The sequence below is a fragment of the Ranitomeya imitator genome, chromosome 1, assembly GCF_032444005.1.
Source record: "Ranitomeya imitator isolate aRanImi1 chromosome 1, aRanImi1.pri, whole genome shotgun sequence".
In the NCBI taxonomy this organism is placed as follows: domain Eukaryota; kingdom Metazoa; phylum Chordata; class Amphibia; order Anura; family Dendrobatidae; genus Ranitomeya; species Ranitomeya imitator.
The window spans coordinates 1,065,327,488-1,065,449,383 of NC_091282.1; the positions used below are offsets into that span (position 1 = coordinate 1,065,327,488).

At 43.9% G+C, this 121,896-nt stretch overlaps 1 protein-coding gene across 1 annotated transcript; it reads left to right on the top strand.

Annotated features, from left to right (window-relative positions):
* Positions 1 to 8,365: 8,365 nt before the first annotated feature.
* Positions 8,366 to 119,435, top strand: TMA16 (translation machinery associated 16 homolog). The gene is made up of 7 exons (XM_069744179.1): positions 8,366 to 8,492; positions 81,480 to 81,589; positions 81,913 to 81,950; positions 85,084 to 85,168; positions 86,317 to 86,465; positions 113,850 to 113,892; positions 118,225 to 119,435. Exons 1-7 carry the CDS (start codon positions 8,391 to 8,393, stop codon positions 118,385 to 118,387), a joined length of 690 nt encoding a protein of 229 aa, XP_069600280.1. The 5' UTR covers positions 8,366 to 8,390; the 3' UTR covers positions 118,388 to 119,435.
* The last annotated feature ends 2,461 nt before the right edge of the window (positions 119,436 to 121,896 follow it).

Genomic DNA, 121,896 nt, shown 5'->3' on the forward strand with positions numbered 1-121,896 from the left:
TAACTGCCAGACACTGGATGAGCGAAGAACCGCCGACGCTGCGAGAATTCTACAGACAATCCGTTATGGCTGTTAATAAGGAAAAAGGCATTTATGAAAAAAGAAAAAGTGTGAAAACCTTTGAAACACTGTGGAAAACCGTGGATGGACAGGAGCTGACTGATGGGTTGCTGTCTTACTGTGTATGCAATGTATGTTTTTGTCCTATTGTTGTTCACATGGGGGGGGGGGGGGGGGGGGGGCGGGAGGGAAGAGAGAGAAGGGGAGTAATTCAAAATATGTAAACAGGTCTATTCCCCTTTTGATATACTGTAATTGCAATTGTTTGTTAATTTGATTACTGTTAATAAAAAAATATGTATATGATTTAAAAATATATATATTTTGAGTGACATCTCTCTGATTTAAGGGCATAAAAATTCTAAGTTTGAAAATTGCAAAATTTAAAACATTTTCACCATATTTCCGTTTTTTCATAAACGCAAGTAATATCGATGAAATGTTACAACTAACATGACGTACATTATGTCTCGAAAAAAACAATCTCAGAATCAGCGGAATACAATGATGCGTTCCAGAGTTATAACCTCATAAAGTAACAGTGGTTAGAATTGTAAAAATTGGCTTGGTCATTAAGTACCAAATTGGCTCTGTCACTAAGGGGTTAAATGGAACCTATCGCCTCAAATTGGCGGGATATGTAAATGCCTTTTTTCCGGTCCAATGGGCGGCGTTTAGTCTTCATTTCTCCACCCCATTCGTCCCTGTTGTCCGCAATATGTTCGAGAATTAGAGTACTTGTCCTCCATAGTTCGCGTGTGCGCAATGCAATCTTCACTCGCGCACACGCAGTATGCTTTGCCCAACTGAGGGCAAAGCCGAAAAGCATTACTGCGCATGCGCCCGCGCACTATGTCCCAGAACACAGCAAAATACTTCCGAGACATAGTGCGCGGACGCATGTGTAATGCTTTTCGGCTTTGCCCGCAGTTGGGCAAAGCATACTGTGCGTGCACCACCGAAGATTGCATTGCACACTCGCGAACTATGGAGGACAAGTACTCTAATTCTCGAACATATTGCGGACAACAGGGACGGATGGGGTGGGGAAATGAAGACAAAACACCACCCATCGGACCAGAAAAAAGACATTTACATACCCGACAACTTGAGTTGACAGGTTCCCTTTAAGGAAGATTTAAAGGGAACCTGTCACCCCGAAGGTGAGCTAAGCCTACCAGCATCAGAGGCTTATCTACAGTATTCTGTAATGCTGTAGATAAGCCCCCAATGTATCCTGAAAGATGAGTAAAAGATTAGATTATACTCACCCAGGGGCGTTCCTGCTGCGGTCCGGTCAGATGGGTGTCGCGGTCCAGGGCCTCCCATCTTCTAACGATGACGTCCTCTTCTTGCCTTCATGCTGCGGCTCCGGCGCAGGCATACTGTGTCTGCCCTGTTGAGGGCAGAGCAAAGTATTGCAGTGCGCAGGTGTCAGGAAAGGTCAGAGAGGCCCAGCGCCTGCGCGCTGCAGTACTCTGCTATACCCTCAACAGGGCAGACAAAGTACGCCTGTGCCGGAGCCGCAGCATGAAGACAAGAAGAGGACATCATCCTATGAAGATGGAAGGCCCCGGACCGAGAAGCCCATCGGATCGGACCGCCCGCCCAGGTGAGTATAATCTAATCTCTTTTTCTCATCTTTCAGGATACATCGGGGCTTATCTACAGCATTGCAGAATGCTGTAGATAAGCCCGATGCCGGTGGGCTTAGCTCACCGTCGATTTTGGGGGTAACAGGTTCCCTTTAAAAGGACTGTGGTCCTGAGGGGCTGGAGGAAGTGACATTGCAGGCCATAAATGGCCCAAGGTTTCCCACCCTTATGCTAAAGGCTAGGATGTAACTGGTCACCCACTTTTTGAGGTATGTTGCCATGCTACAACTGCACAACATTTTTTGCCAAGATTCTCAAATATTTTTGTTATGCAAATTGCCTGTTCAGAGAAAAAGATGACTTGAACTCTATAGCGCCACCTGTTGGAAGTAGCGATCCTACAAGTCACAATCAACCCTTTTACAAGTCGTGCAACAGGATTAGGATAAAAGCCAAATCAGTATCTCAATTCGCAGACAGGGTGTTTCGGGCTGTTGGTCCTCGTCAGTGCGAAATATGACAACTAGTTTTGAGCATTCCGATACAGCGAATATCGGCCGATACCCGATATTTGCAGTATCAGAATTCCGATACTTTTGCGATATCGGATACAGAATCGGAAGTGTTGGCGGTGCATGGGCGGAGACTGCGTGTGCCTGACTGTGGGGGGTCTGTGCGGGCCTGCCGGGGGTCTGTGCGGGCCTGCCGGGGGTCTGTGCGGGCCTGCCGGGGGTCTGTGCGGGCCTGCCGGGGGTCTGTGCGGGCCTGCCGGGGGTCTGTGCGGCCTGCCAGGGGTCTGTGCGTGCCTGCAGGGGTCTATGCGTGCCTGCCGGGGCTCTGTGCGTGTGTGCAGGCATCGTCCGATGGGACAACAAGTCCCATCGGACGATGCCTGCTACAGTGACAGTGATTGACACATTAGCCAATGATGAGACAGTAGTAGTCCCATCATCCGGCTAATGTGTTGAATGAAAAAAAAAACCATACATAATACATACATGCATGCTACATACATACATACTACATACATACTACATACATGCATGCTACAATACATACATACATGTACAGTACATTCATACATTACAAACAAGACCAAATATGGAGTTCTTGGATGTCCTCTTTAACATCGATGATCAGGGCTGGATACAAACTGATGTACATCGTAAACCAACTTCTGTTAACACCTTACTCCAGGCTGAATCTTCACATCATAGAAACTTAACAGTATCCCAACAGGTCAGTTTCTAAGAATGCGCAGGATATGCTCTGATGACACCAAGTTCGAAGCACAGGCCAGTGACCTTAGAAAAAGATTGCTAAATAGAGGATACTCAGAGAGAGTCATACAGAGGAGCTATAGCCGGGCAAAATTCTCTAAAACATCTGATCTCTCATATCAACGTAAAATTCCTAAGAGCAATGGGGTAGTTAGATTTATTTCTACATTTAATGCCAGAAATGGCGAAATGTGGGAAGCCATGAATAAGTACTGGAATTTATTGAAGATGGATGATTCTCTTTCCAGATGTATTGCATCACATCCCACGATCACTTATCGTAGGTCAGAGAATATAAGAGATATACTCGTAAAGAGTAATCTGAAACCTAAAGTGAAAACGATCTGTAATTCCAAAGGACCTCCTTGGGGTTGTAAATCCTGTGGGTCATGCGTTGCATGCCCAAATATCGAGACTACAAAAACCTTTAATCTACAAGATTACACACAATATTTCCTGTAAAACGATTGGTGTCATCTACAGTGCTAAATGCCCTTGTAATAAATTATATATAGGACCAACGTCACGTGAATTGCGCAGAAGAGTTCGAGAACACGTTTTGGACATCAAAGCAGCAGCAGAGATTACTAATATTGCAGAACTAAAAACAATTCCCCGGCACTATAAACTATACCACAATTGTGATCCTTCATCTTTTAAGGTGAGTCGTATAGACAGAGTCATCATTGATGATCGTGGTGGCGACTGAAAAAAATTCTTAGCTCAAAAAGAAATAAGATGGATCACTATTTTGGATACAATGGCACCAAAGGGTTTCAATCAGACCATTAGTTTTGCCCCTTTTCTTTAAGTTACTTCCTCCCATCCAGATAATTTTAATCCTTGGTTTTTATGCACAATTTATGTGTTGCGCATGTGTATGTGCATGAGTGCACCTGTAAGCATGTACAGGAGTGTGCGTACCATGAGGGTGTGTGTGTTTATGTATGTATACACATATGCGTGTGTTTGTGTTCATGGTTGCACACACATGTGCATACAGTATGTACCTGTTATTTGTCTTTTGTGTGTACATGGTAGTGTATGTGTGCTCTACGTACACACATACATATATTTTTTTTATACTCTGATTGTTATTATTTCTCCTGTTCACTTTAATAATTTTCTACTAATTAATTTTCTCTTTTTATTTTTTCAGATCTTTCGCCATATTGATAATGTTATTGCTAATTTGGTTTTCATATGTTTTTGTGTATTTAACTATTTTATTGTTCCTCTGTATATATTGGTGTTGTTATCTACTATATAATTGTCTAAGGGTCACTTCCGTCTGTCTGTCCTTCTGTCACGGTTATTCATTCGCTGATTGGTCTCGCCAGCTGCCTGTCATGGCTGCCGCGACCAATCAGCGACGGCCACGGTCCGGAAGAAACTGGCCGCTCCTTACTCCCCGCAGTGTCTCCGGCGCTCCGCTCCATACTCCCCGCAGTCAGTGTCCCCGGTGCTCAGCTCCATACTCCCCGCAGTGTCCCCGGCGCTCCGCTCCATACTCCCCGCAGTCACTGTCCCCGCCGCCCGCTCCATACTCCCCTCCGGTCACCGCTAACACAGGGTTAATGCCGGCGGTAACAGACCGCGTTATGCCGCGGGTAACGCACTCCGTTACCGTCGCTATTAACCCTGTGTGTCCCCAACCTTTTACTATTGATGCTGCCTATGCGGCATCAAGAGTAAAAAAAAAAGTAATGTTAAAAATGGTTAAAAAAAACAAAAAAACCTGCTATACTCACCCTCCGTTGTCCGCTCGCGCCTGCCGCCATCTTCCTTTCCCAGCGATGCTTTGCAAAATTACCCAGAAGACCTAGCGGTCTCGTGAGACCGCTAAGTCATCTGGGTAATTTCGCAAAGCATCCTGGAAACGGAAGATGGCGCCAGCCGCGCGCCCATCGGCACAGCGCCGTTGGATCCCAGGAGGTGGAAAGACGGGATGCTGAGGAGCAGCGACGAGAATGGTATGTTAGAACTACAAGGGACCCTCGGATCGTTAGGCGAGTATGTTTATTTTTTTAACCTGTGACATACGTGACTGGGCAATATACTACGTAGCTGGGCAATGTACTACGTGGCTCTGTGCTGTATACGTCGCTGTGCAATATACTACGTGGCTGGGCAATATACTACGTCACTGGGCAATATACTACGTGACTGGGCAATATACTACGTGACTGGGCACTATACTACGTGGCTGGGCAATATACTACGTGGCTGGGCACTATACTACGTGGCTGGGCAATATACTACGTGGCTGGGCAATATACTACGTGGCTGGGCAATATACTACGTCACTGGGCAATATACTACGTGGCTGGGCAATATACTACGTCACTGGGCAATATACTACGTGACTGGGCAATATACTACGTGACTGGGCAATATACTACGTGGCTGGGCAATATACTACGTGACTGGGCAATATACTACGTGACTGGGCAATATACTACGTGACTGGGCACTATACTACGTGGCTGGGCAATATACTACGTGGCTGGGCACTATACTACGTGACTGGGCACTATACTACGTGGCTGGGCAATATACTACGTGGCTGGGCAATATACTACGTGGCTGGGCAATATACTACGTGGCTGGGCAATATACTACGTCACTGGGCAATATACTACGTCACTGGGCAATATACTACGTGGCTGGGCAATATACTACGTCCCTGGGCAATATACTACGTGGCTGGGCAATATACTACGTCGCTGGGCAATATACTACGTCGCTGGGCAATATACTACGTCCCTGGGCAATATACTACGTGGCTGGGCAATATACTACGTGGCTGGGCAATATACTACGTCGCTGGGCAATATACTACGTGGCTGGGCAATATACTACGTGGCTGGGCAATATACTACGTGGCTGGGCAATATACTACGTCCCTGGGCAATATACTACGTCACTGGGCAATATACTACGTCGCTGGGCAATATACTACGTGGCTGGGCAATATACTACGTGGATGGGCAATATACTACGTCACTGGGCAATATACTACGTCACTGGGCAATATACTACGTGGCTGGGCAATATACTACGTGGATGGGCAATATACTACGTGACTGGGCAATATACTACGTGACTGGGCAATATACTACGTGACTGGGCAATATACTACGTCGCTGGGCAATATACTACGTGGCTGGGCAATATACTACGTGGCTGGGCAATATACTACGTGGATGGGCAATATACTACGTGGATGGGCAATATACTACGTGGATGGGCAATATACTACGTCACTGGGCAATATACTACGTCCCTGGGCAATATACTACGTGGCTGGGCAATATACTACGTCGCTGGGCAATATACTACGTGGCTGGGCAATATACTACGTGGCTGGGCAATATACTACGTGGCTGGGCAATATACTACGTCACTGGGCAATATACTACGTCACTGGGCAATATACTACGTCGCTGGGCAATATACTACGTGGCTGGGCAATATACTACGTGGATGGGCAATATACTACGTGGATGGGCAATATACTACGTCACTGGGCAATATACTACGTGGCTGGGCAATATACTACGTGGATGGGCAATATACTACGTGGATGGGCAATATACTACGTCACTGGGCAATATACTACGTGACTGGGCAATATACTACGTCGCTGGGCAATATACTACGTGGCTGGGCAATATACTACGTGGCTGGGCAATATACTACGTGGCTGGGCAATATATTACGTGGATGGGCAATATACTACGTCACTGGGCAATATACTACGTCACTGGGCAATATACTACGTCACTGGGCAATATACTACGTCACTGGGCAATATACTACGTGGCTGGGCAATATACTACGTCACTGGGCAATATACTACGTCACTGGGCAATATACTACGTCGCTGGGCAATATACTACGTGGCTGGGCAATATACTACGTGGCTGGGCAATATACTACGTGGCTGGGCAATATACTACGTGGATGGGCAATATACTACGTGGATGGGCAATATACTACGTCACTGGGCAATATACTACGTGGCTGGGCAATATACTACGTGGATGGGCAATATACTACGTGGATGGGCAATATACTACGTGGATGGGCAATATACTACGTGGATGGGCAATATACTACGTCACTGGGCAATATACTACGTGACTGGGCAATATACTACGTCGCTGGGCAATATACTACGTGGCTGGGCAATATACTACGTGGCTGGGCAATATACTACGTCGCTGGGCAATATACTACGTGGCTGGGCAATATATTACGTGGATGGGCAATATACTACGTGGATGGGCAATATACTACGTCACTGGGCAATATACTACGTCACTGGGCAATATACTACGTCACTGGGCAATATACTACGTCACTGGGCAATATACTACGTGGCTGGGCAATATACTACGTCACTGGGCAATATACTACGTCACTGGGCAATATACTACGTCGCTGGGCAATATACTACGTGGCTGGGCAATATACTACGTGGCTGGGCAATATACTACGTGGATGGGCAATATACTACGTGGATGGGCAATATACTACGTCACTGGGCAATATACTACGTGGCTGGGCAATATACTACGTGGATGGGCAATATACTACGTGGATGGGCAATATACTACGTGGATGGGCAATATACTACGTCACTGGGCAATATACTACGTGACTGGGCAATATACTACGTCGCTGGGCAATATACTACGTGGCTGGGCAATATACTACGTGGCTGGGCAATATACTACGTCGCTGGGCAATATACTACGTGGCTGGGCAATATATTACGTGGATGGGCAATATACTACGTGGATGGGCAATATACTACGTCACTGGGCAATATACTACGTCACTGGGCAATATACTACGTCACTGGGCAATATACTACGTCACTGGGCAATATACTACGTGGCTGGGCAATATACTACGTGGATGGGCAATATACTACGTCACTGGGCAATATACTACGTCACTGGGCAATATACTACGTCACTGGGCAATATACTACGTGGCTGGGCAATATACTACGTGGACATGCATAGTCTAGAATACCCGATGCGCTAGAATCGTACAATATATGTGTAACTGGTCATAGTGTTTCCCATATAAACAGCTGCTGTAATCAGAAATAGCAACACTGTGATGCAGCGTCGGACCGGAGCATCTTGGGCCCACCAGAGAAAATCATTATTGGGGCCACTGTGCAGCTACCTAGAAATACAAGACCACCAATTGTGTGGTAAAACGCTAATATCAGGGTATAAATTATGTGATGCATCAGCTGAACCACAGGCGCAGTGAGGCCGGACTCCGCTCCCGACTCCTCCGGTGTCCTCTCCTCCGTGTGGCGGCTGCACAGTCCTCCGCGCACTCAGGCTCACACAGACAGGACGAGGACCCGCACAGCTCCTCCTACCCCACACGCTAGAGCTCGTCTCCGCCCACACACGTGACCGAGCACATGGCCGTGACGTCACGAAAGGTCCTCCAGCTGCGTGAGATCCTAGTTTTTTCCTCGAGAGTCGGTGCATCAGTTGGTATCGGCGATTGTGACGTCACAATGGTGAGTGCTCGATATATACCTGCACGGTGCAGCATCCCGGGAAATAACAATGTGCTTGTTTTATGTTGTAGTGGAGGCTTAGACCTCACGTGTCTGCTAAAGATAGGGGCTCACAATATCATACACGTGTCTGCGGTGGTAATGGAGGCATATACCATAGTGTACACCTGTCTGTGGTGGGAATGGAGGCATATACTATAGTGTACACCTGTCTGTGGTGGGAATGGAGGCATATACCATAGTGTACACCTGTCTGTGGTGGTAATGGAGGCATATACCATAGTGTACACCTGTCTGTGGTGGTAATGGAGGCTTATACTATAGTGTACACCTGTCTGTGGTGGGAATGGAGGCATATACCATAGTGTACACCTGTCTGTGGTGGTAATGGAGGCATATACCATAGTGTACACCTGTCTGTGGTGGTAATGGAGGCTTATACTATAGTGTACACCTGTCTGTGGTGGGAATGGAGGCATATACCATAGTGTACACCTGTCTGTGGTGGTAATGGAGGCATATACTATAGTGTACACCTGTCTGTGGTGGTAATGGAGGCATATACCATAGTGTACACCTGTCTGTGGTGGTAATGGAGGCTTATACTATAGTGTACACCTGTCTGTGGTGGGAATGGAGGCATATACCATAGTGTACACGTGTCTGTGGTGGTAATGGAGGCATATACTATAGTGTACACGTGTCTGTGGTGGTAATGGAGGCTTATACCATAGTGTACACCTGTCTGTGGTGGGAATGGAGGCATATACTATAGTGTACACCTGTCTGCGGTGGTAATGGAGGCATATACCATAGTGTACACCTGTCTGTGGTGGGAATGGAGGCATATACTATAGTGTACACCTGTCTGCGGTGGTAGTGGAGGCATATACTATAGTGTACACCTGTCTGTGGTGGGAATGGAGGCATATACCATAGTGTACACGTGTCTGTGGTGGTAATGGAGGCTTATACCATAGTGTACACCTGTCTGTGGTGGTAATGGAGGCATATACCATAGTGTACACCTGTCTGTGGTGGGAATGGAGGCATATACTATAGTGTACACATGTCTGCGGTGGTAATGGAGGCATATACCATAGTGTACACCTGTCTGTGGTGGTAATGGAGGCTTATACCATAGTGTACACCTGTCTGTGGTGGGAATGGAGGCATATACTATAGTGTACACCTGTCTGTGGTGGTAATGGAGGCTTATACCATAGTGTACACGTGTCTGTGGTGGTAATGGAGGCATATACTATAGTGTACACGTGTCTGTGGTGGTAATGGAGGCTTATACCATAGTGTACACCTGTCTGTGGTGGTAATGGAGGCTTATACCATAGTGTACACCTGTCTGTGGTGGGAATGGAGGCATATACTATAGTGTACACCTGTCTGTGGTGGTAATGGAGGCTTATACCATAGTGTACACGTGTCTGTGGTGGTAATGGAGGCTTATACCATAGTGTACACCTGTCTGTGGTGGGAATGGAGGCATATACTATAGTGTACACCTGTCTGTGGTGGGAATGGAGGCATATACTATAGTGTACACCTGTCTGTGGTGGTAATGGAGGCATATACTATAGTGTACACCTGTCTGTGGTGGTAGTGGAGGCATATACCATAGTGTACACCTGTCTGTGGTGGGAATGGAGGCATATACTATAGTGTACACCTGTCTGTGGTGGTAGTGGAGGCATATACCATAGTGTACACCTGTCTGTGGTGGGAATGGAGGCATATACCATAGTGTACACGTGTCTGTGGTGGTAATGGAGGCTTATACCATAGTGTACACCTGTCTGTGGTGGGAATGGAGGCATATACTATAGTGTACACCTGTCTGTGGTGGTAATGGAGGCTTATACTATAGTGTACACGTGTCTGCGGTGGTAATGGAGGCATATACTATAGTGTACACCTGTCTGCGGTGGTAGTGGAGGCATATACCATAGTGTACACCTGTCTGTGGTGGGAATGGAGGCATATACCATAGTGTACACGTGTCTGTGGTGGTAATGGAGGCTTATACCATAGTGTACACCTGTCTGTGGTGGGAATGGAGGCATATACTATAGTGTACACCTGTCTGTGGTGGGAATGGAGGCATATACTATAGTGTACACCTGTCTGTGGTGGTAATGGAGGCATATACTATAGTGTACACCTGTCTGTGGTGGTAGTGGAGGCATATACCATAGTGTACACCTGTCTGTGGTGGGAATGGAGGCATATACCATAGTGTACACGTGTCTGTGGTGGTAATGGAGGCTTATACCATAGTGTACACCTGTCTGTGGTGGGAATGGAGGCATATACTATAGTGTACACCTGTCTGTGGTGGTAATGGAGGCTTATACTATAGTGTACACGTGTCTGCGGTGGTAATGGAGGCATATACTATAGTGTACACCTGTCTGTGGTGGTAATGGAGGCTTATACTATAGTGTACACGTGTCTGCGGTGGTAATGGAGGCATATACTATAGTGTACACCTGTCTGCGGTGGTAATGGAGGCATATACCATAGTGTACACCTGTCTGTGGTGGTAATGGAGGCTTATATTATAGTGTACACGTGTCTGCGGTGGTAATGGAGGCATATACTATAGTGTACACGTGTCTGCGGTGGTAATGGAGGCATATACCATAGTGTACACCTGTCTGTGGTGGTAATGGAGGCATATACCATAGTGTACACCTGTCTGTGGTGGTAATGGAGGCTTATACCATAGTGTACACCTGTCTGTGGTGGTAATGGAGGCTTATACCATAGTGTACACGTGTCTGCGGTGGTAATGGAGGCATATACTATAGTGTACACCTGTCTGCGGTGGTAATGGAGGCATATACCATAGTGTACACCTGTCTGTGGTGGTAATGGAGGCTTATACTATAGTGTACACGTGTCTGCGGTGGTAATGGAGGCATATACTATAGTGTACACGTGTCTGCGGTGGTAATGGAGGCATATACTATAGTGTACACGTGTCTGCGGTGGTAATGGAGGCATATACTATAGTGTACACGTGTCTGTGGTGGTAATGGAGGCATATACCATAGTGTACACGTGTCTGTGGTGGTAATGGAGGCATATACCATAGTGTACACGTGTCTGTGGTGGTAATGGAGGCATATACCATAGTGTACACGTGTCTGTGGTGGTAATGGAGGCTTATACCATAGTGTACACCTGTCTGCGGTGGTAGTGGAGGCATATACTATAGTGTACACCTGTCTGTGGTGGTAGTGGAGGCATATACCATAGTGTACACCTGTCTGTGGTGGGAATGGAGGCATATACCATAGTGTACACCTGTCTGTGGTGGTAGTGGAGGCATATACCATAGTGTACACGTGTCTGTGGTGGTAATGGAGGCTTATACCATAGTGTACACCTGTCTGCGGTGGTAATGGAGGCATATACCATAGTGTACACCTGTCTGTGGTGGTAATGGAGGCTTATACTATAGTGTACACGTGTCTGCGGTGGTAATGGAGGCATATACTATAGTGTACACGTGTCTGCGGTGGTAATGGAGGCATATACTATAGTGTACACGTGTCTGCGGTGGTAATGGAGGCATATACCATAGTGTACACGTGTCTGTGGTGGTAATGGAGGCATATACCATAGTGTACACGTGTCTGTGGTGGTAATGGAGGCATATACCATAGTGTACACGTGTCTGTGGTGGTAATGGAGGCATATACCATAGTGTACACGTGTCTGTGGTGGTAATGGAGGCATATACCATAGTGTACACGTGTCTGTGGTGGTAATGGAGGCATATACCATAGTGTACACCTGTCTGTGGTGGTAATGGAGGCATATACCATAGTGTACACCTGTCTGTGGTGGTAATGGAGGCATATACCATAGTGTACACCTGTCTGTGGTGGTAATGGAGGCATATACTATAGTGTACACGTGTCTGTGGTGGTAATGGAGGCATATACCATAGTGTACACCTGTCTGTGGTGGTAATGGAGGCATATACCATAGTGTACACCTGTCTGCGGTGGTAATGGAGGCATATACCATAGTGTACACGTGTCTGTGGTGGTAATGGAGGCATATACCATAGTGTTCAAGTGTCTGTGGTGGTAATGGAGGCATATACCATAGTGTACACGTGTCTGTGGTGGTAATGGAGGCTTATACCATAGTGTACACTTGTCTGTGGTGGTAATGGAGGCATATACCATAGTGCAGGGGTCCCCAACTCCAGTCCTCAAGGCCCACCAACAGGTCATGTTTTCAGGATTTCCTTTGCATTGCACAGGTGATGCAATTATTACCTGGGCAAGACTAAGGAAATCCTGAAAACATGACATGTTGGTGGGCCTTGAGGACTGGAGTTGGGGACCCCTGCCATAGTGTACACGTGTCTGTGGCGGTAATGGAGGCATATACCATAGTATAATCTAATGCTGTAGATAAGCCCGAGATGTACTGTAAGGCTTCTTTCACACTAGCGTCAGAATCTCCGACGCTAGACGCTAGATTCCGACGCTAGCGTTTAACGCATTGCACAATGGAGGCAGCGGATGCATTTCTCCGGCGCATCCGCTGCCCCATTGTAAGGTGCGGGGAGATGGGGGCGGAGTTCCGGCCGCGCATGCACGGTCGGAAAAAGCGGTCAGTCAGGAGCAAAAAACGTTACATGTAGCGTTTTTTGCTCCCGACGGTCCGCCAAAGCACGACGCATCCGTCGCTCGACGGATGCGACGTGTGGCAATCCGTCGCAAATGCGTCGTCAATGCAAGTCTATGGGGAAAAAACGCATCCTGCAAGCACTTTTGCAGGATGCGTTTTTTCTGCAAAACGACGCATTGTGACGGATTGCAGAAAACGCTAGTGTGAAAGTAGCCTAACCTGCAAAATAAGAAAAATAAGTTAGATTATACTCACCCAGTGGTGGTCCCGGTGCGGTCCTGTCCGATGGGCGTCATGGTCCGGTGCCTCTCATTATTATTATTTATTATTATAGCGCCATTTTTTCCATGGAGGGGTATACACAGTAAAATCAAGTACAGTAATTTTAAACAATACAGGTCACAACTGGTACAGGAGGAGAGAGGACCCTGCCCGCGAGTGCTCACAATCTACAAGGGATGGGTGATGATACAGTAGGCGAGGGTAGAGCTGGTCGTGCAACGGTTTGGTCGATGGTTGGTTACTGCAGGTTGTAGGCTTGTCGGAAGAGGTGAGTCTTTAGGTTCTTTTTGAAGGTTTCGATGGTAGGTGAGAGTCTGATGTGTTGTGGTAGAGAGCTCCAGAGTAGGGGTGATACGCGAGAGAAATCTTGCATGCGATTGTGGGAAGAGGAGATAAGAGGGGAGTAGAGAAGGAGATCTTGTGAGGATCGGAGGTTGCATGCAGGAAAGTACCTGGAGACAAGATCACAGATGTATGGAGGAGACAGGTTGTGGATGGCTTTGTATGTCATGGTTAGGCTTTTGTACTGGAGTCTCTGGGTTATGGGGAGCCAGTGAAGGGATTTACAGGGGGGCGGGAAACGAGGAATAGCGGGGGGACAGGTGGATTAGTTGGGCAGCAGAGTTTAGAATAGATTGGAGGGGTGCGAAAGTGTTAGAGGGGAGGCCACAGAGCAGGAGGTTACAGTAGTCGAAGCTGGAGATGATGAGGGCATGGACTAGGGTTTTTGCAGATTCTTGGTTTAGGAATGTACGGATCCGTGAAATATTTTTGAGTTGAAGGCGGCAGGAAGTGGAAAGGGCTTGGATATGCGGTTTGAAGGAGAGAACAGTGTCAAGGATTACCCCGAGGCAGCGAGCTTGTGGGACTGGGGAGAGTGGGCAGCCGTTTACTTTAATGGGTAGGTTTGTTGGGGGGGTAGCGTGAGATGGGGGAAAGATGATGAATTCTGTTTTGTCCATGTTAAGTTTTAGAAATCTAGCAGAGAAGAAGGATGAAATAGAGGACAGACATTGAGGGATTCTGGTTAGTACGGAGGTGATATCTGGTCCAGAGATGTAGATCTGTGTGTGATCAGCATAAAGATGCTACTGAAAACCGGGAGATTCTATGAGCTGTCCCAGGCCAAAGGTGTAAATGGAGAAGAGCAGTTGCCCTAGGACTGAACCTTTCAGGACTCTGACCGATAGGGGGCGAGGTGAGGAGGTTGTGTGTGAGTGGGAGACGCTGAATATCCGGTCTGTTAGGTATGACGAGATCCAGGATAGGGCCAAAAGGTGAGTTAGAGAGGTTAGATAGGGAGCAGAGGCGGGTGAAGATGAGGTCCAGTGTGTGACCATCTTTGTGAGTGGCTGCAGAAGACCATTGAGTGAGGCCGAAGGAGGAAGTGAGAGATAGAAGTTTAGTGGCAGCTGAGAGGGAAGTGTCAATGGGGATGTTGAAGTCGCCCATGATGATAGTGGGGATGTCCGCAGAAAGAAAATGAGCTAGGCAGATGGTAAAGTGGTCAAAGAAGGTGGTGGCTGGCCCTGGAGGGCGGTAAATGACAGCTAGTTGGAGGTTGGAGGGGGAGTAGATGCGCACAGAGTGCACCTCAAAGGAAGGGAGAGTAACAGAGGGTGGCAGTGGGATTGGGGTGAAGGAGCAGTTATTTGACAGGAGAAAACCAACTCCTCTGCCATGCTTGCTGCTGGGGCGGGAGTTGTGAGAAAGGTGGAAGCCACCATACGAAAGTGCAGCAGGAGAGGCAGTGAGCAAGGTTTCGGTGATGGCGAGGAAGGAAAGTTTGGTAGTAACAAAAAGATCATGGATGTAGGAAATCTTGTTGCAGACAGAGCGAGCGTTCCACAGAGCTCCTGTTAGTGGTACTGGGGAAATGGGGGCTGGGCGAATGGGTATACGGTTAGAGAGGTTACGGAAATTTGTGATGGAGCGTGGATGGGAGTTAGAACTGACTGTGGAGATGTGGTGAGGAGGACCAGGATTTGGAGAGATATCACCAGCAGTGAGAAGCAGCAGAGAATGTGTTAGCAGGTGGGAACAGGAGAGGGCATGAGGGGCTGTCTGTGCTTGGAGATAGAGGATTGTATGTTGAGGAATAGTTCTGAGGAGGTGAGATGGATGGGGAGGATTGAAGAAGAGATGAACAGTTCTGTACTAGGAGTAGGGATTAGGGGACTTAGCAGAAAGTGAAGGATTATAGGGGTGAAAGTGAAAACAAACAGAAACATTGTTTACAGTGACTGTGTCCAGTTACCTTCGGTTCCCTTCTGGTTCAATTCTGGTTCTCTGGTCTCTCTGACCTTTCCTGGCACCTGTACACTGCAGTATTTTGCTCTGCCCTCAGCATGGCAGACAAAGTATGCCTGCGCAGGAGTTGTGGCACAGATGATGACATCCACTTATAAAGATGGGAGGCGACGCCCATTGGACCGGGACCGCCCCTGGGTGATTACAATCTAACTTGTTTTTCTTATCTTTTAGGTTACATCAGGGGGCTTATCTACAGCATTACAGAATGCTGTAGATAAGCCCCTGATGCCGGCGGCCTTAGCTTATAGGCGAATTTTGGGGTGACAGATTCCCTTTAATATCTGAAGAATAAGACTATCTGTACATATCAGAAGCTAATACCTAAAGGCTTCTATACCCGGGCCTAGATAGTCATTGAAAGTCATCTGATTTCAACAAAACACGTTAAGCATCTTGTGTCTATGTGGGCCTCCAGGGATATAAGGAACAGGCTCCTAAGGCCTCTTTCACACTTCCGTCTTTCAGCTCCCGTCACAATCCGTCGATTTTTGAGAATGCAGGACCCTGCAAAAAAATTTACAGGATCCTGCATTTTCTCATAGACTTGTATTAGCGATGGATTGGGACGGATGGCCATCAGTTTCATCCGTCGTGCATTGGATCCTGTGTAAAAAAAAAAGGTCTGTCGGGCAGTGAAAACATTCAGAGGAACGTTTTTTCTGCACGTCGGAAAATCGGTCAGCGACGTATCCTGCGCTGCCCGTCACTGGCTACAATGGAAGCCTATGGGCGCAGGATGCGTTGCTGACTGTGAAAAGCAGGAATCCAGTGATGGGTCCCGTCTTTTCAAACTGAGCATGCGTGGAAGAATTTCCCGTCAGGGAAATTCTCTCTCGCTCGCTCTCTTTCTCTTTTTACTATTGATGCTGCCTATGCAGCATCAATAGTGACAAGATATAATGTTAAAAATAATTAAACAAATAAAAAATCGCAATATTCTCACCTACCGACATCCCGCGCAGCGTCACCGATGCTCCCGGCAGCTAGCGTTCCTAGCAATACATTGCGACTTCTCGCGAAATTTCGCAATGTATTACTAGAAAAGCTAGCTGCCGGAAGCATCGGTGCTCGGGACGGCGGTAGGTGAGAATACTGAGATTTTTTAAAAAAAATGTTTTAACCTGGTTTGTGTTGTGTATGCGTTTTCGCAGCGGAAAACCGTTGCGAAGACGCATACACAACAGGTGCACATAGCCTCGATGGGTCCGTCAGAAAGACGGGCCCAGTGCACACGTTTTCCACAATCTGCACAGTATCCGTCATTTCAACGTCTTGATGGATCCTGTGCAGATTTGGAAGACGGAAGTGTGAAAGTAGCCTTACCCTGTCAATTAGCTTCAATTGTTTATACACCTAACATACAGTTCGATTGAGTCTCTTTAATTTGTAGTGATTGGCTGGTTATCTTATTTGCTAGTAGTTCTCTACTCCACGTTAGCTGTTGTGGTAGCGGTTGTTCACTTTCTTAATATGGATTACTAGTCAATCAATATCAATTAGTGGCGGTCTGACACCCGGCACCCCCACCAACCAATATCCGCTCTGGCTAGGATCATAATGTACAGCATACATAGCAGTACAGCCCCGTACAAGGCTTAGTTGCTGTCGATGATAGCTACTAAGCTTCTATTCACTAAGCAGTGTTGGTCGGTGCTGGCGCAGTCCCACAGCATTGTTCCTTGATTTTCTGCCGGTGTCATGTAACTTGCTATGACAGCAACTAGTCATCTTAATCATACGTTATGAACAGAGACAGGCTGTGCGGTAAGTATGGGTTCAATGAACTGTACTGTTTCCAAAAACTGTGTTTTGAATATATATGTCTTAATACGGGCACTGTCAAGCAGTTTGCAAAGATTTTCCCAAATCTCAGAATTTAGAAAAAATAGATAATCTAGATAATCAAATACTCAGCACGGTGGCGCAGTGGTTAGCACCGCAGCCTTGCAGCGCTGGAGTCCTGGGTTCTAATCCCTCCCTGGACAACATCTGCAAACAGTTTGTATGTTCTCTCCGTGTTTGCATGGGTTTCCTCCAGGTACTCCGGTTTCCTCCCACATTCCAAAGACATACTGATAGGGAATTTAGATTGTGAGCCCCATCGGGGACAGCGATGATAATGTTTGCAAACTGTAAAGCGCTGGGGAATATGTTAGTGCTATATAAAAATAAAAATAAAATAAATAAATAAATACTCACCTCTCCTTGTTCCCCACAGCTCCGGTCACCTCAGTGTGTTCTGACTCTGCATTGCTCTAGAGTGCGCCATAGTGACGTCATGCTGCCTATTGCCATGAGACATCACAAAGAGTCAGAAGACGCTGAATATATCAGAGCTGCGGGGAATGGGGAGAAATGAGTATTTGAGGAGTGCCAGCGCTGGCACCGGGCTTTCCCCCCCTGTTCGTTCATGGTCACCCCCTCCAGCCGTTGTAAACTAAAAGAGCCACCTTGTGCAGCAGTAATGCTGCATTCTAACAAGGTGGCTCTTTTAGTTTTTGGTGCATTTATTCCAAAATAAAGCGTTTTATAACTTCTCCAAAATACCTGTCTGTAGCCAGGGAGGCAGGTCCTCACCCCCCTGCTTGAAACGCCACACTGCCGTCACTCAAATCTTCAGGGGCGCGCCAGTGCGGCCACCCACCTTGGGAATCCCAGCCCCGCAGTGTGTTATGCCTTATGCACAGTGCGGGGCTGGGATTCATAGGCAGGGCGGCCGCGCAGGCGCAGTCTGCAAGCCTGGATGTGACATCAGACGGCCAGAGCTCACTGCGCCTGCACCAGCCAGTACTACACAGCGCAGGCTCCGGATTTCATGCGAAAACAGCGCGGAGGGGGCCACGCCCCTGAAGATTTGAGTGACGGCAGTGTGGCGCTTCAAGCAGGGGGGTGAGGACCTGCCTTCCTGGCTAAAGACAGGTATTTTGGAGAAGTTTTAAAACGCTTTATTTTGGGAATAAATGCACCAAAAACTAAAAGAGCCACCTTGTTAGAATGCAGCATTACTGCTGCACAAGGTGGCTCTTCTAGTTTATAACGGCTGGAGGGGGTGACAGTGGCCCTTTAAACTTTGGATCTTTGTTGTTACTTAGAAATTTCTTCACGACTTGTTTTAAAAGAATCCCAAGTCCTTTTCTCAACAGCTTTAATTTTTGTTTCAAACACGTCATACTTCATGAGTATCCGAATAGTCGGACCCACAATAAAGCCTTCCTTCAGTTTTGTTTCAGACAGTCCCTGAAACTTGGTACACAGGTACTTAACCCTTTTACCCCCGGAGGTTGTTTGCATGTTAATGACCGGGCCAATTTTTACAATTCTGACCACTGTCCCTTTATGAGGTAATAACTCCAAAATGCTTCAACGGATCTTGGCAATTCTGAAATTACTTTCTCATGACATACTGTATTTCACGTTAGTGGTAAAATTTCTTCAATATTCACTACCGTTCAAAAGTTTATGGTCACTTAGAAATGTCCTTATTTTTGAAAGGAAAGCACCGTTTTTTCCAATGAAGCTAACATTAAATGATTCAGAAATACACTCTATACATACTTAACACTAGGACTACTGGACTCGTGACCCCGCCTAGAACTACTGAAAGGAGTCATTTTGACTCCTTGCTTGTTTTCGTTTATTTTTAGCGTTTCATTTGTAGTTATTTATTAATAATTATATTTTTTGTAATGTATTATTATTGTGAGATCCAACAGTAATGCTTTTGATTGTTTTTTTTCTGCTTTTCTTATTTTTCTACAGAAAATAACAATAATTATAATAGACGTTTTTCAAACATTTTTTTTTATTCAAGTGCACACATATAAACAACAACTGAAGAACAAAAAGCAGAGAAAATGTAGGTGGAGGAGTATAAAAATGAAAATATGGCGCAGAATTCACCTTCTAAACATTTGGTGTTTCGCATTTTAGGCATTGCCTTTGATTTATGGCAGTACATTGCCCACACAAAGACTTACCACAAGTCTTAAGGCCCCGTCACACATAGCGAGATCGCTGCTGAGTCACAAGTTTTGTGACGCAACAGCGATCTCATTAGCGATCTCGCTATGTGTGACACGTACCAGCGATCAGGCCCCTGCTGTGAGATCGCTGGTCGTGTCGGAATGGCCTGGGCCATTTTTTGATCGTTGAGGTCCCGCTGACATCGCTGAATCGGCGTGTGTGACGCCGATTCAGCGATGTCTTCGCTGGTAACCAGGGTAAACATCGGGTAACTAAGCGCAGGGCCGCGCTTAGTAACCCGATGTTTACCCTGGTTACCATCCTAAAAGTAAAAAAACAAACGCTACATACTTACCTATCGCTGTCTGTCCTCGGCGCTCAGCTTCTCTGGTCTGGCTGTTAGCGCCGGGCAGCCGGAAAGCAGAGCGGTGACGTCACCGCTCTGCTTTCCGGCCGCTGTGCTCACAGCCAGACTAGAGAAGCAGAGCACCGAGGACAGACAGCGATAGGTAAGTATGTAGCGTTTTTTTTTTTTACTTTAACGATGGTAACCAGGGTAAACATCGGGTTACTAAGCGCGGCCCTGCGCTTAGTTACCCGATGTTTACCCTGGTTACCGGGGACCTCGGGATCGTTGGTCGCTGGAGAGCTGTCTGTGTGACAGCTCTCCAGCGACCAAACAGCGACGCTGCAGCGATCCGGATCGTTGTCGGTATCGCTGCAGCGTCGCTATGTGTGACGGGGCCTTTACAATTGCCGACAGATCTATTTTTCTTGCACTTTTCTTTGATCTGGCAAAATTTTGTTTGAACCATCACTTCTGAACATGTAGAAACTTGGGACGTGGAACCCTTTTCCCTATCTGTGACATAAGGACCACTCAACTCTCTCACAAGCGTTTGCAAAAATGCCTTGCGTGACATTTTTTGGTGGGTAATCTCCTTGAATATTATACATGCATTTATACCCGCAAAGTCTAAGGCATTTTCAAATGCTTGAACAGGCCATCTCCTTGTGGATGTTCGTGTGGTATATTTTCGTGCCATCTGATCCACTACATCTACTCCATATTTTGTTTCATTGTAAAACTTTACCGTTTCTGGAGTTTTTTTAGCGGAATCAGACGCAACAACAACATCTGGATGGACGGAACTCAAAATGACAACATTTTTGTTGGGCTTTCCTTGATATACTGTAAGTGTAAAATTGTCTTCATTTCTAAACACTTTAGTGTTGTACAATTCCTCTTTCATGGATTTTATTTCTTTAGGCACTTCTCGCCTTATCTTATTCAGTGTTCCCACGATGGTTGTTCCTTTGCTTTTTAGCTGTTTAGCTAATTTTAATGAAGTAAAATAATTATCGGTTGTAACATTGCGACCTTTTTTCAAAAACGGGTCCAATAACTTCATTACCACATGGTCAGCTAAACGGTCCTCAGCACGGCGTGTGTCATCTTTGCCTAGATAAGGGAAGCCATTTGCCAGATATTTGCTCTCCTTATCAACAGCTAGCCAATATTTGTAGCCATATTTATCTGGTTTGGAACGCATGTACTGCGTGAATGGACACCTAGTTTTGCTTGGGAAAAGTTGCTCATCCACCGTTATGTATGGGCCAGGTTTGTAACACGCAATACAATTTTCAATAAACCTGTCCCACACAGTAGAAAATAGAGCAAACTTGTCCGTTTGCAGTCTCTCCGATCGAGTAGATTTCTCATCAAATCTGAGAAACCTCATAATTTCAACAAAGCGGTCCCTAGACATTGTCGCTTTGCAAAACGGTATTCCCCAGTCATTACACCAAATACTGCTAATCGAGTGACGGTTCGTGCCAGATATTCCACGAGCATAGAATATCGCAATGAATGCATCTAGCTCCTCATCAGATAGAGTAAACTGTAAATTATTGTACCTGCATGCTTCTGCAAGCGTACAGTTCTTTATATGTGTCAATATATATGAATCAAAAAATAAACGCCATGCGCTCAAAGGACTATCGATAATGATATTTCTTCTGGCGTATCCTGTACGGCCAGGTGCTTCTCAAAGAATATTTTGGCTGTCACGCCTACCAGGCAAGTGTTGTCCAATTTCAACAGGTTTCCATTGAATACCATCCGCTGAAACTAGTATTCCTTCAGATTCGCCTTCTCTGGTGTTTGTTGTTGCATTACCTTCGCCGCCATCGTTATCTGTTGTTCTTTCATTTCTGGGACGTTTTGCTGATTTTTTTCTGTCCACGACCAGGAGGATGGTCACGAGGCAACATAACTGCATGAGCCCGATCCCCAGTTGATGTGCTTGGAATATCTGGAAAAAAGTTGATGAATATTTAGAATTTTTGTTTTGTAAGGGTCCGTGCACACTGGCTGGATTAGCGGCGGAATATCCGACCGGATATTCTCACCACAATCCGGCCCGTACCTGCCCGCTCAGGTACAGAGCGGAGTTTCATACCTGAAGCCGTGCTCGCGCGTAAGCAAGCGCTGCTCTGTCCCTGACAGCGGCTCCAGCCCGGGGTTCGGAGCGGAGCTTCAGGCATGAGCGGGCAGGTACGGCCTGTATTGCGGCAAGAATATCCAGATGGCTATTCAGCCAGAATTCTGCTAGTGTGCCCAGGCCCTAACTCAGTGTGTGGAAGAACAAATAAATACACATAACTACTTACCTTCTGGATTTGTTCCTTCTGAGTCTTCAGATTCACTTGATATGTTCTGAAGAATGAAATCTTCATCACTGTCAGAATCAAAAACATGTTCCTGCAATTCGGATTCCGATTCATCCTCCGGTATGGATTGCAAAGTAGCCAGAATATCCTGAGGCTTTATCAAACGTCTTCTCTCCATATTCCTCACAAATTCCATAATTCTATATAGTTCCCTGCTGAAAAATAGAAATGAAATGAAAACTAAAAGAAATAATAACTGTTCTGCCACCTTCAAAAGTAGGTGGGCTGAATCAGTTGACAGACAGCTAAACTATTTCATAACAATTCATACCTGTATGAGTCTTCAGAGCTCGTATGTCTGCGTCTGTTCTCTTTGTCTCTTCAGCTGAACTGAAAGTAAAGTTACTATCCAGAATACTGTCTCCTGCTAGGACCTTAGAAAAACACCACCCTTCATTAGCATAAGATAAGAGCCTAGAGTAAACAAGCTATTTTGTTCAGCATTACACAGTAATACAAGCAGGTAAAACACAAGGAAAATGTGAAAAGTTGACATGTAAATTGAACTACATCTATATGAACATCAGGGTAAATAAGACAGAGTGAAAAAATTATGCACAAAACTTTATAGCAACATTTAGTGACAAAAGGACCTCAAAATATAGTAGGGAGTCAAAATGACTCCCTTCAGTAGTTCTTGGTAAATTTTGAAAAAAACGCGCAAATTTTTTACCAAAATTATTTATTCTCACAAAATCTTTTTTCACATCATATTTGAGGAAAAGTCACCGAGTTTCAAGCCGGAATTCTGAAAAATGTAGTCACAGAAGAGAAATAAAAAACGAAAGGAGTCAAAATGACTCCATCAGTAGTTCTAGTGTTAACCCCTTCATGACCCAGCCTATTTTGACCTTAATGACCTGGCCGTTTTTTGCAGTTCTGACCAGTGTCCCTTTATGAGGTAATAACTCAGGAACGCTTCAACGAATCCTAGCGCTTCTGAGATTGTTTTTTCGTGACATATTGGGCTTCATGTTAGTGGTAAATTTAGGTCGATAATTTGTGCATTTATTTGTGGGAAAAAATGGAAATTTGGCAAAAATTTTGAATATTTCGTAATTTTCTAATTTTGAATGTTTATTCTGTTAAATGAGAGAGTTATGTGACACAAAATAGTTACTTTACATCAGCGCAATTTTGGAAACAAAATTTTTTTTGCTAGGAAGTTATAAGGGTTAAAAGTTGACCAGCGATTTCTCATTTTTACAGCAAAATTTACAAAACCATTTTTTTTAGGGACCACCTCACATTTGAAGTCAGTTTCAGGGGTCTATATGGCTGAAAATACCCAAAAGTGACACCATTCTAAAAACTGCACCCGTCAAGGTGCTCAAAACCACATTCAAGATGTTTATTAACCCTTCAGGTGCTTCACAGCAGCAGAAGCAACATAGAAGGAAAAAATGAACATTTAACTTTTTAGTCACAAAAATGATCTTTTAGCAACATTTTTTTTTATTTTCCGAAGGGTAAAAAGAGAAACTGGACCCCAAAAGTTATTGTACAATTTGTCCTGAGTACGCCGATACCCCATATGTGGGGGGGAACTACTCTTTGGGCGCACGACAGGGCTCCGAAGGGAAGGAGCGCCATTTGACTTTTTCAATGAAAAATTGGCTCCAATCTTTAGCGGACACCATGTCGCGTTTGGAGAGCCCCTGTGTGCCTAAACATTGGAGCTCCCCCATAAGTGACCCCATTTTGGAAACTAGACCCCCCAAGGAAGTTATCTAGATGCATAGTGAGCACTTTGAACCCCCAGGTGCTTCACAAATTGATCCGTAAAAATGAAAAATTACTTTTTTTTTCACAAAATTCTTTTAGCCTCAATTTGTTCATTTCCACATGGGCAACACGATAAAATGGATCCTAAAATATATTGGGCAATTTCTCCTGAGTACAGTGATACCTTACATGTGGGGGTAAACCACTGTTTGGGCACACGGTCGGGCTTGGAAGGGAAGGAGCGCCATTTGACTTTTTGAATGAAAAATTAGCTACAATCGTTAGCGGACACCATGTCACGTTTGGAGAGCCCCTGTGTGCCTAAACATTTGAGCTCCCCCACATGTGATCCCATTTTGGAAACTAGACCTCCCATGGAACTAAACTATATGTGTGGTGACCACTTTAAACCCCCAAGTGCTTCACAGAAGTTTATAACGCAGAGCCGTGAAAATAAAATTTTTCTTTCCTCAAAAATGATGTTTTAGCAAGCAATTTTTTATTTTCACAAGGGTAACAGAATAAATTGGACCCCAATAATTGTTGCCCAGTTTGTCCTGAGTACGCTGATACCCCATATGTGGGGGGTAAACCACTGACTGGGCACACGTCGGGGCTCGGGAGGGAAGTAGTGGCGTTTTGAAATGCAGACTTTGATGGAATGGTCTGCGGGCGTCACGTTGCATTTGCAGAGCCCCTGATGTGCCTAAACAGTAAAAAAAAAACTACAAGCGACCCTATTTTGAAAACTAGACCCCCAAAGTAACTTATCTAGATATGTGGTGAGCACTTTGAACTTCCAAGTGCTTCACAGAAGTTTACAACGCAGAGCTGTGAAAATAAAACAATAATTTTTCTTTCCTCAAAAATGATGTTTTAGCAAGCAGTTTTTTATTTTCACAAGGGTAGCAGGAGAAATTGGGCCCCAATAGTTGTTGCCCAGTTTGTCCCGAGTATGCTGGTACCCCATATGTGGGGGTAAACCACAGTTTTGGGGCACGTCGGGGCTCGGAAGGGAGGGAGCACCATTTGACTTTTTGAACGCAAGATTGGCTGGAATCAATGGTGGCGCCATGTTGCGTTTGGAGACCCCTGATGTGCCTAAACAGTGGAAACCCCTCAATTCTACCTCCAACACTAACCCCAACACACCCCTAACCCTAATCCCAACTGTAGCCATAACCCTAATCACAAACATTCAAGAAAAGAGGAGGGGGGAGAGGAAAAGTTAGGAGCTTGACACGCCAAGATATGCATCTGTAAGTTGTTGCAAATGAATGTAACTGGTGGGTGCAGTACCTGCTGGTGATTTCAGCTGAAGTAGAAGAAAGGAAAAGGGAATATCCAGCCCATCCATCCAGTGTAAGTAAAATATCCAAAATTTATTGAAGCATTTTAAAAAACAATATTAAAACAGAGAGAGGGAGACTCTCTCTGTCTGACGTGTTTCTGGCGCACCACGGCGCTCTTAGTCATTGCAGCATCGGCCATGGCTGGATTGTAATATTTCACCAGTTTTTTTAGGTGAAATATTACAAATCGCTCTGATTGGCAGTTTCACTTTCAACAGCCAATCAGAGCGATCGTAGCCACGGGGGGGTGAAACCACCACTCCCCCTGTCCCTGCAGATCGGGTGAAATTGGAGTTAACCCTTTCACCCGATCTGCAGGGACGCGATCTTTCCATGACGCCACATAGGCGTCACAGGTCGATTGCCACCGACTTTCATGACGCTAACGTGGCGTCAAAGGTCCGGAAGGGGTTAATGTGGTAAATGACTATTCTAGCTGCAAACGTCTGGTTTGGAATGCAATATCTTCATAGGTGTATAGAGCCCATTTCCAACAACCATCACTCCAGTGTTCTTATGGTACTTTGTGTTTGCTATTTGTGTAAGAAGGCTAATGGATGGTTAGAATACCCTTGAAAACCCTTGTGCAAGTATGTTAGTACAGCTGAAAAAAGTTTGGTTGAATAGAGAACCTATAAACCTGACCTTCCTTTGAGCTAGTTGAGGATCTGGAGCATTACATTCGTTGGTTCCATTAAACTCTCAAAATGGCCAGAAAAAAAGAACTTTTATGTGAAACTCAACAGTCTATTCTTGTTCTTAGAAACGAAGGCTATTCCATGTGAGAAATTGCCAAGAAACTGAAGATTTCCTACAATGGTGTGTACTACTCCCTTCAGAGGAGAGCACAAACAGACTCTAACCAGGGTAGAAAGAGTAGTGGGAGGCCCCGCTGCACAACTAAGCAACAAGACAAGTACAGTAGAGTCTGTAGTTTGAGAAATCGACGCCTCACAGGTCCTCAACTGGCAGCTTCATTAAATAGTACACGCAAAATGCCAGTGTGAACGTCTACAGTGAAGAGGCGCCTCTGGGATGCTGGCCTTCAGGGCAGAGTGGCAAGGAAAAAGCCATATCTGAGACTGGCTAATAAGAGGAAAAGATTAATATGGGCAAAAGAACACAGACATTGGACAGAGGAAGATTGGAAAAAAGTGTTTTGGACTGACAAATCCGAGTTTGAGGTGTTTGGATCACACAGAAGAACATTTGTGAGACGCAGAACAACTGAAAAGATGCTGGAAGAGTGCCTAACGCCATCTGTCAAGCATGGTGGAGGTAAAGCGATGGTCTGGGGTTGCTTTGGTAAAGTGTGAGATTTGTATAAGGTAAAAGGGATATTGAATAAGGAAGGCTATCACTCCATTTTGCAATGCCATGCCATACCCTATGGACAGCGCTTGATTGGAGCCAGTTTCATCCTACAACAGGACAATGACCCAAAGCACACCTCCAAATTATACAAGAACTATTTAGGGAAGAAGCAGGCAGCTGGTATTCTATCTGTAATGGAGTGGACAGCACAGTCACCAGATCTCAACCCCATCGAGCTGTTGTGGGAGCAGCTTGACCGTATGGTACACAAAAAGTGCCCATCAAACCAAACCAACTTGTGGGAGGGGCTTCTGGAAGCATGTGGTGAAATTTCTCCAGATTACCTCAAGCAAATTAACTGCTAGAATGCCAAATGTCTGCAATGCTGTAATTGGGAGCATTCTTTGACGATAGCAAAGTTTGAAAGAGAAAATTATTATTTCAACTAAAAATCTTTTTTTTGAACCTTGTCAATGTCTGGACTAGATTTTCAATTCATTTGGCAGCTCATTTCATTAACCCCTTCCCGACCCATGACGCCACGTAGGCGTCATGAAAGTCGGTGCCAATCCGACCCATGACGCCTATGTGGCGTCATGGAAAGATCGCGTCCCTGCAAGATCGGGTGAAAGGGTTAACTCCCATTTCACCCGATCTGCAGGGACAGGGGGAGTGGTAGTTTAGCCCAGGGGGGGTGGCTTCACCCCCAACCGTGGCTACGATCGCTCTGATTGGCTGTTGAAAAGGAAACTGCCAATCAGAGCGATTTGTAATATTTCACCTATTAAAACTGGTGAAATACTACAATCCAGCCATGGCCGATGCTGCAATATCATCGGCCATGGCTGGAAACACTAATGTGCCCCCACCACACCGATTGCCCCCCCAGTCCTCCGATCAGTCCTATGCACCGCTCCGTCCTGTGCTCCACCCCCCCGTGCTCCGATCCACCCCCCCGTGCATCATCCACCCCACCCGTGCTCCGATCCACCCCCCCCGTGCTCCGTTCCACCCCCCCGCGCTCCGATCCCACCCCCCATGCTCCGATCTCCCCCCCCCCAAGTGCTCCCCCCCACCCCATCATACTTACCGATCCTGCCGGGGTCCATCCGTCTTCTCCCAGGGCGCCGCCATCTTCCAAAATGGCGGGCGCATGTTCAGTGCGCCCGCTGAATCTGCCGGCCGGCAGATACGTTCCAAAGTGCATTTTCATCACTGAGATATAATCTATCACAGTGATCAAAATAAAAAAAAAATAATAAATGACCCCCCCCCCCCCCCTTTTGTCACCCCCATAGGTAGGGACAATAAAAAAATAAAGTTTTTTTTTTTTTTCCCACTAAGGTTAGAATAGGGTTGGGTTAGGGTTTTGGTATGTGCACACGTATTCTGTTCCTCTGCGGATTTATGGCGGATTTACCGCGGTTTTTCTGTGCATTTCACTGCGGTTTTACAAGTGCGATTTTCTATTGGAGCAGTTGTAAAACCGCTGCGGAATCCGCAGAAACAAGTGACATGCTGCAGAATGTAAACCGCTGCGTTTCCGTGCAGTTTTTCTGCAGCATGTGTACAGCGATTTTTGTTTCCCATAGGTTTACATTGAACTGTAAACTCATGGGAAACTGCTGCGGATCCGCAGTGTGTGCACATACCTTTAGAATTAGGCTATGTGCACACGGTGCAGATTTGGCTGCGGATCCACAGCGGATTGGCCACTGCGGATTCGCAGCAGTGTTCCATCAGGTTTACAGTACCATGTAAACCTATGGAAAACCAAATCCGCTGTGCCCATGGTGCGGAAAATACCGCGCGGAAACGCTGCGTTGTATTTTCCGCAGCATGTCAATTCTTTGTGCGCATTCCGCAGCGTTTTACACCTGTTCCTCAATAGGAATCCACAGGTGAAATCCGCACAAAAAACGCTGGAAATCCGCGGTAAATCCGCAGGTAAAACGCAGTGCCTTTTACCTGCGGATTTTTCAAAAATGATGCTGAAAAATCTGACACGAATCCGCAACGTGGGCACATAGCCTTAGGGTTAGGGTTGGAATTAGGGTTGTGATTAGGGTTATGGCTACAGTTGGGATTAGGGTTAGGGGTGTGTTGGGGTTAGGGTTGTGATTAGGGTTATGGCTACAGTTGGGATTAGGGTTAGGGGTGTGTTGGGGTTAGTGTTGGAGGTAGAATTGAGGGGTTTCCACTGTTTAGGCACATCAGGGGTCTCCAAACGCAACATGGCGCCACCATTGATTCCAGCCAATCTTGTATTCAAAAAGTCAAATGGTGCTCCCTCACTTCCGAGCCCCGACGTGCGCCCAAACAGTGGTTTACCCCCACATATAGGGTATCAGTGTACTCAGGACAAACTGCGCAACAATTACTGGGGTCCAATTTCTCCTGTTACCCTTGTGAAAATAAAAAAAATGCTTGCTAAAACATCATTTTTGAGGAAAGAAAAATGATTTTTTATTTTCACAGCTCTGCGTTGTAAACGTCTGTAAAGCACTTGGGGGTTCAAAGTGCTCACCACATATCTACATAAGTTCCTTGGGGGGTCTAGTTTCTAAAATGGGGTCACTTGTGGGGGGTTTCTACTGTTTAGGCACACCAGGGGCTCTGCAAAGGCAACGTGACGCCCACAGACCATTCCATCAAAGTCTGCATTTCAAAAGTCACTTCTTCCCTTCTGAGCCCCGACGTGTGCCCAAACAGTGGTTTACCCCCACACATGGGGTATCAGCGTACTCAGGAGAAACTGGACAACAACTTTTGGGGTCCAATTTATCCTGTAACCCTTGGGAAAATAAAAAATTCTGGGCTAAATAATTATTTTTGAGAAAAGAAAACGTATTTATTATTTTCACGGCTCTGCATTATAAGCTTCTGTGAAGCACTTGGGGGTTCAAAGTGCTCACCACACATCTAGATAAGTTCCTTTCGGGGTCTAGTTTCCAAAATGGGGTCACTTGTGGGGGGTTTCTACTGTTTAGCCACATCAGGGGCTCTGCAAACGCAACGTAATGCCCGCAGAGCATTCAATCAAAGTCTGCATTTCAAAACGTCACTACTTGGGAAAATAAAAAATTGCAGGCTAAAAGATCATTTTTGAGAAAATATTTTTTATTTTTTTTATTTTCATGGCTCTGCGTTATAAACTTCTGTGAAGCACCTGGGGGTTTAAAGTGCTCAATATGCATCTAGATAAGTTCCTTGGGGGGTCTAGTTTCCAAAATGGGGTCACTTGTGGGGGAGCTCCAATGTTTAGGCACACAGCGGCTCTCCAAACGCGACATGGTGTCCGCTAACAATTGGAGCTAATTTTCCATTCAAAAAGTCAAATGGCGCGCCTTCCCTTCCGAGCGCTGCCGTGTGCCCAAACAGTGGTTTACCCCCACATGTGAGGTATCGGTGTACTCAGGAGAAATTGCCCAACAAATTTTAGGATCCATTTTATCCTGTTGCCCATGTGAAAATGAAAAAATTGAGGCTAAAAGAATTTTTTTGTGAAAAAAAAGTACCGTATATACTCGAGTATAAGCCGAGATTTTCAGCCCAAATTTTTGGGCTGAAAGTGCCCCCCTCGGCTTATACTCGAGTCACGGTAGTGGTGGGGTCGGCGGGTGAGGGGGAGAGGGCGCTGAGGTATACTTACCTAGTCCCAGCGATCCTCGCGCTGTCCCTGCCGTCCCACGGTCTTCTGTGCTGCAGCGTCTTCCCCTCTTCAGCGGTCACGTGGGACCGCTCATTAGAGATATGAATAAGCGGCCCCACCTCCCATAGGGGCGGAGCCGCCTATTCATTTCTCTAATCAGCGGTGCCGGTGACCGCTGACAGGAAGATGCTGCAGCACAGAAGACGGGGAGGAAGGCAGGGACAGCGCGAGGATCGCTGGGACTAGGTAAGTATGTTATATTCATCTGTCCGCGTTCCAGCCGCCGGGCGTCGCTCCATCTTCCCGGCGCCTCCATCTTCCCGGCGTCTGCGCTCTGACTGTTCAGGCAGAGGGCGCGATGACGCATATAGTGTGCACGGCGCCCTCTGCCTGATCAGTCAGAGCAGAGACGCCGGGAAGATGGAGGCGCCGGGACCGGACGCTGGGAGCTGCAATCAAGGGAGGTGAGTATGTGGTTTTGTTTTTTTATTGCAGCAGCAGCAGCGGCAGCACAGATTTATGTGCAGCATCTATGGGGGCAGTATGAACGGCACACAGCACTATATGGGGGCAGTATGAACGGCACACAGCACTATATGGGGCATCTGTGCAGCATCTATGGGGCAGTATGAACGGCACACAGCACTATATGGGGCATCTGTGCAGCATCTATGGGGCAATATGAACGGTGCAGAGCACTATATGGCACAGCTATGGGGAAATAATGATCTATTTTTATTTTTGAAATTCACCGGTAAATGCTACATTTCCACCCTAGGCTTATACTCGAGTCAATAAGTTTTCCCAGTTTTTTGTGGCAAAATTAGGGGGGTCGGCTTATACTCGGGTCGGCTTATACTCGAGTATATACGGTACTTTTTCATTTTTACGGATCAATTTGTGAAGCACCTGGGGGTTCAAAGTGCTCACTATGCATCTAGATAAGTTCCTTGGGGCGTCTAGTTTCCAAAATGGGGTCAATTGTGGGGGAGCTCCAATTTTTAGGCACACGGGGCTCTCCAAACGTGACATGGTGTCCGCTAAAGAGTGGAGCCAATTTTTCATTCAAAAAGTCAAATGGCGCTCCTTCCCTTCCAAGCCCTGCCGTGCGCCCAAACAGTGGTTTACCCCCACATATGAGGTATCGACGTACTCAGGACAAATGGGACAACAACTTTCGTGTTTCAGTTTCTCCTTTTACCATTGGGAAAATTAAAAAATTGTTGCTAAAAGATAATTTTTGTGACTAAAAAGTTAAATGTTCATTTTTTCCTTCCATGTTGCTTCTGCTGCTGTGAAGCACCTGAAGGGTTAATAAACTTCTTGAATGTGGTTTTGTGCACCTTGAGGGGTGCATTTTTTAGAGTGGTGTCACTTTTGGGTATTTTCAGCCATATAGACCCCTCAAACTGAGTTCAAATGTGAGGTGGTCCCTAAAAAAAAATGGTTTTGTAAATTTCGTTGTAAAAATGAGAAATCGCTGGTCAAATTTTAACCCTTATAACTTCCTAGCAAAAAAAAATTTTGTTTCCAAAATTGTGCTGATGCTGCTAAATCATAAGGTAAACCTCAGTAAATATATAAAACCACCTTTATTGATTAAAAACAAGGCAACGAACCCAACCAATAGTGACCAATAAACAAAAACACCAAACCAAAAATACAAAAAGTGCTATAAAAACACCATTGAACTAATGGGGGAGGCTACATAACCCTAGCCAAGGCACCTATATACACCCCTACCTGGCTGCGGAGGTTGACACCCTAGGGGAAAACGTAATGGCGCCCCCGCTCAACGATGACTGTCCCTAGGGGCCCTACTGTGCCCTGCAGCAACTAGTGACAACCTCTACCCAGCCTTTAAAGGGTCCTCTGGCACTATACAGAGATCGACTGTGCTAGGGAAAGCCTATACCCCAAACAGAACATGGAAAATAATAGACACCTATGGCGGTAGGTGAGAAGAATAAATCCATATGATAGATAGTAATATCCAATAGGTGGACTATTAAGGGTAGCTCACATTTAGATAAATATACTGCTACCAGACAGAGCTTCCTGATTCAAACCGGCTGGAGCACCCGTATTGGGTACCCCTGATATATCACCAGTCTCTGTCATTCCCAATGCATTGATATATATATATGGAGACCATCAGTACTCATCTGTCAGTATATCCACAGCACCGCCATTTATATTAAGCGCCTCAACGCGTTTCGCCTGCCACGGCTCATCAGGAGGCCAGATATCATGATGCGTAGTGTCACTTGTGATAATGGATAGCTTGAATGCCCAGTCCCACATCACCTACTTTTATAATTACCGCCGATCCAGCTCACTCCAGGTGCCGCCTGACCACTTCCTGTGGCGTGCCCCAAGTTGCACTGCGCATGTCCGCTCCGATCTGCGCATAAGGGACCTCAAATTGCCATCTACTGCGCATACTCTAGTGCGCAGGTTTCCCTGTGCTTGTCCAAAACGGAAGACTTCAGTGCACTACTGCGCATGTCAATATTGCAGCGCACCGACTGATACCCCTGACTAGCTAGGTAGATACAGCAGAGACACAGCCTGCCGGGATAATTATGCGACGTATGCCCGACTTATTGCAGGCTTCTTATACACGCTCACATGAGCCAGGACCTTCTGTACATAACCTATATAGGGATAGATACTCCCCACTGCGCATGTCCTTACAGGGAACTATCTCTTCTTGTCATACTATTCTCCATTAGCATTAAAATAACTGGCTAATTATACGGAGCTTGCCCCAACAGGGGGGTACTTATGACATATTCCTCCCACTAAGGTATGCGGAAGTATAAACACAATACCCAGCAAATTTACAGCATGCACTCTTCAGCTCATGTACATATAGTGCGTACATCACAGTGCAACGTACCTGGTTCGATTGTCACCAGGACTGACTATACTTACCGTATATCTAGAGGTTAATATCATGATATAGCACAGTATAAGTGTAGGTGCATGAAAATAGACCAGCACCATGTACATAGTATGTCACGGCCACAAACACCTCACTCTTGGATCCAAATCCCAATCCAGGCCATGTACTAAGCATCACCATTTTGATAAATGCATACCATATGTACAGACTTCGCATTTGCTGAAGTATCACGTGCAAATTGCATTCTAATAGATTCAAGCGACCCTAAGGAGATATAGTAATTGCTTGGGTGGTTTACCCTACTAGATAATATGCTCCACTGCCTTAAGCCAAACACATATTCCATAGTAACTTCAGGAGAATAAGATTGAAAATCCCATGATATAACTAAAGACCTCGATGGGCATGGAACATGGTATACGTAAGGGCACCTTTTATTGTTCACCATATTGCAGATTGCCTGCTTAGTAAGATAAAAGAATGCATATATTGGGTCACCTGGAGAAAAGATAAAGCTATACTGCGGCAAAACAAAAAGCAGACGGTAAGATAAAAATAAAAATAAATCATAAGAATGCTATGCATACTAGATACACCATGGAAATCCATGTAAATCCTCAACAGTGAGGACTCCATCGAAGCAATGGTTTGGCCATAGCCTCCTTTGTGCCGAACCTGTAAGTGGTATAAAATTACACATCCAGAGGGTATCAGACTATCAGTGAATTACAGAAAACATGTATACGATATTTGCTCGTTAATTCCCTTTGGTTCAAGAGACTCCATCCTGAAGATCCATTCACATTCCCGTCTAAGGATCAATCTATCCAGATTGCCTCCTCTCGGGTTCACTTTACCCACTTCCAGGACCGTGAACCTAACTCCTGTTGGATCTTCACTGTGGTAGGTGTGCATATGTTTCGCCAGTGGTGTATCCCTGTTATGGCGAATGTCGCCCATATGCTCCCCACTCTTCTCCTAAACTCCCTCTTGGTCTTACCGATATAATCTTTTGGGCAGGAGCAGGACGCCACATATACCACCCCAGTTGTTTTACAGTTTGAAAACTCGCGTTGGTAAAAAATTCTACCCGTGGTGGAGCTCTGAACCCATTTGCACGGTCTCATCCATTGACACAAATTACAGTCTCCGCACTTGAAAAAGCCGCAGGGCCTCCTGTCCAACCAGGTCCCACCCGATTTAGGTCGCTGGTATTGGCTATGTACCAGCATATCTCTGATGGAACGGCCCTTTCTAAAGGTAATATTAGGGCGTTCACCTACTACGTCCATCAGATCCGGGTCTAACTTCAGGATATCCCAATGTCTAGCAAAGGTCTTCCTAATCTTCTGATGCTGTGTATCAAAAGTGCCGATGATCCTTACAATATCATCGACCTCCGTCTTACTATGTTTCTGCAGTAACCCTTGTCTTTCAGTCCTCTTTGCAAAATCATAGGCCTTACTCACAACAGGTCTCGGGTACCCCTTCTCTCTAAACCTGTCAAACATGTCCCCAGACTGGCTCTTAAAAGTATCCTCCTTGGAACAATTCCTCCTAAGTCTGAGGAATTGGCCCTTAGGTATCCCCCTCTTAAGGGAGGCCGGATGATGACTGTCCCAATGTAACAGACTGTTAGTGCTTGTCGGCTTTCTATAAATGCTTGTTACTACTTGTCCATGCACTTCTTTCACAATTCTCAAATCCAAGAACGCCAGCTCTCTCTCACTGATCTCCGATGTAAATTTCAGGCCCACCTTGTTTATGTTCAGACATCCCATGAACTTTGTGAACTCCTCTTTTGTACCAGTCCATACCATAAAAACATCGTCGATATATCTGTACCAGATGGATATAAATTTATGCCACCACCTCTCCTCGTCTCCAAACACAATGGTCTCCTCCCACCAACCTAGGAACAGATTAGCATACGACGGGGCACATGGACACCCCATCGCTGTGCCCCTGAGCTGGTGGAAGTGTTTGCCATCAAAGGTAAATGCATTATGGGTGAGTATGTACTCAAGCAATGTTACGACAAAATCATTATGTTCTCTGCACCTGATTGATCTTTGTTGCAGAAAGAACCTAACTCCCTCAATCCCTGCCCAGTGCGGGATACTGCTATACAACGCTTCTATATCAATGGAAGTTAGCCACGCGTCTTGTCCCAGATGCACCCCCTCCAACTTAAGAAGCAAGTCAGATGTATCCCTGAGGTAGGATGGAATAGCGGTGACAAATGGACGGAGAACTTGGTCCACATACAGTCCACAATTCTGTGTCAGGGAATCCACCCCAGACACAATGGGACGCCCCTTAAGGGGATGATACCCCTCATGCACCTTCGGTAGTGCGTAGAAGATTGTGGTTAAGGGAAATTGTGGTAGCATGAAGTCGAATTCACTCAGTGAGATAAGTTGGTGCGACAACGCCTCTTCCAAAATTGATCTCAAATCATTTTTAAAAGTCTCAAGTGGATTACTGGTAAGTATTTCATATGTGGTCCTATCTTGTAGGATAGAGACACAGATTGCACGGTATTCGGGATGATCCATGATTACTAAATTACCCCCTTTGTCAGAGGGCTTTATAATCAACAGATCATTTCTCTTAAGGCTATCTAATGCTCTCCGCTCTTCCTCTGTGAGATTGTCACCCGTCCGCCAATCTGTTTTCCTCAATTTTTTAAGGTCTCTTTCCACCAGAAGAGAAAATAGATCAATGTTACTCGTGTCGCCTCGTGGTGGCATTTTCACACTTTTATTTTTCAATGAGGTGAACGGGCCTTTACCTTCCTCCGGGGTCATATTAGACTCCAGGAGTAGCCTACATAGGGCCTCATATCCCTCCATATCTTCCTGGTCAAGCCCTAGTCTTTCACATTCTTCACGAGTATTATGTTTAAAGAACTTTTTCCATTTTAATTTTCTAGTGAACAAATTGAGGTCCTTTACCCACTCGAAACAATTAAAATTATTTGTTGGGACGAAGTTAAGGCCTTTCTGCAGGACATCATACTCATATCTGGAGAGTACATGCGAGGACAGGTTAATAATTTGGCCCCTATTTAATTGAGCCGGGTTCTTAGTTGATACCCTGTTCTCGCACCCTGCTCCAAAAAAGAAACAGACACAGAAGAGGATGCCCCAGATGATTGGCCGGGTGCCGGACTGGGTGTCAGAAAGGGAGTTAGGGTACCCACACCATTCCTGTGTCTCCCCTTCCCTTCCCCTTTCTTCCGGACTTCCCTCTTCCACCTTGCCATCCCTGTCTGCTCTGCTGGCCTCTAAAGAGCTGTATATTCCTAACTGTAGTTTCAGTCCTTTCTGTGTCGGATATATCAATGTCTGACGAGGATGCCTCCGATTGCCTCTCTACCGGGACGCTCACAATCCTATTGTCACTGAACTCCCTCAGATCTCTCTGGAATTGTAGATGCTTCCTCTCTTTTAACCCCTTCCCGACCTTTGACGCCACGTAGGCGTCATGAAAGTCGGTGCCAATCCGACCCATGACGCCTATGCGGCGTCATGGAAAGATCGCGTCCCTGCAGATCGGGTGAAAGGGTTAACTCCCATTTCACCCGATCTGCAGGGACAGGGGGAGTGGTAGTTTAGCCCAGGGGGGGTGGCTTCACCCCCTCGTGGCTACGATCGCTCTGATTGGCTGTTGAAAGTGAAACTGCCAATCAGAGCGATTTGTAATATTTCACCCATTATAACGGGTGAAATATTACAATCCAGCCATGGCCGATGCTGAAATATCATCGGCCATGGCTGGAAATACTAGTGTGCCCCCACCCCACCCCTCCGATCGCCCCCCCACCCCCCCGATCTGGCCGGTACACTGCTCCGGCTCCCCTCCGTCCTGTGCTCCGCTCCCCCCCGTGCTCGTGTCCGCTCCCCCCGTGCTCCAATCACCCCCCGTGCTCCAATCACCCCCCCTGCACTCCGATCCACCCCCCCCCGTGCTCCGTTCCAGCCCCCCCGTGCTCCGTTCCACGCCCCCCGCGCTCCGTTCCACCCCTCCCGCGCTCCGATTCCCCCCCCCGTGCTCCGATCCCCCCCCCCGTGGTCCCCCCCCACCCTATCATACTTACCGATCCAGCCGTGGTCCCGTCCGTCTTCTCCCGGGCGCCGCCATCTTCCAAAATGGCGGGCGCATGTGCAGTGCGCCCGCCGAATCTGCCGGCCGGCAGATTCGTTCCAAAGTGCATTTTGATCACTGAGATATAATCTATCTCAGTGATCAAAATAAAAAAAATAATAAATGACCCCCCCCCTTTGTCACCCCCATAGGTAGGGACAATAAAAAAATAAAGAAATTTTTTTTTTTCCACTAATGTTAGAATAGGGTTAGGGTTAGGGGTAGGGTTAGGGTTAGGGGTAGGGTTAGGGGTAGGGGTAGGGTTAGGGGTAGGGTTAGGGTTAGGGTTAGGGGTAGGGTTAGGGTTAGGGCTAGGGTTAGGGGTAGGGTTAGGGGTAGGGTTAGGGGTAGGGTTAGGGTTAGGGTTAGGGGTAGGGTTAGGGTTAGGAATGTGCACACGTATTCTGGTCCTCTGCGGATTTTTCCGCTGCGGATTTGATAAATCCGCAGTGCTAAACCGCTGCGGATTTATGGCGGATTTACCGCGTTTTTTTCTGCGCATTTCACTGCGGTTTTACAATTGCGATTTTCTATTGGAGCAGTTGTAAAACCGCTGCGGAATCCGCACAAAGAAGTGACATGCTGCGGAATGTAAACCGCTGCGTTTCCGTGCAGTTTTTCCGCAGCATGTGTACAGCGATTTTTGTTTCCCATAGGTTTACATTGAACTGTACACTCATGGGAAACTGCTGCGGATCCGCAGCGTTTTCCGCAGCGTGTGCACATACCTTTAGAATTAGGCTATGTGCACACGGTGCGGATTTGGCTGCGGATTCGCAGCAGTGTTCCATCAGGTTTACAGTACCATGTAAACATATGAAAAATCAAATCCGCTGTGCCCATGGTGCGGAAAATACCGCGCGGGAACGCTGCGTTGTATTTTCCGCAGCATGTGAATTCTTTGTGCGGATTCCGCAGCGTTTTACACCTGTTCCTCAATTGGAATCCGCAGGTGAAATCCGCACAAAAAACACTGGAAATCCGCGGAAAATCCGCAGGTAAAACACAGTGCCTTTTACCCGCAGATTTTTCAAAAATGGTGCGGAAATATCTCACACGAATCCGCAACGTGGGCACATAGCCTTAGGGTTAGGGTTGGAATTAGTGTTGTGGTTAGGGGTGTGTTGGGGTTAGGGTTGTGATTAGGATTATGGCTACAGTTGGGATTAGGGTTAGGGGTGTGTTGGGGTTAGTGTTGGAGTTAGAATTGAGGGGTTACCACTGTTTAGGCACATCAGGGGTCTCCAAACGCAACATGGCGCCACCATTGATTCCAGCCAATCTCGTATTCAAAAAGTCAAATGGTGCTCCCTCACTTCCGAGCCCTGACGTGTGCCCAAACAGTGGTTTACCCCCACATATGGGGTACCAGCATACTCAGGACAAACTGCGCAACAATTACTGGGGTCCAATTTCTCCTGTTACCCTTGTGAATCTAAAAAAATGCTTGCTAAAACATAATTTTTGAGGAAAGAAAAATGATTTTTTATTTTCACGGCTCTGTGTTGTAAACGTCTGTGAAGCACTTGGGGGTTCAAAGTGCTCACCACATATCTAGATAAGTTCCTTGGGGGGTCTAGTTTCTAAAATGGGGTCACTTGTGGGGGGTTTCTACTGTTTAGGCACACCAGGGGCTCTGCAAACGCAACGTGACACCCGCAGACCATTCCATCAAAGTCTGCATTTCAAAAGTCACTACTTCCCTTCTGAGCCCCGACGTGTGCCCAAACAGTGGTTTACCCCCACATATGGGGTATCAGCGTACTCAGGAGAAACTGGACAACAACTTTTGGGGTCCAATTTCTCCTGTAACCCTTGGGAAAATAAAAAATTCTGGGCTAAATAATTATTTTTGAGGAAAGAAAACGTATTTATTATTTTCACGGCTCTGCATTATAAACTTCTATGAAGCACTTGGGGGTTCAAAGTGCTCACCACACATCTAGATAAGTTCCTTTCAGGGTCTAGTTTCCAAAATGGGGTCACTTGTGGGGGGTTTCTACTGTTTAGGCACATCAGGGGCTCTGCAAACGCAACGTGACGCCCGCAGAGCATTCCATCAAAGTCTGCATTTCAAAACGTCACTACTTCAATTCCAAGCCCCGGCATGTGCCCAAACAGTAGTTTACCCCCACATATGGGGTATCACCGTACTCAGGAGAAACTGGACAACAAATATTGGGGTCAAATTTCTCCTGTTACCCTTGGGAAAATTAAAAAACTCTGGGCTAAATAATTATTTTTGAGGAAAGAAAACGTATTTATTATTTTCACGGCTCTGCATTATAAACTTCTATGAAGCACTTGGGGGTTCAAAGTGCTCACCACACATCTAGATAAGTTCCTTTGGGGGTCTAGTTTCCAAAATGGGGTCACTTGTGGGGGGTTTCTACTGTTAAGCCACATCAGGGGCTCTGCAAACGCAACGTGACGCCCACAGAGCATTCCATCAAAGTCTGCATTTCAAAACGTCACTACTTCACTTCCGAGCCCCGGCATGTGCCCAAACAGTGATTTACCCCCACATATGGGGTATCAGCGTACTCAGGAGAAACTGGACAACAACTTTTGGGGTCAAATTTCTCCTGTTACCCTTGGGAAAATAAAAAATTGCAGGCTAAAAGATCATTTTTGAGAAAATAATTTTTTTTTTTTTTTTCATGGCTCTGCGTTATAAACTTCTGTGAAGCACTTGGGGGTTCAAAGTCCTCACCACACATCTAGATTAGTTCCTTTGGGGGTCTAGTTTCTAAAATGGTGTCATTTCTGGGGGATCTCCAATGTTTAGGCACACAGGGGCTCTCCAAACGTGACATGGTGTCCGCTAATGATTGGAGCTAATTTTCCATTTAAAAAGCCAAATGGCGTGCCATCCCTTCCGAGCCCTGCCGTGCGCCCAAACAGTGGTTTACCCCCACATATGGGGTATCAGCGTACTCAGGACAAACTGGACAACAATATTTGGGGTCCAATTTCTCCTATTATCCTTGGCAAAATAGGAAATTCCAGGCTAAAAAATCATTTTTGAGGAAAGAAAAATTATTTTTTATTTTCATGGCTCTGCGTTATAAACTTCTGTGAAGCACCTGGGGGTTTAAAGTGCTCAATATGCATCTAGATAAGTTCCTTGGGGGGTCTAGTTTCCAAAATGGGGTCACTTGTGCGGGAGCTCCAATGTTTAGGCACACAGGGGCTCTCCAAACGCGACATGGTGTCCGCTAACAATTGGAGCTAATTTTCCATTCAAAAAGTCAAATGGCGCGCCTTCTCTTCCGAGCCCTGCCGAGTGCCCAAACAGTGGTTTACCCCCACATATGAGGTATCGGCGTACTCAGGAGAAATTGCCCAACAAATTTTATGATCCATTTTATCCTACTGCCCATGTGAAAATGAAAAAATTGAGGCGAAAAGAATTTTTTTGTGAAAAAAAAGTACTTTTTCATTTTTACAGATCAATTTGTGAAGCACCTGAGGGTTTAAAGTGCTCACTAGGCATCTAAATTAGTTCCTTGGGGGGTCTAGTTTCCAAAATGGGGTCACTTGTGGGGGAGCGCCAATGTTTAGGCACACAGGAGCTATCCAAACGCGACATGGTGTCCGCTAACGATGGAAATAATTTTTCATTCAAAAAGTCAAATGGCGCTCCTTCCCTTCCGAGCCTTACCATGTGCCCAAACAGTGGTTTACCTCCACATGTGAGGTATTGGTGTACTCAGGAGAAATTGCCCAACACATTTTAGGATCCATTTTATCCTGTTGCCCATGTGAAAATGAAAAAATTGAGGCTAAAAGAATTTTTTTGTGAAAAAAAAGTACTTTTTCATTTTTACGGATCAATTTGTGAAGCACCTGGGGGTTCAAAGTGCTCACTATGCATCTAGATAAGTTCCTTGGGGCGTCTAGTTTCCAAAATGGGGTCACTTGTGGGGGAGCTCCAATTTTTAGGCACACGGGGGCTCTCCAAACGTGACATGGTGTCCGCTAAAGAGTGGAGCCAATTTTTGATTCAAAAAGTCAAATGGCGCTCCTTCCCTTCCAAGCCCTGCCGTGCGCCAAAACAGTGGTTTACCCCCACATATGAGGTATCAGCGTACTCAGGACAAATTGGACAACAACTTTCGTGGTTCAGTTTCTCCTTTTACCATTGGGAAAATAAAAAAATTGTTGCTAAAAGATAATTTTTGTGACTAAAAAGTTAAATGTTCATTTTTTCCTTCCATGTTGCTTCTGCTGCTGTGAAGCACCTGAAGGGTTAATAAACTTCTTGAATGTGGTTTTGAGTACCTTGAGGGGTGCAGTTTTTAGAATGGTGTCACTTTTGGGTATTTTCAGCCATATAGACCCCTCAAACTGACTTCAAATGTGAGGTGGTCCCTAAAAAAAATGGTTTTGTAAATTTCGTTGTAAAAATGACAAATCGCTGGTCGAATTTTAACCCTTATAACTTCCTAACAAAAAAAAATTTTGTTTCCAAAATTGTGCTGATGTAAAGTAAACATGTGGGAAATGTTATTTATTAACTATTTTGTGTCACATATCTCTCTGGTTTAACAGAATAAAAATTCAAAATGTGAAAATTGCGAAATTTTCAAAATTTTCGCCAAATTTCCGTGTTTATCACAAATAAATGCAGAATTTATTGACCTAAATTTACCACTAACATGAAGCCCAATATGTCACGAAAAAACAATCTCAGAACCGCTAGGATCCGTTGAAGCGTTCCTGAGTTATTACCTCATAAAGGGACACTGGTCAGAATTGCAAAAAACGGCAAGGTCTTTAAGGTCAAAATAGGCTGGGTCTTGAAGGGGTTAATAATGCTTGATATCTCTCCACAGAAGTCTGAAGCAGACCCTCCCTTCTATTAAAGTCGGGATCTGTTTTGCACTTCAGAGCCCGTTCTATCAGTTTGTTCAGCAGTTCAGTGGATTTTTCAAAGACCTTCTTCTCCTCTAAAAAAAAAATGGTTTTGTAAATTTCGTTGTAAAAATGAGAAATCGCTGGTCAAATTTTAACCCTTATAACTTCCTAGCAAAAAAAAAATTTTGTTTCCAAAATTGTGCTGATGTAAAGTAGACATGTGGGAAATGTTATTTATTAACTATTTTGTGTCACATAACTCTCTGGTTTAACAGAATAAAAATTCAAAATGTGAAAATTGCGAAATTTTCAAAATTTTCGCCAAATTTCCGCTTTTATCACAAATAAACGCAGAATTTATTGACCTAAATTTACCACTAACATGAAGCCCAATATGTCACGAAAAAACAATCTCAGAACCGCTAGGATCCGTTGAAGCGTTCCTGAGTTATTACCTCATAAAGGGACACTGGTCAGAATTGCAAAAAACGGCAAGGTCTTTAAGGTCAAAATAGGCTGGGTCATGAAGGGGTTAAATAGTAGTGTAATGGCTTTTAAATGGTAGTGTAACTTGCGTTTATTTGTGTAAAAAATGGAAATTTGACAAAAAAATTGGAAAATTTTGTAATTTTCAAACTTTGAATTTCTGTGCCCTTAAAACAGAGAAATATGTCACACAAAATAGTTATGATTTAGCATTTCCCACATGTCTACTTTACTTCAGCACAGTTTTGGAAACGCATGTTTTTTTCTTTATGAAGTTATAAGGGTTAAAAGTTAATCAGTGATTTCTCATTTTTACAACAAAATTTAGTAAACCATTTTTTTTAGGGACCACCTCACATTTGAAGTCACTTTGAGGGGTCTATATGGCAGAAAATACCAAAAACTGACACCATTCTAAAAACTACACCCCTGAAGGTACTCAAAAGCACATTCAAGAAGTTTATTAACCCTTCAGGTGTTTCACAGGAGCAGAAGCAACGTAGAAGGATAAAATGGACATTTAACTTTTTAGTAACAAAAAATGATCTTTGAGCAACAAATTTTTTATTTTCCCAATGGTAAAAGGAGAAAATGGACCCCAAAAGTTGTTGTCCAATTTGTACTGAGTACGCTGATCCCCCTCCCCCCCCCAATATATGGGTGGGGAACCACTGTTTGGGTGCACAGCAGGGCTCAGAAGGGAAGGACTTGACTTTTTCAAACTAAAATTGGCTGCAATTGAGATCGGACGCCATGTCGCGTTTGGTGAACCCCTGATGTGCCTATACAGTGGAAACCCCCCCACAAGACCCCCTAAGGAACTTATCTAGATGAGTGGTGAGCACTTTGAACCCCCAAGTTCTTCACAAAGGTTTATAACGCCCGGACGTGAAATTAAAACATCGTATTTTTTCCACAAACATGATAGTTTAGTCCCCAATTTTTTATTTTCCCAAGGGGAACAGAAGAAATTGGACCCCAAAAGTTGTTGTCTAATTTCTTCTGAGTACGCTGATTCCTCCCCCCATATGTGGGAGAAAACTACTGTTTGGGCACACGTTGGGGCTCAGAAGGGAAGTAGTGACTTTTTGGAATGCAGACTTTGATGGAATGGTCTGCAGGCGTCATGTTCCATTTGCAGAGCCCCTGATGTACCTAAGCAGTAAAAAAAAACCCACAAGTGACATCATTTTGTAAACTAGACCCCCAAGTAACCTATCTAGATGTGCCCCCTTCTTGGAACCAATCTACTATAAATCTAAGTAAATTATTAGTTCATGGAGGTGTGGTACAATTTGAAGCAATTTTTCATACGCAGGCCAGGTTTTTCGGGGCAGGTGTTTTTTTTTTCCAGTTTGCAGGACTTCCCCCTGGGAAATGCAGTTCCAGAAGTACTGGGGCCCGCTCCTTCCTGAGTGCCAAATATCGGGGCCTTAACCACTACCTCCTGGCTCTGAAGGTACGACGTATTGGTGTGGCGTGCACATCGTGACAGTAGGAAAGTGTTGAGCATTGCCATCTGTACGATGTGCACGGCCAGCTTTTTGTACTGCAGTGCGCAGGCGCCGGGAAAGGTCAAAGAGGCCCAGCGCCTGCGCTCTGCAATACTTTGCTGTGCCCTCAACAGGGCAGACAAAGTACGCGTGCGCCAGAGCTGCGACGTGAAGACAAGAAGATGACGTTTTTCTCACCTTTCAGGTTACATAGGGGGCTTATCTACAGCATTACAGAATGCTGTAGATAAGCACCTGATGCCGGTGGCTACAGCTCATCTTCGATTTTTGGGGTGACAGGTTCCCTTTAAGATATTTATGTGGAAACCACGGTTTAATCGCTCAGCTCAGAATAAATGCGTGTCGAGCTTTACTGCGATGTTTGGGAGGCAGAATGAAAAAAATCAACAGCAGGTGAATAATTTGTTTTATTTATTTTTTACGCAGTTCCTCGTGCTTTGTATGTGATACGTAACATAGTAACATAGTATTTAAGGTTGAAGGAAGACTTTAAGTCCATCTAGTTCAGACCATAAATATTAGATGACTTTATTCTTCGGGTCAATGCGATACCAGATTTATAGATTTATATCTGTGTTTAAGAGACATTTTTTATTGCAAAAACAATTTTTTTGCATCACCATATTTTGATATTTTGAGATCTCTAATTTTTCCATATGTTGGCCCACAGAGTCATGTGAGGGCTTGTTTTTTGTGGGACGAGTTGTTTTTATTGGTACTATTTTTAAACACATGACTTTTTTATCGCTTTCTATTCCGATTTTTGGGGGCAGAATGAACAAAAACTATCAATTCAGGAATTTTTTTGGGGGGGTGGGGGATTATATGTCATATCGCATGTGGTAAAATTATTGAGGCAGTTTTATTCTTCGGGTCAGTACTATTACAGCGATACCTCATTTATGTAGTTTTATTAATGTTTTGGCACTTGTACACAATAGAAACTATTTTATAGAAAAATAATTATTTTTGCATCGCTTTATCCTGAGAGCTATAACTGTTTTATTTTTCCGCTGATGGAGCTGCATGGCGGCTTGTTTTTTTGCGGGATAAGATGACGTCTCCCCAACTGTGATTATATAAAAATCACCTCTTTTTAAACAATTTTACCCTTACAGACCTGTGTCCTCATTAAAAAGAATGAACCTATGCAGAACAGTGTAAAAACGCCTTTCCGTGCACATGTTTAGGCCTTGAGCTTTTTAACCACTTTGTAATTATGAAGAGTTGTTAAAAGAAGTGACTGGTTCACTTTTCAGGCGACTTCACAATTTCGTACATACAAGTAAAATAAAAGAAATACAAGAAATAATATAAATAAAATTAAAAAAAAAAAACCTTTGCAGGAAAAATGCCGGAAGAGATTCTTCAGGAAAAAGCACCCCCACTGTTTTCATGAAGAGTCTTCTGCTTGGCAATGTCAGCGGGTGGGCCGGCATCTTACAGAAGTCGTGTGCGCGCACCCTTATGTGGAACTCTATATTTTCTGCTTTAGTTTGCTCTGTAACTATAAGTAGCAGTCATTATGTGAGCACGTGATAACCTGGAATATTTGATGACCCAGATTCTGCCGTATATATTAATTATCGGCGCATTTCTGTATGTTGTTAGATCTGTAATAGCGGAAGAAGAATATCCTTTTTGTGTTTCTCGCTTCTAGAGGGTTTAGTTGTCACATATTAATTTGTGTAGTTTAGTCCAGCGTTCTTTAAAGGAGAAATGGAGCAAATGATGGACAGTCACATTTTCTTCACCTTTTATAGGTGTTTTCTTGCTTTCTGCCGTTTGTTCTTATAATACCTTCTTGTGTGTTTTTATGCTGCTCAAAGCTTTTTGGAATTAATTTATATTTTAGTTCTGAAGAAAACCTGCCACATCACAACAGTGGCCAGTTTTTGCGCTTCTGTTATTCCCCCACTGTTCTTGTATATGCCTATTTTTTTAAAGTCTGTCATACTTCTACCACAGGAATGTGGGCCTTTTTATTATGTGCTAATTATGATCTTTACCAAGGAGGCGCTGCTTACAGGATATCTTTAGGCTGCTGTGCATTATTTCCATGTGAGCCACATCACTCTGGTAAAGACCATAAAATTTAGCGCTAAATGAAAAGGCTTATATTTCTGATACTGTATGGCAGATTTAAACAGAGCAGTGGGAATAAAACAAAAACTGACAACATTTGACCTGGTGACAGTTCCTTCTTAAAACCCAATTCTGAGACAAAGGGGCCGATTCATCAACGCTTTTACACCAGAAAAAATACAGGTTTTTTTGTGCAATGGGAAAATTGCTTACAAATTTTGCAACCTTTGTCGTTCTCCCGAATCAGCTCTGTGTTTCAAATTCATCAAAAGTGCCAACATGTTGTACCCCAGAAATGCTACTCTAGACCATGACTGGAGTAGAATTTCTGGCAAGCCACTCAGAAGAGGCACCAAATTTACTAAGTGGCATCTCTTAATGAATTTGGCAACTTCGTCTACAGCAAGACTTGCATAGCTACTCTACCCTTGATGAATTGGCCTATTTCCAGCTATTCTACCCTTGATGAATTGGCCTATTTGTTATTGAGCGTAATATGTGTTATATTGGATGCAGAAAAAACGAAAACGCAAAAGACTGAAAATCGTAAGGTAGTGAAGTTTAAACAATAGGAAAGCCGTTAGCAAATAGTTTCTAATGTTGCAGGGGAAAGCTGCAGCGACATTTACAAGTCATCATCTCAGCAGACGCACCTTGGGCGCTTGTTACCTTGTGGCCTAAAAGTTTTACAGAGTATTTTTTAGCAAGCCTCATGAGCTTATCCTGAGCAGTGATTGGAGTTAAAGTGGAGCAAGAAGGAATTGGTTATTACCCTGCAGCAGAAGTGGGTGAGGAAGAACCAGGGGAGATACACTATGGACAAAAGTATTGGAACACACTTTTTATCATTGACTGCAGGTTTTTATATTCCTGTATAAAATCCATCCCCTGATCATGCTGTCTGCCGTTACAAAAATATATGAAAGAATGGCTTATACTAAAGAACTCAATTCATACTGATATTTAAGAGGATGTCTTACCTCCTACTCCATGATCCGCTGTGAGTGGTATTATTGAAAATTAAAAGTGTTTATGACGTGTTAGAGCTGGGTCACCAAGAGCTGAGGTTCATAAAAGTCACCAACACTTTTCTGACTCAGAAATTGCAGGGTCCAAACCTTCTCCAACATAAACATCAGCACAAAAACTGCTCCCGGAGCTAAAAAGCCATTACAAACCAGTAAACAGATATTTGAAGCTTCTGGTGCCTCTGGAGTCCCTAGAACCTCAAGGTGTAGGATCTTTAAAGGCTTGCTGTGGTTCATAAACCTACTATTCGGCCACCCCTAAACGGTGTTCACAAGGAGAAATGGTTGCAGTGGGCCCAGACATACATGAAGACTAATTTTCAAACAGTTGTTTACTGATGAGTGTCGAGCAACCCTGGATGGTCCAAATGGATGGAGTAGTGGATGGTTGGTGGATGGCCACCATGTCCCAACAAGGCTGCGATGTCAACAAAGAGGTGGAGGAGTCATGTTTTGGGCCGGAATCACGGGGAAACAGCTGGTAGGGCCTTTTAAGGCTCCTGAAGGTGTGAAAATAACCTCTGCAAAGTATATAGAGTTTCTGACTGACAACTTTCTTCCATGGTATAAAAATCAGAAACGTGCCTTCAGGGGCAAAATCACCTTCATGCATGACAATGCACCATCTCATGCTGCAAAGAATACCTCTGAGTCATTGGCTGCTATGGGCATAAAAGGGGCCATGGATATTGGCATCCCCTCAGGCTAAAAACATTAGCGCTCAGCAAATGGCGCATCTTATAGATGCACCTATTCTGGCACTTCGCCTCACTCTTCCCACTTGCCCTTGAGTGGTGACAAATGGGGTTCATATTTGTGGGGTTGATGTCACCTTTGTATTGTCAGGTGACATCAAGCCCCCACATGTTAGTAATGGAGAGGCATCTATAAGACATCTATCCATTATTTATCATATAGTTACATGGTAAATAAAGACACAAACAGAATAAAGTCCTTTATTTAAAATAATCACACAGTCCCCTTTTATTGAATCTAAATTTACCATACTTACTGAATGCCTAATCCCCAACGCCTTCGTCTCCTGCAAACAATCAAAAATAATAAACCAACATATAATACTATCCTGTCCGACGTAGTCCATTTAATACCGAATGTCCCACGGCGATCTCATGTGTAGAACAGTCACATCGGGAGATGTGATGGCTCTACCCGGCCTCCGGTGATTCACACTGGAGTTAATCGCTCTCGCAGTGTATCACTGAGCCACTGTGAGAGTTCACCGGAGTTCGTCCACTCCAGTGCTCTCAATTAAGGTACTACCGCTGTTTGAGAACTTTCCCATGCAGCGGTGCCGTAAGTGAGTGCACCAAAGCTGATCAGCTGATGAACTCCAACGGCAGCTCAGTGATACACTGCAGAAGCGATTACCTCCTGTCAGTGTATCACCGGCTGCCGGGCGAGATCGACGTGGGACACTCAGTATTACAAGTCATCATCTCAGCAGACGCACCTTGGGCGCTTGTTACCTCGTGGCCTAAAAATTTTACAGAGTATTTCTAGCGAGACTGATGAGCTCATTCAGAGCAGTGAATGGAGTTAAAGCGGAGCAAGAAGAAATTGGTTATTACCCTGCAGCAGAAGTGGATGAGGAGGAACCAGGGGAGATTGTTGTGAATTCTGTGGCTGAGTTCATTTCTGTGGTCACAAGTGGTATTGCAGTCTCTGGGCTTCCTCCCTCAGGTGTTTTGGTGAGCTCGTTGGCTGCCTTGCTATTTAGCTCCACCTGAGTCTGTCTTCCTTGCTCCTTGTCAATGTTCCAGTGTTGGATCTGAGCTACTGCATCTTTCCTTGGGCCTGCTGCTCTGCTAGATAAGTGCTTCTAGTTTGTTTTCTGTTTTTTCTGTCCAGCTTGCTATTAACTTTTGCTGGAAGCTCTGAGAAGCAAAGGGGTGCACCGCCGTGCTGTTAGTTCGGCACGGTGGGTCTTTTTGCCCCTTTGCGTGGTTTTCGTTTTAGGGTTTTTTGTAGACTGCATAGTTCTCTTTGCTATCCTCGCTCTGTCTAGAATATCGGGCCTCACTTTGCTGAATCTATTTCATTCCTACGTTTGTCTTTTCATCTTGCTAACAGTCATTATATGTGGGGGGCTGCCTATTCCTTTGGGGTATTTCTCTGAGGTAAGTCAGGCTTGTATTTCTATCTTCAGGCTAGTCAGCTCCTCAGGCAGTGCCGAGTTGCATAGGTAGTGATAGGCGCAATCCACTGCTGCTTATAGTTGTGTGAGGATAGATCAGGTACTGCAGTCTACAGAGATTCCACGTCTCAGAGCTCGTCCTATTGTTTTTGGTTATTGCCAGATCTCTGTATGTGCGCTGATTACTGCACGCTGTGTTGCCTGATTGCCAGCCATAACAGTACAAGGAGCCACACCAATGATTCCCAATAGAGGGAAAAAAGAAATCCTGACATCATTTTTTTTTCTTAGCTCTGTCTTCAGTCTTTTTTTTCCCCTAGACATTAGAGTGCTTCAGGACACAGCTGTGGACATGGATATTCAGGCTCTGTGCTCCTCAATGGATAATCTCGTTGTAAATGTACAAAAGATTCAAGATGCTATTGATCAGAAATCGATGCTAGAACCAAGAATTCCGATTCCTGATTTGTTTTTTGGTGACAGAACTAAGTTCCTGAGCTTCAGAAATAATTGTAAGCTATTTTTGGCCTTGAAACCTCATTCTTCTGGTAATCCTATTCAACAGGTTTTGATTATTATTTCTTTTTTGCGCGGCGACCCACAGGACTGGGCGTTTTCTCTTGCACCAGGAGATTCTGCATTGAGTAATGTTGATGCATTTTTCCAGGCGCTGGGATTGCTTTACGATGAGCCTAATTCAGTGGATCAGGCTGAGAAAAATCTGCTGGCTTTATGCCAGGGTCAGGATGATATAGAAGTATATTGTCAGAAATTTAGGAAGTGGTCAGTACTCACTCTGTGGAATGAATCTGCACTAGCGGCTTTGTTCAGAAAGGGTCTCTCTGAAGCTCTTAAGGATGTAATGGTGGGATTTCCTATGCCTGCTGGTTTGAATGAGTCTATGTCCTTGGCCATTCAGATCGGTCGTCGCTTGCGCGAGCGTAAATCTGTGCACCATCTGGCGGTATTGTCTGAGAGTAAACCTGAGCCTATGCAGTGCGACAGGACTATGACTAAAGTAGAACGGCAAGAACACAGACGTCTGAACAGACTGTGTTTCTATTGTGGTGATTCTACTCATGCTATTTCTAATTGTCCTAAACGCACTAGGCGGTTCGATAGCTCTGCCGTTATTGGTACTGTACAGTCCAAATTCCTTTTGTCCATTACCTTAATGTGCTCTTTGTCATCGTATTCTGTCATGGCGTTTGTGGATTCAGGCGCTGCCCTGAATCTGATGGATTTGGATTATGCTAAACGTTGTGGATTTTTCTTGGAGCCTTTGCGGTGTCCTATTCCGTTGAGAGGAATTGATGCTACACCTTTGGCCAAGAATAAGCCTCAGTACTGGGCCCAGCTGACCATGTGCATTGCTCCTGCACATCAGGAAGTTATTCGCTTTCTGGTACTGCATAATTTGCATGATGTGGTCGTGTTGGGGTTGCCATGGCTACAAACCCATAATCCAGTATTGGATTGGAACTCTATGTCGGTAACCAGCTGGGGTTGTCAGGGAGTACATGGTGATGTTCCATTTTTGTCTATTTCGTCATCCATTCCTTCTGACATCCCAGAATTATTGTCGGACTTTCAGGATGTATTTGAAGAGTCCAAGTCTGATGCCCTACCTCCGCATAGGAATTGTGATTGTGCTATCGATTTGATTCCTGGTAGTAAATTCCCTAAGGGTCGTTTATTTAATTTGTCCGTACCTGAACACACCGCTATGCGCAGTTATGTGAAGGAGTCCCTGGAGAAGGGACATATTCGCCCATCGTCGTCACCATTGGGAGCAGGGTTCTTTTTTGTAGCCAAGAAGGATGGTTCGCTAAGACCGTGTATTGATTACCGCCTTCTTAATAAGATCACTGTTAAGTTTCAGTATCCCTTGCCATTGATTTCTGACTTGTTTGCTCGGATTAAGGGGGCTAGTTGGTTTACTAAGATTGATCTTCGTGGTGCGTATAATCTGGTGAGAATCAGGCAGGGAGATGAATGGAAAACGGCATTTAATACGCCCGAGGGTCATTTTGAGTATCTGGTGATGCCGTTCGGACTTGCCAATGCTCCATCTGTTTTTCAGTCTTTTATGCATGACATTTTCCGTGAGTATCTGGATAAATTCTTGATTGTTTACTTGGATGACATTTTGATCTTCTCAGATGATTGGGAGTCTCATGTGAAGCAAGTCAGAATGGTTTTCCAGGTACTGCGTGCTAATTCCTTGTTCGTGAAGGGATCAAAGTGTCTCTTCGGTGTGCAGAAAGTTTCATTTTTGGGGTTCATCTTTTCCCCTTCTACTATCGAGATGGATCCGGTTAAGGTTCAGGCCATCCAGGATTGGACTCAGCCGACATCTCTAAAAAGTCTGCAGAAATTCCTGGGCTTTGCTAATTTTTATCGTCGCTTCATCTGTAATTTTTCTAGCATTGCCAGACCATTGACCGATTTGACCAAGAAGGGTGCTGATTTGGTTAATTGGTCTTCTGCTGCCGTGGAAGCTTTTCAGGAGTTGAAGCGTCATTTTTGCTGTGCCCCTGTGTTGTGTCAACCTGATGTTTCTCTTCCGTTCCAGGTCGAGGTTGATGCTTCTGAGATTGGTGCAGGGGCGGTTTTGTCACAGAGAGGTTCTGGTTGCTCAGTGTTCAAACCATGTGCTTTCTTTTCCAGGAAATTTTCTGCTGCTGAGCGTAATTATGATGTGGGCAACCGAGAGTTGCTGGCCATGAAGTGGGCATTCGAGGAGTGGCGTCATTGGGTTGAGGGTGCTAAGCATCGCGTGGTGGTTTTGACTGATCATAGGAACCTTACTTATCTTGAGTCTGCCAAGCGCTTGAATCCTAGACAGGCCCGTTGGTCGTTATTTTTTGCTCGTTTTGATTTTGTGATTTCATACCTTCCGGGCTCTAAAAATGTGAAGGCGGATGCTCTGTCTAGGAGTTTTGTGCCCGACTCTCCGGGGTTATCTGAGCCGGCGAGTATCCTCAAGGAAGGAGTCATTGTGTCTGCCATCTCCCCTGATTTGCGGAGAGTGTTGCATAAATTTCAGGCTAATAAACCTGATCGTTGTCCGGCCGAGAAACTGTTCGTCCCTGATAGGTGGACTAGTAAAGTTATCTCTGAACTTCATTGTTCGGTGCTGACCGGTCATCCAGGAATCTTTGGTACCAGGGAGTTGGTTGCTAGATCCTTCTGGAGGCCATCTTTGTCGCGGGATGTGCGTACTTTTGTGCAGTCCTGTGGAATTTGTGCTAGGGCTAAGCCCTGCTGTTCACGTGCCAGTGGGTTGCTTTTGCCCTTGCCGGTCCCGAAGAGGCCTTGGACACATATTTCGATGGATTTCATTTCTGACCTTCCCGTTTCTCAAAAAATGTCGGTCATTTGGGTGGTCTGTGATCGCTTTTCTAAAATGGTCCATCTGGTGCTCTTGGTTAAATTGCCTTCCTCCTCTGATTTGGTGCCTTTGTTCTTCCAGCATGTGGTTCGTTTACATGGCATTCCTGAGAATATTGTTTCTGACAGAGGTTCCCAGTTTGTCTCGAGGTTCTGGCGAGCCTTTTGTGGTAGGATGGGCATTGACCTATCTTTCTCCTCGGCCTTCCATCCTCAGACTAATGGCCAGACCGAACGAACCAATCAGACCTTGGAAACATATCTGAGATGTTTTGTTTCCGCTGACCAGGATGATTGGGTGTCATTTTTGCCGTTGGCTGAGTTCGCCCTTAATAATCGGGCCAGCTCGGCTACTTTGGTCTCTCCATTTTTCTGCAATTCTGGGTTCCATCCTCGTTTCTCTTCAGGACAGGTTGAGTCTTCGGACTGTCCTGGTGTGGATTCTGTGGTGGACAGGTTGCAGCAGATCTGGACTCAGGTAGTGGACAATTTGACCTTGTCCCAGGAGAAGGCTCAGCTTTTCGCTAATCGCAGACGCCGTGTGGGACCCCGACTTCGTGTTGGGGATCTGGTTTGGTTATCTTCTCGTCATATTCCTATGAAGGTTTCCTCTCCTAAATTTAAACCTCGTTTTATTGGTCCGTATAGGATTTCTGAGATTCTTAATCCGGTGTCTTTTCGTCTGATCCTCCCAGACTCCTTTTCCATACATAATGTATTCCATAGGTCGTTGTTGAGGAGATACGTGGCACCTATGGTTCCATCTGTGGAGCCTCCTGCCCCTGTTTTGGTGGAGGGGGAATTGGAGTATATTGTGGAGAAGATTTTGGATTCTCGTGTCTCTAGACGGAAACTTCAGTATCTGGTCAAATGGAAGGGTTATGCTCAGGAAGATAATTCCTGGGTTTTTGCCTCTGATGTCCATGCCCCAGATCTTGTTCGTGCCTTTCATGTGGCTCATCCTGGTCGGCCTGGGGGTTCTGGTGAGGGTTCGGTGACCCCTCCTCAAGGGGGGGTACTGTTGTGAATTCTGTGGCTGAGTTCATTTCTGTGGTCACAAGTGGTATTGCAGTCTCTGGGCTTCCTCCCTCAGGTGTTTTGGTGAGCTCGTTGGCTGCCTTGCTATTTAGCTCCACCTGAGTCTGTCTTCCTTGCTCCTTGTCAATGTTCCAGTGTTGGATCTGAGCTACTGCATCTTTCCTTGGGCCTGCTGCTCTGCTAGATAAGTGCTTCTAGTTTGTTTTCTGTTTTTTCTGTCCAGCTTGCTATTAACTTTTGCTGGAAGCTCTGAGAAGCAAAGGGGTGCACCGCCGTGCTGTTAGTTCGGCACGGTGGGTCTTTTTGCCCCTTTGCGTGGTTTTCGTTTTAGGGTTTTTTGTAGACTGCATAGTTCTCTTTGCTATCCTCGCTCTGTCTAGAATATCGGGCCTCACTTTGCTGAATCTATTTCATTCCTACGTTTGTCTTTTCATCTTGCTAACAGTCATTATATGTGGGGGGCTGCCTATTCCTTTGGGGTATTTCTCTGAGGTAAGTCAGGCTTGTATTTCTATCTTCAGGCTAGTCAGCTCCTCAGGCAGTGCCGAGTTGCATAGGTAGTGATAGGCGCAATCCACTGCTGCTTATAGTTGTGTGAGGATAGATCAGGTACTGCAGTCTACAGAGATTCCACGTCTCAGAGCTCGTCCTATTGTTTTTGGTTATTGCCAGATCTCTGTATGTGTATAATAAGGAGAAGGGTGCACTCAAGCCGTATACAGAAAATACTACAAGGCGTGCAGAGCCAAGTCCAATGGTATATACCTGAACAAGCGAAGAGAAAAGAAAGGACTAACCAAAAGGCTCGCACAACCATATACAATATGAAATACAAAAAATGTTTATTCAAAACACCACAGCACAAAAGATAAAAACATTAAAAACACAATATCCTGTATAAATCACCCACATATAATTATATATACCAGTAGGAATTAAATCCAAATAGCTGTATCACAGATATCGTATAATGGACTAAGTTAGGCACCAGGTATAATACCTCAGATATCGTGGCGGCTAAATCGAAAGCCCACATAAATACATAAATACATAATAACTCCGCTGTACAGAAAAACCCCCTAAATAGAGTCTGGATGAATAGGTAAATATCAACAAGGTGTAAACCTATACAGACCTAGAGGGTGACAAAACGTCAAGTTGTAAGTCAGTTAATTGGCGGAGGAGCTAAACCGTCACCCATACCTCAATCAACCATGGGGTCCTACAAAAGAGTCCAAGCCTACATGTCCGGCATGTGAATACACAAAAGTGGGGTGAAAAGAAGACGCCCCACGCGTATCGCCGCCGCAGCGGCTTCGTCAGGGGAAGTGAGCATAATGATGATAAGAACCTACATTTATACTAACCTAAGATCATCCGGAGTGCCCTCAGCTGGGCTGCCGCCATGCGAGAGGCGGAAGTGGAGAGGCGCACGCTGACCGCAGAGAAGCGGAGTAAGTAGCCGGAAGTATACAGAGTCTCCATGGAGATGAGCGGCGTCTGCGCACAGCCGACTCAATACTGAGTCGCATTGCGCAAGCGTCGAGGGGAACATATCCAAGCCCAGGGAGATGGGCCAGACAGATCGAGGACGGGGGAAGAAGGAGCGAGGGGGGGGGGGGGGGGGAGGAAGCGAACGGAAAAAGGAGCCGTAGCACCTACATGGGAAGTTTGACGACTGAGAAGAAAGCCCGAAAGGGCAATCCGGCTATAAAGCAAGTGGGGCACCTAAGAAATAAAACAAGATTAAACAGGAGATACATCCTAAGGAATTTTATATATATGCATATATGGATACAGCAACATATAGATATGAGACATAATCAAAAATCCGTGCATCAGATACAACACCTAAAGAGGGAAAGGTGGAAATAGCTATAAGCCGACAATATAACAGCAAGCCCACAGTTATATATAATGCCCATAAAGAGTATATATGAGCGCACATGAACCCGCCCGGCATAACCCAAATACACACATATCTGCCACCATATCTATAGTACAACTAAATATCCATAATATATGTAATTCTCGTGTTCCCCCACTGGGAATAATCCACAATAATGCCGGAATAGTCCATAGGTACTGTCCCAAGAAGAAATTCTTCATCAAGTCATTCATAGTTCACAATGACACCAGAGAAAGTCCAAGGCACCAAGTCCATGCCAACCAGGTCATGTACGTAGAAGGAGTATCCAGCCCGATTCCACATCCAAGGAATCTAAGTAGAGGAATTTAGATTCCCGTCCTATAGTGAAGAGATAGCTTGTCGCACACTACGCCGTACTTCCTCCCATTCCAGGAACCAGAAACACAATCCAATGACAGTCCATTCAATTCCCGGATGGTAAAAGAGTAGATGACCGAGACTGTATGAGCAAATAGCACCATCCTGAGAATAAAATGCAAAAAGGTATCACAGATGAATCACATACTTCTCATCAGGAACAGAGGGTAGTAAGGGGAAAGCCACAAATCAACAGCCGAGGAATCCCGTAAAGAGAAGCTCCTCGTTCAGTCCAAGAGGGGCCACAGTTTGTAATAGGAAAATCCACCTAGATTCTATTTGCAGGAGATTCCTGCGTTTGTCCCCTCCCCTTTCATTATGGATAATTTTTTGAAGACCTACCACCCGCAGATTTGCAGAAGAACCGCTATGATGTGACAAAAAGTGTTCAGACACTGGGGTGAGGGCCTTTCCTTTTCTTGAGTCCGAAGCCGCTAGATGTATCGTAGATATATGCTTCTGGACCCGTTTCCTAAGTTCCTGTGACGTCTGTCCGACGTATACCATTTTACACGGACAAATAAGGGCATAGATAACGTCCCTGGATTTGCAGTTGATATATGCCTTTAGGGGATGCCTGCTAAAACGAGTAGGATGGACAAAAGAGTCTCGCGTTACTACCATGTGAGGACAGACATTGCAATCCCCACACGGAAAAGAACCCCTAAGGACGATACCTCTATTCAGCCTCGTCGTAGGCCTGTTAAAGTGGCTCCTAGTGAGTAGATCCCTTAAGTTTGGAGCCCGCCTTGCTGTCATAAGGGGTCGCTCACTGGTAATTTCGGCTGTTTGTGAATCTACTCGTAGAATCTGCCAGTGTTTGGTAAGGATATTACTGACCTGTGTCCAGCTGCTGTTAAAGTCAGTAATGAATCTGGCTTGTGTCTCCTGACACCGTTGCCTGGGGGCCAAAAGGGATCGCTGATCCTGACAACTTGCTCTTTGATAGGCCGTGGATATAACACGTTTCGGATAACCCCTCTGTCGGAAGCGATCTGTTAGATCCCGAGCCTGGATCGAAAAATCAGAATCGCGAGTACAGTTACGCCTAACACGTAAAAACTGACCTGTGGGAACACCCACCTTAGTATGCCAGGGATGAAAACTTGTAAATGCCAATAATGAGTTCGTTGCTGTTGGCTTGCGATAGAGGCTCGTCGCCAAGCCATTCCCCTGAGGAAAGATCTTTAAATCCAAAAAGGTGATCTCACTGGCAGAGAGGGAATACGTAAGATAGATGTTATAAGGATTGGAATTAAGATGGTTAAAAAAATCAACACAATCCTCTACAGTGCCCTTCCACAAGATGAAAACATCATCAATGAAGCGAAACCAGGCGTGTACGTGGGTCGCGAATGCAGATGACGGATAGACACAAATCTCTTCCCACCAGCCTAGAAAGATGTTTGCATAGGCTGGTGCACATTTCGCGCCCATCGCCACGCCTGATCGCTGCAAATAATACACCCTATCAAAGAGAAAAAAGTTGTGGTGGAGAATGAAAGTCAGCAAGTCAAGTAAGAAAGAGTCATGGCCTCTATCCATAGAACTGTTCTTATTTAGAAAGTGCGCAACCGCCTCTGCCCCCTCTTTATGACCGATATTAGAGTAGAGCGACTCAACATCGCATGTCACTAGTAGAAATTTCTCCGGAAGATCAATCTGTCTACAAATGTCAATGAAATGCGAGGAGTCGCGGACAAAAGAGGGAAGGGATGATGCGATAGGTTGGAGGAAGAAGTCCAGATACTCACATGCCTTCTCACACATGCTGCCTATACTGGAGACGATGGGTCTACCAGGAGGTCTATTCCTGTCCTTATGGATTTTCGGCAGCATGTAGAAAGTTGCCGTAACCGGGTTGGTTACCCACAGGTACTGCTTCTCCTGTTGAGTGATGATAGAAAGCTGCAGCGCCCTACAGAGAAGCTGTTCATATTTGGAAAGAAACAAAGATGTGGGGTCAGACGGGAGTCTTTGGTAATACTGGGTGTTATTAAGCTGTCTTTTTGCCTCAGCCTCATACAGTTGTACAGACCACAGCACCACATTGCCCCCTTTGTCTGCCTCCTTTATAGTAAAATCTTTATTTTCCCGTAGAGCTGTTAAAGCTCGTTTCTCCTCCATGTTCAAATTAGGCGGGCCACTTACCCGGGCAGGCATAGAAAGAATGTCTCGCTTCACCATTTCGAAAAATATTTTAATGGCTGGCACCAGGGAGAAGGACGGTGTTTTAAGTGATTTATTCCTATGTGGAAATCTTCTTCTGTTCAAACCAGATTCATTCTCCTCCAATAATTCCAGCAGATCCTGAAAAGTGCGACGTTCATCCATAGGCATATTTTGTAGGACATCGGGCCTTCTGTACATGACCTGGAAGGTAAGTTTTCTGCAAAATAAGTACAGGTCTTTAATGAGAGTAAATTTGTCCGCTGAATGTGTAGGGACAAAAGAAAGACCTCTCTGAAGGACCGACAATTCGGTCGGTGTAAGATTATAATCAGAAAGATTAATTACCTGTAGTGCCATGGAGCTGGTGTCCTGAGTCGACGTTCCTTGATAGGAAGGCTCCAAGTCCTCTATTTCCGCCTGGTTGAATAGTTGTGTCGGAAGGGAGATGTATGGCCTCTGTGCCGTGTCAATTTTCTCCTTGCGTTGTTTACGCTTCCTCCCTCGTCGGGTCCGTGGTCCACCTCGCTCCCGGTGGACGACAAAAAATCACTAGAGTAGCCCTCTCCATGCGAAGAGGTAGTAGCCAAAGGTGGAGCCTGGTCCCTGGGAGCCCTGGGGCGACGTGTATTACCCACATGTCTCCATTTATAGGCGATCTTCTGCTCGAAATCATATTTATCACGTTGAAATTTCTTACATTTACGTTGTGTCACCTCAATCTCATATTTGTCTATAGTGTCCTTGAGTTTGTTTTTAAAGGTCAGGACTTGCCCTTCATCAAAAGTGGTCAGTTTTGTTTCTAGTTCTTTAATACTACTTTTTGTAGACGTAAATAATGACCTATCGTGGTCCAATAAAAGATTCATCAAGATAGTCGAGCAGCGAGTTAAGCCCTGTTCCCATAACTGTTGGAAGGCATCAGACGGTTCCCAAGCCGGGAAAATAGAAATACGGAGCCCCCTAGGTACATAGCCCGACCTGATGTATTCATCCAAACTCCTAATATTCCACCATAATCTAACACAGGTTTTATGGGCCCTCGTTAAGTCCGAACACAGTGTGGCAAACCCATTATCAACCGGAGCTACTGAAATCGCAGCAGCTCCAAACATACTGGTTGATTTGGCCACCAAAGCCGCCTCCCTAGCCTCCCAATCCATGGCGGCTATCAACAAAAAACACCCCAGAACAAATATCAAATAATATATTGAAAATCAACGGCACCACCAAAATAGGTGTGTGCGACCCTATGAAAAGAATACCCTGGAACACAGGGCTAGAAACTGGATAGTATAATAAGGAGAAGGGTGCACTCAAGCCGTATACAGAAAATACTACAAGGCGTGCAGAGCCAAGTCCAATGGTATATACCTGAACAAGCGAAGAGAAAAGAAAGGACTAACCAAAAGGCTCGCACAACCATATACAATATGAAATACAAAAAATGTTTATTCAAAACACCACAGCACAAAAGATAAAAACATTAAAAACACAATATCCTGTATAAATCACCCACATATAATTATATATACCAGTAGGAATTAAATCCAAATAGCTGTATCACAGATATCGTATAATGGACTAAGTTAGGCACCAGGTATAATACCTCAGATATCGTGGCGGCTAAATCGAAAGCCCACATAAATACATAAATACATAATAACTCCGCTGTACAGAAAAACCCCCTAAATAGAGTCTGGATGAATAGGTAAATATCAACAAGGTGTAAACCTATACAGACCTAGAGGGTGACAAAACGTCAAGTTGTAAGTCAGTTAATTGGCGGAGGAGCTAAACCGTCACCCATACCTCAATCAACCATGGGGTCCTACAAAAGAGTCCAAGCCTACATGTCCGGCATGTGAATACACAAAAGTGGGGTGAAAAGAAGACGCCCCACGCGTATCGCCGCCGCAGCGGCTTCGTCAGGGGAAGTGAGCATAATGATGATAAGAACCTACATTTATACTAACCTAAGATCATCCGGAGTGCCCTCAGCTGGGCTGCCGCCATGCGAGAGGCGGAAGTGGAGAGGCGCACGCTGACCGCAGAGAAGCGGAGTAAGTAGCCGGAAGTATACAGAGTCTCCATGGAGATGAGCGGCGTCTGCGCACAGCCGACTCAATACTGAGTCGCATTGCGCAAGCGTCGAGGGGAACATATCCAAGCCCAGGGAGATGGGCCAGACAGATCGAGGACGGGGGAAGAAGGAGCGAGGGGGGGGGGGGGGGGGGAGGAAGCGAACGGAAAAAGGAGCCGTAGCACCTACATGGGAAGTTTGACGACTGAGAAGAAAGCCCGAAAGGGCAATCCGGCTATAAAGCAAGTGGGGCACCTAAGAAATAAAACAAGATTAAACAGGAGATACATCCTAAGGAATTTTATATATATGCATATATGGATACAGCAACATATAGATATGAGACATAATCAAAAATCCGTGCATCAGATACAACACCTAAAGAGGGAAAGGTGGAAATAGCTATAAGCCGACAATATAACAGCAAGCCCACAGTTATATATAATGCCCATAAAGAGTATATATGAGCGCACATGAACCCGCCCGGCATAACCCAAATACACACATATCTGCCACCATATCTATAGTACAACTAAATATCCATAATATATGTAATTCTCGTGTTCCCCCACTGGGAATAATCCACAATAATGCCGGAATAGTCCATAGGTACTGTCCCAAGAAGAAATTCTTCATCAAGTCATTCATAGTTCACAATGACACCAGAGAAAGTCCAAGGCACCAAGTCCATGCCAACCAGGTCATGTACGTAGAAGGAGTATCCAGCCCGATTCCACATCCAAGGAATCTAAGTAGAGGAATTTAGATTCCCGTCCTTTCTTTTCTCTTCGCTTGTTCAGGTATATACCATTGGACTTGGCTCTGCACGCCTTGTAGTATTTTCTGTATACGGCTTGAGTGCACCCTTCTCCTTATTATACTATCCAGTTTCTAGCCCTGTGTTCCAGGGTATTCTTTTCATAGGGTCGCACACACCTATTTTGGTGGTGCCGTTGATTTTCAATATATTATTTGATATTTGTTCTGGGGTGTTTTTTGTTGATAGCCGCCATGGATTGGGAGGCTAGGGAGGCGGCTTTGGTGGCCAAATCAACCAGTATGTTTGGAGCTGCTGCGATTTCAGTAGCTCCGGTTGATAATGGGTTTGCCACACTGTGTTCGGACTTAACGAGGGCCCATAAAACCTGTGTTAGATTATGGTGGAATATTAGGAGTTTGGATGAATACATCAGGTCGGGCTATGTACCTAGGGGGCTCCGTATTTCTATTTTCCCGGCTTGGGAACCGTCTGATGCCTTCCAACAGTTATGGGAACAGGGCTTAACTCGCTGCTCGACTATCTTGATGAATCTTTTATTGGACCACGATAGGTCATTATTTACGTCTACAAAAAGTAGTATTAAAGAACTAGAAACAAAACTGACCACTTTTGATGAAGGGCAAGTCCTGACCTTTAAAAACAAACTCAAGGACACTATAGACAAATATGAGATTGAGGTGACACAACGTAAATGTAAGAAATTTCAACGTGATAAATATGATTTCGAGCAGAAGATCGCCTATAAATGGAGACATGTGGGTAATACACGTCGCCCCAGGGCTCCCAGGGACCAGGCTCCACCTTTGGCTACTACCTCTTCGCATGGAGAGGGCTACTCTAGTGATTTTTTGTCGTCCACCGGGAGCGAGGTGGACCACGGACCCGACGAGGGAGGAAGCGTAAACAACGCAAGGAGAAAATTGACACGGCACAGAGGCCATACATCTCCCTTCCGACACAACTATTCAACCAGGCGGAAATAGAGGACTTGGAGCCTTCCTATCAAGGAACGTCGACTCAGGACACCAGCTCCATGGCACTACAGGTAATTAATCTTTCTGATTATAATCTTACACCGACCGAATTGTCGGTCCTTCAGAGAGGTCTTTCTTTTGTCCCTACACATTCAGCGGACAAATTTACTCTCATTAAAGACCTGTACTTATTTTGCAGAAAACTTACCTTCCAGGTCATGTACAGAAGGCCCGATGTCCTACAAAATATGCCTATGGATGAACGTCGCACTTTTCAGGATCTGCTGGAATTATTGGAGGAGAATGAATCTGGTTTGAACAGAAGAAGATTTCCACATAGGAATAAATCACTTAAAACACCGTCCTTCTCCCTGGTGCCAGCCATTAAAATATTTTTCGAAATGGTGAAGCGAGACATTCTTTCTATGCCTGCCCGGGTAAGTGGCCCGCCTAATTTGAACATGGAGGAGAAACGAGCTTTAACAGCTCTACGGGAAAATAAAGATTTTACTATAAAGGAGGCAGACAAAGGGGGCAATGTGGTGCTGTGGTCTGTACAACTGTATGAGGCTGAGGCAAAAAGACAGCTTAATAACACCCAGTATTACCAAAGACTCCCGTCTGACCCCACATCTTTGTTTCTTTCCAAATATGAACAGCTTCTCTGTAGGGCGCTGCAGCTTTCTATCATCACTCAACAGGAGAAGCAGTACCTGTGGGTAACCAACCCGGTTACGGCAACTTTCTACATGCTGCCGAAAATCCATAAGGACAGGAATAGACCTCCTGGTAGACCCATCGTCTCCAGTATAGGCAGCATGTGTGAGAAGGCATGTGAGTATCTGGACTTCTTCCTCCAACCTATCGCATCATCCCTTCCCTCTTTTGTCCGCGACTCCTCGCATTTCATTGACATTTGTAGACAGATTGATCTTCCGGAGAAATTTCTACTAGTGACATGCGATGTTGAGTCGCTCTACTCTAATATCGGTCATAAAGAGGGGGCAGAGGCGGTTGCGCACTTTCTAAATAAGAACAGTTCTATGGATAGAGGCCATGACTCTTTCTTACTTGACTTGCTGACTTTCATTCTCCACCACAACTTTTTTCTCTTTGATAGGGTGTATTATTTGCAGCGATCAGGCGTGGCGATGGGCGCGAAATGTGCACCAGCCTATGCAAACATCTTTCTAGGCTGGTGGGAAGAGATTTGTGTCTATCCGTCATCTGCATTCGCGACCCACGTACACGCCTGGTTTCGCTTCATTGATGATGTTTTCATCTTGTGGAAGGGCACTGTAGAGGATTGTGTTGATTTTTTTAACCATCTTAATTCCAATCCTTATAACATCTATCTTACGTATTCCCTCTCTGCCAGTGAGATCACCTTTTTGGATTTAAAGATCTTTCCTCAGGGGAATGGCTTGGCGACGAGCCTCTATCGCAAGCCAACAGCAACGAACTCATTATTGGCATTTACAAGTTTTCATCCCTGGCATACTAAGGTGGGTGTTCCCACAGGTCAGTTTTTACGTGTTAGGCGTAACTGTACTCGCGATTCTGATTTTTCGATCCAGGCTCGGGATCTAACAGATCGCTTCCGACAGAGGGGTTATCCGAAACGTGTTATATCCACGGCCTATCAAAGAGCAAGTTGTCAGGATCAGCGATCCCTTTTGGCCCCCAGGCAACGGTGTCAGGAGACACAAGCCAGATTCATTACTGACTTTAACAGCAGCTGGACACAGGTCAGTAATATCCTTACCAAACACTGGCAGATTCTACGAGTAGATTCACAAACAGCCGAAATTACCAGTGAGCGACCCCTTATGACAGCAAGGCGGGCTCCAAACTTAAGGGATCTACTCACTAGGAGCCACTTTAACAGGCCTACGACGAGGCTGAATAGAGGTATCGTCCTTAGGGGTTCTTTTCCGTGTGGGGATTGCAATGTCTGTCCTCACATGGTAGTAACGCGAGACTCTTTTGTCCATCCTACTCGTTTTAGCAGGCATCCCCTAAAGGCATATATCAACTGCAAATCCAGGGACGTTATCTATGCCCTTATTTGTCCGTGTAAAATGGTATACGTCGGACAGACGTCACAGGAACTTAGGAAACGGGTCCAGAAGCATATATCTACGATACATCTAGCGGCTTCGGACTCAAGAAAAGGAAAGGCCCTCACCCCAGTGTCTGAACACTTTTTGTCACATCATAGCGGTTCTTCTGCAAATCTGCGGGTGGTAGGTCTTCAAAAAATTATCCATAATGAAAGGGGAGGGGACAAACGCAGGAATCTCCTGCAAATAGAATCTAGGTGGATTTTCCTATTACAAACTGTGGCCCCTCTTGGACTGAACGAGGAGCTTCTCTTTACGGGATTCCTCGGCTGTTGATTTGTGGCTTTCCCCTTACTACCCTCTGTTCCTGATGAGAAGTATGTGATTCATCTGTGATACCTTTTTGCATTTTATTCTCAGGATGGTGCTATTTGCTCATACAGTCTCGGTCATCTACTCTTTTACCATCCGGGAATTGAATGGACTGTCATTGGATTGTGTTTCTGGTTCCTGGAATGGGAGGAAGTACGGCGTAGTGTGCGACAAGCTATCTCTTCACTATAGGACGGGAATCTAAATTCCTCTACTTAGATTCCTTGGATGTGGAATCGGGCTGGATACTCCTTCTACGTACATGACCTGGTTGGCATGGACTTGGTGCCTTGGACTTTCTCTGGTGTCATTGTGAACTATGAATGACTTGATGAAGAATTTCTTCTTGGGACAGTACCTATGGACTATTCCGGCATTATTGTGGATTATTCCCAGTGGGGGAACACGAGAATTACATATATTATGGATATTTAGTTGTACTATAGATATGGTGGCAGATATGTGTGTATTTGGGTTATGCCGGGCGGGTTCATGTGCGCTCATATATACTCTTTATGGGCATTATATATAACTGTGGGCTTGCTGTTATATTGTCGGCTTATAGCTATTTCCACCTTTCCCTCTTTAGGTGTTGTATCTGATGCACGGATTTTTGATTATGTCTCATATCTATATGTTGCTGTATCCATATATGCATATATATAAAATTCCTTAGGATGTATCTCCTGTTTAATCTTGTTTTATTTCTTAGGTGCCCCACTTGCTTTATAGCCGGATTGCCCTTTCGGGCTTTCTTCTCAGTCGTCAAACTTCCCATGTAGGTGCTACGGCTCCTTTTTCCGTTCGCTTCCTCCCCCCCCCCCCCCCCCCTCGCTCCTTCTTCCCCCGTCCTCGATCTGTCTGGCCCATCTCCCTGGGCTTGGATATGTTCCCCTCGACGCTTGCGCAATGCGACTCAGTATTGAGTCGGCTGTGCGCAGACGCCGCTCATCTCCATGGAGACTCTGTATACTTCCGGCTACTTACTCCGCTTCTCTGCGGTCAGCGTGCGCCTCTCCACTTCCGCCTCTCGCATGGCGGCAGCCCAGCTGAGGGCACTCCGGATGATCTTAGGTTAGTATAAATGTAGGTTCTTATCATCATTATGCTCACTTCCCCTGACGAAGCCGCTGCGGCGGCGATACGCGTGGGGCGTCTTCTTTTCACCCCACTTTTGTGTATTCACATGCCGGACATGTAGGCTTGGACTCTTTTGTAGGACCCCATGGTTGATTGAGGTATGGGTGACGGTTTAGCTCCTCCGCCAATTAACTGACTTACAACTTGACGTTTTGTCACCCTCTAGGTCTGTATAGGTTTACACCTTGTTGATATTTACCTATTCATCCAGACTCTATTTAGGGGGTTTTTCTGTACAGCGGAGTTATTATGTATTTATGTATTTATGTGGGCTTTCGATTTAGCCGCCACGATATCTGAGGTATTATACCTGGTGCCTAACTTAGTCCACTATACGATATCTGTGATACAGCTATTTGGATTTAATTCCTACTGGTATATATAATTATATGTGGGTGATTTATACAGGATATTGTGTTTTTAATGTTTTTATCTTTTGTGCTGTGGTGTTTTGAATAAACATTTTTTGTATTTCATATTGTATATGGTTGTGCGAGCCTTTTGGTTAGTCCTTTCTTTTCTCTTCGCTTGTTCAGGTATATACCATTGGACTTGGCTCTGCACGCCTTGTAGTATTTTCTGTATACGGCTTGAGTGCACCCTTCTCCTTATTATACTATCCAGTTTCTAGCCCTGTGTTCCAGGGTATTCTTTTCATAGGGTCGCACACACCTATTTTGGTGGTGCCGTTGATTTTCAATATATTATTTGATATTTGTTCTGGGGTGTTTTTTGTTGATAGCCGCCATGGATTGGGAGGCTAGGGAGGCGGCTTTGGTGGCCAAATCAACCAGTATGTTTGGAGCTGCTGCGATTTCAGTAGCTCCGGTTGATAATGGGTTTGCCACACTGTGTTCGGACTTAACGAGGGCCCATAAAACCTGTGTTAGATTATGGTGGAATATTAGGAGTTTGGATGAATACATCAGGTCGGGCTATGTACCTAGGGGGCTCCGTATTTCTATTTTCCCGGCTTGGGAACCGTCTGATGCCTTCCAACAGTTATGGGAACAGGGCTTAACTCGCTGCTCGACTATCTTGATGAATCTTTTATTGGACCACGATAGGTCATTATTTACGTCTACAAAAAGTAGTATTAAAGAACTAGAAACAAAACTGACCACTTTTGATGAAGGGCAAGTCCTGACCTTTAAAAACAAACTCAAGGACACTATAGACAAATATGAGATTGAGGTGACACAACGTAAATGTAAGAAATTTCAACGTGATAAATATGATTTCGAGCAGAAGATCGCCTATAAATGGAGACATGTGGGTAATACACGTCGCCCCAGGGCTCCCAGGGACCAGGCTCCACCTTTGGCTACTACCTCTTCGCATGGAGAGGGCTACTCTAGTGATTTTTTGTCGTCCACCGGGAGCGAGGTGGACCACGGACCCGACGAGGGAGGAAGCGTAAACAACGCAAGGAGAAAATTGACACGGCACAGAGGCCATACATCTCCCTTCCGACACAACTATTCAACCAGGCGGAAATAGAGGACTTGGAGCCTTCCTATCAAGGAACGTCGACTCAGGACACCAGCTCCATGGCACTACAGGTAATTAATCTTTCTGATTATAATCTTACACCGACCGAATTGTCGGTCCTTCAGAGAGGTCTTTCTTTTGTCCCTACACATTCAGCGGACAAATTTACTCTCATTAAAGACCTGTACTTATTTTGCAGAAAACTTACCTTCCAGGTCATGTACAGAAGGCCCGATGTCCTACAAAATATGCCTATGGATGAACGTCGCACTTTTCAGGATCTGCTGGAATTATTGGAGGAGAATGAATCTGGTTTGAACAGAAGAAGATTTCCACATAGGAATAAATCACTTAAAACACCGTCCTTCTCCCTGGTGCCAGCCATTAAAATATTTTTCGAAATGGTGAAGCGAGACATTCTTTCTATGCCTGCCCGGGTAAGTGGCCCGCCTAATTTGAACATGGAGGAGAAACGAGCTTTAACAGCTCTACGGGAAAATAAAGATTTTACTATAAAGGAGGCAGACAAAGGGGGCAATGTGGTGCTGTGGTCTGTACAACTGTATGAGGCTGAGGCAAAAAGACAGCTTAATAACACCCAGTATTACCAAAGACTCCCGTCTGACCCCACATCTTTGTTTCTTTCCAAATATGAACAGCTTCTCTGTAGGGCGCTGCAGCTTTCTATCATCACTCAACAGGAGAAGCAGTACCTGTGGGTAACCAACCCGGTTACGGCAACTTTCTACATGCTGCCGAAAATCCATAAGGACAGGAATAGACCTCCTGGTAGACCCATCGTCTCCAGTATAGGCAGCATGTGTGAGAAGGCATGTGAGTATCTGGACTTCTTCCTCCAACCTATCGCATCATCCCTTCCCTCTTTTGTCCGCGACTCCTCGCATTTCATTGACATTTGTAGACAGATTGATCTTCCGGAGAAATTTCTACTAGTGACATGCGATGTTGAGTCGCTCTACTCTAATATCGGTCATAAAGAGGGGGCAGAGGCGGTTGCGCACTTTCTAAATAAGAACAGTTCTATGGATAGAGGCCATGACTCTTTCTTACTTGACTTGCTGACTTTCATTCTCCACCACAACTTTTTTCTCTTTGATAGGGTGTATTATTTGCAGCGATCAGGCGTGGCGATGGGCGCGAAATGTGCACCAGCCTATGCAAACATCTTTCTAGGCTGGTGGGAAGAGATTTGTGTCTATCCGTCATCTGCATTCGCGACCCACGTACACGCCTGGTTTCGCTTCATTGATGATGTTTTCATCTTGTGGAAGGGCACTGTAGAGGATTGTGTTGATTTTTTTAACCATCTTAATTCCAATCCTTATAACATCTATCTTACGTATTCCCTCTCTGCCAGTGAGATCACCTTTTTGGATTTAAAGATCTTTCCTCAGGGGAATGGCTTGGCGACGAGCCTCTATCGCAAGCCAACAGCAACGAACTCATTATTGGCATTTACAAGTTTTCATCCCTGGCATACTAAGGTGGGTGTTCCCACAGGTCAGTTTTTACGTGTTAGGCGTAACTGTACTCGCGATTCTGATTTTTCGATCCAGGCTCGGGATCTAACAGATCGCTTCCGACAGAGGGGTTATCCGAAACGTGTTATATCCACGGCCTATCAAAGAGCAAGTTGTCAGGATCAGCGATCCCTTTTGGCCCCCAGGCAACGGTGTCAGGAGACACAAGCCAGATTCATTACTGACTTTAACAGCAGCTGGACACAGGTCAGTAATATCCTTACCAAACACTGGCAGATTCTACGAGTAGATTCACAAACAGCCGAAATTACCAGTGAGCGACCCCTTATGACAGCAAGGCGGGCTCCAAACTTAAGGGATCTACTCACTAGGAGCCACTTTAACAGGCCTACGACGAGGCTGAATAGAGGTATCGTCCTTAGGGGTTCTTTTCCGTGTGGGGATTGCAATGTCTGTCCTCACATGGTAGTAACGCGAGACTCTTTTGTCCATCCTACTCGTTTTAGCAGGCATCCCCTAAAGGCATATATCAACTGCAAATCCAGGGACGTTATCTATGCCCTTATTTGTCCGTGTAAAATGGTATACGTCGGACAGACGTCACAGGAACTTAGGAAACGGGTCCAGAAGCATATATCTACGATACATCTAGCGGCTTCGGACTCAAGAAAAGGAAAGGCCCTCACCCCAGTGTCTGAACACTTTTTGTCACATCATAGCGGTTCTTCTGCAAATCTGCGGGTGGTAGGTCTTCAAAAAATTATCCATAATGAAAGGGGAGGGGACAAACGCAGGAATCTCCTGCAAATAGAATCTAGGTGGATTTTCCTATTACAAACTGTGGCCCCTCTTGGACTGAACGAGGAGCTTCTCTTTACGGGATTCCTCGGCTGTTGATTTGTGGCTTTCCCCTTACTACCCTCTGTTCCTGATGAGAAGTATGTGATTCATCTGTGATACCTTTTTGCATTTTATTCTCAGGATGGTGCTATTTGCTCATACAGTCTCGGTCATCTACTCTTTTACCATCCGGGAATTGAATGGACTGTCATTGGATTGTGTTTCTGGTTCCTGGAATGGGAGGAAGTACGGCGTAGTGTGCGACAAGCTATCTCTTCACTATAGGACGGGAATCTAAATTCCTCTACTTAGATTCCTTGGATGTGGAATCGGGCTGGATACTCCTTCTACGTACATGACCTGGTTGGCATGGACTTGGTGCCTTGGACTTTCTCTGGTGTCATTGTGAACTATGAATGACTTGATGAAGAATTTCTTCTTGGGACAGTACCTATGGACTATTCCGGCATTATTGTGGATTATTCCCAGTGGGGGAACACGAGAATTACATATATTATGGATATTTAGTTGTACTATAGATATGGTGGCAGATATGTGTGTATTTGGGTTATGCCGGGCGGGTTCATGTGCGCTCATATATACTCTTTATGGGCATTATATATAACTGTGGGCTTGCTGTTATATTGTCGGCTTATAGCTATTTCCACCTTTCCCTCTTTAGGTGTTGTATCTGATGCACGGATTTTTGATTATGTCTCATATCTATATGTTGCTGTATCCATATATGCATATATATAAAATTCCTTAGGATGTATCTCCTGTTTAATCTTGTTTTATTTCTTAGGTGCCCCACTTGCTTTATAGCCGGATTGCCCTTTCGGGCTTTCTTCTCAGTCGTCAAACTTCCCATGTAGGTGCTACGGCTCCTTTTTCCGTTCGCTTCCTCCCCCCCCCCCCCCCCCTCGCTCCTTCTTCCCCCGTCCTCGATCTGTCTGGCCCATCTCCCTGGGCTTGGATATGTTCCCCTCGACGCTTGCGCAATGCGACTCAGTATTGAGTCGGCTGTGCGCAGACGCCGCTCATCTCCATGGAGACTCTGTATACTTCCGGCTACTTACTCCGCTTCTCTGCGGTCAGCGTGCGCCTCTCCACTTCCGCCTCTCGCATGGCGGCAGCCCAGCTGAGGGCACTCCGGATGATCTTAGGTTAGTATAAATGTAGGTTCTTATCATCATTATGCTCACTTCCCCTGACGAAGCCGCTGCGGCGGCGATACGCGTGGGGCGTCTTCTTTTCACCCCACTTTTGTGTATTCACATGCCGGACATGTAGGCTTGGACTCTTTTGTAGGACCCCATGGTTGATTGAGGTATGGGTGACGGTTTAGCTCCTCCGCCAATTAACTGACTTACAACTTGACGTTTTGTCACCCTCTAGGTCTGTATAGGTTTACACCTTGTTGATATTTACCTATTCATCCAGACTCTATTTAGGGGGTTTTTCTGTACAGCGGAGTTATTATGTATTTATGTATTTATGTGGGCTTTCGATTTAGCCGCCACGATATCTGAGGTATTATACCTGGTGCCTAACTTAGTCCATTATACGATATCTGTGATACAGCTATTTGGATTTAATTCCTACTGGTATATATAATTATATGTGGGTGATTTATACAGGATATTGTGTTTTTAATGTTTTTATCTTTTGTGCTGTGGTGTTTTGAATAAACATTTTTTGTATTTCATATTGTATATGGTTGTGCGAGCCTTTTGGTTAGTCCTTTCTTTTCTCTTCGCTTGTTCAGATCTCTGTATGTGCGCTGATTACTGCACGCTGTGTTGCCTGATTGCCAGCCATAACAGGAGATACACTATGGACAAAAGTATTGGAACACACTTTTTACCATTGACTGCAGGTTTTTATATACCTGTATAAAATCCATCCCCTGATCATGCTGTCTGCCGTTACAAAAATATATGAAAGAATGGCTTATACTAAAGAACTCAATTCATACTGATATTTAAGAGGATGTCTTACCTCCTATTCCATGATCAGCTGTGAGTGGTATTATTGAAAATTAGAAGTGTTTATGACGTTATAGAGCTGGGTCACCAAGAGCTGAGGTTCATAAAAGTCACCAACGCTTTTCTGACTCAGAAATTGCAGGGTCCAAACCTTCTCCAACATAAACATCAGCACAAAAACTGCTCCCGGAGCTAAAAAGCCATTACAAACCAGCAAACAGATATTTGAAGCTGCTGGTGCCTCTGGAGTCCCACGAACCTCAAGGTGTAGGATCTTCAAAGGCTTGCTGTGGTTCATAAGCCTACTATTCGGCCACCCATAAACTGTGTTCACAAGGAGAAATGGTTGCAGTGGGTCCAAACATACATGAAGACTAATTTTCAAACAGTTGTTTACTGATAAGTGTCGAGCAACCCTGGATGGTCCAAATGGATGGAGTAGTGGATGGTTGGTGGATGGCCACCATGTCCTAACAAGGCTGCGATGTCAACAAAGAGGTGGAGGAGTCATGTTTTGGGCCGGAATCACGGGGAAACAGCTGGTAGGGCCTTTTAAGGCTCCTGAAGGTGTGAAAATAACCTCTGCAAAGTATATAGAGTTTCTGAATGACAACTTTCTTCCATGGTATAAAAATCAGAAACGTGCCTTCAAGGCAAAATCACCTTCATGCATGACAATGCACCATCTCATGCTGCAAAGAATACCTCTGAGTCATTGGCTGCTATGGGCATAAAAGGGGCCATGGATATTGGCATCCCCTCAGGCTAAAAACATTAGCGCTCAGCAAATGGCGCATCTTATTGATGCACCTATTCTGGCACTTCGCCTCACTGTTCCCACTTGCCCTTGAGCGGTGGCAAATGGGGTTCATATTTGTGGGGTTGATGTCACCTTTGTATTGTCAGGTGACATCAAGCCCCCACATGTTAGTAATGGAGAGGCATCTATAAGACATCTATCCATTATTTATCATATAGTTACATGGTAAATAAAGACACAGACAGAATAAAGTCCTTTATTTAAAATAATCACACAGTCCCCTTTTATTGAATCTAAATTTACCATACTTACTGAATGACTAATCCCCAACGCCCTCGTCTCCTGCAAATAATCAAAATAATAAACCAACATATAATACTATCCTGTCCGACGTAGTCCATTTAATACCGAATGTCCCACGGCGATCTCATGTGTAGAACAGTAACATCGGGAGATGTGATGGCTCTACCCGGCCTCCGGTGATTCACACTGGAGTTAATCGCTCTCGCAGTGTATCACTGAGCCACCGTGAGAGTTCACCGGAGTTCGTCCACTCCAGTGCTCTCAATTAAGGTACTACCGCTGTTTGAGAACTTTCCCATGCAGCGGTGCCGTAAGTGAGTACACCAAAGCTGATCAGCTGATGAACTCCAACGGCGGCTCAGTGATACACTGCAGAAGCGATTACCTCCTGTCAGTGTATCGCCGGTGGCCGGGCGAGATCGACGTGGGACACTCAGTATTAAATGGACTACCACGGAAAGGTGAGTATATGTTGGTTTATTATTTTTGATTGTTTGCAGGAGACATGGGCATCGGGGATTAGGTGTTCGGTGAGTATGTATTTTGTATGTGAATATGTAAATGTTTTGATTTTTTTTTTTTTTTTACAATTGAACACAGGCGCCGGATGATGAGACTATTCTCCTATCATCGGCTCATGCTGTCTCTGTTATATGTGACAAAACACGTACCCGGATGGGAGTAGTAGTCCCATCAGACAACGTCTGGGTACACACACACAAACACACACACATATTCTCCACGCACATACTCTCCGCCCACACACAGGGACACACGCACATACTCTCCGCCCACACAGACACACGCACATACTCTCTGCCCACACACTCTTCCTCCTGACATAATTTCCCTTTGACAAATCGCAGTGTTTTTGGCAGCAAATAAGCAAAACTTTTACACCTGCGTTTTTGCTACAGATTAGACTGACTCAAATGAAGTCAATGAGACAAAAACGCAAAAAGAATTGACATGCTGCAGAAAATAAAAGGCTGAAAATATGGACTGAAATTTACAGATCATGTGCACAACACTTCAGGATTGTCATTGAATTACCTTGCTTTAGTATTCCATTGCGTTTTTTGAGCATTTACGCGCATAAAAAAACTCCGTGAAAATGCATCGTGTGCACATAGCCTGACTATTTATATGTGAAGAACAATATTTTATAACAATACTGATGGACACTTTGTCAGAAAAATAGGGATCCCCAGAAAACAAACCCTGTCTTTCACTATGTGAGGAAGAGGAACACAGAGAAGAGACAGGAACAAAACCAGAAAACTTTCCCAAAACTCCCAAACTTCTTGTACTGGAAAGGCCTAAAACATAATATGTTTATTACTCATTATATTATTAATTATATATAGAACTTCTTACTCTGAACAGCAATTTTGCACTTTTTGAATGGCTATAATTTTCGATAACCATATTGTTCCCACTCAAGTTTTGAAGCTTCCATGTCTCTTATGTTTATTGCCACCTCTGTAGGAACAAATATTTTTGATGCAATATTAAAATGAAATAATGTTTCTGTATACAAAACAGAAGTTTACAGTAACCGCAGCCCACACTGTGGCACATAAATGACCGCAGAAGTTTTCTTTTTGCTTTCTTTAAGTTTATAGAATAATGTTTGTCCATAGACTTTTCATTTATCTTACTTTACCTTGCATGTAAGTTGCTATTAGTTTTTTTTAGTGAATGCTTTCTTTTGTCTGCAATCCATTTACTTGACTTTCAAAAGTCTGCTTCAAATAGATCTGCCAATTGTGGGCAAATGATGGCTATTTACTAGCAATTGTGACTGTATAGTCAGTCCGCGCCTATCTGGCTGCCTGAACGTAAGACAAGGTTATTCTCCTGTAGTTCTGGGCATTTGTATGAGATGGCAATGTTTCCTGCTGCTGCGTTAGAGTGAATGTAATTTATCCAAAAGGGGTAATTCAGTTTAAGAAACGCTGCAGATCCGCAATTGATTTACAGTACAATGTAAATCAATGAGAAAAAAAAAATGCTGTGCACACTTTTCGGAAAATCCGCTGCGGAAACGCTGCGGTTTAAAAGAAGTAGCATGTCACTTCTTTTTTGTGAATCTGCATCGTTTTTGTACCGCAGGGGTTTAAAATGCAGAAAATCTGCAAAAAAAACCGCAGCAAAAACGCACAAAAAACGGTGCGGAACCGCACAAAAAAGGGGACAAATCCGCAGGTGCATTTTCTGCCAGGAGAGGCTGAATCCACACCAGAAATTCCTAAGCCTAATCCGCAACGTGTGCACATAGCCTAAGGCAGGGGTGTCAAACTGCATTCCTCGAGGGCTGCAAACAGGTCATGTTTTCAGGATTTCCTTGTACTGCACAGGTGATAATTGAATCACCTACACACATAATGATTGCAGCACCTTGTGCAATGCTAAGGAAATCTTGAAAACACGCATGGTTTGCGGCCCTCGAGGAATGCAGTTTGACACCCCTGGCCTAAGGGTATGTACACATGTCGTCTTTAGGAGGCCGATGTGAAGTAATGCCGTATGCACTACTAGAATAGGTGCCTTAGTAGGTTCCATACATAGAGAATATAATAAACTAGGCACTCCACTTACGCTGAATTTTTGTGGTTTTTAATGCAGCCAAAAAATAAAACATTTTGGCCACAGGCGCCTTCCTAAGTTACCGCCTGAAAAGAAGGAGATAGGTACGTAGTGAACGTTGATGAACAGATTAGACACGTATAAGCAGTATCTGGACTCCGGTATGGGGTCCCAACCAGTGTAACCGGTATATTACGCAGACCCGGAGGGCTGACGTGTCGGCGTGTCAGGCAGTGACGCGGTATCCACCACTTGTCCTTGGATGAAAAGTATGAAAAAAATATAAACAATAAAAGTACACATATTTGGCATTGCCGTGTCCGGAACGACCCAACCTACAAAACTGTCCCACTAGTTAGCCCATTATAATAACAATAATCTTTATTTTCATATTCCGCAGCGCTTTACAGCTTGCACACATTATCATCGCTGTCCCCCATGGGACTCACAATCTATATTCCCTATCAGTATGTCTTTGGAATGTGGGAGGAAACACACGCAAAAGCGGGGAGAACATACAAACTCTTTGCAGTTGTTGTCCTTGGTGGGATTTTTGAACCCAGGACTCCAGCACTGCAAGGCGGCAGTGCTAACCACTGAGCCACTGTGCTGCCATTTAGTGAACACCATAAAAAAAAAAAACAAACAAGGCTTTATCATCATACTGCTGAATAAAAACTGGAATAAAACGCGATCACAAAGTCGGATATAAATAAACATGGTATCACTGAAATCGACATCTTGTCCCGCAAAAAAACAAGCCATCAGAAGCCATCAGTGCAAAAATTAAAAAGGTATAGCTCTCAGAATAAAGCAATGAAAAAATAATTATTTTTTTCTATAAAATTGTTCTTACTGTATACAAGCGCCAAAACATAAAAATATATATATAAATGAGGTATCGCTATAATAGTACTGACCCAAAGAATAACTTCCTTATCAATTTTAGCACACACGGAATTGCATAAACCCCCACAAAAAAAAAAAAATTTGCTTGTTTTAGTGTGTGACAGCAGCCAAACATAAAGACCCGATATAAATCTGGTATCGCTGTAATTGCACTGACCCGGAGAATAAAGTCACCTAATCACTTATAGCGCACGATGAATGGCGTAAAAAATAAAACCAATTCTTCACATGATGTTGATTTTTTCATTCTGCCTTCCAAATATCGCAGTAAGGCTCGGCGCACATCCTGTGCTCTGTGCTGAGCACTTACGTCGGGGTTTCCGTGTAAATCTCTTAAATACGTGATTCAGACATAACCCCCGGTGGAGGATTCCCTATAATGAGGCAGATGGAGGCACTGTGAACGCTAGAGAACATCTGATCCGACGGTGTCCGTCTTTTAGGATTGCATAAAAGTGCCGTCGGCCACAGTTTTGTGCACTTCTGAAAAGAAGGACACCGCTGAACAGAGGCCAGACGTAGTTCAGAGGAACTCTGCTGCCTCATTAAATTAGTGAAAGGATCCCTCGGGGGTTTCATTTGAATCCCGTCACTCAGAGATTTAGATGGAAACCCCAAAGTAAGACGTCAGTGTAGAGCGCCGGATAAATGTGATCCCAAACGTTATGTAAAATGTTCCCAATAAAAGCTTAAACTCAATCTACAAAAAAAAGCAAGTCCCCACTCAGATCTGTCATCTGGAAATGTCAAATGGAAATATTGGGGACTTCCATGTTACTGGTTGCACAAAGGCTCTGGAAAAGCAAAATGGCTCCCCACCCTCCAAAAGAAATTCAGCAAGTTCTTCGCTCCCAAATCCAAATGCCGCCCCCCCTCTTCTGAGCCCCACAGTGTACCCAAACAACATATAATGTCCACATGTTTGGCATTTCTGAAGCAGTGAGCGCCCTCCTAACTTACAGGTGCGTGTCCAGAAGCACGGGCTGGGCATAACATACAGGTTACTACTGCGTACTGGTCCTTAGAACGGCAGCTTGCAATTTTCATTCTACAACATTTATTGCAGCTTGTTTCTGAAAAATACCCATGGAGTCAATATCGTCACTACACCTGTAGATGAATTCCCAAAGGGTTATAATTTCCAAAATGGGGTCACTTGAGGGAGAATTCTGCTCTTCTAGCAGTTAGGGGCTCTGTATATGGAGTCTGCAAACTGTTCTAGGAAAATCTGCGCAACAGTAGGCAAATAGCGCTCTGTTCCTCCTGAGTCTCTCCGCATGGCTAAGTAGTACTGTATAGCAACATATGGAGCATTGCCACGTTCAGTAGAAATTGTGGGACAAATTTTGGTGCCATATTTACTCAATTGTGAGAAAATGTAAAATGTGGGACTAAAACTAAATTTTGGTGCTAAAAATGTAAATTATTTTTTCTTCACTGCCCAATGGTCTAAAATTCTGTGACATACCCATGGGGTCAATATGATCACTGCACCCCTAGATAAATTCATTTAGAGACGTAGTGTGTAAAATGGAGTCCCGTATTGGGGGTTCTGCTGTTCTGGCACATCATGGGCTCTACTAGCGGGTCATGGCACCTGCACACCATAACAGTAAAATATGGGGCTCCTTGCATTCTGAAAAATATATACATGGAGGTTATTGGCGCACTCAGAAAAATAAATGGACCTCCGTTTGTTGTAAAAAAAATTCCTATTAGCCCTTAGAAAAATTAACAACTTGGGCCTAAAACAACATTTTGGTGGTAAAAATGTAATTTATTCTTTCTCAGTGGTAAAAGATTCTGTGAGGTACAAGTGATGCACCCCTAGATGAATTCAATGGGGAGTGTAGTTTGTAAAATGAGTTCACATATGGGGGGGTTTCTGTTGTTCTGGTACCTCAGAGGCTCTGCCAATGTTAAATGGCACCCTCAAACCATTCCAGCAAAATCTGAACTCCAGTATGGTGCCTCTTCCCTTCTGAGCTTTGTACTGTGCCGTAGGCCGGGGTCACACTAGCGATGAATATGGACGAGTGCTATGCGATAAAACATTGCATGGCACTCTGACCAGTATTCCTCTATGAGGCAGCTTACATCAGCGTTTTTTTCTCTCTGCTGTTTTCAACATGCGAGTGAAATCGTAGCATGCTGCGATTGTCACCAACACTCGGCGGAGTCTCGGCTCACTCGCACCCATATAAGCCTATGGGTGCGAGTGAGACAACGCACTTCACTCAGATATCATCCGAGTGATGTGCGATATACCCCGACCCCGGCAATGGAGGAGATGGAGAAATTCATTTTTTCGCCTCCGAGGCACTGAGCACGGACGCATGACACTCGGCTCCCGCTCGCAGCAGAGCAGGAGCCGAGGGTCATTAGCACATCACATCTGATGCTCTTGCATCAGATGACGTATGCTAGTCTGACCCCGGCCTTTAAAGTAGTATTCCCCCACATATGGGGTATGGGTGTACTCAGAAGAAGAAATTGCACTACAAATTGTATGGTGCATTTTCTCCTCCACACGCAGTATGCTTTGCCCAACTGCGGGCAAAGCCGAAAAGCATTAGTGCGCATGCGCCGGCGCACTATGTCCTGGAAGTATTTTGTTGTGTTCTGGGACATAGTACGCCGGCGCATGCGCACTAATGCTTTTTGGCTTTGCCCGCAGTTGGGCAAGACATAATGCGCGTGCGCAAGGCAAGATTGCATTGCGCACGCATGTACTACGGAGGAAACCTAATCAAATTCAACACAATATTGCGGCCAGCGGGAAAGGAAGGGGTGCATGAAAGAAAGGAAAACACCGCCCATCGGACTGTAAACAGAGCCCGCCAAATTCAGATGACAGAGTCCCTTTAAGTATAAGCCAATGAGGGCATTTTCAGCATAAAAAATGTGCTGAAAAACTCTGCTTATACTCGAATATATACGGAAACTTTTTTCTTTAACTTTCATGTTGTTTCATGTTGTAGAAACCATGTTTTTATGACTTGTGGCCATGTACACCGGGATGTTCTCCGACAGCTGGCTTGAAGTCTTTATGTCATAGATGAAGGCTAGCCGTTAGAATCTATCAGTATGTGTTTCCATGGAAATGTATCTAAGTTCTAAATTTAGCAGCTAACAAGTACAATAAATCAAAGCAGCGCACGTTTTCTCATATACGTTGCACACATACGCTAGCTCGCTGCCTGAGGGGCTCACTTCCAATTTAGAGGCGCAGGATTGTAGGACCTTTCCTGCAGGTCAGAAGAATTGAAATAATAGACTTCAAGCAATCTGGTTATTTAGAGAAATGTGAGCAGATTTTCAGCTCCGTCCTCCTCTCGTAAGAAAGAGATCCTGCTCACTGTCATTCCGTTACCTCAGTCTCTGACTGTTTAAGAGATCCTGCTCGCTGTCATTCCGTTACCTCAGTCTCTGAATGTTTAAGAGATCCTGCTCGCTGTCATTCCGTTACCTCAGTCTCTGAATGTTTAAGAGATCCTGCTCGCTGTCATTCCGTTACCTCAGTCTCTGAATGTTTAAGAGATCCTGCTCGCTGTCATTCCGTTACCTCAGTCTCTGAATGTTTAAGAGATCCTGCTCGCTGTCATTCCGTTACCTCAGTCTCTGAATGTTTAAGAGATCCTGCTCGCTGTCATTCCGTTACCTCAGTCTCTGAATGTTTAAGAGATCCTGCTCGCTGTCATTCCGTTACCTCAGTCTCTGAATGTTTAAGAGATCCTGCTCGCTGTCATTCCGTTACCTCAGTCTCTGAATGTTTAAGAGATCCTGCTCGCTGTCATTCCGTTACCTCAGTCTCTGAATGTTTAAGAGATCCTGCTCGCTGTCATTCCGTTACCTCAGTCTCTGACTGTTTGGGACAAGAGAAGCAAATTGGCTAATTATTTTACATAATCATCAGTCTACGGTATATCAATTAGCAGACACTCAAAAAATGTACAGCCGCCCTCAGAATTTAGATAATTGCTTTTCTGTGTCTATCAAAACTATTTTAGAATATGACAAAATATGTATTAGCTGAGGCGATGGTAAAAAGGGCAATATGTTCTCTAATGCACCCTTACATTAGAGAAAAGGTGGTCAAACCCACCAATTCTGCCTGGACCAATGTTTATGGGGGGCCTCCCAACTGATGACAGGTGAAGGATCAGACATCACCCTAGAGATAACTAACGTGTCTTGTAGGGGCTTCATCTCCACTCCCCACTGAAATCATGCACATTCAACCAAACTGTGTGTTCATATCTAACAAACAGGCATTCCGGGCATGTGTTGTATTTGTCTAAGGCAGTGTTCCCCAACTCCGGTCCTCAAGAGCCACCAACAGGTCATGTTTTCAGGATTTCCTTAGTATTGCCCATGTGTGCATTACCTGGATAGGCAAGAATTACATCAGCTGGGCAATACTAAGGAAATCCTGAAAACATGACCTGTTGGGGAGCACTAGTCTAAGGCTGTGTTCACATGCTGTGTTTTTTAATGCAAATTTTCAGCTGCTTTTTACAGTACGAGCAAAGTCTGAGATTTCCGAAATCTCGTGCACACAGCTTGTTTTTTTTTTTTGTCTTCATTATTTTGTGGAATACCTTTTGTTTTTTTCAAAAATGCAGCATGTCACTTCTTTCAGCATTTTTTTAGCGTTGAAAGCAATGGGTGGTGCAGAAAACACTGACAAAACACAGATATCCGTTTTTACTGCTTTTTTGGTGCCAAAACCTGATGAAGTAGAATCACATTTTTTTTATGCACTAAACTTCATCAGCATGCTCAAGAGACAAATGTACCCTGACGAAAATGCAGGAAAAACGCACCAGAATCGCAACAAAAGCTAAGCAAAACCTGCTTTTTTGAAGCAAGTTTCTTACTGCTAAGAAAGCAGGTTTTGCCTGCGGAAAACAACGCATCAAAAACGCAGTGTGTGAACATAGCCTTACAGCCGCGAAACATGCAGCCGCGGGGAGCTCAAACATATTTTTCGAGCACGCCAAAGACACTGTTAGCACACGAGCATGCTCAGATAACGCCTTGTCCGAGCACGTTCACTCATCACTAGTTTTAGCACATTGTAAATCATTATTCTAATGTGATGATTGTATATTGCAGCCGAAAGCAGCACAACATAAAGGTAAAGCGGAAAAGAAAGTCATCCATCCGTATAGCAGAAAAGCTGCTCAGTTAACGCGAGAAGGCCACAAGCAGGACAGGAAGGAGAAGTAAGTACCCGTACTATAGTCTCTAATTGTTCAGCGCCTAGTCTCCCATCCTCAGGCTGTGTCTGTAATCCAGACATTATGGCTGTAACGTCGCGGGAATACAAAACCTTCTCAGGTTCATCATGATTCCTGTGCAAGAAAATGAAGTAATGCAGATTTCTGCTTCATGCTTTCTGCTCCAATTTTTGTAGAACCAAGTAAAAACAAATGAGATTAGGCAGCACTTTGTCCATAAGCTGTAAATGTTATGGTTCTTGCCTCTTACCCCATGTGAGATTTACCAAATTGTAAAAATATTCATTGACTGCCTTTTTCTCTTTAAGATTGAAGAGTGAGAAAGCCTTAAAGTTAAGCATTCTGCGTAAGTAAAATCTACTTTGTGTTATTAGCAACTGTGTAATGCAGGCTGCCCTTTGACCGCAGTGTAAAGGTGTCCACACACCCCTTATTTGTGGTACTTCTATAGCCCCATTAATTCCACAGCACTTTACAGACCTCATCACTGTCCCCATTGGGGATCACAATCTACGGTAAATTCCCTATCGGTATGTCTTTGGAGTGTGGGAAGAAACCAGAGAACCCGGAGGAAACCCACGCAAACATGAGGAGAACATAGAAACTCTGTACAGGTGTTGTTCTGGGATGTGAACCCAGGACCACAGCTGAAAGGGTACAGTGCAGACCACCGAGCCACAACACTGGCTGACTGTTAGCCAAATCCTAGCTTCGGACCACTCCTTCCAGCCTCTACATACGCATGCACTCCCATACACATGAGCTGGTTGCTTTGGTCCAGCTGATATCCGTGGGTTCATTAGCCATTCATCTATTGTATGGCCACATAAGGTTGCAAGTAGTGTCTGCAATTTCCAGGCGGCTGCTGATGACGTGAACTGAACTCGTACGTCTGAGCATCACAATCTGTATTCAGACCATGACACTGGATACCTGAATTCAGTTTTAGGATGGGCGTTCATTGCTTTTGCATTCATTTATAATTTAGTCTAAATGCACAAGAGGAAAAAAATCCTACATATAAGTTGCTACTATTGCAAAATTTAAAAAGAATTGTTTATTTTTTTTCTAGTTCTTTATTTTTTAGTCTTCCTAGGAGCATGAACCTGTTTAATAGCTGGCACTATTTTGCATTATATAAGAAAATGAATAGACTGTGCTTCATGGGAGTGCAAAAATGGTGGCAGCAGCATTGGTAAACATTTAGCATAGAGCGCTAACTGACAAGCAGTGAAATACCACCGTCAGAGATTGACCATGACAATAAACGCTGAAGTGACAACAATCAGACCTTGCTGTTGTCCTTGCTGTTAGGTTCAGCTTTTCCCTACAGCTGCATCAGATGGACGACATACGAGGACATCCATCATTGGGAAAGAGTACATAGGATCTCTACAAAAAAGTTCTAATTATTGTTTAATTTGCTTTTCAATTTTTGTAAAAACGCCTGTTCCCAGGCGCAGTTTTGTTTAAAAAATATATGTATATATATACATATATTATATATATATATATATATATATATATATATATATATATATATATATATATATATATATACTGTATATATGTGTATATATATATATATATATATAATGCTTTACTCAGCCACCCTTGGTCTAGTGCTGAGTGTCCGTTACGGCCTCAGTGTCTGTCATTGTCTGCAGTGCTCACGTCTTGTGACCAGTGCTGCAGCCCATCCGTGCTGGTTGGTGCCGTCTGCACAGACAGCTGCCAGACTCACTGACTTCAGCACTGTTGAGGTGACATCGGCACTGCAGACAATAACAGATGCTGGGGCAGCGACAGAGGCTCAGAGCTGGACCCAGGGAGAGTATGTAATGCACAGTTTGTTATCTTTAGCAGAAACTGTGCCTTGGGGCCGAGGTTTTCTGAAAATGGCAAACCCCTTTAATTGACAAACACTTTTACAACCACACAAATACTTCCATGTGTAAGGCTACGTTTACATTAGCGTTGTGCGACGCAGCGTCGGGCGCCGCTGCGGCGACGCATGCGTCATGCGCCCCTATATTTAACATGGGGGGCGCATGGACATGCGTTGTGCTGCGTTTTGCGACGCATGCGTTTTTTTTTGCCACAAGCGTAGGGCGCAGAGGACGCAGCAAGTTGCATTTTTCGGCAAAAAAGGACGCATGCGTCGCAAAACGCAGCGTTTTAGTGTGCGTTTTGTTGCGTTTTGTGTGCGTTGCGTCTCCGACGCAACATCGCACAACGCAAATGTGAACGTAGCCTAACAGTCTTACAAGAGCAAGGAAGTATATGCCAAATAAAATTAAATAATTATTGAAAGAAATATAAACATAGTTTTTTTTTACATAAAAATTATATTTAAAGGACATATAATTGCAAAATTTACTGCCTGTGTTGGAGGTATACCAATCCTAAGAGATCAGTGTCATGATTTAGGAAAATATTCAGAACCTATTAGATTGTACACGAAGATCATTAAAATTGGTGTTATATAACCATAGGCTAAGGTAGCTAAATGGGGCCAAAGGCTTCTATAAATGTCCAATAGCATGTGAGGGTGCCATACAGACACTATAATACTAAGGGTTAATTAGCACAGAGGAGACAACCTAGCAGCTGTCAATAGACTTAAGTAATCCGGACATGGTCCTAACAGTTTGATAAGGTGCTAAATCATACAGCTAAATTGTTAAAGTGCTTTAATAGTGCTAAACTATGTATGTGTCCCAAGGGACCAAAAGTGCTAAAATACAGTGCAAAAAGCAAATGCACACTAAAAGGCACAGTGGCCACTGATCAAATAGCTGGTAGACAGAAAGTACATGCTCCTTTAAAGTTAGGCAAACACATCAGGTAAGGGAGTAAAAGCAGCAGATAAATAAGGTGTCTCAAGTGCATAGGCTGGATAGGGTATACTACCTGGCTGTGCAGTTCTGAGCCCCAAGGCGCGTTTTGCTTGTTGCTTCTTCCTGGGGGGTTATGTAAGTTGTGCTCACAGATTCCCTTTAATGTGTCTGTTCTGTCAACCACCAGCAATGTGAAATGCGGCTCATGGGCGAATGTCACTGTTTCTTTAAACCAAGTCGGCCTTTTATTTCTAATCTTTTCTGAAGTTCACATTGTATTGGTCTCGTTGACATGAGCTTCCCCTTCTGTCTCTGACGACATGTCAAGCCTTACATCTAACCATGATCTGTCCACAAGGAGGTAGAAGAAGAATAAAGCAAGCAGGAGCCGAGAGCAGTCATATAGGACTACTGCACATCAATACAAATTCCGGAACTCTGGGAATGGAACAGTGATAGTAACGCTCAGCTGTGCTAAAACCAATTGCTGAAATACTCATTTCTGATATTCGGGCAACAATTATAGAATGGATGGGAAGAATATCTTTAAAACTGTAGGAACCTTCACTCACCTTCGAGACGTCGCCACAGATGAATAAATGTGTGTTGAGTTACCATGGTTGTTTTAATTTCACATAGGTGAAAAACTGGAATGGTTTCAAAGTCATCTTGATCCTAACCAGGCTGAGTACAGTAAAAAGGAAGCATGCGAGCTGATCGAGAGGTAGGAAATCCGGCATTACACGCAGTACATCCGATTGACAGCTGCTTTGTTATTAACCCTGCTGTTCTGTTCGGTCTGGGGAGACCTATTTTGAACTTTGGTATTTTTTGGGGTGTTCAAGATGCGGTTCTGAAACTTGTGGTTGATTGACTTAAATGAGGATGGGTCGGTCGGCCACGGGTTTCAGAGCCGCATCTTGAATATTTTAAAGAATATTGAAGTTCAAAGTCGGTCATTTTTGACCAACAGAACAGCAGGGTTAAAGGGATCCTGTCAGCAGGATTGTGCACAGTAACCTACAGACAGTGTCAGGTCGGCGCCGTTATACTGATTACAATGATACCTTGGTTGTTGTGTAATCTTTATTTTCAGTTTTGTGTTAATGATATGCCCGTGCCCCGGGGCGGCCTCTTGGGGGTCATCGTGTGGTGCTCTGATTAGCTATTCATACTGCATACTGCTGACAGGTCACTGACCCTTAGTTTACATAATGAATACCTGTACATAATGAAGAAAAAACAAAAAACCCATCTGCAGGCAGGTACCAGCCGTAGCCAGCATAACCGCATGCTTAGTGTCCAGTTAATAAGTATTATTGATGTTATTGAGCAAGTATAAAAATAGCTACTCCACAAAATAAAGTCCCCTCTCGGGTCAGTCACCTGTTATCAGTACTATTGTGCAGGCACTAGTGGCGCCATCTTACTTGACAAATGTCCTCCTCCAAGATGGCGTCTCCCGCGCCTGTACAATAGCAGCTCTCAGAGATCTCTATACAGGTGAATTGAGCGTAGCAACGCACGTCTAGTCAGAATGTGGCTGGGAGAGGGCATATTGCATACTTGCGGTCACATGACGGCCCGCATCGGAGAAGCCACAGAGGTCAGGTTCGATTATTGTGAGTGAAGATGCTGAATGACGTGAACCTCTTTTTTGCATCTTCTGGATGCATCATATCTGTAGACTCATGCATTTTAAGAATAGACTTCAGATAAAAATGACGTTATTGCTGAAGTTGCTCCGCTCTTCTGATCCTGCTGTGCCAATCAATAACGTATACTAGACCAGATTTGTTGATATCATTGTTTGTGCTGTTAAAATGACTGATATTCTGGTCGTCATCTTGGTAATTTTCTTTGCATTTTCAGCTATTTACATCGGTTCGATACTGAGCTGGAACAAATTGAATTACATAACAGCATCAAAGGTAGACAAGCGAGACAGCATGGCTCCCGGGAGACCGTCATTAAACAGACCGTAGAGCGCGAAAGAAGGCTGTACAGTGGATATGGGATGGGTAATAATTTTGCTTTATTCCCCTGAATTATTTTCGTTTTTCTTCCTTAGTAGGGCCATTCTGTCTTACTAGTTTTATAGTGCCCGTAGTTCCATTGCTTGAACAGATGCAGTCTCCGAATGTTCTCATTCTGCGAAACCATCCAGAGCTCCATAAAAGTAACTTTTCTTTATTACACATCCCAGAAGACATGAGTCAACACATTTTTTTGTCTTTTGCGCATGCAAAAAATGAAAGGCAATATTTTATATGGTGTGTTTGCTGCATAATGCCACCGCATACAATAGTCTAAATATAAGTTCTGCCAGAGGGTTGATGACTACCGGCTGGATCCTGGCCCTCACAATGACGGCAGCGGCTTGGACTTGAGACAAATGAAACATTCCAGTTCCCTACAGTGTGCCCGTATCATCCGGACAGCAGACACAGGAATTTGGCATCATTGTATAGTCACAATTGGCTGCTGACTTACAGTTGAAATCATTGTAGATCTGAACTAAGGTTGAAATCAAACTGTCTTGTCCTTGTTTCCCTTGTCCTGAAGTCATTCTAGGCATTCAATTGTCTGTGCAACCCATCAAGATAGAAACAAATAATGTGCTATGGGAGAGAGTATAGTGTAAAGGTGGGAGAGAAGGGGCCCCTACCGGACTCAAAGTATAAGCTGACAGTTGTGTATACTGTCTGAGGGGTGAGAATGGGGGAGGCACTTACATTTGCTCTAAAAAGCTAGCACTTTAGATAAAATATAACTACAAATTACACTGTCTTATCTCCACTAAATGTAAATAGATAAGGGAAATACTAGAAGATAAGATAAAATTACAATTACATTATATGAGTGTAAAACAACAAAATGCTCATCCAGAGAAAGGAAAGCAAGAAACCTGATAAATGTCAATTTAACTCGTGTAAAGGGAAAAAGACAACTATTGATATTCTATATTTATCAGAAAGACAGCCAGAATCATTCATTAATGGTAGTCTGTCAGTCCAAACTTCCAGTATAAACTAGGCATGCAGCCTTGTAGGGTATAGAGCCCTTACAAAAAATAGCACCTTTTGGTGTTCTAATTGCATCTTCTATTTTGCAGAAACTAGAGTTTAATCACATATGCTAATCAGGTTCTTAGTGCACTGTGGGCGTGGCTAGTGCACTTTTTCCACCACTGGTTTGTTATTCTACCGCCTCCCTTACTGGTGATTGACAGAGCTGGTTTGGTTAAGCATTCTGTCAGCACACAAGTGTCTCTCCAGGTCTACAATGGCTGTCAATCACCAGAGTTGGGGTATGTGGAACTATGCTCTGAGCCTCTGGGCCACACTCGGGGTGCACCGAACACTCTAATTAGTATGTCTGATTAAACTTCCATTTCAGCAGAATGGAGGCAGCAATTAGAATACTTAAATGGCCATTGTTCTCTATACCCTACAAGGCTGTGTGCCTAGTTTATACCAACTTTATTCTCCACCCTACAAGGCTGTGTTCTTAGTTTATACCGACTTTATTCTCCACCCTACAAGGCTGTGGGCCTAGTTTATACCGACTTTATTCTCCACCCTACAAGGCTGTGTGCCTAGTTTATACCGACTTTATTCTCCACCCTACAAGGCTGTGGGCCTAGTTTATACCGACTTTATTCTCCACCCTACAAGGCTGTGGGCCTAGTTTATACCGACTTTATTCTCCACCCTACAAGGCTGTGTGCCTAGTTTATACCGACTTTATTCTCCACCCTACAAGGCTGTGTGCCTAGTTTATACCGACTTTATTCTCTATGCATTTTGAAGTTTAACCTCTTCCTCTTTAGGAGAACACAAAGATTGTTTGTAGTTCTTCTGAATAAGAATTGTAATACTTTGGAATACCTAGGATAAACTGCCCTGTCAATATCTTTGTTTGATTCTGACTCCTTGATCTGATGTGCACCAGCTGTGCAGATCACCCGTTATTAACCTACTCCTTAAATGACCACTTTAAATCCATCAACCTGAGGGGTTGCAGCAGCTGGGACCTTTTTTTGATTCTTTTTTACACTTGCGCCTCACACAACCAACTCACATCATCAGAACCACCTCTAATCAGCAAGTGAGCGGTGACGTCCGTAAAGTTACCGCAGCTCACATCCTGAGAAATTTCTCACGCTACAAATGGTGACGTCAGTAAGGTTACCGCAGTTCACGTCCTGAGAAATTTCTCACGCTGCAAACAGTGACGTCAGTAAGGTTACCACAGTTCACGTCCTGAGAAATTTCTCACGCTGCAAACGGTGACGTCAGTAAGGTTACCTCAGTTCATCAGGTATGGACTGCGATAATCTTACTGATGTCAACCTTCTTCTCAGCAACCAGATTCACACGCTACTTGGCATGGCTGTGATGGAGCCGGGACTGCCCACACTGGAAAAGCGTGTTCAGTGAACACCGTAAAAAAAAAAAGAGGCAAAAAACAACACATTATTGTCATACTGCCAAACAAAAAGTGGATATAAATAACCATGGTACCGCTGAAAACGTCATATTATCCCGCAAAAACGAGCCGCCATACAGCATCATCAGCGAAAAAATAAAAAAGTTATAGTCCTCAGAATAAAGCGATGCAAAAATAATTATTTTTTATATAAAATAGTTTTTATCGTATAAAAGCGCCAAAACATAAAAAAATGATATAAATGAGGTATCGCTGTAATCGTACTGACCCGAAGAATAAAACTGCTTTATACATTTTGCCAAACACAGAACGGTATAAACGCCCCCCCCCCCCAAAATAAAGAAATTCATGAATAGCTGGTTTTTGGTCATTCTGCCTCACAAAAATCGGAATAAAAAGCGATCAAAAAACGTCACGTGCCCGAAAATGTTACCAATAAAAACGTCAACTCGTCCCGCAAAAAAACAAAACCTCACATGACTCTGTGGACCAAAATATGGAAAAATTATAGCTCTCAAAATGTGGTAACGCAAAAAATATTTTTTTGCAATAAAAAGCGTCTTTCAGTGTGTGACGGCTGCCAATCATAAAAATCCGCTAGAAAACTAAATCAAACCCCCCTTCATCACCCTCTTAGTTAGGGAAAAATTTAAAAAATGTATTTATTTCCATTTTCCCATTAGGGCTAGGGTTAGGGTTAGGGTTTGGATTACATGTCATGTGTCAGGGTTAGGGGTGTGGTTAGGGTTACCGTTGAGATTAGGGTTAGGGGTGTGTTTAGATTAGGGTTTCCGTTATAATTGGGGGGTTTCCACTGTTTAGGCACATCAGGGGCTCTCCAAACGCGACATGGCGTCCGATCTCAATTCCAGCCAATTCTGCGTTGAAAAAGTAAAACAGTGCTCCTTCCCTTCCGAGCTCTCCTGTGCGCCCAGACAGGGGTTTACCCCAACATATGGGGTATCAGCCTACTCAGGACACATTGGACAACAACTTTTGGTGTCCAATTTCTCCTGTTACCCTTGGGAAAATACAAAACTGGGGGCTAAAAAATAATTTTTGTGGAAAAAAAGATTTTTTATTTTCGCGGCTCTGCGTTATAAACTGTAGTGAAACACTTGGGGGTTCAAAGTTCTCACAACACATCTAGATAAGTTCCTTGGGGGGTCTAGTTTCCAAAATGGGGTCACTTGTGGGGGGTTTCTACTGTTTAGGTACATTAGGGGCTCTGCAAACACAATGTGATGCCTGCAGACCATTCCATCTAAGTCTGCATTCCAAATGGCGCTCCTTCCCTTCCGAGCTCTCCTATGCGCCCAAACGGTGGTTCCCCCCCACATATGGGGTATCAGCGTACTCGGGACAAATTGGACAACAACTTTTGGGGTCCAATTTCTCCTGTTACCCTTGGGAAAATACAAAACTGGGGGCTAAAAAATAATTTTTGTGGTAATAAAAAAGAATTTTTATTTTCACGGCTCTGCGTTATAAACTGTAGTGAAACACTTGGGGGTTCAAAGCTCTCAAAACACATCTAGATGAGTTCCTTAGGGGGTCTACTTTCCAAAATGGTGTCACTTGTGGGGGGTTTCAATGATTAGGCACATCGGGGGCTCTCCAAACGCAACTTGGCGTCCCATCTCAATTCCAGTCTATTTTGCATGGAAAAGTCAAATGGCGCTCCTTCGCTTCCGAGCTCTGCCATGCGCCCAAACAGTGGTTTACCCCCATATTTCGGGTATCGGCGTACTCAGGTCAAATTGTACAACAACTTTTGTGGTCCATTTTCTCCTGTTACCCTTGGTAAAATAAAACAAATTGGAGCTGAAGTAAATTTTTTGTGAAAAAAAGTTTTTATTTAAACATTCCAAAAATTCCTGTGAAACACCTGAAGAGTTAATAAACTTCTTGAATGTGGTTTTGAGCACCTTGAGGGGTGCAGTTTATAGAATGGTTTCACACTTGGTTATTTTTTATCATATAGACCCCTCAAAATGACTTCAAATGAGATGTGGTCCCTAAAAAAAAAATGGTGTTGTAAAAATGAGAAATTGCTGGTCAAGTTTTAACCCTTATAACTCCCTAACAAAAAAAATTTTGGTTCCAAAATTGTGCTGATGTAAGGGTGGTTTCACACTTGCGTTTTTGTCTGCAGCGTTTTTTGCACAAAAAACGCATGCGTTTTTTTCCCTATATTTAACATTGAAAACGCATGCGTTTTTTTGTGTACGCGTTTGGTCGCGTTTTCAATCGTATGCGTTTTTTTACTGCATGCGTTCATTTTCAAAAATGCAACTTGTAGTATTTTTGAGAGGCGTTTTTTGGACACAAAAAAACGCATGCGTTTTCATGCGTTTTTTTGGGGTCAAAAAACACATTGGAGTCAATGCGTTTTTTTTTTTTAAAAAACATAAAAACACACTGATAAACCACCCCACACCATAAAATTGATAAAGGGATCCTACCCCTAACCCTAACCCTACCCCTAATCCCTTTAATGGTAGGTTTAGGGGTAGGGTTAGGATCCATTTAGGGTTAGGGTTAGGATCCCTACCCCTAACCCTAGCTCTTTCTGTTTATAGTGGGTTTTTTACTTTATTTTGATGATTGGCAGCTGTCACACATTTATCTGCATGTGTTTAAAAAACGCAAACGCATGAAAAAACGCATGTAAGCGCGTCAAAACGCCGCGTTTTTTTCACCACATGCAAAAACGCATGCGTCAAAAAAACGCAGCGTTTGCACGCGTTTACATGCGTTTTTTCACCATGCGTTTTTTTTTTAAACGCATGCGTTTTGAAACGCAAGTGTGAAACCAGCCTAAAGTAGACATGTGGGACATGTTACTTATTAAGTATTTTGTGTGACATATCTCTGTGATTTAATTGCATAAAAATTCAAAGTTGGAAAATTGCGAAATTTTCTAAATTTTTGCCAAATTTCCGTTTTTTTTTTTTCACAAATAAATGCAAGTTATATCGAATAAATTTTACCACTATCATGAAGTACAATATGTCACGAGAAAACATTGTCAGAATCACTGGGATCCTTTGAAGCATTCCAGAGTTATAACCTCATAAAGGGACAGTGGTCAGAATTGTAAAAATTGGCTCGGTCATTAATGTGCAAACCACTTTTGGGGGTAAAGGGGTTAAATATTACAGCACTTCTTGCTTCCTTCTACCGAAAAGGTTTTTGGAAATGGAGATTTAATTCTCCAGCAGGACTTGGCACCTGTCCACACTGCCAAAAGTACCAATACCTGGTTTAAAAACAACAGTATCACTGTGCTTGGTTGCCCAGCAAACTCACCTGACCCTAACCCCATAGAGAATCTATGGGGTATTGTCAAGAGGAAGATGAGAGACGCCAGACCCAACAATGCAGATGAGCTGAAGGCTGCTATCAAAGCAACCTGGGCCTCCATAACACCTCAGCAGTGCCACAGACTGATCGCCTCCATGCCACGCCACACTGATGCAGCAATTTATGCAAAAGGAGCCCAGACCAAGTATTGAGTGCATTTAATAAACTTACATTTCAGAAGGCCAACATTTCGGATATTAAGATCATTTTTCAAGCTGGTGTTACCTAAAATACAAAGGAAATGTGTCATCTTTACCTTTAGGCCTTTTAGAAATCATTTCTTCTTCAACTTGCTTAACTGTTCACCATTACAGTAATTTTGACCAGAGGTGCCCAAACTTTTTCATGCCACTGTATGCCAGCTTTTATTCAGGCATTGTAGAAGTGGTGCTTTAACCTGCCATGAGCCTACATATTCATATATTGTATGCATTGTGATCTTATGATTTCTTGTATTCACCTGGAGAACTATTACAATGAATGGTGTCTATGGACCAGGCTTTTGTGTATGAATATGTAAAAGTGAAGTGCCATGCAACATCTCATGTTGTGTACGGAGGTAGCCTCATCAAGAGACATTGCTTTACAGAGGTATAACAATTGGGCATACAGAGTGCATGCTGCTATGTAATAGCATGGATCCTTTGGGTATATCTGTCAGGGAAGGTAGTCTTTTATAGAAGGCTGTATTCTTCTAGAAACCAGCAAATGGCACAACACTTCCTGCAGACTATGCAGAATTGTACATGACATTTCATGAAATAAACGTGGTTACAGAGGCTGAAAATAGGACAAGATGCAATTTGACCTTTTTGTGCTCCTGTAAATTGATTGTGGGCTAGAGGGACGGAGGGAAGAGAGCGAGATAAATACATTTGTTACCTCTTGTACGAGTGCCCATTTTCTGTCCGACTCTTCGGCAGAAGGAAGAACAGTTTCCGGTTGAGATCTCCATGGTAGGTTCTTACTGCCTCCTTTTCCTTCCAAGCTTTGCAAGTCTCATTGGAAAGAATGCGTTTTCGATAAATTTTCACCCTAAGGCTATGTGCACACATTGCGGTTTTTACCGCAGAACCGCGGCGATTTTGCCGCTGCGGGTCCGCAGCAGTTTCCATTGCGTTTACAGTAACCTGTAAACCCCATAGAAACCGCAAACCGCTGTGCACATGCTGCGGGAAAAAACGCGCAGAAACGCAGCGGTTTATAACCCGCAGCATGTCACTTCTTTGTGCAGAATCGCAGCGATTCTGCACCCATAGAAATGCATTGATCCGCTTACTTCCCGCATGGGGCTGTGCACACCATGCGGGAAGTAAGCGGATAATGTGCGGGTTATACCCGGGGTGGAGGAGAAGAGACTCTCCTCCAGGCCCCGGGAACCATATTTGTGGTAAAAAAAAGAATTAAAATAAAAAATAATGTTATACTCACCTCTGAAGTCTCAGCGCTGCACGCGGCCGTCCGGTCTCAGGTTTGCTATGCGACCAGGACCTGCGGTGACCGTGACGTCACGAAGGTCCTTCTCGCACAGCATCTTTGGAACCGGACCGCCGCCTGCAGCGCCGAGGAGATCGGGACGTCGGAGGGTGAGTATATAATCATTTTTTTTTTTTAACATTACTATTGATGCTGCATATTGCTGCATATGCAGCATCAATAGTAGGAGTAAAATCCCGCAGCGGAACCCACAGGACAAAACATGATAAATCTGCAGGGATAACCGCAGCGGGTTTGCCCTGCAGATTTATCAAATCCGCTGCGGGAAAACCCGCAGGGACCCGACGCAACGTGTGAACATGGCCTAATTCTTATTATGGGTAACTTTTCTTTATTTGACCTCTTTAAGAAATGTTGTCAGGCGTTGTACCCAAGTTTGTAAATATGCACGGGCTCAGGAAAACCTATATTTGGATATCTGTGAGTGCAGTGCGTGATGTCCTGTTTTACAGCCATTTAATAACTTAATGTTGCTGATCTTAATAGCCTATGCAATGGGATGACGCATGTTAAGTGTAACAGTGGCTTATAATTTATATATTCTCCCCTAAAATAATATTATTATTATTATTATACATTTTTATAGCGCCATTTATTCCATGGCGCTTTACATGTGAATACGGGGCAAATATAGACAAATACATTAAACATGAGCAGATAACAAGGCACACGAGTACATAAGGAGGGAGGACCCTGCCCGCGAGGGCTCACAGTCTGCAGGGGATGGGTGAGGATACACTAGGAGAGGGAAGAGCTGGCTGTGCGGCTGTTCAGTAGGTTGAGGATCACTGCAGGCTGTAGGCTTGTCGGAAGAGATGAGTTTTCAGGTTCTTTTTGAAGGTTTCTATGGTAGGCGCGAGTCTGATGTGTTGGGGTAGAGAGTTCCAGAGTATGGGGGAAGCACGGGAGAAGTCTTGGATGCAGTTATGGGAAGAAGAGATGAGAGGGGAGTAGAGAAGGAGGTCTTGGGAGGATCGGAGGTCGCGTGTAGGTAGGTACCGGGAGACCATGTCACAGATGTATGGAGGAGACAGGTTGTGGATGGCTTTGTATGTCAGTGTGAGGGTTTTGAACTGGAGTCTCTGGGCGATAGGAAGCCAGTGAAGGGCTTGACACAGGGGAGAGGCTGGGGAATAGCGGGGGGACAGGTGGATTAGTCGGGCAGCAGAGTGTAGGATGGATTGGAGTGGTGCCAGAGTGCTAGAGGGGAGTCCAGAGAGTAGGAGGTTGCAGTAGTCGAGGCGGGAGATGATAAGGGCATGCACTAGCGTTTTTGCAGTGTTGCGGTCAAGGAAAGCACGGATCCGGGAAATATTTTTGAGTTTGAGACGACAGGAGGAGGCAACGGCTTGGATATGTGGCTTGAAAGAGAGGGCAGAGTCGAGGATCACCCCGAGGCACCGGGCGTGTGGGACTGGGGATAGTGAGCAGCCATTGACATTGATGGATAGGTCTGGTGGAGGGGTAGAGTGAGATGGGGGAAAGATGATGAATTCTGTTTTGTCCATGTTCAGTTGTAGAAAGCGAGCAGAAAAGAAGGCTGAAATGGCAGACAGTGCGGGATTTTGGTAAGCAAGGAGGAGAGGTCGGGTCTGGAGAGGTAGATCTGCGTGTCGTCAGCGTAGAGATGGTACTGCATACCGTGGGATTCTATGAGCTGTCCCTGGCCGAAAGTGTAGATGGAGAAGAGTAGGGGTCATCAATCTTTATTGTATCATCTTTCTGGCTGATCCAGGTTATTTCCGTTTGGTTCTTTCGCACTTCCTATCAGTTCTCATGCACTATAATTGTAGTTCTGCCAATTCTACTGTTTATACACATACAGTTGTAAAACACCATTATACAGTCAGCCATAGGATAATTACAAAATTGTAATAAGATATCCATATACAGTATATTCAGCATAGAAGGTACTACATTCTTTTGCCTCTCTGAAAAGACAGGCAACAGTGCAAAGTATAGCAAGCAGAGTCCATTTGACTCTTTCCCGTTGTGATGAATGGCTCAGCCATTGGCATAAATAATTCCCAGATTTCAGGGAGTCAAACTGAAACCGCAAATAAAAGCCATGAAAATACGGCAGGACATTCTGTATACTCAGCCTTACCTGCATAGATTTCTGAAGAGCCTAGATTTTATATGTGAAAAACAATTGACTAAAAGATTTTTAGTTACATCTAACTTTTATAATAATCCAAACCATACATTTAGGTACACATCTAAAAATAAATCTATTGATAAAAGAATAGGCTTGTTATTGAGTATTCTATATTTTTGTTATGCACTGTGGAGATCTATACATATCATGTTTAATGTGGAGATCTATACATATAATGTGTACTATAGAGATCTATACATATGGTGTGCACTGTGGAGATCTGTATGTATAGTGAGTACTGTGGAGGTCTATACTTATGGCGTGTACTGTGACTGTGGAGGTCTGTGTGTATGGTGTGTACTGTGGAGGTCTGTACGTATGGTGTGTACTGTGGAGGTCTGTACGTATGGTGTGTACTGTGGAGGTCTGTACATATGGTGTGTATTATGGAGAGCTGTACGTATGGTGTTTACTGTGGAGAGCTGTACGTATGGTGTGTACTGTGGAGGTCTGTAAGTATGGTATGTACTGTGGAGGTCTGTATGTATGGTGTGTACTGTGGAGAGCTGTATGTATGGTGTTTACTGTGGAGAGCTGTATGTATGGCGTGTACTGTGGAGGTCTGTACGTATGGCGTGTACTGTGGAGAGCTGTATGTATGGCGTGTACTGTGGAGAGCTGTGCGTATGGTGTGTACTGTGGAGGTCTGTATGTATGGCGTGTACTGTGGAGAGCTGTACGTATGGCATGTACTGTGGAGGTCTGTACGTATGGCGTGTACTGTGGAGAGCTGTACGTATGGCGTGTACTGTGGAGAGCTGTACGTATGGCGTGTACTGTGGAGAGCTGTACGTATGGCGTGTACTGTGGAGAGCTGTACGTATGGCGTGTAAGGTGGAGAGCTGTATGTATGGAGTGTACTGTGGAGAGCTGTACGTATGGTGTGTACTGTGGAGAGCTGTACGTTTGGCGTGTACTGTGGAGGTCTGTACGTATGGTATGTACTGTGGAGGTCTCTATGTATGGTATGTACTGTGGAGAGCTGTATGTATGGTGTTTACTGTGGAGAGCTGTATGTATGGTGTGTACTGTGGAGAGCTGTACGTATGGTGTGTACTGTGGACAGCTGTATGTATGGTGTGTACTGTGGAGAGCTGTACGTATGGTGTGTACTGTGGACGTCTATATGTATGGTGTTTACTGTGGAGAGCTGTATGTATGGTGTTTACTGTGGAGAGCTGTACGTATGGTGTGTACTGTGGAGAGCTGTATGTATGGTGTTTACTGTGGAGAGCTGTACGTATGGTGTGTACTGTGGAGGTCTATGTATGGTGTTTACTGTGGAGAGCTGTTTGTATGGTGTTTACTGTGGAGAGCTGTATGTATGGCGTGTACTGTGGAGAGCTGTACGTATGGTGTGTACTGTGGAGGTCTATATGTATGGTGTGTAATGTGGAGAGCTGTACGTATGGTGTGTACTGTGGACGTCTATATGTATGGTGTTTACTGTGGAGAGCTGTATGTATGGTGTTTACTGTGGAGAGCTGTACGTATGGTGTGTACTGTGGAGAGCTGTATGTATGGTGTTTACTGTGGAGAGCTGTATGTATGGTGTGTACTGTGGAGGTCTGTATGTATGGTGTTTACTGTGGAGAGCTGTTTGTATGGTGTTTACTGTGGAGAGCTGTATGTATGGTGTGTACTGTGGAGAGCTGTACGTATGGTGTGTACTGTGGAGAGCTGTACGTATGGTGTTTACTGTGGAGAGCTGTACGTATGGTGTGTACTGTGGAGAGCTGTATGTATGGTGTTTACTGTGGAGAGCTGTATGTATGGTGTTTACTGTGGAGAGCTGTATGTATGGCGTGTACTGTGGAGAGCTGTACGTATGGTGTGTACTGTGGAGGTCTATATGTATGGTGTGTAATGTGGAGAGCTGTACGTATGGTGTGTACTGTGGAGAGCTGTATGTATGGTGTGTACTGTGGAGAGCTGTATGTATGGTGTTTACTGTGGAGAGCTGTACGTATGGTGTGTACTGTGGAGAGCTGTACGTATGGTGTGTACTGTGGAGAGCTGTATGTATGGTGTGTACTGTGGAGAGCTGTACGTATGGTGTGTACTGTGGAGAGCTGTACGTATGGTGTGTACTGTGGAGAGCTGTACGTATGGTGTGTACTGTGGAGAGCTGTATGTATGGTGTGTACTGTGGAGAGCTGTACGTATGGTGTGTACTGTGGACAGCTGTATGTATGGTGTGTACTGTGGAGAGCTGTACGTATGGTGTGTACTGTGGACGTCTATATGTATGGTGTTTACTGTGGAGAGCTGTATGTATGGTGTTTACTGTGGAGAGCTGTACGTATGGTGTGTACTGTGGAGAGCTGTACGTATGGTGTGTATTATGGAGAGCTGTACGTATGGTGTTTACTGTGGAGAGCTGTACGTATGGTGTGTACTGTGGAGGTCTGTAAGTATGGTATGTACTGTGGAGGTCTGTACGTATGGTGTGTACTGTGGAGAGCTGTATGTATGGTGTGTACTGTGGAGAGCTGTATGTATGGTGTGTACTGTGGAGAGCTGTACGTATGGTGTGTACTGTGGAGAGCTGTACGTATGGTGTGTACTGTGGAGAGCTGTATGTATGGTGTTTACTGTGGAGAGCTGTACGTATGGTGTGTACTGTGGAGAGCTGTATGTATGGTGTTTACTGTGGAGAGCTGTACGTATGGTGTTTACTGTGGAGAGCTGTATGTATGGTGTGTACTGTGGAGAGCTGTATGTATGGTGTTTACTGTGGAGAGCTGTACGTATGGTGTGTACTGTGGAGAGCTGTATGTATGGTGTGTACTGTGGAGAGCTGTACGTATGGTGTGTACTGTGGAGAGCTGTATGTATGGTGTGTACTGTGGAGAGCTGTATGTATGGTGTGTACTGTGGAGAGCTGTACGTATGGTGTGTACTGTGGAGAGCTGTACGTATGGTGTGTACTGTGGAGAGCTGTACGTATGGTGTGTACTGTGGAGAGCTGTACGTATGGTGTGTACTGTGGAGAGCTGTACGTATGGTGTTTACTGTGGAGAGCTGTACGTATGGTGTGTATTATGGAGAGCTGTACGTATGGTGTTTACTGTGGAGAGCTGTACGTATGGTGTGTACTGTGGAGGTCTGTAAGTATGGTATGTACTGTGGAGGTCTGTACGTATGGTGTGTACTGTGGAGAGCTGTATGTATGGTGTGTACTGTGGAGAGCTGTATGTATGGTGTTTACTGTGGAGAGCTGTACGTATGGTGTGTACTGTGGAGAGCTGTATGTATGGTGTTTACTGTGGAGAGCTGTATGTATGGTGTGTACTGTGGAGAGCTGTATGTATGGTGTTTACTGTGGAGAGCTGTACGTATGGTGTGTACTGTGGAGAGCTGTACGTATGGTGTGTACTGTGGAGAGCTGTACGTATGGTGTGTACTGTGGAGGTCTGTAAGTATGGTATGTACTGTGGAGGTCTGTACGTATGGTGTGTACTGTGGAGAGCTGTATGTATGGTGTGTACTGTGGAGAGCTGTATGTATGGTGTTTACTGTGGAGAGCTGTACGTATGGTGTGTACTGTGGAGAGCTGTATGTATGGTGTTTACTGTGGAGAGCTGTATGTATGGTGTTTACTGTGGAGAGCTGTATGTATGGTGTGTACTGTGGAGAGCTGTACGTATGGTGTGTACTGTGGAGAGCTGTATGTATGGTGTTTACTGTGGAGAGCTGTACGTATGGTGTTTACTGTGGAGAGCTGTATGTATGGTGTGTACTGTGGAGAGCTGTATGTATGGTGTTTACTGTGGAGAGCTGTACGTATGGTGTGTACTGTGGAGAGCTGTACATGCAGGATATCACAAAAGTGAGTCCATCTCTAACATTTTTGTAAATATTTTGTGTCTTTTCATGGGACAACACTGATGATCTTACACTTTGATACAATGTTGTCAGTGTAAATTTGGTGTACCCTCTAAATAACGCATTAATGTCTAAACTACTGGAAACAAAAGCGAGTACACTCCTAATTTTCAAAATCAGTCAGGAAAAAAGCCATTGTGTGTGCATGATATTTGTGAAATCTCCTACCTTTGCCGTTACTGTAAAACGCAGCTTAAAATTAGCATTAAAAAAAAGCAGCAAAAATCCAATATGTGAACAAAGCCTAAATCAGAGGTGCACTTGTTTCAGTATTTTATGGCTTGCCTTAAATCAATAATGCACTTGAAAATAAGCAACTTTGTAATGTATCTCATCTGAGATTTTTTTTGTTTCCCCTCTTGGACCGATCTTTCACTTTTCAATTCATGGGTGACAGTTGGTGCTTTTAAAATTCTGTGGAGGATGAGGGTTAAGCTATGGGCAGACTCCACATTCTGCTACAAGTTCTCCTGAAAGGACAAAGTTCTCCAAAGAGTTTTGAAAGCTGCACCTGCCACCTCCTGTCTGGGTAGTGGTAACATTTGTGTTCCCTGGAGACAGATTTAACCCATAATTTGAGAATTTTGATAAATGATCATTCGGGAAGGAGTAGGAGAAAGAAGAGGGTTACTCTTATAAGATATATTCCAAAGTTTCTTATTTTCATGTATTCTGTTGATTTATAGAACAAAAAATCTATGGTTATATTTTAAAAGACCTACCTTACTTGCATCAGAGCTTAAAGGTAACCTGTCACCTGAATTTGGCAGGTCCTTTTTGGGGTCATATGGGTGGTGTTTTCGGGTCTTTTATTAACCCCTTTTTTCCCGCTGGTCGCGAAATTGACTTGCCGTTGATTTGCTTTCCTCCCTAGTTAACGCGTGCGCAAAGCAATCTTGCCTTGCGCACGCGCAGTATGCGTTGCCCAACTTCGGGCAAAGCCGAAAACCATTAGTGCGCATGCGCCGGCGCACTATGTCCCGGAAGTATTTTGCTGTGTTCCGGGACATAGTACGCCGGCGCATGCGCACTAATGGTTTTCGGCTTTGCCCGCAGTTGGGCAAACCATACTGCGCGTGCGGGAAAAAAAGGGTTAATAAAAGACCCGAAAACACTGCCCATATGACCCAAAAGAGTACCCGCCAAATTCAGGTGACAGATTCCCTTAAACATCATGAAAATATCAGCTGAGCCATCAGATCAAAGATTGTGGACTTCAACATGTCTGGTGCACCCTTGGAGTAATTTGGAAATGCCTGAAGGTGCCATGTTCATCTGCTGAATTGATAATATACAAGTTTAACACCACGCAGCCATCAATCTTAAGGCGACAAAGCATCTCTCCTGAGGATTAAATGACATTGGTTCCAAAAATACAAATCAGTCCAAGAATAGCAACAAACAACTTTGTGAAGATCCTGGAAGAGGCGCTAAAGTGTCGCTATGAACATGACTAAAGGCCGCTCTGCACGAAAGAAGCCACTGCTACAAAAACTGCCATGAATCATCCTGGTTACAGTTTGTTTCTGCACATCGGGACAAAGATTGAACTTTTTCAAGTTATGTGCTCTGGTCCGATTAAACAAAAATGGGGGAAAAAATAAAAGACCACCATCCCGACCATTTACTGCAGAAGGGACTGATGCATTTCACAAGACCGATTGTGTTGTGATGAAGGAAAATTTGTGGAGATATTGAAAGAAGATTTCAGGTCCGTAGCCAATAAGATTAGGATTTGGCACAAATCGTTTTTTTTTTTTTTTTCAAATTGCCCCAAACATATATCAAAATTTATGGCTTAAAGGGAATCGGTTTTTGATATGTAATATTACCGCAGCATGAGTTAGGGACAGAGACCCTGATTCCAGCGATGTATCACATAGTTTACTGCATGTAGTCGTTATGACAGTCACAGTTTTCTCTGCTGCAGAGCTCAGTTGTTGAGTCCTGTATAATCCACCCACACCACACCTTTCTGTGTACATTGTATAGTGAAAGAGAGATGCTAATCAGTACTGGGGGAGTGGTCCTCTAGTGATAATCTCCGGCAGATAAAGCACTGATTGTATTGAAGCAACAAAGCTTATCCAAGTAAGTGACACATCTCTGCAATCAGGATCTCTGATTACATAGTAACAACCTGGTGACAGATTCCCTTTAATCACAACATAGTAAAGGTTAGGGAGTGGCCATGACAAAGCAATGACCTAAATCCCACACAAAATGTATGGGTAGAACTGAAAAAAAATGTGTACAAGCAAGGAGACCTGTGCTTTCACGAGAAATTGGCCAAAATTCCAGCACTTTTATTGTGGGAAGCCAAGTTGGACACTATGAAGACAATGCTACTTAATACTAGCTACGTGGATCTAAACTGATCTGCTGATATCGCGGGTGTGTCAGAGGCTGCAGACAGTGAAAGAATCTAGCTGCAGAAGGTCTCAGTAGATGGCTTTGCAGACTCCTTCCTAGTACTTCTGACTTTAGGATCCAGTCGCAACCTCCCCCATCTCTAGTTGGCTTGCTGCTGGGAGTTGCTGGTGATATTTCCCTGTTGAGGCTTGGAGCTATTGCAGTCGGCTATCTTCATCTTTTGTGTTTGGAGGATGTCTGTGTTTCTCTCTGTCTACTCAAGCTAAGCGTTCCCCTTGTTTGTGTATCCCATCTGTCTTTAGTGATATTAGGAATTGACTATTACCCTATCCTGTCCTTCCCTATGCAGAGCTTATCGCCAGGGACAGGCAGGAGTTAGGTATCCTTTTCGGTGATAGGTGCGGTACCTACAGTGGGGGAAATAAGTATTTGATCCCTTGCTGATTTTGTAAGTTTGCCTGCTGACAAAGACATGAACAGTCTATAATTTTAATGATAGGTTAGTTTTAACACCGAGAGATAGAATATCAAAAATAAAATCCTGAAAATCGCATTTTATAAATTATATAAATTTATTTGCATTTTGCAGTGAGAAATAAATATTTGATCCCTCTGGCAAACAAGACTTAATACTTGGGGCAAAACCCTTGTTGGCAAGCACAGCAGTCAGACGTTTTTTGTAGTTGATGATGAGGTTGGTGCACATGTCAGGAGGAATTTTGGTCGACTCCTCTTTGCAAATCATCTCTAAATCATTAAGATTTTGAGGCTGTCCTTTGGCAATTTGGAGCATCAACTCCCTCCACAAGTTTTCGATGGGATTAAGGTCTGGAGATTGGCTAGGCCACTCCATGACTTTAATGTGCCTCTTTTGAGCCACTACTTTGTTGCCATGGCTGTATGTTTTGGGTCATTGTCTTGCTGGAAGACACAGCCACGGCCTATTTTTAATGTCCTGGCGGAGGGAAGGAGGTTGTCACTCAGGATTTCACGGTACATGGCTCCATCCATTCTCCCGTTGATGTGGTGAAGTAGTCCTATGCCGTTAGCAAAGAAACATCCCTAAAACATAATGTTTCCACCTCCATGCTTGACAGAGGGGACAGTGTTCTTTGGGTCATAGGCAGCATTTCTCCTCCAAACACGGCGAGTTGAGTTAATGCCAAAGACCTCAATTTTTGTCTCATCTGACCACAGCACCTTCTCCCAATCACTCACAGAATCATTGAGGTGTTCATTGGCAAACTTCAGACGGGCCTGCACATGTGCCTTCTTGAGCAAGGAGACCTTGTGGGCACTTCAGGGTTTTAAACCTTTACGGCGTAATGTGTTACCAATGGTTTTCTTGGTGACTGTGGTCCCAGCTGCCTTGAGATCATTAACAAGTGCCTCCAGTGTAGTTTTAGGCTGATCTCTCACCTTCCTCATGATCAAGGACACCCCACAAGGTGAGATTTTGCATGGTGCCTCAGATTGATGTCGATTGACAGTCATTTTGTATTTCTTCCATTTTCTTACTATTGCACCAACAGTTGTCTCCTTCTCACCCAGCGTCTCACTTATGGTTTTGTAGCCCATTCCAGCTATGTGCAGGTCTATGATCTTGTCCCTGACCTCCTTATAAAGCTCTTCAGTCTTGCCCATGTTGTAGACATTAGAGTCTGACTGATTGAGTCTGTGGACAGAAGTCTTTTATAAAGGTGAGTATGTAAGACAGCTGTCTTTAATGCAGGTAACGAGTTGATCAGGAGCGTCTAATTGGTCTGTAGGAGCCAGAACTTAAGGTACCGTCACACTGAACGATATCGCTAGCGATCCGTGACGTTGCAGCGTCCTGGCTAGTGATATCGTTCAGTTTGACAGGCAGCAGCGATCAGAATCCTGCTGTGATGTCGTTGGTTGCTGCAGAAAGTCCAGAACTTTATTTCGTCGCTGGACTTCCTGCTGACATCGCTGAATCGGCGTGTGTGATGCCGATTCAGCGATGTCTTCACTGGTAACCAGGGTAAATATTGGGTTACTAAGCGCAGGGCCGCGCTTAGTAACCCGATGTTTACCCTGGTTACCAGTGTAAAAGTAAAAAAAACAAACACTACATACTTACCTTCCGCCTTCTCCAGCGACCAAACAGTGACTCTGCAGCGATCGACATCGTTGTCGGTATCACTGCAGCGTCGCTGAGTATGAAGGTACCTTTAGGGTATGTGCACACGATGCAGATTTAGTGCAGAATTGGTGCAGAACTGCAGCAGATTTTTCTGCTGTAGAAGTGCACTGTGATTTACAGTACAATGTAAATCAATGTGAAAAAAAGCTGTGCACATGGTACAGAAAAATCTGCGCAGCAACGCTGCAGATTTCAAAGAAGTGCACGTCGCTTCTTTTGTGCAGTTCTGCAGCGTTTCTGCGCAGATTTTTCTGCACCATGTGCACAGATTTTTTTTTTCACATTGATTTACATTGTACTGCACAGAAACTGCATAGAAACTGCATAGAAACTGCACAGAAACTGCATCAAATCTGCAGATGCAGATTTAGTGCAGAAAATTCTGCACCACATTTCCTATGTGTGCACATAGCTAATGGTTGGTAGGGGATCAAGTACTTATTTCTCACTGCAAAATGCAAATAAATGTATACAATGTGATTTTCTGGACTTTATTTTTGATATTCCAACTCTCAATATTAAAATTGACCTACCCTTAAAATTATAGACCGTTCTCGTCTCTGTCAGTGGGCAAACTTACAAAATCAGCATACTTATTCACTTCCCCCCCCCCCCCCCCCCCCCCCCCCCCCGTATATAGGAACGCTTAGGGCAGACAGGGTGACGTTAGATCTGCCTAGGGGTCTCCACTCTACGCTTCCCTAGTGTTTGGTTCCCTTCCCCTTATCCCTTCATGTTCGTCTTTCCTACACTGTGCGTGACAGCTGGGCATGTGAAGAAACAAAGGCTGCCATAAATCATTGTCTCTAGCATTATTCTGGCATTTCAAGTTCTTGAAATGTAGTAGTGATCTTAAGTGACCTAAGATGGGGAATATCCTAGGACTAAATGTCAGAAATTGTGAAAACCGGAGTTTTACTGAATGTGGCTATGGTGTATGTAAACGTAAGATTTCAGCTGTGTATTGTAATTCTGTATGTTGTCATCTTTTTCTTTTTTTGTCAAGGTCTTTAGAGCAAAACGCCTTTATTATTCTATAGATAAATCTATACCATTTTACTGTAAAAAGTACAAAACCTGTTCTGCTTCCTTTCTGATATGAATGTCACCCAGTGTGAGAAACAAAAAAAAAGAATGACTCACAACGTATGTTATCCAATCCTGACCTTTCATGAAGTCGTGTTATTTCAGTCATCCATCTGCTTTCTGCTAAAAAAGCCAATATTACCCAGAAGAGAATCTTTAATGTCATCTCACGTCAGGCTTCGCTGTAAGCTGTGGTTCCTTTCATTGCGGAACTGAAATTGTACAATTAATGGACTGTTTACAAAGTAACAAAAAAAGGCCGGAATTTGATTTTTATTTTTTTTTACAGTATTTAAAATGAAGAAAAGTTCAGCGTATGCATGGAAGTGCGTTATGTGCCCTCAGTTAGCAATTGTTTCTGACTTATTATATGTCCTATGTAGTTGATGGTAACTGACAATAGAGTGTTATGACAAGCATTGCGCTGGCGAGTGACGTCGTGCTGCGGATGTTATTTTTCATGACTTCTAAAAGATCTGTTGGCTACACTTGCTGTAAAGTTGTTATTTTTAAGGCCTGCAGGTTTATCGTTGAGGACTGCATGCTACTCCGTATTCCCCCCAAGGTGCTATGTTCCTCTACACCGCCAGTAGACCGTTCACTATCCAGGCACTGTTCCCTCTTGTCTTTCATATTTTGTGCTTTCTTAGGCCACAAAAGTGCTGAAAAGCCCTGTATTTTTTAAGACCAAAAAACAATTAAAGAGTAAATCTTTGTAAGTAATTTACAAAGTAAAAAGTAGTAAAACTAATAAAATTTGTTACACATAAAACAAAGCCTCATGGGGTCACATTAGTAATAAAAAAACAAAGTTATGTATACTGAAAATTGTAGAGGCAAAAAAGAAAAAAAAAGCTCATTATTAAAGGTGTATCCCCATCTCCAAGATCCTATCCCAATGTTTAGTAGGTATAGTAATAATATTAGCAAATATCTCCTATTAGAAACATAGTACAGTTCTTCTGATTTGCTGTGTTGCTTACCCCATGTGCAGGGCAGTGCAGTGGCTTAGGTATCCAAGGTTACGACCAGTAGCAACTAATTAACTCACTATATGAGTGGTCGTAACCATGGATGCCTCAGTGTCAGGAACATGAGGTATTTGACTGTCTTTGATCGCGCACACTGAGCTCTGCTACATCCAAGAGCAGAGAACAGACACGCTGTGGGCCATTCCGACCTCCCCTCTTGTCTTCTTTGCCTGCAGCACAGTGGAATTCAGCCACTCGTTTCCCCCTCTCCCAGGAGTGTCTGTTTCCTCTCTGAAGCTAAACATAAAGAGTCCAGAAAGCATGAGATTCTTTATTCTCTTAAGGTTATATATAGTGGCACTGATCCAGGCTAGAGATAATAAGAATTATATATTCCGGATGTCCATCGATACATCTATCACTCACTGAATCCACTAGCAGCTAAATGCAACGAGTGCAAAGCGTGGATCTCTCTGTAAGCGTTTCAGGTAATTGCTCCATTTTTATACTTAAAAGAACCGCCCTGATGTGGTGCACCTCGTGAACCTGGTGTATTTCTTAGACGAGGTTCATACAGCGAGATAGACGTAAAAATGGCATTTCATACCTCCAAGTAAAGGGGTGGTTTCAGCCTCTAAGTGATGTCAACACAGGGGGAGTGCCGGGGTTTTGGGCTGTGAGATAACTTAGTGAGACAGCAGTCTTCAGCATCTGTTGTCCGGGGTCTAGTTGCTTTACAGATGTGCTATGCATCTAGATGTGTGCATCCTATAAAGCAAACAGTCGGCCACAAGATAAGATGACATAACGAAATGTAAATGTTCTTTTCAATTTTAATCCTTCTTTATTTGTAATTGTAATGTACATATGATTTTGTCTCCTTTATAATATCTTTTTATACTTTGTAAACACTGCCTACCTTTTTTTGGAGTAACTTGAGGTGAATTACGCTACTGATTTTGGGTTGGCTCCGGACCCGTTAATCCTTGGAAAATTGGAGCTGGTGGCAGCATACCTTGTCCTGTGCAATTAGGCGTCTTTGCAGCGAATGGCGGCGTTGATAATTATTGTTCTCGCCTGTGTGGGAGTAGTTATATTGGCCTCGCTGCAGCGTGCCCAATAGCCAGTACATAGCAGGCAGCTCTTCTGGTGACTAATTACCATAGCTGCAGTACCTTGACTGACCTGAGGGTAAGGGGGTGCCAGAGAGCTGCAAGTTCCAAACCAGAACTGAGAAGTGGGATATAGATAAATCCCCTTCAGAAGGAACCAGGGGCAACCAAACAACCCTGGTTCGTGAGAAATTGGTGAGAGTGGTGGGGATGATAAAGGTAACTTCCTCGTGAACCGTGACAGATTGGTGGGATCCCTGACATATCCGGTGGAATCCGTGACATTCGCTACTACAATGCCCTGCAGATTTTGTGACCTAGCAAAGATGTAATATGTGCAAAAACTGTAAAGTGCTGTGGAATATGTTGGCTATATATAAATAGAGATTATACAGAGATTATAATCAGAAGAACTATACCACTTTTCTAATTGGAGGTAATTAATATTATTACATCCACTAAATACTGGTATATGATCTTGGAGATGGGAAGGGGCTTTCCACTTTCAGGAAAGTGGACCTCAAATGCTCTAGCCTAACAAACCGTGCAGGTACTCACCCTCTCACGTCCAGCACCCACTGCTGTTCAGGTCTCGGTGTTTTTGCTGTTGTAGTGATGTCCCGTCAACAGCACACATCACCACTGTAGCCAGTCACTGACCTAAGCAGCTGTTCGGCCCACCATGCAGGCTTGAGACCACCTGGTGGGCCACCATTGTACCTGGGATGGGTGAGATCCTAGGTTCTGTTTATTGTAGGTATTGTACAGTGTGTGAGGTCCATGTTCCTGAAAATAGAATACCCCTTTAACCCATTAACAACCGCCTATATGCTTTTTAACGGCCGCAGCTAAGGGTACTTAAACCACAGCACCACTTTTTAAAAGTGCTGAGGTTTAAGTGTAAAGCGCCCCCCAGCTTTGGAATTTCTCCGGGGTCTTCGCTACCGGGGGTAGCTGAGACTCCGGAGAACATGATTTGGGTTGGTTTTTACCAACACCAGTGTTGCGATTGCCGTTATTAACTGTATAATGGCGGCTGCAAAAAAAAAAAAGTCAGATTTTCAATTTATTTTCTCTCTCTTCTGATATGCGATCACATGATGTTCCTGCATGGCCCCGTAAAGTCCCCCGGGCCACCGGCGTCGTCTTCCAGAAGAAAATGGCGGCCGCATGCACAGATTTGCCCACCAGTACCAGGCAACAATAGGAAATTTTTCCTATTGGTTCATTTTGATCACTGTGATCGACCCTATCACAGTGATCACAATATAAAAAACAGTAAATAAAACCCCCCTTATTCACCCCCTTACTTAGGGAAGAATAATAAAATAAAAAATATTAATTTCCATTTTTCCATTAGGGTTAGAGTTGGGCTAAAGTTAGGGCTAAGTGACTTCAAATGTGAGGTGGTCCCTAAACAAATGGTTTTGTAATTTTTGTTGGAAAATGAGAAATCGCTGGTCAACTTTTACCCTTATCGCTTCCTAACAAAAAAAAATGTTTCCAAATTTGTGCTGATGTAAAATAGACATGTGAGAAATGTTAGTTATTAAGTATTTTGTGTGACACTGCTCTCTGATTTAAGGGCATAAAAATTCAAAGTTTGAAAACTGCAAAATTTTCAAAATTTTTGCCCTTTTCCGTTTTTTTGCATAAATAAACCCAAGTCATGTCGAAGACATTTTACCACTAACATGAAGCACAATATGTCACGAAAAAGCAGTCTCAGAATCAGTTGGATTCGTTAAAGCGTTCCAGAGTTATAACCACATAAAGTGACAGTAGTCAGAATTGTAAAAATTGGCTTGGTCATTAAAGGGAAGGTGCCACCAGTTTTTTTTTTTTTTTGTTTGTTTTTTTTTTGTTTGTTTTTTGTGAAATTAAGCTTAAAATAGTAATTAAAATGTGTTAATGCAATGTTTGCACTATTTACAAACATTTCTTTTCTTGCAAATATATTTACCACTAGGGGGAGCATTTTTCATTTTAGACCTCAAGCAGCTATAGTAAGACTGGCCAGCTTTACTGTTAGCAGCAAAATTGGGGCAGTAACTGCTGACATCACCATTTCCCTCCCCTTTTGGGTGGTCTACTACCCCTGGGGCAGAATGAAGAGTAGCATCACAGGGCAGCGCCATTTTGTGGGAGACTGCCCTGTAATCTGCTGTCACCAGCAGTTACTGTCTCTCTCTCTCTCTCGCATCAGTCTCTCTCACCCAGATTACATGATTCACCCCCCTCCACAATGTCTGGCCATTCACTGCAGACCAGCTGAGCAGCTGACCGCTCCTGTTCCAGTAATGCTAATGGTACGCTGTTCCTCCTTGATGTCTCTGCTATTCTGCCGTACTTTTCTCCTACATTTTACTCCAGTCAGCCGTCAATCTAGGATCTGTTCTACTGGAAGCAGTACTGCTTATGTTAGCAGATCCGAGGGCTCCATGAATATGGCAGCAGAACACTCTAACGACTGTGAATTATGCAGTCCACAGAGGCGTGCCCAGTTCACAGCAGTGACAGTTTTATTACAATAGATAGGGTTGGAATTTGTCTGTTATCTCCTATGACCATGGGATGCCCTATTATGACACTGAGTGTCGTGCTGCTACTGTGAAAGCAAGATGTCAGCCCCCAGTGCCTTCTTTAAACTCCTATAACACACAAAATATGTTTCAAATGGTTATAACAGCATGTTATGCTACATTACATTGATTTATTAATGATCTACAAACGCAGTACCTTCCCTTTAAGCACAAAAATGGCTCTGTCACTAAGGTGTTAAGGCCCTTTCAAGTCTGTTCACTAAGTGGTTAAGATATTCCAAGTTGGAATTCCTGTGATTATTGCTTCGCTGTGTAAATAGAATGTGTCACCATAGTGATTACTGGTCTCTAGTAGAAGGAGATAGTTATTGCATTTTTCCTTTATGTGCACTACCTTTACATAACTAATAAGTGAGGTAATGCCGAGATTTTAAAGTTAGCTGTGCTTCTATGGAAACTGAGGAGAAGGGGAGTGCAGTGAGCGACCTCTGAAAAGGGAACAAACAGATGTGTACATCATTGCTTGCTGTAGTTTATGACAACTTTTTCTGTATGTGTGTGTATACAAACTTAAAAAATTGAAAATATTGTAAAAATATGTCTTGAGGACTAAAATGTGTTTTTGTGTGTGTGTGTACACATACAGTCAGGGCTGAAAGTGTTGGCACCCTTGGAGTTGTTACAGAAAATAAAGTATTTCTCTCAGAAAACTATTGCAATTACACATATTTTGTTATAGACATGTATATTTCCTTTGTGTGTATTGGAGCGACACAAATATACATAAAAAAAACAAATCTGGCAAAAATGTGTAAAATTTTGCAATTTTCAAACTTTTAATTTTTGTGCCCTTAAATCAGTCATGTCACACAACATACGGTAGTTAATAAATAACATTTCCCACATGTCTACTTCACAGTGGGTATGGAAAGTATTCAGACCCCTTTAAATTTTTCTCTTTGTTTCATTGCTGCCATTTGGTAATTTCAAAAAAGTTCATTCTTTTTCTCATTAACCCCTTCATGACCTTGGGATTTTTAGTGTTTCCGTGTTCGTTTCTCACTCCCCTCCTTCCCAGAGCCATAACTTTTTTATTTTTCCGTCAATTTGGCCATGTGAGGGCTTATTTTTTGCGGGACAAGTTGCACTTTTGAACGACATCATTGGTTTTAGCATGTCGTGTACTAGAAAACGGGAAATAAATTCCAAGTGCGGTGAAATTGCAAAAAAAGTGCAATCCCACACTTGTTTTTTGTTTGGCTTTTTTGCTAGGTTCACTAAATGCTAAAACTGACCTGTCATTATGATTCTCCAGGTCATTACGAGTTCATAGACACCAAACATGACTAGGTTATTTTTTACCTGAGTGGTGAAAAAAAATTCCAAACTTTGCTTAAAAAAAAAAAAAAAAAAAAAAGCCATTTTCCGATACTCGTAGCGTCTCCATTTTTCATGATCTGGGGTCGGTTGAGGGCTTATTTTTGGCGTGCCGAGATGACGTTTTTAATGATAGCATGTTGGTGCAGATACGTTCTTTTGATCGCCCGTTATTGCATTTTAATGCAATGTCGCGGCGACCAAAAAAACGTAATTCTGGCGTTTCGAATTTTTTTCTCGCTACGCTGTTTAGCGATCAGGTTAATGCTTTTTTTTAATTGATAGATCGGGCGATTCTGAGCGCGGCGATACCAAATATGTGTAGATTTGATTTTTTTTTAATTGATTTATTTTGATTGGGGCGAAAGGGTGGTCTCAAGGACCTCTATGGTTACAATGGAGAAGCATCGCCGACCCCCGATCATGTGACGGGGGTCGGCGATGACGTCATTTCCGACCGCCCGGCCGGATGCGGTAGTTAAATGCCGCTGTCTGCGTTTGACAGCGGCATTTAACTAGTTAATAGGCGCGGGCAGATCGCGATTCTGCTTGAGCCTATTACGGGCACATGTCAGCTGTTCAAAACAGCTGACATGTCCCGGCTTTGGTGCGGGCTCACCGCCGGAGCCCGCATCAAAGCGGGGCTTCTGACCTCGGACGTACTATCCCGTCCGAGGTCAGAAAGGGGTTAATGTACACTCTGCACCCCATCTTGACTGGAAAAAAACAGAAATGTAGTAATTTTTGCAAATTTATTAAAAAAGAAAAGCTGAAATATCACAGGAAAAATCAGATTTCACCGTCAGATCTCGGTGGGCACACTGTACATGCGCCCGCCATTTTCTTCCCGGAAGAAGACGCCGACGGCCAAGGGAAAGGAACGGGAGATGCAGGAGGTGCCGGGGAGCTAGAGGGACCCCATTTCTCTCCTCTGATGTGCTAGCTCATATCAGAGGAGAGAGGAATAAATGATAAATCAGACTTTTTATTTTGCTGTTGCCTTTATTCCGTGAATAATGGCGATCGCAACACTGGGGATGGTAAAAACGAACCCGAATCATGTTCTCCGCGGTCTCAGCTACTCCTGGTAGCTGAGACCCCAGAGATTTTCAGATGTTACGGGTTGTTATAACCTTATTTTTCTGCGCCATTAAAAAGTGGCACTGAGGAATATAGTACCCTTAACTGCCGCCGCTAAAAGGCGTTTCGGCAGTCGTTAATGTTTGATTACATTCACTCTGGAATAATTAACTGCAATTATTGGCTTCCTCTAACCGTCACCAAGCTTCTTACACCTCTCAAATGGAATTTTTGACCCATGACCTAGGACGCAAACCAAGCTTTCTGACACTGGGCACTACATTGCGAACCACAATCTTTTGGTAATCTTCAGATTTCATGATACCTTGTACACTGTCAAGGCACCCAGTTCTAGAGGCAGCAAAACAATCCCAAAATATATTTGAAATTCCACCATATTTCTCTTTAGGTGCTGTGTTCTTTTCTTTGTAGGCCTCATTTCGGTAAACAGTAGAATCATGTGCTTTACCTAAAAACTCTATCTTGGTCTCATGTGTCCACAAGACGCTTTCCCAGAAGAATTTTGGCAGACTCACATTTTGGCAAACTGCAATCTAGCTTTTTTACGTTTGTGTCCTCCTGGGTCTCCTTCCATATCATTTAATTTTATTGAATCGAAGGATAGTTTATGCTGACACTGATGCGGGACAGTTTGAATTTATTTGGAACTTGGAGCTGCTTATTCACCATCCGGATTATCCAGTGTTGCAACACTTTATCAGTTTTTTGCTGCCATCCACTTTGAGGGAGAGTAGCTACAGTGCCATGGGTTGTAAACTTCTTTATTATGTTGCACACCACGGAGAAAGGAACATTAAGATCTCTGGAAATGGACTTGTAACCTACAGAATTTTGATATTTTTCAACAATTTTGGTTCTTAAGTTCTCAGACAGTGCTCTCTTCTTTTTGTTCTCCATGCTGTTGGTGGAACACACAGATTCACACTCAGTCAGCGCCTCCCCTTTTTATCTGGTTTCAAGTGTGATTTTCATATTGCCCACACCTGTAAATTCTCACATGCGAGTTTGAACGAGCATCTTATGCTTGAAACAAAGTTTTTTACCCACAATTTTGGAAAGGTGTCCACAATTTTTTTAAGCCTATTTTTGGCTTTTGCCTGAAATTATGTCCAATTTGCCTTTTTTCTCTTTTTTTGTGTTGGTCCTATTCACTCAAAGGAAATAAATGTGTATAGCAAAACACATGTCTTTGCAATAATTTTCTGGGCAAAATATGTAATTTTATGGAACAATTTCAAGGGTGTATATATAAAAATATATATGTTTTAAATAGCTTTCACTGTTGACTAACACTTTTGTTTTACTATTTTTCAGAGATCCCAGATATTGTGAATGCAAAAAACTTAAAAACTTTTAGGTAAGGTTCTCTTTAATACTTACCTTTTGGATGATATATACTCTTTATCGGCCACTCCTCTTAATGATTGAATTTAAGCTTTGCATTTGTGAACTAATCAGTCTTTTTAAAAAGTTCAATTAATTTGAGTGTGGTCCTCTAATACGATGTCACTTTTGTAACAAGCAGTCCGTGAATATTTTCTCTCCTAAATATTCCATAATCAACTCATTTGTATTAGTCAAAAGTCAAACATTTAGGAACCAAAACAACTTGGCCTCAAAATGTCACACCACATAATAAACAGGCATGGGTTTATGCGCATTGTGCAAAAAATCATCACTTTTCTCAATAATTGCAGTGTCCTAATCTTCCTCCAGCATTAAAGAAGCACTCCTCCCATTAAACTTTTTATCCTCTTAAAATATTGCAATCGTCATATTATAGCACTGTGTACTACTGTGTATTTACAGTTGCTCATTTTGCCTTTCTACTCCTTCTAAGCTCTACATAGAAATAGGTCTCTTTTCCCTGGATGAGTCATAAATCGCTGCAAAAGTCCCTGGCAGAGGGGAGGAGATCGCAGCTGAGTAAAGAGTTGAACAGGGGAATGATAAATGCATGGGATAGAAACTTTCTATTTCTACATAGAGCAAAGAAAAGAGAGTGACCTGGGTAGAAAGGCAAAATGAGCAATTGTAAGTACACAGTGCTATATAATACGATGACTGCAATATATTTAGAGGATAAAAACCTTGATGGGATTGCAGCTTTATCAGGGCATGGATTTCCATGGCTTGGGGTATGTGCACACGATCAGGAATGGCTCCGTGTTTGTTCAGGATTTGACGCAGGTGAAATCTGCACCAAATCTGTATTTGAGGTCACTGGCAGGTCACCTGCATTTTTACATGCGTTTTTTCCGCATGCGTTTTTGAAGTACATGACACAGGAAGTGGAGAAAAGCACAGAGCGAGGTCAGTTCAATGTAATGTCTTCCCCTCCTTTTTTAATAAATAAATAATAAGCAAAGCAGACTACTGGGACTGGTACTTCAGGCTGGTAAGGATCCAATATCCATGAACCTTACCAGCTTGATAATACCAGGCCGCAGCAGTCTGCGTACCTTAGATGGTTAGCAAAAATAGTGGGATCCCCTCCAAAAAAAAACAGCGTGGGGTCCCCCTATATTTGTAAACCAGCCAAGGAAAAAGCAGACAGCTGCAGCCTGATATTCTCATGCTGGCGACGCTCATGGATTTTGGCCCTCACCAACCTAAAAATAGCAGCCCGCAGCCGTCCCACGATTGGCAAATCCAAAGATGTGCCAATTGTGGCACGTTACCTGGCTCTTCCCACTTGCCCTGTAGCAGCAGCAAGTGGGGTTCATATTTGTGGGGTTGACGTCACCTTTGTATTGTCAGATGACATCAAGCCCACGGATTACTAATGGAGAGGGGCCTATAAGACTCCTATCCATTACTAATCCTATAGTTACATGTTAAATAAACACACAGACACCCAGAATAAAGTATTTTAATTGAAATAATGACACAGACTCTTTTAGTACATCTTAATTAAACCATACTTACTGCATCACCTATTCCTCGGACCCCCTTGTCTCCTAGAAGAGAATTAAAATAAAAAAGCAACAATATTCCTTACCTGTTCGCTGAAAAGATATACATACTGTCCCACGACGAGTCCAGCTCTGCTACAGCTGAATGCCTTTGGCTGAACGGTGGCATTATGCCACCATTCAGCCTGACATCCAGAACACAGCTGAGCTTGAAGCTGATGACCGGAGATAGCTCGGTCCCCGGCGGTTACGTGCACTGCAGTCTGCAGTTCTTGCGACTAGATGATCATGAGAACTTGAAGCTGATGCTAGTGACCGGAGATAACCCCATCTCCGACGGTCACATGCACTGCAGTTCTCGCAATCAGCTGATCGCGAGAACTGCAGTGTACATGTACTTCCGGCTAAAGAAAAGATTCATCATTATTTAAATTAGTACACGTGCGTAGTAAGCTGTGTTCCCACACTTAATACGCATGTGACTAGGAAGATAATGCGGTTTTACCGCATCTAATGAAAGTCCATGGGTAATTTATGCAGTGTAGACTGAATGTCTCCACCACATAAGTTGACATGCTGCGGTCTGCAAAGACGTGCTGCATGTCGGTCTCCCCAGGTAAGCGAGAGGCGTTGGTGCACGTATGGGTTTGTCGAATATGAAAAGGTTATTTGCCTGACTGCATTCTGTCAACTGTAAAGTTTGGTGGGTTAAGGATACTTCTATCTGGTTGTTTTTCATGGGTTGCCCTAAGTCCCTTAGTTCCAGTTTAAGGGAAATCTTAATGCTTCAAAATACATACCATGAGATACAGCCTTCCCAAGTCCCTGTCTGATGACAAATGCACACTTAGCAGGATGCAGCAGGCCTCCACTGATAAAGGCTCGGGGCGGCACAGGTGCAAACTACTTGATAAAAACAGCCACCAAACCAAACATTGCGGGGGTTGGCTGCCTAGTAGAAAAAATGCACATTGATGCAACTCACATAGGACGCCAGTCACACTGATAAGTGTGGTGCACAGTGTCTGGTATGTAGCCTATTAATGACGCCCCTTGTATTAACAGGCGGGCTGCCCAGCACTATAATATGCAGCAAACAGTGACAGATGCCCCAGAAAAACCTAACCAACAAAAAGAGGCCTGGCCACATCCTGCAAAAAAAGCTATGATATAGTGCAAAAAATGTATGCATATGATACACACACACACTATATGAGGTATTGGTTTAATATTTTGGTCAAAATAAAGTAAGCTTGCAACCCAACGTCAAGGGTCCTCATAATCTTGCGAGTCCTACCACTAATATCAAAAAACAGCTAACATAGAAAAAAACTCAGAAAAAATGCATACCATGAGATACAGCCTTCCCATGAGATACAGCTGTTTTTATCAAGTAGTTTGCACCTGTGCCGCTCCTAGCCTGTATCAGTGGAGGCTGCTGCATCCTGCTAAGTGTGCATTTGTCATCAGACAGGATTTTGGGAAGGCCGTATCTCATGGTATGTATTTTTTCTGAGTTTTTTCTATGTTAGCTGTTTTTTAATGCTTCAAAATACCAAGATATTGTGGATAACTGTATGTTTCTAATTTTATGGTACACTTTGGGGAAGGCCATTTTGTGTAGCAACATTACTGTGACGTGTGAATAAAGCAAGATCTATAAAAGATTTGCTGACTTAGTATGGACTGGAAGAACTCGTTTGGCCTTCCCAAAGCCATGACCTCAGCCCTATCCAATAATTCTGGGATGATCGAAAGCAGACATTGTGAGCCAGACCCAACATAATTATCTGACGTCAGAAATGATTTTCTGGCTAAATGAGCAAAGATTACCAAAGATGCATCCCACAACCTTACAGAAGCCCTACAGGAGTGGAAGCTGTTCAGCTGCAGATTTAGAATGGCCTATCATGGAAGATCCTCGAGGTGTCCTTGTACTTTTATGCTTATAGTGTAGCTAATGTAACCTTTTCACCCAAAAGTCGGCCATATACTAGTAATTGAGGAGTTAGAGCAATGTTTAGCAATCATCTTTTATTGGGATTGAGATTATTTTTTATTCTTCTCCACTTAGATTCTTAGTTCAGAGGGAGAGCAGCAAGTGCAGCCATATTGTCTTTCAGGTATAAATTAGAGGTGGTGCAAACGTCCCATTTGATTTGTCTGCGACATTGGTCCATGGTCTCTAGATTGGGAAAGGAAATATCACCTCTTAACTGACAGTGTCGGCCGCCCACCTTTTAACGAGCCGGCCTTCCACACAACTGATGTTATTCCATGTCCCGACCTGGCCGATGGAATGGGACATATCAATAGATTCACACCAACGCTAGTCATTTTTTCGTTATGGTCCATCTGTTTTTGAGGAACTAATTAAAAGGCTAGATCTGTAAGTAGTAAAATAAGTTGGCACAGTGGTTGATAAATTAATGCTACATTTTATTGTGACATTTTATGGATTATATAGTTACAAGTCGATAGCTCTTTAAGACAAAGCGGAGCTTAGATTTGGCAGGCTTTTTATTTAATTCCAATGCGCAAGCAATGGAGCTCATAGAGTGGAGATTCACGCTTTGTTTTACCGCTTCACGTGATTTATAAAAACCTTTTTCTAGTTCTGCCTTCTGTACCATTTTATGCATTGAAGGTATATTTGATTGATGAAGTATTTGTCAACATTCCTCAGGGTATATCTGTTCAGTTCTGATAAATTAACAAATGTCATTTTTTTTCCCTTCATTGTTTTTTGTTCACCTCTCGCTGCTCATTTTCAGAGAATGGGATTTGGATCTGAACAAGCTGCCAAACATCAAAATGCGCAAATTGTCAGTCAGTGACTCACTACTTAAAATTAAGAAAGACGTTCCAGCAGATGATGCTAAAGATGACGAGAAAACGGAACATAAAGATGAGTCCGAGGACATTGAAAGCGAGTAAAGCGTGCCTAGAGACCGATGAATTCACCTCCGACAACCTAAAGGAACATATTGGCCAAGACAGTAATGCCGTCTAAACTAAGAGTTTGCAGTGAAAAAAAACCTTTGATTTGGAACAGTGGGATGAAATGCAAATATGAAAGCTCTGCAAGTTTGTTTCATGTTAATTATTCACGTTGGTGGGAGCTGCTCATGCAAGAGCTATGAGGAAAACATATTTGATAATTCTGTAACTCAATATGCTGAGGAATATGGCTCGATGTCTCAAGTGAGATGATTAACTGAAGTGAGAATATTTCAATAAGAATCAGCTGCACTTGATGTGCTGCAATTAATTGCTATCTAGAGTCCAGGGACTTTGTATGAATTTTGAAAGGATTTATATGTGACACTGTTATTTATTCCTTGCAGGCTTTTTTTGTAAAGGGTATCTGTCACCGGGTTTTTGCCCCCTAGTTTGAGAGCTGCATAATGTACAGACACAGATCCTAATTCCAGCAATGTGTCACTTACTGGGATGTTTGCTGCAGTTTTGATAAAAGGACCTGATTTATCTGCTGCAGACCTAGCAGTTCTCTGAATGCTGAGTTCTGTGTAACCCCGCCCACACTGCTGATTGGCAGCTTTCTGCTCATGTACAGTGTACACAGACAGCTGCCAATCAGTGGTGGGGGCGGAGTTATACAGAGATCATGAATATGGAGCACTACATGGCAGCAGATTTACTAGTCCTCTAGTGATAATGTATTGCTGATAAAACATTGATTTTTATTACTAGACGTATAGTAAACCTGTTGGCAAGCAATCCTCCATATTCATGAGCTCTGTATAACATAGCCCACATCACTGGCAGTTTTTTGCCTATGCACAGTGTTCACAGAAAGCTGCCAATCAGATGAGTTAGAAATACAAAGGTACAGATTCCCAATCAATCTATGCAAATGTTACATTTTTTACTGAACATCAACCACAATGGCAATTACTGATATCTAAACTCAGAGTAATTTATGTTAAATAATGTTATGTTAAATAAATCTTTAAATTGGGGTAAGAAAATAGGGTTGTTTTTTTTTTTTTTTTTTTTTTTTTTAAATTCGTTTATTAACCACAAAATAAAATATACAATATACACATTTGTATAAATTATTAAGCACGATACAGCGCACACATACTTATGTATATTATTAAACATAGAATAAAATGCGCACTCTTATTTATATCCAAGATGATACATTTGTCACCTACGGAGCATTTGCAAAAGGACAACAGGTCATGTATACCAAATCATTTATGTCATGTAAATTATACAAGTCCTTATACTATTACATAAGTGATAATCCTATTAACAAAGAAACATGGAACAGTAAGTATACGAAGTTCCTAAACTACGACTATAGCAACTACTATTTCGCCGCTTAATACTTTACATTGTGTTATCCTTTATGTGATGCCCCAAAAACAAGAAGCCTGACTTCTTACAGTGATGTCGAGTCATTATGCATTTATAGAGTAAGATGGGAAGAGTTCTATCTATCCCATATTCCATCAAATTTACCCGGACATCCCCTGTTCTCATGCAATGTGCGCTCGTATGGAATAACAGAGTTCACCAATTCAATCCAGGCTCTAAGGCAGGGACATGAGCCCCCCCATCCATCGTAATGCCAATACCTTTCGTGCCATAAAAAGCGTCTCCCGTTGAAAAATCCCAACATAGTGACCCCAACTTTCCTCATCCCATACCCCAAACAAACAGACCAGCGGTTCAAGAGGAACAGGAGTTTGTACCAGGGATGTCAATAATGACATCACATCTTTCCAGTAGTGAAGGATGATAGGGCATTTCCATAGCATACAGTGCCTTGCAAAAGTATTCGACCCCCTTGAACTTTTCAGCCTTTTCCCACATATCGTGATCCAAACATAAAGATACCAAATGTAAATTTTTGGTGAAGAATCAACAAGTGGAACACAATTGTGAAGTTCAACAAAATTTATTGGTTATTTAAAATTTTTGTAGAAATTCAAAAACTGAAAAGTTGGGCATGCAATACTATTCGGCCCCTTTATCTTAATACTGTCCTGAGCCACCTTTTGCTGTGATTACAGCTGCAAGTTGCTTGGGGTATGTCTCTATCAGTTTTGTACGAGTACATCAAGAGACTGAAATTCTTGCCCATTCTTCCTTGGCAAACAGCTCAAGCTCAGTGAGGTTTGATGGAGATCGTTTGTGAACAGCAGTTTTCAGCTCTTTCCACAGATTCTCAATTGGATTGAGGTCTGGTCTTTGACTTGGCCATTCTAACACCTGGATACGTTTATTTGTGAACCATTCCATTGTAGATTTTGCTTCATGTTTAGGATCATTGCCTTGCTGGAAGACAAATCTCCGTCCCAGTCTCAGGTCTTTTGCAGACTTCCAACAGGTTTTCTTCAAGAATGGTCCTGTATTTGGCTCCATCCATCTTACCATCAATTTTAACCATCTTCCCTGTCCCTGCTGAAGAAAATCCGGCCCAAACCATGATGCTGCCACCACCATGTTTGACAGTGGGGATGGTGTGTTCAGGGTGATGAGCTGTGTTGCCTTTACGCCAAACATATTGTTTGGCATTGTTGCCAAAAAGTTCGATTTTGGTTTCATCTGGCCAGAGCACCTTCTTCCACATGTTTGGTGTGTCTCCCAGGTGGCTTGTTGCAAATTTTAAACAACACTTTTTATGGATATCTTTGAGAAATGGCTTTCTTCTAGCCACTCTTCCATAAAGGCCAAATTTGTGCAGTGTATGACTGATTGTTGCCTATGGACAGACTGTCCCACCTCAGCTGTAGATCTCTGCAGTTCATCCAGAGTGATCATGGGCCTCTTCGCTGCATCTCTGATCAGTCTTCTTGTTTGAGATGAAAGTTTAGAGGGACAGCCAGGTCTTGATAGATTTGCATTGGTAGGATACTCCTTTCATTTGAATATGATTGCTTGCACAGTGCTCCTTGGGATGTTTTGGAAATCATTTTGTATCCAAATCCGGCTTTAAACTGCTCCACAACAGCATCACGGACCTGCCTGTTGTGTTCCTTGATCTTCATGATGCTCTCTGTGCTTCAAACAGAACCCTGATACTATCACAGAGCAGGTGCATTTATACAGAGACTTGACTTGGAAAATAATTGTACCAATAGAGCATTTCAGCTAACTTTTTTAGCTTGCCTCCAAACTGATCGTGCTAGTCGAAGTAGGAGCAACAGAAGAGGGACATTACTTTTTTCCAACTCCAGGAAACCCAATGGGCAGTCAATCCGTGCAGCATGAAGCAAATTACTTTCAGAATTGGGAAGATAATTATCAGGCATCCATTTACTTAGGGCTTTAGCCTACCCGGCTAAATAATATAACAAATAATCCTGTAGCGCTGCCCCATCCCCCTATTTAAGTCTCTGTAAGGCCGGCTTCACACTTGCGAGATTTACGGACGTAAGAGCGCAGAAACTACGTCCGTAAAACTCGCAAAA

Coding starts and splice junctions, on each gene's coding strand:
- TMA16 (XM_069744179.1), top strand. CDS start 8,391: ATGGCCGTGACGTCACGAAAGGTCCTCCAGCTGCGTGAGATCCTAGTT. Junction 81,951..85,083: donor CTTAAAGTTAAGCATTCTGC/GTAAGTAAAATC, acceptor AATTTCACATAG/GTGAAAAACTGGAATGGTTT. Junction 85,169..86,316: donor GCATGCGAGCTGATCGAGAG/GTAGGAAATCCG, acceptor TTGCATTTTCAG/CTATTTACATCGGTTCGATA.